The 144179-nt window shown below is 37.0% G+C and overlaps 1 non-coding gene across 1 annotated transcript; it reads right to left on the bottom strand.

Moving 5' to 3' along the window:
* Window positions 1–131607: 131607 nt before the first annotated feature.
* Window positions 131608–131692, bottom strand: TRNAQ-UUG. The gene has a single exon. It is a non-coding gene; the product is annotated as a tRNA-Gln (tRNA).
* Between the last annotated feature and the right edge of the window lie 12487 nt (window positions 131693–144179).

The following is a 144179-nucleotide window of genomic DNA, read 5'->3' as shown; positions in this document are numbered from 1 at the left end:
GGGTGCTTTTCCCTTCAGTCCAGTTGTCCTACAAGGGTATCTTTGCCTTTTGAGGGAAGTGTTTCATCTCTCTCAAGATGGGGCATGCAGTTTTAACAAAGTGCATGCAAGTCTGCTTGCGAAATGAGAGCTGCTGCCACTGCCACTAGGACCAAGGCCCCACAAAGTTCCTTAGTAGGGAATATCAGTGTTGGCAAGGTTTGTGATGGTCTTCTGGGGCAGAGAATTTGCAGTGCTGGGATTGAGGCAAATGTGACTGAAAAAGGCTGGTCCGTTGAAGCACAGGGGAGGGGGCAGGGGGCAGTGTATGCAAATTAGGTAGTGATTGTTGGTGCTGTGCTGCTTCCCACAGGTGGCCGTGCTGGGGGGTTATTGAGGGAGATAGCATCTGCCAGCTCCTTTGTTCCCAGGAGTCTCCCTGTGACCCTGCCCCTCCAGGACACAGTCTGAAATTAATAAACTACTCTCCCTCCTGTGTGCCTCTGTTTTCAAACTGCTGCTTCTACACTATAACTCCACAGGCTTTTTGTTGTCCTGTCTCTATAAGGTTAGGAGCTCAGCTTCCTATTGCCCTCAGGTCTCTCCCAGAAGCAAGCCTGCTAAATTTTAGAATTCCAGGCTTTAAGTCCCACTGGTTGTAAGAACTCAGGAAATTCAGCCCCTTTCACTTTCACAGCCAAATGTTACATCTTCCTCGTGCAGACTTCCTGGTGTGATAGTCTGTTTCTCTCCCTTATCCATGCCCAGGGCTCCCTCATCGCTCCATGGCCCCCACCCTGTGGAAGGCTATCATCCAGTTAGTTCTTACCACATCTCTGCCTTTCCTACCCTCTTTAATGTGGAATCTTCTCTGCCATTAGTTGTGGCATTTGTTCTGCCAGTCTTGGGATTGTTTTCTGGATTACTTACACTTACGTGAGGGTTATCTAATTGTACCCATGGGGTGAGGTGAGCTTAGGGTCCTCTTACTCCACTATCTTTAAGTATGATGTACTTAATTTATAGGGTGACCTAAATGCTTATTCAGAGATTTTCTTATTCCCTTATATATCATTTCAAAATATTTTTTACTTACCTAAAAGTTAGTGGGTTAGATCAACAGAAGTTAATTATTTTTCATGAATCTGAGGTATACTGAGCTCCATTGGGTGGATCTGCTTCATGTGAGCTGAGGCCATGCAAATGGCTACCTTCAGCTAGGATCTAGAATGTGGCTGCATTGCCCATTGAGACCTCCAGGGTCTCTATCTTCTTGTGGCTTCTCATTATTCCACAGTCTGTTCTCAGTTTCTTTACAACATGGAGGCCGGCTTCCTAGGATGTTGAGATGCTGAGGGCTAGGTCCAGCGCTAGCACAGCATAACCTCGGGAGAATTCTGTTGGTCAAAGCAAGTCATAGAGCTGGCCCAGATTCAAATAGATCTGCTTGTTGATGGGAGGAATTGTAGGTAGCCATAGGTGCAGATAAAATAATGCCATTTTCTTAGAACTTAGAAGATAAAGAAGTACAATTCAGAATGTGGAACTAAAGGCTGAGATTTTGTTCCATTAGTGTCTGCGTTGGTATGAGCATGTGTGAAGGTGGGTGGTGGTAGTGGAAAACACGTAAACATGTAAAAGGTTCAAGATTTTCCAAAGTACAGCACTTTGCGTATTTAATGTGAAAGCAAAAAGCCTGTTGGGTCCTCAAGAGAATTAATATGTGTGTTATTGCATAATCATTTATGTACCTGACTCTAAGTTATCAAGAAGGAGGCTTATCTAGTTACATGTATGTTCTGTCAAAGCACATGAGGAAATGTTTAATTTATTGTATTGTAGAGATTTTACAGGGAAAAGGGCTACTTTATGTTTCAGGACTCAAAAAGATAAATTTTAATTATGTGAAATTAACTTATGGATAATAATATTTTTTCCCCATCCATATCAGGGAGAAAAAGAGTCTTCTCTGTAATTTTTGAAGTTTATTCTTTAAGCACAGTCTTGCATGTATAGTAGGTGCTTAGTAAATGCTGACTAAGATCAGGCCATAAACAGAAGCTACAGGGATGTTACTGTTCTATCCAATGGCAAATTTCCTATTGAAGAGAGTTTCCTTACAGCTTCTAAAAATATGAATAGACTTTTCCACAGAAGTAATGGTACCTGGGTGGATTAATTATCTTTTTGTTCCATTAACTTGTGGCAAATATGCAGGGCCAATAGCATAGAGCCAAGAAAGGAATATCAGTCATGGTTTTGTTGCAGATCATGAGAAAGAAAATTGGGTTAATGAGAGGGCATGGGGATTCAGCACCATAGCCCATGGTGAAGCACACCAAATAAAGAGGATTAGATAATGAGTAATAGGATGAGGGAGGAACAAAATGCATATTCTGAAAAATCCATGGGTAACTGAGCAATTTCTAGCAAAGGAGACAGAAGGTAAATTCTCACAGGAAGAAAGATGGTTTTCATATTTTAGAACTGGACTCATCTCTGACTTCTGCTCTGCTCAGCCATTAAAGGAATGCCCAGAACTAAGGATGAGCTGACATTTAAACCACTGACCATGTTTGTAGAATCTGTGTTCTCTAAGAATGAGCCTTAGAAGTCTCCATACTCTGGTTCCAACCTCATACAAAAGTTTCACACTCAGTGTTCATGACACTCATTTTTCTAGCCTCTGCTTGGACATGCCCAGTGAAAGGAGACCCATCCTTACATTACAGGGGTTGGGTTAGTTTAAAATGCAATTTCTGAAATTAGAAAGGCTTACCTGAATCCTGGATTTATAATTTATCAAGTGCTTTCCTTGAGAAAGTGACTTAACGGCTCTAAATCTCTGGCTGAAAATGCTGAGGGTGGGAGGGAGGGATAGTTCTGGCATCATAAGGTGGATATGGGGGTTAAATGAGGTAATGAAAGGAAACCACTTACCAGAGTACCTGGCCCGTATTCAGTCCTCTGTAAAAGTTTTAGTTTTGTTAATTCAGTCCTACAAAAATTCAACATTATCTTTTCTCTGAAATAGTCACTTGAAAGTATTTTGCATCCTTATCTCTTTAGATGTTTGCAGTAGCTCTGTGTTGGAGTCATTATTGTTCGTAGTCTTCTAACGAGAAGACCAAGACCTAAACTCTGTGCTAGTGTCATTTCTGTGTGCATTTTCTTTGTCTTGCAGATAAGGAATACAATTTTTTTTTTTAATTTTTTTTTCAACATTTTTTATTTATTTTTGGGACAGAGAGAGACAGAGCATGAACGGGGGAGGGGCAGAGAGAGAGGGAGACACAGAATCTGAAACAGGCTCCAGGCTCCGAGCCATCAGCCCAGAGCCTGACGCGGGGCTCGAACTCACGGACCGCGAGATCGTGACCTGGCTGAAGTCGGACGCTTAACCGACTGCGCCACCCAGGCGCCCCAAGGAATACAATTTTATCTTAGTATTAAGTCTTGCGAGGCAAGAGCAGTTTAGACAAAAAGTACATCCCCCTCTTTTTTTTTTTTTTTTTTTTTTTTTTTGTCCCACCCCACCCCTGGATGTCAAGTAATTGCATATTACTTAGCATCTAAGTAATTGTATCCATTAAAGAAAAGACTCCGACATAAGTCATTTTGACCTTGGAAGATGGCCCCTTTCCTGGGGGTTTTGTACTTTAAGTCTGACCCTGAGGGCTACTAGGACTTTTCTCACCAAGAGGAAATCCGGTCATCAGGGAACAGGTATAAATACACTTCAGGATCATTAAAGTTCACAACATGTGGGCAGCTAATTTGTTCTACCTCCATAGACTGATGTTCTTTTTCCTAGGTATCTGGAGGCCAGGGGAAAATTCTGGCTATTCAGGAGCTACAATTTTATTAAGGAAGAAGCCTGGAATATTTAGACATGAACAGATTTTCATTGAAAGTGGAAAGGTCATAGTCAAGGACTCAGCACTGGAAGAAAATCACTTTGTTCTTATCTTCTGATTCTCTCACAGGGGTGGGATAGGGATTTAACCTGAGGTTCAAAGGTAAAATACACTGTGCTCAAAGTCACAAAGACTGAATGTAGAACCTTCACTGGGATCCAGAATTTCTACCTAAGAATCCAGACCTGCAATTCAACATCACTGCTTAAGGACCCCAACATCTCTTTGGAATAGTTTAAACTCCCTGAGCCTGTGGATGACATGCTGACCTCAACTTTTTTTTTTAATGTTTGTTTATTTTTGAGAGAATGAGAGCACAAGCGGGGAAGGGGCAGGGAGAGAGGGGGACCCAGGATCCAAAGTGGGTTCTGGTTTGACAGCAGCAAGCTTGATGCGGGACTCGAACCCATGAACTGCAAAATTGTGAGCTGAGCTAAAGTCAGATGCGCAACCAGCTGAGCCACTCAGGTGTCCCTTATTTCATCTTTTTAAATGGAGAGTGTTATGCTAAGTGAAATAAGTCATACAGAGAAAGATACCATATGTTTTCACTCTTATGTGGATCCTGAGAAACTTAACGGAAGACCATGGGGGAGGGGAAGGAAAAAAAAAGGGATAGGGAGGGAGGCAAACCATGAGAGTCTCTTAAAAACTGAGAATAAATTGAGGGTTTATAGGGGTGTGGGAGGGAGGGGAAAGTGGGTGATGGGCATTGAGGAGGGCACCTGTTGGGATGAGCACTGGGTGTTGTATGGAAAGCAATTTGATAATAAATTTCATATTAAAAATAAAAGCAAAGATGCAAATTAAAAAAAAATGACTTCCTAACACTTAGATAACATTTTCTCTAAAGGTGGTCCTGCATGTGCACACGAGTTGAGCAGTTTTGTTTTATAAAGAGCACTGAAAGTTAGACGGTTCCTCAGCACCAGGAAGCTGCTTGGCCTGGATGCTGGCCAAGTATGTGTCATTCTCTATGTTTTCATGTTTAGGTCACCCTGTCTTCTGTAAAAAAAAAAAAAAAAAAAAAAAAAAAAAAAAGAAAAAGACAGTGGAAATTGTGGCTGCATTTGGAGATTCCTTTCACATAATCAAAACAAAGCTGGAGTCAACAACCTGAATTTAATTACCATCCTGACAGCTGGGAGGCAATTAATCCTTCAGTCACTCCTTCTTCCTCTGCCCCAGCTTCAAAGTGTCACACCCCCCCCCCCCTTTCCTTTTATACTAATTAGAAACATGCTGTAGGGTGAAAGGTGACCAGTGGGAAGCTAGCACAGTGTCATCAAAGTCCCTTTGATAGAAGAGTTTGCAGTTGGAGAAGGCCAATCTCCAACATGGGAGCATCTGCTTCTGGGGCAGGGAAGAAAAGCTGGGTGTGGAGCTGTTCCCAAGGTGTGATACTGTCTCTGCCACACACCTGCTCCATGATTTGAGCAGGTCTCTCGATATCTCTGTGTATGTTTCCACATCAGGACATGAAGAACTCTTAACTTTTCTGTTGCCCAGTGTGTATGGGAGCCCAAAATGAATGTGAATGTGCGTATAATAGTAAAAGCATCTTTCCAGTGTATGAGATGGAGTTTGGTGTCTTTATCAGCTCAGCTGCAACTACAAGATATCACAGACCGGGGTGGGGTTGGGGCGGTGCTTAAACAATAGACATTTACTTCCCACAGTTACAGAGGCTGGGAAATCTAAGATCAAGGTGCTGACTGCTTTCTCCCTATGTCTTCACAGGGTCTTTTCTTTTTGAGTGTGCATGTGGCAGGGAATAGATTTCTCCCCTTCTTAGAAAGCTACCAAGTATCTTTAATAGATTAGGACCCCACCCTCATAATCTCATTTAACTATAATTACTTCCTAAAAGCTTTATTTCCAAATACAACCACACTGGGGGGGGGGGGGTTTAATATATGAATTTAGGGGGAACATAATTCAGTCTGTAGCACCTGAAAAATAGCTTCCTTCAAATGAAGCCATGAACTAGATTTGAATACCTAGGATCTGGAGATTTATAGGATTGAGACTTTTTAAGTAATGTACTTAAATGTGGGGTTAAGTTTTTACACAGTGTTCTCTCTTGGCAAATTGTTCCCTTCATTTCACAATGTTTCCCTGACAGCAATGGCAGACTCAGCTTCAGGGCCGGGCTCTTGATAGCAATAAAGAAAGAAATTGCAATACCCAAGGTCAAGGGCAACAGGTCCAGTGTTACTTCCTTCATGGAATCCTCCAATGTGGCATTGAGCACTTTGTTGTCTTGTCCTAGGTGCTAGATTGCTAAATACTTGTTTTAATCATTAAAAAATAGAAAAAGTTAAACAATTTTGGAATTGAGGGAGATTAATCACCTCAGGGGAGCTGTAGAGGTAAAGTGACTTTTCCAAGTCATTGGGTACTTAGATCTCAAAATGGGGCTGTAACGAAAACTTTCTAAGTCCCAGTAGGAATTTTAGATTGGTAATTAAGTTCCTCCATAATTCCTTTCTCCTATTTAAAGATGATTATGGCCCCAAATCTCATTACGTTAACTGGATAACTCATTCCAGATGTAAACTGCTTGTAGAAGCACAAAAATAATAATAATTCAGCTTAAATACATCCTTTTTTTTTCCTCCAAGTACTTTCAATCCATCTGGGCTACATTTCTTACCCAAACTAGCATGCTGTTTTTCGTCTTTGTGTTTGTTTCCTGGAAAACCATGGGAACCAACCATAGATGAGAAGTCCTCTGCTTGTATCATTGTAGTTGAGACTTGTGCCAAATGCTAGATGTAGTAAGATGTGTGTGAGAGAAAAGATAATGTGTAAGAAATAAATTATCAGTACCTCTATAATTAGGGGTAGGGATTCTGTTGTCTGCCTCTGTTTTTATTGTTGACTAACTATATGGCCTTTGAAGAATCCCTTCCCCGTTCTAGACTTCAGATTCCTCTCTTTAAAATGTCGTCCTCTTTAAAGAGTCAGAGTGGCAAATGGGAGGTCTGTGGGCTCAATACTCCTTTGCAACCTACTTCAACTTTCACCGTGTTTTGAAAAAAAAGGGAAATATTACATAAATTCTAGAGTTCTGCCTTTGCTTGGAATATCTGCAGATCTGGCAAGAGTGGGCCCACATTCTTGCATTAAAACAATTGGCCGGTTCTGAGTTGTAGCTGTCCTCTCAAGACAGAACATTCATTGCTCCTTGGGTGATCAAGTTCCCCACAACTATACCAGTTCACTTATGTGTGGTGTCTACCTGGCCCATAAAAGAATGACCCTTGGAGTAGGTCCTCAAGCTCGTTTTAACTCTGATTCCATGATTTGGTAACTTGGTTCTCCATCACCATAAAAGCTCCCATGTTAAAGGCCAAGAAGGGGTACACAGACTCCTACACATCTCTGGTGGTCCTTACTCTGCCATTCATTGTGATCTGGCAGTTTGTAGTTTTGTTTTGTATCCTCCATATGGCATCAGTTTTTCAGGAGACAGTGCTGAAAGTGATCTAGACATAACATGCTTTGAATGAAGCTCTTAGATTTGGGGGCTACCATTTGTTACCTGAGGGCCATTTTGGGCAGATCTACTCAAAGTAATAGTAGAGCTAATTATTATTATCATTATTAATAGTGACAAGTGTGGCCTATAATATTATTAAAGCACGATTTTTTTTTTTTTTTTTTTTTTACATTTATTGAATCCAACTTGACTCAATCACCTTAACTGCAGCATCAGTATCAGGATGGCAGGCACATTTGAGTGCTCTTCCCTGATGACCTGGCATAACATCTCAACATGCTCCCATGATATGGGAAAGGAGCAGAAAAATGTGATCGTTTGGAAAGTGCCAAACCTTTCAAAAGAACACAAAAGTACATTGTGAAACAAAAGTCACAGTTCTGTTTGTTCTGCAAAAGTGTGCAAATCAGATTTTTTTCTCTAGATTAAAAAAAAGAAAGAAAAATAGAAGTATAAGGAGAGGTAGTTTATGGGACAACTCTCCGTTGCCACTTCTGAATGATTGAGCCCCACAGCCCCCACCCGAAATACCCCTGCCAGTTGCTTGACTGGGCACTTTATGTTTTCATTCTTTTAAGTTTGCTACAGACTTACAAATTAACTTGTGATCTCTACAAAAAAGAGGACATGGAGATTGAGAAAGATGGCTACTGACACTGGAACTCAAAGTCCCTGCTCTTGATCACAACCCTATGGTGACACCACTGCAAACGGGAGAATTTGCTTTACCGTCTTTTGGAGCCCTTCCACCAGAGACCGTCTGTTTTACAATGGCAGAATGGTATAGTGGTAAGATGATGCCTTCTTTTCTACATCTTGAGGGAGGAATCAAAACGAACCTGGTGCTTTTCTTTGCTTTCAGTAAACTTAGGCCATGATTGTTATTAATGTATATATCCTCAGCACCCATAAAATACTGGGTGCTGTAAAGATTATATCTATTTTCCCCACAGATATCCCCAATATCCATAAAAAAATTATTTGCGATTAGTAGGCAATCAATATTTCTTAAATAAATGTATCTATAATGAACCAATGAAAGATTTAGCAACCTGGAAGATTGTCCATGTCTAAAAGAAGCCATGTATGCTTTTGAGATTGTCGCCATTAAGCTTACTACTGCAAGTTAACTGCAATTGCCATATTCACAGGGACAAAAATGGCTTTATAAATCAGCACCATCCATCATGCCAAATGCCTTGCGTTGGGCCCCATTTCTAAGGCTTCCGGAGCATTGCTCCTGTTGTCTACACAATCCTGTGGCTTCTTGTGACCACGAGGGGGCAGTGAATGTTCACTCAAGCAGGAAACTGAATTTGTTTTGAACAATTCTATCTGACAGCTTTTGTGGTGTTTTATTCCTTGGTGATGTCTTCATGGTGCTTACAAATATGAGACAAGATTGCTTTCTAATTCCCTGCACTGCAAAAAAAATTGTTAAATATTTAAATAGTGAGGGTCGGAAGCAGGCTTAGTACTTTTGAAGGGTTGACACGGATCTAACGCCACGGGGTAGGAAGGTGGTAAATGACATATCTTACCAATATTACAACTTTAGTTCTTACTGGGGTGAAATCCATCTATACATGAGAAGCTGGCTAAGACCTTATTCCATGACTAGCACACAAGCAGCGCAGAATTTCGGGAGGTATGATTTTTATTGTTTTTCAAATAGAAAACAGAAGGGTGGAATTGCAGGCTGTGAAGGAACATGAATGTGTCGAGTGTGTGTCAGCTTGGCTCTGTGGCAGCTCTTCTTGTAGAAGTTCTCAAAAAGCTTAGCTGTGGTTTCTGTGCTTTTCCATGAACTACTTCGTGGCTTTTGAGACATAACAGATGAAGAGCCTCCTCCTTTGCTGATAAGGGGTTTGAAATTTACATTTACTCACCTGAGAATAATTTCCATCTTTTAGGAAAAAAATAAAAAGAACAATTTCACTAGTGTGACCAAGGCGTTTGAGTAATTCACTTTCTAAGGAAGGATTTTGAAATGATGCTCAATATTAAGCTTGGGATGAGATCATTAGGCCTGATGGACCAAGGCTTCCCTTACAGGTGCTGGTGCTGATGATAAATTGATAACAAACAGGCTACTTGAGCCTATTTAGTTTGAGCTGCCTGCCATCTCTTCAAAGAAATATTTGTGTTTCTGAATTTTTATTTTCCTATAAATATCTTTACCTTTGTTCCAGTATTATTCTGGTGTCCTGAGCCAGAATATATGGGAGTCAGTCAGGGTTGCCATATTGTACAATTCCAGGGACACCATTCACATTGCCTTCTATGTAAATGCCATCGCTTGAAGCACAGCTCTATGTGGAGGTAACTGAACTCTAGAGATGATCCATAGATAAGGCCCTAGTTCAAGATCATTCCAATGCAAGGGATCAATGAGCCACTATTTGGAAAACATTATCTTTTCTAGAATATCCCTTTCGATAAGAGAGGGTAATGAAAATAGGAGACTGAACAGAAGTACACTAGAAATTATGTAATACCAGTTGAGTCTCAGGTATTGAACTAAGCATCTGTGGTCCTGCTAATTGAATCTGATTGAATTCTACCCAGTGTTTCTCTGTTCAACTTCAGGAAAAGAACTAGAACCCTATTGACTAAAACATAACTGTTCTGCAATCCTGTGGTCTCAAAGTGCAAAATGCCTGTAATAACAGGCAGGTACTGAAACTGTAGCTGGCCATCTGGAGATGCTATCACTCTCTAGAGAATATATACACATGCGTGGGATTCAACTCAACTTTTGGCTTATATAACTGTTTGTTGTCTGTCTGGAATTTTCATAGGAAGGCAGAAAGATATAATATTTATGTGAAAAATTTTGGGTTGTAAAAAATGTTGGATACAAGTTCAAATTTATAAAATGTACATTATGATATAGTCAAAATCTGTCCATGGGCCACACCTAGATGGTGGGTTGCCAGCCTGCAATCCTGGTCCTGGTCTTTGATAGCCATTGTTGGTTTTGAGATGAAAGAGGCCTTTGATTACGGCAGATTAATGGAAAGGATACAAACTATGTTCAGGGGACATGGTGTTAGCCTCAGTTCTCTAGAACATTAGTTATGAGATCTTGAGTAGTTCATCTCTCGGGTTATCAATATTTTATCTGAAAGGAGACATGTCTGAACAATTAATAGTATCTTCACAGGATTTCTGCAAAGGTAAATTGAAATACTATGTGTCAGCATTTTTCAAACTTGAGTAATTTACAGACAGCCTTCACGATTTTTGCTACATCTAAGTAACACCCCTGCTATTAATTACTTAATATTTTCTTTTGATTCACTTAAAAAAAATCTCAAATATCTGCATTGCTTTCAAAGCAATTATATCTGCAGAAACATGAGTTCAAGCCACATTTACCCCAAATCATATGATAAATTAAATATGAAACAATTTTGATAGTTTGGCTATATATCACTTTATACTTTCACAATCTTCAGTGCTTTCATAAAACCAATATATTGGTAAAATTAATAAAATAGAAGATGAATGACTTTAACCATTCCAGCAGTAATTCTACAGTAAATGTTGACCATTATTTTTAATGAGGTAAAAATAGATTTTATATTTATGAAGTAGCTATTTAAACTATGAGCTCTTGGTTTTATTTATTTTTTATCTTCAACTTGGGGCTTGCAATTCCTCTTCTACATTTAGTAAGATGCAACATAGGGTCTGTAAGATCCAATAACCTAGGATGTATTTAATATGATGGCTTTCATTCAATGTTGATGTGTACATTAATAAACATTTCAGTTTTTTTAGCATCTCATTTTAGTGTTAAGTCAATGAACAGCAATATCTTGAAATGGATTTTTGTATTACATGGTTGGTGAATCTTTAAGTTTCTGAGGTTGAAGTTAGACAGTGAAGGGGGGATAGTTACTACATTTCAATTCCTAAGGCTTTCTCTGGTGGTACTCATTCGACATGAGTAATGGGCACTGGAGATCCAGCAGAGGACAAAACAAAGTGTTAGTCCTTGTGAAGCTTTAGTCTGGTAGGGGGAAACAGGTAATTGAAAATAATATGCTTATTCTATCAGTAGTGATAAATGCTGTGAAACAAAAATCAAGTTAGCAAGAAAGAATGATAATAGGGATTGATTACCCTTTCAGAGGTGTTAATCTGGGAGGGAGTCTTACTGCATTGCTGTTTTATTAGAACCTGAATAAGGTGAGTGAGTGAGCCCTGATGTTACCTAGAAGAATGGTTTGGCAAATGAGAGAGATGTAAAGGCCTTGAGGAGGGTGTTTGCCATGTTTGTGGAAGAGAAAAGAAGCCAGAATAAATGGAGAACACTGAGCAAGAAGGAGAAGGTTTAGGTAATGGGGTCAGATCAAATAGGTTTTTTAAAAAAACCGTGAATGACTGGGAAGCCTCTGGGGGATCTGAGCAGAGGAGTGATGTGATCTGATACGATTTTGAACCATCTGTCTAGATATTGTGTGGAAAAGAGACTAGAGGGGGTAGGAGTGGAAAGATGAGACAAATTCATACCATTGTCATGGTCCAGTGAGAGATTATAGTGGCTTGGACTAAAGTGATAGATTTGGAGGTTAAAAAAAAAAAGTCAGATTCTGGACACATTTCAAAAGTAGAGTTGATGGTATTTTCTGGTGAGATGGCTGTAGGGTAAGAGAAAAAGTAAAGAGTAAAATTTTCAGGAATGCGAAAAGCATCAAGAATAGTAATAAAACATTAAGTTATTGAAAACTTTCATCTTTGCTAAGTCTTTCATACTTTTTCTATATGAAGCGCTTCTTCCATCAGGCACCCTGATATAACATACTTTCCTAGGTGTCAAAGACTATGTAAAATTCATGACTTTTTGTGCAAATGCATGTGCTTTTGGACAACTGATCACTTTTGTTTCAATGAGAAAATCATCAAGAGCTCAAAATAAGCAGCGTATATAACTTGCTTTTGACCATTGTTCTCTACTTGGTCTTTGAGCTGTGATGATGTGCAACCTGTGCCCACGAGGAGGGACGTTTCCAAAGAAGGTTGAATATCAAGTAAAATAATTCAACTCAAATTGAGTTATTTTTCTCTTTCTTGCAGACTTTTTATTCCCATAAGCCTAATCATCCACTCTTTCTTGGCACAATTCCTGGACATCAGTTAGGACTCTCTCCTCTTTCTCTTCATTTAAATACTATGTACTTTCACACTTTAGATATTATTAACAAGCTTACTAATATGTTTCCATTAACCCTAAGTTGGTTGTATTACCCCTTTCACAGCCTAGAAAACTGAAGTTTAGAGACCTTAACTGAATTAATTGAGGTCACAAATCTCGAAAACGATGATGCTGAGATTTGAAGCTGGTACTGCCTTACTCCTAGTGCCAGCTCCTAAAAGCTTCACTCTTCTGCTTTTGCTATATCACATTAGCAATAATCACTTTCTTCCCACTTTACTGCTTCCATTAAGATGTTATCTTAAAGAAAAAAGTAATATTTGATGTTTCTGGAGTGGGAGACCTGCTTCCACTATTCAGCCTTCCCTGAATGCCTCAGCATTTCTGTAAGTCTTAGTTTCTGAAATATTGCTATTCAGATATTATCACTGGCCTACCTAAAATATCACCTCCTTTGTGAAGGCTACCATGATTACTCCATCAGAATTTCTCTATCCTTCCTTTTTCCTTCCATTCTGTCATAGGTCTTATCATAGTCTGCCTCTGATAGGACGAACACTGTAGTATTATAGTATTAGCATTGTAGTTTCTTATGGGTGTCTCCTTTCCTATTAGATGTGAGCTTCTTGAGGCTGGAACCATCTTTTTCTATTCTTCAGAGCCCAGCATTGGTACTTAATATCTTTGAGCATAGGAATATGATCTGTTTCTTATATGTGCTTCCCAGTGCCTAGCAAATCTGAATACAAAATGGACATTAAATATATCTTGAATGAACAAAGGGAAAAAAAGAGAGTTGCTATTTTTCACATTTCCTTCTTAAAAAAAAATAAATGGTCGGCTTCTCTGGCCTTTGCAGGCTCATGAATTTCCCTTCATACAGAAGGTTTATTTTTTGTCAAATGAGTTTCTCTAGGATACACACAAGGCTTGCTGAGGTTCAGCTTTCTCTTTCATGCAGTAAAGGCCAAGTCAGCAGGGAAACTTGCTACCCACCCCCAGCCTACTCCAAACTTCATGCAATTTTTATTTGCCTTCTTCTGGCCAGCCAACTCAGTCTTGAGCTTACATAAAAATTCAACCCTCTGGCATTTGATGAATAAAATAATTCCTTGGCTAGAATAGACTTTTGGCAGAGGGAGGACTCAAAAGATATCCAGCTGTCCATGTGCTCAGATTTCCTCGGTGGGATACCATTCCATTTCAGTGCCCGTCAGTAATTAGCCCTATGCCATTTGCTTACCTGGTGGGTCTTTGCAATGAGAGGCAGTGAAGGAAGACAATGAGAATACCAGCCTTGCAATCAAGAGATTTGATCTTCTATTTATGTACTCCTATTTATGAACTTTGCAACCTCTCAGAATAGTTCTATCTCTGCAAAATGGGTATAATAATTTCAATAATTAACTCCTAGATTGTTTCTAGAATCAAATGAGAGGACGCAGAAAGTATTCTCTAACCGTAGGACAATTTTTTTAAACAAAAGAATCCTGACAAGATCTCTCTTTGCAAGATGATAAGTAAAAGAAGTGAAGGAGAAGGCCACAGGTAAGGATATGAAGGATATGATACATAAAAAACACTTAGCACAATCCCCACCCAGTACATGGCAGGTTTTCAGTGCAGCTGAAGTAGTTGCTGCTGTCACTGTTTTGATTATTGTTACCTAGTTTCTTGACTTGACCCCTACCATGCAGATGATCTTGTTATCCTTAACGATTAACACGTTTCTCTTTCTTCTTTTCCTCCTATTATTGTTATTGTCATCACCATCAACAACAATATTTTACAAATGAGTGAATTTATACTAATAGAGGTTAAAAATAACTTGCTTAAAGTAACATAGTTTATAAGCAATGGAGCTGAGTTTGGAACTTAGTCTAACTCTAGAGACCCTACATTTCTTGGCTATGAAATATTGGCTATTGATGGCATGTAACGCTGACAAAATAAAATATAACGGAGTTGTCTAGCTAAAATCATTATGGAATTTTATGTTAATAATCTTCCTTTTATCTGTGAGGTAGAGGAGATACATTTATTATCTTCATAAATAAGGAAACTAAGGTTTAGAGGCCTGAAATGACTTGATCAAGGAACTTGCTATTTGGTAGAATTCTAAAATTCATGGAGCACATCTTGTTTAAACCTGTCATTTCAAAGAGGAGATTTTTTCAGGGAGAAGGCACCATTTATTCAGTGTTGGATTGATCTAGTAATAGCATCCAGATTAAAAAATATTCTCTTTTAATTGCATCCATGAACAAATTGATCAGGTATGGGGACATTATTTATATTTGAATATCAGATGACATTAAATGATGTACACAATTTTAGAATGACTAGTGGAACTTGGAACCCACCTTAACTTCTTGATTGTATGCAGATGTAGTGGTAAGTGAGTTCCTAGAGGAAATCCAAGCTATTATTTCCACCATAGGGAGATTTAGATGGAATTAAAGGAATATCTGTGAGGATTTACCAAGATCCTTATGAACATGTTGACTGAGAAGTACACTGCAAGTGGACCCTTTTGAAAGGATACTTAAGAAAACATATTTGTGGCCTGTAGGAAGACTGATTCCCCTCTTAAACTAGAGACACTAGAGGGGGACAGATTCTCATTGACCTATTGGGTCTGACTTTCTTGGGAGTGACTGAGAATGCTAAGTCTTTGTGATCTGACAATGAGATGCCAACTTTGTATTTATAACTATGGTTTCTGCGGTTGTTTATCTCCCTATTGAAACAAATCAGTCATCAGCAGAACACTTATTTTTACTAAAATCCTAACAACAGTTCTTTTCTCATCTAAAATCTTAAGCCTTGCCTATGATAATTTTGAGATCTATGGGTTTTTTCTTCTTTCTTTTCTTTGCCTCTGCAATGACACCCTAATAATAATGATGATGCTTCTTAGAAAAAAAAGACAGCAATAATTACTCATAAAAACCCCTCAGTTTGTAGACAAAAAAGAATGCCAAGTTGGAGGTTTTCTTGAGATTTGGCAGAAATTATTTTTTATCATTGACTTATGTGCTTCATCAACTTGCTATATATCTTGGTGATCACTCAGAAGTCTAATGCTCATGAAATGTGGATGCAGCTTCTAGAAATGTCACTGCATCTCTTAGTGGAAGAGAAAAACATACACTTGGTATTGTGAAAAACGCTGGACAAAGGATGCATAATACTTGTGGGAAGGACTTGTACACAGGCCTTTGTAGATGAATAAGTGGAGCTGTCCATGGTACTGGACAAAACCCAAAAATTTCTGTAAAGCCATCTGGAATATTTAAACCTTCACAATGGGGGCAATCAGACTTCCTCTAAGAGAACTGATTGCTAGTCTTGTTAACAGGGAGGAATTAGCGATCAATGTGTTTAATCACAGCCTGACAACAACTTCTAGTAAATAAGGACTTAAGAAAGGAAAAAACATTTTAGAAATGAATCAGTGTTCTATGGTGTTTGAAAAGTTTTGTGTCTTGTTTCCTCCTTAATCTCCCACTGCAGGCAGTAGGCAGTCTTTTTTTTTTTTTTTTTTCTATACAACATCTGCCTTTTCTTCATAGTAAAATCCTATGGATAAAGTATAGTAAAATCTGTAAGACACAAAGATGTTTACTTCATAGAAATGTAGGAATCTATAATAGTGGAGGTGACCGTGATTAGTGCTTATATTTGAATAAGAATAGTCACTTATACATGGTTATTTTATTTCAATGAATAAAAGTCCATTTTTAGCAGTCCCTTCTTTGGGGCTGACTGAGAGATATTTCAGGCACAGTTCTAAATTATGTTAAATACCAATAATGCATAATTTCTGATGCCAAATTATAAAATATAAGGTTTCCCAAGTGCCATATTACCTAATACATCTTTGGTATGGGTGGAATAAGCTAATACCTTTACTCAGAGGTAAAGAAAATATAATTGGAGGGGTGCCTGGGTAACTCAGTCGATTAAGAATCTAACTCTTGATTTCAGCTCAGGTCATGATCTCACGGTGCTGAATCTTTGCTAATGTGCCCATATGTGAATCTGGATGCAAGTCCTTTCCTTGCACTCAAATGCAGCACCGCATCTTGCCACCCACTGAGTACAATATCATACCGTATTTCCCCATTACCTTGAAAACCTAAAATACTTGGGAATTCCAGAATGCTTAGGAATGTCACTGTATTTTCAGGGTTCATTATTGTCCATTCAATTGTATATTGCTCTACAGGGTGCAAATTTTACATGCAATTATTTTAGTTGAGGTCCAGAATCTTGAAGTGGATAATCTATTAATGTATCCCTTAACGTGCCAACATACGAACAGTGTGGTGATGGGTACATAGTGCAAGAAGGATCAAGTTGGGATTTAGAGTTTGCATCGTGGTTATTTTGCAGGAATTGTGGGCTGGCAGGAGGTGGGGAAGGAAACAGGTGGAACAGGAGAACATGAGCTCAATTTCTTCATCCGTAAGAGGAGATTGGAAGAAAAACTGGCCTCCCTGTATTAAAAAAAATTTTTTTAATGTTTTTTATTTATTTTTGAAGGAGAGAGAGAGAGAGAGCATAAGCTGGGGGAGGAGCAGAGAGAGAGTTTGAGCCCTGCATGGGCTCTGTGTTGGCAGTGCAGTCTGCTTCAGATTCTCTCTCTCTGCCCCTCTCCTGCACTCACTCGCTCTCTCTAAATAAACAAACAAACAAACAAACTGTAAAAAAATGTAATAGGGATATAAACCAAAGAGATAAATTTTGATAGGAAAACAAAAATTGTATAAGTTGACATTTGAGAGGATCTTTGACAAATAGACAATACTTAAATAAACAGTAATGAGTCATGGTGAAGCATCATTTTACCTATGTAGTAATCTTGTATTTTAACTATGAAAGAGATGATAGGGCCTTAACTTGACAGTGACTATGGTATGAAGTACTCAAGAATTAAACTGAGGAATTCAAACTGATGGCTTCAAAGTTTTACAGCTAGTACAGGTGTTTTATCTGGGCATTTTATTACATATGCCCTTATATAGATTTTTAAAGATAATCTAACTAGTGTTTTGCTTGGTTGCAGGACAAGCTGGTTAGTACACATTTGTGTATATCCAGCAAGCATTATGATAACTTTATTAACCTGCAGGCATTTGAATTTGTGACCTCTGGCCTAAATAGCAATGATTCATTTGATTTATTTCTTTTGGAGACAGGGCTAATGTGGGCAGAATAGGGAATTGAATGTTTTGTGGGAAACCGTGAAGGAGCATTAAAATAAAGCATGGTTATAAAAAAAAAAATTATGAGGCCCCTTTCCATAGAAGTTATTAGTTCCTCTTTTATAGATATAAAACTGAAGCCTAAGACTGTAATTATAGCACATAATCAGTTCATGGCTGAACTTGGTACTTGGTCAATAGACTCCACCTGTTGTTTTTCTTATATCCTGATAGAAGTAGAGTTCAAAAACAAGTGATTTCTAAATTTGAATGTTTCCTAGAGTTAATATTGACCAGGTTGGCCTAGAGGGAAGACCAACCCTCAGATTCAGGGACAGAGCTGATATTTTATGGTGATGGTGATATCTTGAACCAAGCGAATGGTAGAAAAAAGGTTCTGAATCAGTAAAAGAAGATACAGATTAGGACAATAACAAGCTCACTGTTTTCTAATTGTTGAGTGAGGCATTAGTGATCTATTTCAATTATTTATTTGGGTGATATTTCATACTGAAATATGTTATACAGAAATATATATTGCTTATTATTTTGTAGTGAGAGAGAAAAGTATCCTTGCTACCTCCTTGTCAATTGTGCTTTGTCCTTTGACTAGCAATGTTTTCGTTGTTCATCCTTTTTGCAGCAGGGATTTATAATGCTTAAGAGCATTTGGGTATAGGGGAAAATGTTGACATTAGAGATGATTCATTGAGTGAATTGACACAAATTTATTGTGACTGTGGGTCAGTGTGCTGACATCAATTCTCACAAGCAGAATTGCTTTATCAAAATATAAATCAGTGAAGAAAAATTCCTTTTTTTTTCTCTTGAAGAAATCATTCTTGGACCTTCTGATATAGAGTGCTGAGTATTTCTGAAAATAATTATTCCTCTAGGAAAATCAGCCTTAGATGTTGAAAAAAGCAAAATGCCAATGAAGAATATGTGGTTTTCTGTCTACAAATAAGACATTGTCCCTTCATGAGATTGTAATGTTGAGAGTGGACTGAAACATGCCATTTGAGTTTAATGGCACTTGAGTATATTTGTATAATATTTTATATTAGTGGTTCTCAAGCTTTAGCACACATCAGAATAATGGAGAGGGCTTGTTAAATGCACACTGCTGCTGGCCATCACCCTCAGCCTTTCTGATTCAGTAAGTCTGGGGTAGAGTGTGAGAATTTGTATTTATACAAAGTTCCCAGTTTTTGCTAATGTTGGTGACCCAAGGACCACACCTTGAGAAAATGAGTTACACTACACTTTAAAAATTCCTTTCTCATTATTTTCAGGTTCATTTGTAAGATAAACTTAACAAAATAGGAAAGACTAGCATATTTTTCTGGTATGTTATGTATGGTAAAAGGAGATGCTGAAGTTAATTTGCTAAAGATCATATGATAAATAAGTGATGAAGTAAATACTGGAATCGATCTTCTAACACTTACTGTTGGCTTTAATGATATAAAATCTCCTTTAAATAAGACCCATATGATAAGGGCAAGGAATAGGATATGAGATGCTCTTTATTGCCAGGAAGATAGCATATAAATTAAGTGTAAACACCTTTGTCTGGCATTCAAGGTTTTCATGATCTGTCCTCAATCTAGCTTAGCTGAATTAATTCTCTTGGTAATCTCCAAATTAACTGTATTCTAGGTTCCAAACAGTGAAACTTCGTGAAATGAGACAGGTTATTTTCTGGTTTTAAATAAAGAGATGTCCAATTTTTTCCTTCTATCTCTTCTTACTAAAATTCTGTTTCTCAGTATGTAGTTAATGTACCACCTTTTCCATAGAACTTTCCATGTTCTTTCTAGATTTTCTCCAACCAGAAGTGAATACTCTTTTTTCTTCACATAATATTTGCTATATAAACATTCATAAATGAACATAACATAAATGAACATAAACAAATGAATAAAAGCCCAGCATTGAGGAGGAAAGAATGTGTAGGTTTTTGTTTTGGGGGGAGGGAATCAGATAGGTGGGAAAAGCTAGTGGTTGTTTTTCATATTTGATATGCTTTTGCTTGTCTTTTATTTTCTTTTTGTGTTTCAGTATAATTTTTAAATTAATTTACAGTAAAGTTGAATTTTGTCTATATATAGTTCTATAAATCTATAGGTTCGTGTAGTCACTACCAAAATCAGGGTATAAAACAGTTCTATTACCCTATGGAACTCCCTCATATTATTCCTTGTTATTCATACCTGTCTCACACTCCTAACCCTTAGCAACCATTGATCTGTTCTCTATCACTATAGTCTTCATAAGAATGATATACAATTGGCATAACATGGAATGTACGTTTTTTAGACTGGCCTCTTTGGCTCAGCATAATGTCTTTGAGATTCATCCAAATGGTTAAATCAGTCTGTCTATCTATCTACCTACCGAGCTATCTATTATCTCTCTCTCTCTCTCCATCTATATATATCTATATATATCTATAGCTATCTATCTATCTATCTAATATATATCTAAATATCTAAATATATATATATCTAAATATATCTATATATCTATATATAGATACATAGATATATATTGAACAGTAGTAGTAGCCCTCTATTCAGTTACTGAAAGACATTTAGATTGTTTCCCTTCTGTGATTGTGAATAGATTTGCTATAAACATTTGTGTATAGGTTTTGATAAGAATGTCAGTTTTCATTTCTTTAAGGTAAGTATTCAGAACTTGTACTTCTGGGCATATGGTAAGTATATGGTTAACTTAATAAGAAACTGGAAAATTGTTTTACATTTCTGTGATGGATAACATGCCTTTCATGTGAATATTTGCCATCTGTACATCTTCTTTGACGAAGTATCTGTTCAAATCTTTTGCCCATTTTTAGTTGGGTTTTTTGCTTTCTTACTGTTGAATTTAGAAGGGTCTCTGTATATTCTGTATTCAAGCTCTTTGTTAGAAATATAATTTGCAACTATTTTCTCCCAATCTTTTCATTCTTTATATAGTGTCTGTCCAATGCAAACCATCAGTTTTTAATTTTGATGAAGTCTAAATTGTCTATGTTTTCTCTTATGGACCATGTTTTTAGAGTTGTGTAAGAATTCTGTCTAAGAAAGATTAATGAATGTGTAAGGCTGGGGAGATGGAAAGGAATGCAAAGGGACTGTGAATAGGTACACAATTTATTTTTAGAGTGATGAATATGTTCCAAATTAGATTATGGTGATAATCTCACAACTGTGTATATACTAAAAGCCTTTGAATTTGTATCTTTTGGGTGAATTTTATATTAAGTAAATTATACATCATAAATTTGTATTTTATTATCTTGTGTATCTCAAAAACACTATTTAGAGTAATCACATTAATTTATAATTATTATACCAGTAATAAGCTATACTTGATTAGATTAATTAAAATAAATTGATTCATTACATTGATTGAAATAACACTATTTTAAAAATAACTGTTTGCCTAACCCAAGGTCATGAAGATTTTTGTTTTATGTTTTCTTCTGAAAAATACATAGTTTCATATTATATTTCTATATTTATTTATTGTTTATTTTTATTTAAATTTCAGTTAAAATTTGTTCTAATTCGAATTTCTTTTGGTTTTTCTTTTGGTTCACATACAGTGCAATATTGGTTTCAGGAGTAGAATTCAGTGCTTTATCGCTTACATATAAAACCCAGCGGTCATCATAACAAGTGCCCCCTTTAACACCCATCATCCATCTAGTCCATCTCCCACCCACCTCCCTCCATCAACCCTCAGTTTGTTCTTTATCTTTGAGTCTCTTGTGATTTGTTTCCCTCTCTCCTTCCCTCCCCTTCCATATGTTCATCTGTTTTGTTTCTTTATTTTAATACTTAAAAAATATTTATTTTTGATAGAGAGGGAGACAGAGACAGAGAGTGAGTGAGGCGGGAACTGAGGGGGAGACACAGAGCCCAAAGCAGACTCCAGGCTCCAAGCTGTCAGCACAGAGCCCGACGTGGAGCTCAAACCCACGACTCACAAGATCATGACCTGCGCTGAAGTTGAATGCTTAACCAACTGAGCCATGCAGGCACCCCTGGTTCTTAAATTCCACATGTGAGTGAAAGCATATGGTAATTGTTTCTCTCTGACTTGTTTCACTTAGTATAATACATTCTACCTCCATCCACATCATTGCTAATGGCAGGATTTTGTTCTTTTTGATGGCTGAGCAATATTCCGTTGTATTTATATTATACTTAGATCTATAATTTATGTTGGATTAGTGTCTATATTAAGTGTGACATTCAAGTGAGGTACGTTTTTTGTTGTTGTTATTAGATGGCTGTCGAGTTGTTCTGGCACCATTTGTTGAAAAGACTATCTTTCCTCTGTTGATTTGCCTGTGCACATTTTAGCCATATCTGTGCTGGTGTATTTCTGGACTCTGTCCTATTTGTTTACACTTTTGTCAATTCCACACTGTCTTGATTACTATAACTTTATAGTAAGCTTAAAATTTAGTAGTGTTATTTCTCCAAGTTTATTTTTCTAATTCAAATTTCTTTTGGTAACTCTTAATACATCTCCATATAAATGTTGGGAGGTTCCGGAAGATGGCGGCGTAGGAGGACGCGGGGCTCACAGCGCGTCCTGCCGATCACTTAGATTCCACCTACACCTGCCTAAAGAACCCAGAAAACCGCCAGAGGATTAGCAGAAGTGAGTCTCCGGAGTCAAGCGCAGACCAGAGGCCCACGGAAGAGGCACAGGGGAAGTGCACTGCAGGTCCTCACCACGCCAGGGACTCTCCAAAATGACCAAACGGAAGAATTCCCCTCAGAAGAATCTCCAGGAAATAACAACAGCTAATGAACTGATCAAAAAGGATTTAAATAATATAACAGAAAGTGAATTTAGAATAATAGTCATAAAATTAATCGCTGGGCTTGAAAACAGTATACAGGACAGCAGAGAATCTCTTGCCACAAAGATCGAGGGACTAAGGAACAGTCACGAGGAGTTGAAAAACGCTTTAAACGAATTGCAAAACAAAATGGAATCCACGATGGCTCGGCTTGAAGAGGCAGAGGAGAGAATAGGTGAACTAGAAGATAAAGTTATGGAGAAAGAGGAAGCTGAAAGAAAGAGAGATAAAAAAATCCAGGAGTATGAGGGGAAAATTAGAGAACTAAGTGATACACTAAAAAAAAATAATATACGCATAATTGGTATCCCAGAGGAGGAAGAGAGAGGGAAGGGTGCTGAAGGGGTACTTGAACAAATTATAGCTGAGAACTTCCCTGAACTGGGGAAGGAAAAAGGCATTGAAATCCAAGAGGCACAGAGAACTCCCTTCAGACGTAACTTGAATCGATCTTCTGCACGACATATCATAGTGAAACTGGCAAAATACAAGGATAAAGAGAAAATTCTGAAAGCAGCAAGGGATAAACGTGCCCTCACATATAAAGGGAGACCTATAAGACTCGTGACTGATCTCTCCTTTGAAACTTGGCAGGCCAGAAAGGCTTGGCACGATATCTACAGTGTGCTAAACAGAAAAAATATGCAGCCGAGAATCCTTTATCCAGCAAGTCTGTCATTTAGAATAGAAGGAGAGATAAAGGTCTTCCCAAACAAACAAAAACTGAAGGAATTTGTCACCACGAAACCAGCCCTACAAGAGATCCTAAGGGGGATCCTGTGAGACAAAGTACCAGAGACATCACTACAAGCATAAAACATACAGACATCACAATGACTCTAAACCCATATCTTTCTATAATAACACTGAATGTAAATGGATTAAATGCGCCAACTAAAAGACATAGGGTATCAGAATGGATAAAAAAACAAGACCCATCTATTTGCTGTCTACAAGAGACTCATTTTAGATCTGAGGACACCTTTAGATTGAGAGTGAGGGGATGGAGAACTATTTATCATGCTCCTGGAAGCCAAAAGAAAGCTGGAGTAGCCATACTTATATCAGACAAACTAGACTTTAAATTAAAGGCTGTAACAAGAGATGAAGAAGGGCATTATCTAATAATCACAGGGTCTATCCACCAGGAAGAGCTAACTATTATAAATGTCTATGCGCCAAATACCCGAGCCCCCAGATATATAAAACAATTACTCATAAACATAAGCAACCTTATTGATAAGAATGTGGTCATTGCAGGGGACTTTAACACTCCATATAAATGTTGGAATAAGCTAGTCTATATCTATAGAAAACCCTGGTGGGATTTTGTTTGGAACTGTGTTAAATCTATAGATCAATTTGGGGAGAATTAGTATCTTTATAAGTCTCGCAATCCATGAACATCCTACGTCTCTCCATTTACTTAGGTTTCTAAATTTTATTTCACCAACATTTTGTTATGTTTGGTATACAGATACTGTACATGTTTTGTTAGATTTATACTGAGGTATTTCATTATTTTGGAACTCATACATTTAAAAAAAAATCTATTCCCAATTGTCCAATGTTAATATGTAGAAAAACAATTGATTTTTGTGTGTTGCCTTGTATCTTGTGACCTAAAATCAATGATTAGTTCTAAGAAGTTTTTGTGGATTCTTGGGATTTTCTACAATCATCTTCCTTTCCAATCTATATGAATTTTATTTCTTATTCTAAGCTTATTTCACCGGCTAGGACTTCTATTATGAGGCTGGATAGAAGTGGTGAGAGTCAACATTTATGCCATATTCCCTTTTGTAGGGAAAAACCATTCTGCCTTTCCTATTAAATATGATATTAGCTATAGGTACACACACACACACTATTAGGTTGAAGACGTTCTCTTATATTCCTACTTTGCTTAGAGTGTTATCATGAATGAATGTTGATTTTTTTAATATGCTTTGTCTATGTCAATTTATATTTATCTTGTAGCTTTTATTCTTTAGACTGTTAATATGGTGGATTACATTGGTTGATTTTCAAATATTGAATCAAGAGTGCATTCTTGTGATAAACCCTGCTTAATTGTGGTGTATCATTCTTTTTACATAGTGTTGAATTGGATTTGCTAACATTTGGTAAAGGGTTTTTATGTTTATGGTGGATATTGGTTTTTGGTTTTCTCAAACTGTAATTGACTGTTTTCAAAAATTATTATATTAATAAATTTATTAATGTAAAATAGGCAGAAAATATGATTTCCATAGTTTTGAATGGTGTATACCCTGAGTGTTGTAGAGTTCATGGCGGGAGGTAATCAATGTCACTGCCTCATTTAGATATTAGGGTAATGCAGATCTTATATAATGAACAGAAAATTGCTCCCTTATCTTCAGCTTTCTGGAAATATTCTGTAGAATTAATATTACCTGTTCATGTATTTTTGGGCAGAATTCACCAAAGAAATCTTTTGGGCCTGGAAACTTCTGTTTCTAAAGATTTTAAACTAGGAATTCAATTTCTTTAATGATTCTAGAGCTATTCAGTTTACCTGTTCCATCTTTTTAGTAGTTTTTTATTTTTTTAAGGAATTGGCCAATTTTATTCAAGTTGTTAAATTGATATACATAGTAATATTTCCTTATCTCAATACCTGAAGAATCTGTACTGTAATCTCCACTTTCATTCTTGCTATCATAATATGCTATTAAATATATTAGCCGTAGGCATACACACACACACACACACACACACACACACACACACACACAACCTCTATTACATTAAGTTCCCTTATATTCCTACTTTGCTTAGAATGTTATAATGAATGAATGTTGTTTTTTTAATAGGCTTTCTCTATCTCTCTTTCTGTTTTGTCAGAAGTTTGTCAGTTTTATAGATCTTTCCAAAGAAGTAGCTATTAGTGTCATTGGTTTTCTCTATTATGTTTATGTTTATATTCCATGGACTTCTCTTACCTTTGTCATTTCCCTCCTATGCTTATTCTTATTTTTATAGTTTCTTAAAATGAACATTTGGTTTAGTGATTTGGGACAAGTTTTCTTTTCTTTTTAAAAAAATGTTTATTTGAGAGAGAAAGAGAGTGTGAGTGAGGGAGGGGCAGAGATAGCAAGCCAGAGAGAATCCCAAGCACGCTCTGCACTTTTAGTGTGGAACCCAACGCGGGCTCAATCCCATGAACTATGACATCATGACCTGAGCCAAAATCAAGAGTTGGAAACTCAACCAACTAAGCCACCCAGGTGCTCTGGGACCATTTTTTTTCTAATATAAGAATTTGACAGTGTACATTTAACTTAGTACTGTTTTAGCTGAATTGCACAGACTTTGGAATATTGTTTTTTCATTTTTGTTTTATTAATGATATTTTCTAATTTCCTTGGAGACTTTGTTTGATCCATGGATTACTTAAAAGTGTGTTGTTTAATTCTTAAGTGTTTAGAGATTTTATTACTATCCTTCTGTAATTCAATTCTAGTTTACTTCCATTATAGTCATAGAAAATGCTTTATACAATTTCAATTCTTTAAAATTTGCTAAGGTTGTTTTGTAATCTGAGATCTGGTCCATCTTGGTGTACATTCTTATGTGTACTTGAAGAGAGTATATGTTCTATTTTTGGGTCAAGTGTTGTAAAAATGTGAATTAAATTCAATTGGTTGGTGATATAGCCTAGTTCTTCTATATCCCAACCACTTTATCATCTATTCGGTTACTCAGAGGAGAGTGTTGAAGTCACCAAGTATAATTGTGGATTTGTCTGTCTATCCTTTCAGTTCTGTTAACTTTTGCTTCATTATTTAAGCTCTATTAAGTCTATATATAATTAGGATTGTTGTTTAAATCTTTTTTTATTTTATTTTATTTTTATTTATCTTATTTTATTTTATATTTTATTTTATTTTATTTTAACTCCAGTTACTTAACATACATTGTAATATTAGTTTCAGTTGTACAATATAGTGATTCACAAATTCCACACTGATGGTAACCATCAATTTGTTCTCTATAGTTAAGAGTCAGTTTCTTGGTTTGCTGTTCTCTCTTTTTATCTCCCTTTGCTCCTTTGTTTTGTTTCTCAAATTCCACATTTGAGTGATATCATATGCTCTTTGTCTTTCTTTGACTGACTTTTTCACTTAGCATAATACCCTCTAGTTCCATACATGTTGTTTCAAATGGCAAGATTTCATTCTTTTTGATCACTGAGTAATATCCCATTGTATGTATATACCACGTATTCTTTATCAATTTGTAGGTCAATAGACATCTGGGCTCTATGCATAATTTGACTATTGTCATTAGTGCTGCCATAAACATTGGGGTGCATGTGCCCCTTTGAATTAGCATTTTTGTATCCTTTGGATCATTACCTAGCAGTGTAATTTCTGGGTTGTAGGATAGTTCTATTTTTAACTTTTTGAGGAAACTCCATGCTGTTTTCCGGAGTGGCTACACCAGTTTGCATTCTAGCAGCCATGCAAAAGGGTTTCCCTTTCTCCACATCCTCGCCAACATCTGTTGTTTCCTGAGTCATTCATTTTAGCAATTTTGTCAGATGTGAGGTTTTGATTTGTATTTCCCTGACGATGAGTGGTGTTGGGTATCTTTTCACATGTCTGTTAGCCATCTGGATGTCTTTGGAAAAGTGTCTATTCATGTCTTCTGCCCATTTCTTCACTGGATTTTTTTTTCAGGTGTTGAGTTTGTAAGTTCTTTATACATTCTGGATACTAACCTTTATCTGATAAGTCATTTGCAAATATCTTCTCCCATTCCATCAGTCGCCTTTTAGTTTTGTTGATTGTTTCCTTCACTGTGTAGAAACTCTATATCTTGATGAGGTCCCAATAGTTCATTGTTACTTTTATGTCCCTTGCCTAGGGAGACATGTCTAGTAAGAAGTTGCTGTGACCCAGGTCAAAGAGGTTGCTACTTGTTTTCTCCTGTAAGATTTTGATGGTTTCCTATCTCACATTTAGGTCTTCTATCCATTTTGAATTTATTTTTGTGTGTGGTGTGAAAATGGTCTAGTTTCATTCTCTGCATGTCGCTGTCCAGTTCTCCCAGTACCATTTCTTTTCATCCTTTTGATTTTTAAACTGCTTACATCATTACATTTGAAATAAGTTTCTCAAATCAGTTGAATTTCTATACACCAATAATGAAGTAACAGGAAAATAAATCAGGAAATCAATCCCATTTACAGTTTCACCAAGAACCATAAAATGCCTAGGAATAAACCTAACCAAAGATGTAAAAGATCTGTATGCTGAACACCATACAAAACTTATGAAAGAAACTGAAGTTTTCCATGCTCATGAATTGGAAGAACAAATATTGTTAAAATATTGATACTACCCAAAGCAATCTACACATTCAATGCAATCCCAATCAAAATTGCACTGTCATTCTTCTCAGGGCTAGAACAAACAATCTTAAAATTTGTATGGAACCACAAGAGACCCCGAATAGCCAAAGTAATGTTGAAACAGAAAACCAAAGTGGAAGGCATCATAATCCCAGACTTTACCTGAACTACAAAGCTTCAGTCACCAAGACAGTATAGTATTGGCACAAAAACAGACATATAGACCAATGGAATAGAATAGAAACACCAGAATTGGACCCACAAATGTATGGCCAACTAATCTTTGACAAAGCAGGAAAGAGTATCCAATGGAAAAAAGTCTCTTTAGCAAATGGTACTGGGAAAACTGGACAGTAACATGCAGAAGGATGAAACTAGACCACTTTCTTACACCATTCACAAAAACAAACTCAAAATGGATAAAGGACCTGAATGTGAGACAGGAAACCATCAAAACCCTAGAGGAGAAAGCAAGAAAAAAACCTCTCTGACCTCAGCAATTTCTTACTTGACGCATCCCCAAAGGCAAGGGAATTAAAAGCAAAAATGAACTATTGGGGCCTCATGAAGATAAAAAGCTTCTGCACAGCAAAGGAAACAATCAACAAAACTAAAAGGCAACCATTCATATAGAGTTCCTTTCCCACCCTCTTAATGTTGCAATTTTCTTATAGATTACATATACCTCCCAGGAAAACCCTTCTCGACAATGTTAAACTTTCAACTTTAAATAGTCAAATTTATATTTAAAAACTCAATAGAAACTTAGTAGTATATACTTATTGTGTGTAAATTTACTGTTTTAGCTGCTCTTCATTCATTCGTGATATTCCCAGTTTTCTTTCTGTATAATTTTCCTTCTGTCTGAAGATCTTTCATGAGCAACTATTCTTTAAAATTTATTTTGAGAGAGAGAGAGACAGAGAGAGAGAGAGAGAAAGAGAGAGAGAGAGAGAATCCCAAGCAGGCTGCACTCTGTCAGCATGGAGTCCAATGCAGGGCTTGATTCCATGAACTGTGAGATCATAAGATCCCAAATATTTTACACTAATTTAAAATTTATTATTTATTTCGAGAGAGAGAAAGAGAGTGGGGGAGGGACAGAGAGAGTAAACAGCATACAGAATCCCAAGTGGCCTCATGCTGTTGGCGCAGAGCCCGACCTGGGACTCCCAACTCACAAACCGTGAGATTATGACCTGAGCTGAAACCAAGAGTTGGCCACCTAGGCAACTCAATAATTGCATTAGTTACTTTTCTTTTTTAAGCAAGTATTTTAAAGCAACAGTTTTTAAAATTTTCTTTCACCTGAGAATATTTTTACTTTCTTTAAGAGAGAGAGAAAGACAGAAAGTACTTGTTATAAGGTGCTCAGTGTCATTAAAATCAATATTCAAAATAGATTTCTTAAGGTTTCCTGCTAAAATACCTACATAGGACCCTTATGTCATTAGAATTGCATTAAATATTTCTACCTCAAAATTTGATCTTGAATAGGTCCTATAGGTAGATCACTAATTAATGTAATTGGCTGAGAAACTTCAGAACTACCTTTAATTATTTGGTAACATTTCTTTAAGCAATATCAAACTTTTTACAGTATGCAATACTTTTGATAAGGTAATGGGATACAAAAGTCCATGAGAAAGAGTTGCTTCCTCAAAGATGGAGGTTGACAGACATTTTTTTCTGCAAAAGGCCAGATAGTAAATATTTTAGGGTTTTCAGGCCATATGGTCTCTGTCACAGCCACTCAACTCTGCTGTTGTAGTGCAAAAGCACATTGACAATAAGTATATGAATGGACATGGCTGTCTTCCAATAAAACTTTATTTACTAAAGCAGGTGACAGACTGGATTGGGGATATAGTTTCACTGTTCTCTAAAAATTGGATTGTAGAGGAGAGGGGAAAGTTGAATACTGTGTGAGAACAGTGATGAAATCACATAGTATGTACTATGGGAATACAAGTCATATACAAGTCAGAATACAAGTCATATAACCTAGTCTATCAGTAATGATGCTTACCAAAGTCTTCCTAGAGGAAGTGATGTCTGAGATAGGTTCCAAAATGAAAGTGAAGTTAGATGAAGAATTATTATAGAGGAAAGGGGGCAGTTAAGGGACATTTAATTAAGAGGAAATAGCATGAACAGAGATATGTAGGCATATATAGAGAATTATAGATAGATTTTTATTTTCTGAAACTTAGAAGGCTAAGAGTGAGTTTTTCTAAGAAGGTATAGTGCTCTAGTGGAAGATGAGGTTGGAAAAGTAGGTCAGTAGGTATTCAGTGAAGAGTTTTAGGTAAAGCATCAGTATGTTCAGATTTTCATTTTATATAAATACCTGTGGGCACCAGGTAGAAAAAGTATCAGAAGAAGAAAAAAGCACCATAGGCCACCATATCACTAGAAGTGCTGTCCATAAGAGAAATAATATCCAGAAATAAGGTAGATCAGATTCAAGAAGTATTTAGAAGCCAAAATCAGTAGAACTCCTAATGATTGATTAGATAAATAATTCTATTGCATGTGAAAGTGAAAGATGAAATTCAGGGATGACCCTCGGGTTTACAGCTTTTTGGTACTAACAAGTGATTGAGAATATTGGTAGGAAAAAGCAAGGGGGAGGGGGATGTAAGTTTAGACCAGCTGTATTTTAGATAGCTATGGGAGATTCAGATGAAGTTGTTCAGACTACACTTGAACATATATAACCAGAGGTTGGAAAAGGGATGTTAATATAAGAGAGAGCAGCTTCTGGAGGGAATACCATGGCATATTATTTTCAAGGAGTAGAGTAATGAAGGTGAGGATTGGTATAGATATAGGCATGTTAATGGTTGGGTAGAGTAGGAAGTTGATACAAATCACTTTTGGTAGCCTCAGTTGTTTTATGAAATGGGAGATACAGCCATCTAAGGGCTGAGTGTTGGGCTTGAAGAGAGTGAGAAAAGCTTGGAAATCCCCAAAAAGGATGGGAAAGTGAGCTGACCAAAAAAAGCATAAAGCTTGTAAGTATGCCCAGCTCATGAAGTTGTAGAGATGCCAATTTACACAGTGAATTGAATTTCTTCAGCAATGCTGGGTGGCCTGATCAGAGGAGCAGAGAGAGAAGATTGTAGAATTGATCCAAATCATGGGCTTTGTAAGTGTGTGCGGAACTCAGGTGGAGTGGAAAACCTGGACAGAAAGCAAGAAAAGAGTGTGCCACAATCCCTGAGCACTTCATTTCTCCTGTGAATTCCTGGAATTTTCCTGCTTTAGCATCTTTGTAGTAATAGACTTCACCCTGTAACTTAAGGCAAACTTCAGATGATTCTTTCCTTTTTCTCCCTTTGTGATTCTAAGGCAAAGTGCAACCCTAGTATTATCTGATGATAAATTTGTTTTCCAACCTTACTGAGTACTAATTGACAATATAATTGTGTATATTTAAAGTATACAGTTTGATGATTTTATACACACACATACGCACTCACACACATACATACATAGTGGAATGATTACCAAGATCAAGATAATTAACACATCCATCACCTCACATAGTTAACTCCGTGTGTGTGTGTGTGTGTGTGTGTGTGTGTGTGTGCGTGCGTGTGTGTGGTGTGTATATATGGTGAATGTTTAATATCTACTCTCAGCTAATGTTCAAGTGTAAAATATTGTATTTTTTAACTATGGTCACCATGCCGTACATTAGGTCCTCAGAGCTTAATCTTATAACTGAAAGTTTGCACCCTTTGACCTACCTCTCTGCATTTATCCCTTTCCCCCAGCCCCTGGAAACCACCATTCTTTTCTGTTTCTATGAAATTGAAAATTCCACATTTTAAAAAATTCCACATACAAGTTATGCCTTTTAGATTCCACATATAATTGATACCATATAATTGATACTTCAGCTTATTTTCACTTAGCATAATGTCCTCCAAGTTCAACCAAGTTGTTGGAAATGACAAGATTTCGTCCTTTTTAATGGCTGAATAATATTCCTGTGTGTGTGCATGTGTATATGTGCATATGTATATGTACGTATGTATACATCTCACATTGTATATTCCTTTAGATATAATACATATTATATTTGTGCACACACATATATATTTATGTATATACATACATACATATCTCATGTCTTTATTCATTTATTGTGGTAAGATATTTAGATTATTTCCATATCTTGGCTATTGTGAATAATGCTGTAATGCACATAAGCATGTATCTCTTTGAGATAGTGATTTCACTTCCTTCAGATATATGCCCAGGAGTAAGATTTCTGGATCAGCAGATAGTTCTATTTTTAATTTTTTGAGCAACCCCCATACTGTTTTCCATAATAGCTGTAACAATTTACAATATCACTAATGGCATGTAAGGATTCCGTTTTCTCCACATCCTAACCAACATTTATTATCTTTTGTTTTTGTGATAATAGCCATTTTAATGTGTTGAATTGATAACTCATGGTTTTGATTTGCATTCCCCTAATGGTTTGTGATGTTGAGAACCTTTTCATGTATGTGTTGTCCATTTGAACATCTTTGGGAAAATGTCTGTTTAGGTCCTTTTCCCATTTTTAAATTGGATTCCTTAGGTTTTTGCTATTGAATTGTATGAATTATTTCTTTGTTTTGGATATTAACCCTTTATTGATATATCATTTGCAAATATTTTCTTCCACTATGTAGGTTGCCTTTTTAATTGTTTCCTTTATTGTGCAGAGGCTTTTTAGTTTACTATAGTCCTACTTAAAAAATTTTTTTTTATTCTTTATTTATTTTTGAGAGATAGCAAGACAAAGTGCAAGTGGGGGAGGAAAAGAGAGAGAGGGAGACACAGAATCTGAAGTGGGATCCAGGCTCTGAGCTGTCAGCACAGAGCCCAATGTGGGGCTTGAACTCACGAACCACAAGATCATGACCTGGGCTGAAGTTGGACACTTAACTGACACAGCCACCCAGGTGCCCCTACTATAGTCCTACTTATTTTAGCTTTTGTTGCCTGTGCTTTTAGTGACTTATCCAAGAAATCATTGCCAAAACCAATGTCAAGGAACTTTCTTTCTTGTTTAGTTCTAGGAGTTTTATACTTTCAGGTGTTTTATTTAAGTCATTGATCTTTTTTGAGTAAATTTTTGTGAGTGGTATAAGGTAACTGTACAGTTGTATTATTTTGCATATGGCTGTCAAGTTTTCTGAACACCATTTGCTGAAGAGACTATCCTTTCCCCATTGTGTGTTCTTGGCACCATCATAAGAAAATAGTTGACTGTATATGCATGTGTTTATGTCTGCACTCTCTATACTGATCCATTAGCCTATGCTCCTGTTTTTATGCCAGTACTATGTTGTTTTGATGATAACAACTTTATAATATAACTTAAAATCATTGAAAACTGTATCCTCATAGTGATGATACTTTAAAAAAATTTTTTTAACGTTTATTTATTTTTGAGAAAGAGAGAGACAGAGCATGAACGGGGGAGGGTCAGAGAGAGGGAGACACAGAATCTGAAACAGGCTCCAGGCTCTGAGCTGTCAGCACAGAGCCCGACGCGGGGCATGAACTCACAGACCCTGAAATCATGATCTGAGCCGAAGTCGGCTGCTTAAACCGACTGACCCACCCAGGTGCCCCATGATGATACATTTCTAAAGCTAGACTTCTCAAGTCACTTTATTATCATCTGCCTGAGAATTAACAGAATATCTCAACAAGTATAAAATGATATCCTCTAATGTTGGGAAACAGATAATGTACACAACAATAAGGAATGGCCCTGGCAAAATAAACAACGTGAACTTCCCTCCACATAAACAAAATTAAACAAAACAAACATAAAGGAAAACCAAACTCCTGATTTAGTTATATTACCATCTTCCAGTTTACTGAATATGTTTAATTTTCCTACTCTGTCTTCTCTAATTCTTAATCCAGAAGACCAGCATCTCTGGGATGAATAAATATAATCCTTCGTGTTCATTATGCTTCACTGGAGGGTAGATCTCAGTTTCCAAATGTCAAGAGGGGACTGTTTGTATATAGCTAATACATTTCATTCTAAGGAAACCACACTTAATCACAAACTATCACACTGACAAAACAGATACTAAAGAGGATATACCATCTCCCTCCCCCCAATTTTCTCTTTTCATGCTTAAGAGAAAAATTCATTTTGACTTTTAGGAAAATCACCATAGTTAACAGTTGTTTGCCTGGAGTCATCCCAAAGGATGTGTGAGTTTTAGAGTTGTTTGATCTGAGTTTAAATCCAAGCTCTTACACTTTACTGCACTTAATGTCTACAGTGAGAAATTGAGATGTTAAATTTCACTTACCTTTTCCATATATGTGGATAAGGTCATATAAAATAAAACTCATAGGATTATTGTCAAGATCAAATTAAATTTTGTACGTGTTGTTAGCTGTCTGCATAAATGAGGAAACAAAGGTTTAGAAAAGTTAAATATGCTGTACAATTATGTTCTACAATAGCAAATAACATTTTTGTACTCAGAAAATGTTAGTGTCATATGTTTTTCTGATATGCTGTCTGCTTAGAGTTGATTTATAGGTACTTTAAAAATTGTTCATCTGCGTAGACTGTTGAGTCAGGTCAACAGAATTTGAATGGGGTGAGGTTGGCATATTATCTGCCCCATAGGAATTTTTATTTGGATATATCACCTCATCTTCTCTGGTTTGAAAAGTATAAACTTATGTTAAGGTCTGTGAGTACTCACATACTTAGAGAAGACCAGTCCAACAAGAAACCAGGGAAAATCCCAAGACTCTGAGCTGACTTACATCCATGTTTCTCCTTCTTCTGGGCAGACTCTCTGTAGAGACATGGTAGCTATGAATCTGTGGCCTCGTCTGGTATAAAACTGCTTTCTAATGAAAGGCCTAGAGCCAAAGACCTCATTTCATTTCCCCCGAGCCTTCACAGATGGAAGTTAGGATTTCTATTTCACAAAGCAAAAGGGCATGCTATCGGAACTATGGTCTCTGCTTCTCTACTCAATAAAGCAAATTCAAAATCTAATGTCCCCTGCTGCTGACCTTGTTACATTGGCTGTGTTTTTTCATCATGGTTGTGTCTCCCTTTGGCTGTGTTTAACTCACTGAAGGGCCAGACACTTGCATGCATGGGAATGATACTACATGAAGCCTAGTTCTGTTGGATGCCATAAGAGAAAAGGAATCTGCAGAGATTCTGGAAAAGATGTAGGGCTACCAAAGTAAGGATTTAAAGACTACTATTTACCATTCTGGACTTTCTTTTTATGTCCTATACAGGAATGAGTAGCCACTAGAAATCTATAGATCTGATACCTTCTTTCTTTATAAATGAGGAATCTGAGGCCCAGCAGATAACTTGCTTAATTTTAAACAGTAACTGGCAGAGGTAGAGCCAAAACCTAGATCTCACCTGAGAGCCTTTTTATAGCCTTGGTTATATTTTTTATTTACCATATTATCACTCGTTTGGTTACAGATCAGTGTTTTTTTTTTTTTTTTTCCAAGTTTCTCCAGCTACGATCACTAAGAAATTTGTATCAGGAACTCCTTGTGTGCCTGTTGGAAGAAGACTCCTGAGTTTTGCTCCAGGGCTATCATTTCCTTATCTCTGAAATTGGAAATGTTGCATTTTCAACATGTACTTGATGTGTTTTCTGTGAAATACAGTGTTTTTTTTTACTTCTTTTGAAATATACTACTTCTACTAATGAATAATAATTTAGACTTACAGAAAAGTTGCAAATATAGTACAGAGAGTGCCCCTGAACCCTTCATCCAGCTTTCCTTAATAGTAACATTCTATAAAACCATATAGTACAACAAGAAGAAATTGACATTGGAACAATATTATTAGCTAACCATAGACTTTATTCATATTTCATCAGGGTTTTTTTTACTACAAATTTTTTTGCTTTAGATTATAATCCTATATTTTACATTACAGTAGCTGAATCCTGGCTCTGAAGGCATTCTGAAGGGTTAATTCAAGCACTGCTATGACTAAAATTCAGGCTGCAATTAAGTACTGCTTAATAATGCTGCAGACTCAATCAGCCAGAAACCAAACTGGAGACATAAAAAATTTAGTCTTGATCCCACATTTTACTAATGGAGATTCTGCATCCCAGAGAAGAAATACAATCAAATAGTGAAAAGATGGGAACTGAGTCCATATTATTTGACTTTCTTTATTTATTTTCTTCACATTACTTATAATTTTTTTTAAATACATGCCTTTGCTTATATTTCTCTCCTTTATTCTCAATGTGAGGATCATGGACAGTTTTTTTAAAATGTGTCCACAATCTCCTATGAGTCTCTCATCCATAAGAGGAAAATGAAAAGTCTCATTTTACCCCAGTTTTGGGATCAGAAAACCTGTTCAGTGAAGGAAACCAATGTCCTGGAGGTCCTATCATGAACATATAGCTGAACCATATCCACACCTCCACAAGCTGACTCCTGAATCAGTGCTATTCCGCAGTATACCACACGCCTCCATTCCTGAATTTATGCACTCTGTGCTGAAATGAATATTTGTGTATTCAAATAGAACATTTGGAGGAGTGAGTATTTATACACAGATTCAAATAGGGCACCTAAATGGGGAGATGTTGTGAACCTGACATATTTAACGATTATAAATGGGAGACATGGTTGTGGGAAGTGAACAGACATGAATTAGTGTGAAATTCTGCACTTGGCAGAAAAGACTGGAGAATTCTAAGGTTTTTGTTTTTTTTTTTTCATTTAGGCACTTCTGTCGTTTTCTGTCCTAAGAAAGAATGAATTGAGTAATTCCTATGAATTTTGTGACTGCTCACAGGTTGACATGGTTCTGGAAAAAAATATTGTTCATGGGAGAATTAATATAATTTAAGACACTGTCATAAACACAGCCACCAGCTAAGTTGTATTCAGGAAAGATCAAGTTTGTAGGGGAGGAAAACTTTCCCTTCCTTTCTGGGTTCTTTGGCTGATCTAATAATTAAATTGGCATAAGACAGAGTAACAGGAGAAAAATTTAGTTTTGTATGTATGAGAACCTAAAAGATAGGGGGCTCAAAGAGAGGCATTTGAGGCTTACATGCCATCCTGAGCTGAGGAGAAGGGGTTAGGGTCTGGGGCTCCTAAGGGAAGGAAGACAGACAACAGGAAGGTGGGAAGAGCAAATATTTGGCAAACAAATGTTTGTCATGCAGTGCAGAGACAGTGGAACAAACAGGCCCCACTTGGGCTTCCCCCAGCTTACCACACCCACCCCACACTCTTTGTACTTGTTTCTGGTGATAGATGAACCAGGCACTAAAAGGAAAGGTAAAAATTCTGACTTTTTTGGGCCTTGGTTATCTTCATCTTGAAATACTCCACATGCCAAAATGGCTCATTCTGGGGCAGCCTCTCTTGAACCCTATCAGGTTCTATTCTTGTTTTAACCACTGAAACCAGTTTTTTGTCCATAGCAAATCATTTTTTTTTTTTGCTACTATGCCTCAGTACTCCAAATGTGAGTGGGGGAGTTAGAATAGGTGATATCTTGGCAAAGCAATATCTATGATCAGCCATGGGGGATGACCATGGAAGGAGCTGGTGAGTCAAGCCCTATCTGTACTGTTGGTTGATGGAAGTGTATTGACGTGAAGAAAGTAACCATCCTTTTTGTGTGTAGTCTAGGGTTCCCTAGGTTTTGCTTTATGACTGTTTCCTCTGATATCTTTTCATCAGAGTCTTAACAAAAGCCAGTTATATGATTATTTTTATTAATTTATATAAAACCATAACTGGTATAGAAAGTTCCCCCCTGCTTGCCTTCCAGCTTTGTCTCTGCTCTAGGCTTCTCTTCCGAATTCCTGTGCTTCCTAGGTTTCCAGGACTGGGTATCTCAATAAATAGAATGAAAAGGCTTCATCTTCTTTGAGGCTCAAGATAAAAAATTTGGCAAAGTGGGCAGCCTTTTGGGCAGAACCATATGAAATATTCATCTATAACATCTAAAGGCCTAAGTGTAGAAGGCTACCTTGGCAAGTTGTGGAATAAAGGAAATGTGGCTTTCATGCCCTGAATCTGTGTATTTCTATACCTCTGCCCCTGAGTAACAAACACAGGTTAAGAGGTTGCCCTGCCAATAGGATTTGCCTCCTAATAGGGGAAGTTAAAAGGCCCATCATCTCAGAAAATACATCTTAAAGATGTATTTTTACCTTTAAAAGGTAAAATTTGTGAAAGGTTTCTGGGGTTGTGAAAGATATCGTTAATTGACCTGGACATACCCTAAGTCCATCCATATGAGGCTTTATTTTTCACTGTATACTTAAGGAAGCCTTGGGAGTTATCTTGGAAATTTTAGTTACACTTGAAAAACATGACAAACAAAAATAGGCTATTTGTTTCCTATATTACCCAACTTTTCAAACCAGGTCATAGTTGCAGCTAGTTGTAGTACCAGAATTTTCCTACTGGAGAGTCTTTGATGGGCTAGAAACCTGGTCTTGATATGACATACTGTTTTGACTTATATACTTATTTGGAGTAGCTGGAGTAGAAAGTTGCCTTGCCAAGGATGGAGGCAGGCATATATATCACTTATTTTGACCTTTCTTTAAAGTGATGATGATATTAAGTTCAAAGATAGGGAATAAATTTTGAAGGTCACAACAGAAGTCAGTAAAAGGGCTTAAAAACCAAATCTCAGATCCTCACGAAAGCAAATCTTTTCCTATAAAGTAATTAATTAACCTCAGTTTCAGTAGGAGAGAATCTCTGCTTTCTTAGGTGAGTACTCTTTTTCCAAGACCAGCTCATCAGTACTGAGTGCATTGCAGCCATATTGATTTCATAGACCACCTTATGCAATTCTTCAAGATGTGAGTGTGTGTGTGTGTGTGTGTGTGTGTGTGTGTGTGTGTGTGTGTGTGAATTTTTAAATTTGATTTGAAGTTCTTAGCCAACGGTATTTTGCAGGTATTTTGAAGGAAAGGGTGATTTCTATTTCTATTTAGACTCACATATATTTTGGGAGTCAGAAAAAGAAATCAAAAAAGGAAAATTCTGTTCTAAAATTATAGAATATCAAGGTGTTAAGTAAAAGGAAAGTTGAGTAGAACTAGTGGATCACTGAAGACTAATGAGGCAGTCAGGCCTCATCTTAGTAAAGAGTTAGGCTCTCAAATCAGCATGTGAAAAAAAATTCAGCCTGGCTATCACTACCCTTAAAAATACTCTAGGCAGGTAACATAATACTACAGAAGTCCAACAGGACTTCTGCCAGGTACTATGCTCATAAGGGGAATGATGTGTGGAATTATGCTATCTTGATCCCTTCTCTCACTTGCCTTTTCACTGCTCCTCTTTGCTTTCCCAGAAACAGTCTAACTGAATTTACCTAAATGGATGTAACCTAGAAGAATTTAAAATCCAGGTTTTTTGACTTAGACTTAAAATCCAGTCTGATATTTCTCAACACCCCAAATTCTTATTTCCCTCTTCTCCCTTTCTTCCACACACATTTAGTTTGTGCCTGTATATACTAGAGACTACAGAAAGTGCTGAAGCGAACCAGACAGAGTCTTACCCATATGGAGTTTTTAGACTTACTTGGGGAAGAAAATAAAAACAAAAAATCATTGCTGATCTATTTATTCTGCAGAGAGCATATAGAAGTCCAGAGTACTATGAAACCATATAATAAAATAACCTAATCACATAAGGCTCAGTTTTGCAGGAGTAGAACTCATGCTACTTAATACCTTTGAGACCTTAGACACATCACTTAAATGTTTCAACTTCTGTTTTCTCAACAACTGCATTAGTAGGTTGTTGTGGATTTCAACTGAAGAAGGTATGTAGGAGTACCTGGTCACCTGTTATTGGAATATAAACTATCTGTGCTGTTGTTTACCATCTATCTTGTTTCTGTATTTGCATTATGCTGTTCCAGAGCTACACAAGAGAAAGAAGATATGGATTTGCCTTTTGCTGCTTAGAAAATTAGATTGGTTCAGAGAAATAATAAAGAGATAGTATTGTGGAACTCAAAGAGTACATGTTACATGAATTCAAAGAAGAGAGAAATGCATCAAGGTGAGCAGGAATATAGGGCAGTCATCAAATAGTTAACTGAATTTTGTGAGTTTATCTAGAGGGGATAATAGGTAATTTGGGGTGTTATGGGGTAGATATGGGTACAGGTATGAAAATGCTATCATATTGGACTACCCTATCGTGGGTATGGTATGAAGACATCAAAGTCAGCTGAGCAAACCACTATGGGGCCAGAGTGACTGGATTTCTACTTTGTTTGTATTTCTCCCCACAACTCTAAAACAACAAAATGTCCAGCTTCCAATTACCATTAAAAACATGTTTTATTAATATAGTGTCCTTGTTAGTAAATGCATATGAGAATATTTTCTCTACTGACATCCAACCATCGGTTCTGAAGCCACAAGAAGCAAGTCTGCCACTTCTTCCTGGGATAAGCTTGCCTTTGAAGACAGAGTCCATGTGTCCTTTCCTTCTCATATCTCAAGTTTGTTTGTTTCTTAAGAATTACCATACTAGTCCATAATTCTGTAATTTTAAAAGTAGGTGGAAACAGTTCTTGAAATTTTTATAAGTTCTATAGACCATGTAACTGTTCTTAAGGTAAAACATCCTCCTTTCTGACCATCAAATTTTTTTCACTATTCAAGGCAGAATTCTGGTAGTCATGATAATGGTGCTTTATAGTAATCACACGATCTGCAAAGGTATTCAAAATTCATTTTAAAAATATTTATTTATTTTTGAGACAGAGACAGAGTGCGAGTGGGGGAGGCACAGAGAGAGACACACAGAATCTGAAGTAGGCTTTAGGCTCTGAGCTGTCAGCACAGAGCCTGATGCGGGGCTCGAACCCACAAGCTGTGAGATCATGACCTGAGTTGAAGTTGAACGTTTAACTGATGGAGCCACCGAACATCTAATCAATCAGTATTTGCTGAACCAGGAAGCTAGCCACTCGTCCTCTGAATTAGTTCCTTTCCTTCAAATTGTACTTCCTCAATGTGGAAGTTCTCAAGACTTCCCACATGAAAATCTTTATAATAATCAGCTTGGAGAAAAGTCTTTTTCTTTTATTTTAAGAACCAGAGGTACCTGATTGAAATAGGTTTGGGGCCAGCAACTGGACAGGAAAAGAAAATAGTCTCCACTCAAGTGGTTCCTTTGAGAGCAGCTGTATTTACTGGGGAAGCTGATAGTTATTTGTTCACCAAGGTTATTACAGGCATCCAGTCACTCATAAATCCTATCCAAATAGAGTGCTTTCTTTCACACCATGGGCACTCTACTTCAGAATTTATCCTGAATCCTGCCACTTCTCTCCATCTGCACAGTCATCTCATCCAGGCTACCATTTTCTCTTACCTTAATGTACTGCGCCCATCCCTTACCCAATTGCCCCCAAACAATCCATTCTCCACACAGATCCATGATATGAATGATCCATGATATGAATAAAAGTAAAACTAAAAACAATAAAAATAATATAAAAAATAGAGAGTAATGGCTGTCCCTAATGTAGTATTTACTATGTACCAGATCCCATTTTTTAAGAAAATGCTTTATTGTGATATAATTCACATATCACAAAATTCACTCCTTTAAACTGTACAAATCATCAGATTTTAGTATATCCACAGAGTTATGAAATCATCACTGGTAATTTTATAATATACTTATTACCCTATAAAGAAAATCTTGTACCCATTAGTAGTTACCTCTCCTATCCCACAGTGTCTGGCAACCATTCATCTTTCTGTCTTCGCAGATTTGCCTAGGTTTTGCTGGGTATAGAATTATTGATTGGTATTCTTTTTTTAGGTTTATTTGTTGTTTTGAGAGAGTGAGAATCCCAATCAGGCTCTACACTGTCAGAACAGAGCATGATATGGGGCTCAAACCCACAAACTGTGAGATCATGACCTGAGTTGAAATCAAGAGTTGGATGCCTAACCGACTGAGCCACTTAAGTACCCGTTGATATGTTTTGAGCACTTTGAATATGTCACTTCTCTTTGTTCTCACCTCCATGGTTTCTGATGTGAAGTATGCTCTTAATCTTATGAGGATGCTTTGTATGTGAAGAATAATTTTTCTCTTGCAGCTTTTCAAATTATACCTTTGTCTTTGATTTTCAATAGTTGAATATGATGTGTCTAGATGTGGAGCTATTTGAGTTATCCTTCTTGGAGTTCATTAGCATTCTTAGATGTATAGATTAATATTTTTCATCAAGTTTGAGAAATTTTTGGCCATTATTTCCTAAAATATTCTTTCTGTCCCTTTTGCCCAAAGCATCTATCAAGGAGAAATTAAAACATATGTCCACACAAAAGCTTTCACACAAATGTTCATAACAGCATTATTCATAATAGTCAAAAAGTGAAACAAATGTCCATGAGCTGATGAATGGATAAACAGAATGTGGTATATCCATAAAGTGAAATGTGAAATATTACTCCACTATAATAAGGGCTGAAGTACTAGTACATGCTCTAATATGGATGAACCTTGAAAATATTAAACTAGGCTGAAAGGAGGCAGGCAGAAAGGCCCCATATATATAATTCCATATATATATATATATATATATATATATATATATATGAAATGAAGTACAGTATATTCTTTAGCATCTAACAGCAATTGTCCTTTTTCTAAAGTAGCACATCACAGAAGAATAAACCATCAGTGTGCTGAGTCACTCACTTGCAATTTACCATGTGACTGATGCTAATAGAGATGTCAGTCACACATAACAGGAAAGTGTGAAGCTCATCAGTGAGATGTATAGTGAGGGACCAACGCATAGTAAGGGGCATATGAAAAGATCCAATGGTACAAGGTTTTGGGACTTAAGCACAATTCAAATCCTGACTCCATGCCTTACAAAATTACTATCTTGGTTAGAAAGTTTTTAACTGATCTAGGACATTTTTTTTTTTCATTTTCAAGATGAGTATAATTACACAATGCTGAAAAATGACCAGGACAATTGAGTGAGATAGCTTATGTGCTATTCTTGGAATATAGCAAGTACTCAGTGTAAGTTCATGGAGGAATTTCAGTGCTAAAAGAGACAATATCACAGTAGGAACTCTCAGAAATAGCTTGCTGAAGGAGCTTGAAGGTCCAGCTAATTACTATTGTAGAAGGTAGTACGTGTTAAATGTCAGAGAATGGCACAGGTGATTTGTATTATTGTAAAGACAGTGTAGTTGACATAATTTAGCATAACAATTTAGCATAACACTAGGGTTTGAATGCTCTAGGTCTACAACTTAATAACGGTGGGATTTCAACCAATTTTCTTTTTTAGTAAAAATCTGGTAAAAAGGAAACTAATTTCCTTCTCTCTTAGTGTTACTAAAATTACACAAGTAAGAACACCTATAAAGCACCTACTACATGCCTGGTACTCAACAAATTCATTACAGGGATTTATTGGAGAAAAAGGAATATTCCAGATCCAAAGAGCCAGGAAAGGGTTATTTAGATGGTAGAACTGTTATAACCCCTAACCAACAATTGAACAGTTAGCTTTTCACAAGCATAGGGCATTCAAGATGTGACAGCTTGTTAAAGCTCCCACACTACCTGCCCTTTACCTGAGCACGGCAGTTGCTCTCTCACTGGTTGTTGTCTGATTCTGGGGTGATACCCATTGGAAGGAGAGGTCATTCAGTGATGGTTTCGATCACAGGTTTTCAAAATGGAATGTCTGCATACTGAGTGGTGGCAACACGGAGGCTTGGGGGGAGGGAGTTAGAACTTGTATTCACTTGTATTTTAATATATTGGTTTAAGTATTTAAAATTTTTGTATATATTTATAATATACATTATATGGGGTCTGTATGGATTCATAAATAAATATACTGAGCATGCACAGTTAAAAATTACTTACTAAAGACAGTATGCAACCAAATTTTGGGAACAATAGTCTAGATATCAGCCTGATAACTCTCCTGATAATTCATGTTTCTGCTCCCGTCCCAGTGGTAATGGAGAAAGTACAGAAGGAAGGTGAAGCAAACCCTCTCTCGTAGTTTTAAGGATAGGTAAGCAAGGTTCTAAAAAGTGTGACGACCTGATCAAGTAAAGGAAGGAACAAAATGAGGAGTCAGAGTCTCCCATGAAGTCTTGTTTTCCTTGGTGGATGTTTGGGGATGGAGGGTAAGAGTATGTCCCTTGATATGGTCACAGGATGGGAGGGGTCATAACTAATTTTTTGTTCATTTGTATTTTTTCTACTATACAACCCTGGAAGAATTAAATTATACAAGGTCCCTCTAAACCCTTGCTGGAGAAGCTAGTGATAAGAAAATTAATCATCTCTTCTCCTTCCAGGCCTCTCTCTCGTGACTCTGGACATCCTCAGTTGATTCTGTTTCAAAAATGTAATTTCATTGAGTAACAAATGTGCAGCACACTCAGGTCACGTGGCCCCAGGTGCCTGAAGGGAGTGGAGGTTTCTCTGTGGAATCACCTTGGGAATCACTGAAGCATCTATGAAGTCATTCTTGTCAGGCAATGTTTCTTTCTTTTCCTTACCCTGCAAGGGAAGGGGAGATTGGAGGTCTGGCTAGGGAATCTGTCTCCATTGAGAATTCTTTGCATTTGAAGAAGACAGGATCCCAGGAGTCACTCAGTCTATTAACTCATGGAAATGCTTATGTGGCTTCCACCAGTCATTCATTGAAGGCCCAGTCTTGATTTTATGCTTAAAAGATATACAGATAGTAAAACCTTTGGGCAGCAGAAAAGTCCTTGTTTATTGACCTTAAGGAAAAGGATTTGAAAAAAGAGAAAAAGGAATAGTGTGTTTTACAGATTAGATTATTAGGAGGAAGTATTGCCCCTAAGCAAATGTTATATTCATTAAAAATGTAAATGGACTTCCACCATCATTCACTCTGAGTTCTCTCAGCCTCCATTATGTAAAATCAAATGAGTTTTTATACTGAGAAGCTGTTCCGCTCACAGCAGGCTATTCTTTTCCCACACACTGATAGTTGTCCTGATTCAGAATCCTCTTGGTCTTTCTGTCAAAAAGAAGGCCTATGCTGCATGGTGTATCCAGGGCCAAATCAGTAGGATGGGCACATTCACATGTGGGAGAGTCCCATCAGCATCCTGTCAGTTAATGACAACTTTCTAGTGCCTCTCTCGGAGGGAACCAAGTATGCAGAGGGTAAAAAGGCCAGCAAAGAGAATGCTTTAATAAGGGACAGATAGTTAAAAAGCAATGGATTATGGGGGCATGGCTTCAGGTAAGCTGGCAAGTAATTCAAATGAGAAGCAATGGGGTAGACCTAACAGTGATAGAAATGTGAGGGAGAAGGTAGCATGGTGAAGAAGAAAGAGGAGCAAATTAAAAATCTGGAAGTTGGGCACTGGCCTAGGTTCAGCATTGGCTGTCTGTGTAAATTTGTTCAAATCATTCTATCCTTTGTTTCTTGGTTTTCCTGTCTGTAACATGAGTGGTTTGGATTAACCAACTTCCAAGGTTTCTTCCACCTACAGTACTGTTCTGGGCACGAAAGGCTATGCATTCCACTTTCCATTTGGCTGTGTGTCTATGAATACATAGAAGGTTCCAGGCCTTCTATTCTAGGTTTCCATATACCTTGTATTTATAGTTTTCTGTCTGTGAAAGAGACCCTCAGCACCCTTATTTATAATCTGTGGCCTATAGAACAGATATGTATAAGGTAGACAGAGCAGTTATTACCTGAGACCTGGATGTCCATGAATTTAAACAGGGTTTCAAGGCAAGGGATTAAGGAAGAAGCACTGCCGTGGAAAGAGGGGATGATTATCTAGATGTCTGACTTTGGGAGTATCCTTCAAGCATGAAACAGTATGGTGGTGATGCTTGCCCTCTCTGAAAGCACAAGGCACAACTAGAATATCATGTTAGGGTGTCTTCAGTACCAAATCCCATATTATAGAATGCATGTATTGCTAGTTTCAATGGAGAATTTAACTCTCTGGATGCCTGTTGCTTTCACAGAGCCATTCCCACAGTTGTCTTTTCAGCCAGCCCAGAGAGGAAGCGTAATGCAGTGATGGATTCTAAATCCCAGTTTGAATCTTGGCTGTGTCATCTACCAGCTCTTTAACCATGCACCATTCTGGACCTCAGTTACTATACCTCCAGAATAGGAACCATAATAATAGTAAATGTATAGGGTTTCATAAGGAAAAACTGAAATCATACATGTAAATTACCTATTTCAGGACCTGATACATAGTAATAACATAATTTAAAAAGAAGTTACTGTTCTAATATAGTGCAGAGCCAACCTTAGGTGCCACCTTCTCAATTAAGGCACTTTTTATTACTTTGACCCATAGAGATCTATTCAGTCTCAAATGATAGCAGTTAATATTTTTACAGCCTAATTTAGCTCTTGCCTACTCACTGTCTTGGAATAGTCTCTAATGGAAAAACTTTCCAATCACATAATAAGTTCTCTAGTGATGAAGGAAGAGCCAGAGACAAGTTAAGTGTCTTAGTCAAAGTGAAGCAGCTAATACATGGTTCAGTTCTTATTTTCTGGCTCCAGGGCCACTCTGCCCTCACTGTTTCTCAGAACATTCCTCCACTGCTTGAAATGAGACCTGGTTGAGTTTTCTCATAGGTGGCACTAAGGAGAGAACACGTGCCTGGGAGTCGGTAATCCAGGCTTGGGGGATGTCACCACCAGACTTGTCAATGAGCTTGTTGTGGATATAGGGGTCTGGCCCTTTCCCTCTCCGAGCCTCCATTTCCCTACCTTTAAAATAAGGTGCTAGTGTTAGTAATTAATAAGATCTTGGGTGGTTGGACTGGCACTGGCCCCGTCCTGGTGCTGTCATCGTCCTGTGCAGCACTGAGAAAGTTGTTTAACTTCTCTAAACTCAGTTTCTTCAGGTAAGCTGAAGATACTGATACCACATCCCATGAAGAACTGGGAGGGCTCAATGAAATGGTGCATGTAAAGTACTTGTCACAATGCAGGGAGTGTGGCTGTGATTTTTGTTGCTGCTGTTGTTATCCTTAATATCATAATCATCTCTATTAGCTTTTATTGCACAGTGGTAAAGAACATAGGCTCTATTTTGGCTTTAAAGCCAAATCCATGTTTTATTAGCTATGTGACTTGCCCTTCTGATTCTTAGCTTATTCATTCCTAGAAGGGGGATAATGATAATGCCTACATTAAAGGGTTCATGTGAGCATTAAATGAGGTATTATTAAGTACTTTGTATATTGTCTAGCATGTGAGTATTCAAATATTAGCTGTCATAAGTCATAATGATAGTATGTATTCAGCCATAACTTTTGTGAATCCCTACTTACAAATTGAAGCTTGGGAAAGAAATCAAACTTATGCTATGAAACTTGGTAAAGACATCTGTGGGTAGGCGTGGAGTAAATATCCTCATATGTAGCCTTCCAGATATCTGTCTACAGCCAGTGCAGTGGCCTTTGAAAGAAAACAAATGGGATGTGGCAAACTTTCAGACTCCTTTCCTAGGACCTGTATCTTGGCAGTGACGTGTGTGAACTTCTGAAGACCAGCTGGCTAAATGAAGGCCTGCTGACTTTCTCTCCACCCCAATCCTCATGTTAGCAAATGGAGGAAAAACACAGAAGAGGGTATTCTAGAGTAGGTGTAATGAAGCCTGAGACCCTATAGTCAGTAATGAAGTGCAACATTGATGAAGATGTTCTGGGGGGAATAAGGGAGACAGGGAAGTAATGGTCAGTAGGAAAGAGTGTTCTTTGCAAAAGTACTTTTTTTTTTTAATATGAAATTTATTGTCAAACTGATTTCCATACAACACCCAGTGCTCATCCCAACAGGTGCCCTCCTCAATACCCATCACCCACCCTCCCCTCCCTCCCACCCCCCATCAACCCTCAGTTTATTCTCAGTTTTTAAGAGTCTCTTATGGTTTGGCTCCCTCCCTCTCTTTTTCCCCCCTTTCCTTCCCCCATGGTCTTCTGTTAAGTTTCTCATGATCCACATAAGAGTGAAAACATATCATATCTGTCTTTCTCTGTATGACTTATTTCACTTAGCATAACAGTACTTTGTTTTCATTAAGAGGGACCTCTGATTAAATGTGAGTCTTATCACAGAATCCTAAACTCAGGGGAGGAGGATGTGGCAACAGCCCCATTGGGTCAAAGGACATGCTGTAGTAACCAGAAGCCACTTTCTTTATAAACTATATCCTAGACCTAAGAGTCAGGCATACCTGGGTTCAAATCTATCACCAATTCACTGTTTGATTTGGGACAAATGATTGCCATTCTCTGTTTTTCTCATCTATAAATAGGAGATGTGTTTGGTTGTTTCTACCTTACTGTTGATAAGAGATTTTTAAAAGATGGTGGTAAAGCACTTAGTTCAATGTATGGCACTTGGTAATCACTCAAATGTTAATAAAGGTAAGATTATCCTCTTTTTATAATTCTCTCTTTGTAACTGCAAGGCTAGAACCCCCCCCCCCCTTTATCATTTCTGAATCTTAGTTTCCACTTATATACAATAAGAAACCTAGACACAAACCAGCAGTATCTTCCAAAGATCTCCATGTAAGGTGTCTGTTTCAAGCAATAACCCAAGAGACAGGGATGGAAGAAAACAACTGTTCCCTGAGATCTTAGTTTCAAAGGTTAGGGACATGATAAAAAATACCATATTCTCCTTTAGTGATGCATTAGTTTTTCTAAATCCGTATTTTAGTTCTGCATAGCCCTTTGGAAGTAATAAATTTACCAGACTTAAAAAAGGAGTTGAAATAGGAGATTTGAAATAGGAGATGCCTCTGCAGTTTTATGATGTCAAGTAGTCATGTGACCTGAGGCAGATGCTCATTTTCCCCACTGGTAAAATAGGGGTGCTTATTTCCAATAATTTTTAAGTTCCCCATGAGGTTTGAAGTTTTTCATGGAAACTTTATTTCCTATAATTTATTCTGAATTTATCTGATTAGAGCCTTAGAGTTCTATTAGCTCAGGCTTCCATAACGAAATACCGTAGGCTGGGTGTCTTAAACAACTGGAATTTATTTTTCACAATTCTGCAGGCTGGGAAGTCCAAGATCAAGGTGCTGACTGATTCAGTTTCTGCTAAGGGCCCTGTTCCTGGCTTGCACATGGCTGTCTTTATCCTGTGTCGTCCTCAAGGCAAATAGGGCCAGAGCAAGTCCTCTGGTGTCTTTTCTTTTAAGGGCACTAATCTCTTAGAAGGGTCCCACTCTAATGACCTCCTTTTAAACTGAATTACCTCCCCAAAGCTCTGGCTCCAAATGAGGATTTGGGCTTTAAGAAATGAATGGAGAGGTGGGTACAGTTTGGTCTGTAAGACAGTGAATGTGGGCAGATCGCTTTTGAAATTTTTCTAGGTCTATTCATGTAACACAAAGTTACTGAGCACTTACCAAAATTCAGATACTGTTTCAGTCACTGGGAATATAATAACAAAACAGGCAAACTTTATACTCTTGTGGTGGAGATGATATTCTAGTCAGTTTGATGTGTAAGATATATGTTTGTCTTTTCTAAAAACATTCTGATATCATTCATGGGGAATTGAATTGGTGACTTCCCAAGGAGCATGGTAGTAAACTAAGCATTTCTTTCTACGTAATTAAATGAAAGAATTTTAATTCCTAGGGATGCTGGGTTGTTCTTTCTTTGAAGGAGCCAATATCCCTAATTTATACTTGGGTTTCATAGGCATTCATGAACATGATACTAATATTTAATATAAGCATTGGATTTATAGGCAGGAATTTTGGGTCAGAAAAAATTTTTACTCAGAAAATGTGGCTTTGTTTTTTACTAGTAGATGATTTTGGTCAAGTTACTTTAATTTCGGCCGTTTCAGTTTTGTGTGGTTCAATTGGATTTTAAAAGCTGTGGATTTAGACCACTAATTTTTATTACCAGAATCTGCTACAGTAAATTCAGAAATGAAAATGTTTACCATGCTTTTTTAATAAACATCAAATATATTATTGGATATGAAAGCACTTTCATAATGGTTTTATCTATCTGATTACTGAGCAGAGTGAAAGTGTTGCAGGTGGCCACTCCTTTTACTGTTGTGGTTATCTAACAGTGCAAAACAAATTATCCCAAGATTTCATGTTGCAATATAATTACTTGTTACATTTCCAAAGTCTGGGAGTCAGGAATTCGGACATGATGTATCAAGGATGGCTTGTCTCTGTTCCCTTGCTTCCTGGAAACTGCGATGGAAGACTTGAAGGCTAGGAGCTGGGGTCATTTGTACATTTGTTCACTCACATGTTCTGGTGGTTGATGCTAGCTCTCGGCTAAGTATCAAAGTTCCCTTCCATGTGGGCCTCTTTGCATGGGCTGCTTTGGGCTTCTTCAAGGGATGGTTGCTGGCTTCTTCAGGGCCAATGTTCTAAATGAAGAGAACGTGTGGAAACTGTATCCTTTTAAAGATCTGGTGTTGTGAATTATGTAGTATTACTCTCGGCATACTTTATTGGCTAGAATAGTCACAAGAGAGTCAAGGTCTAAGAGGAAGAGAAATACACTGTATAATTTGGTGGAGAAAGCAAGGTTATAGAAGAACATATGGGATCTGAAATAATTTCGTGACTATGTTTTAAAAATCTTTGTTTCTTACTATTTTTTTTTTTTTTTTTTTGGGAGAGCATACATGTGAACAGGGGAGGAACAGAGGAAGAGGGAAAGAGAGAATATTAAGCAAGCTCTATGTCCAGTGAGGAACCTGATGTGGGGCTTGATCTCATAACCATGAGATCATGACCTGAGCCAAAATCAAGAGTCAGATGCTGAACTGAGTGAGCCACCCCAGCACCCCTTCTATGACTGTTTTCAAAAAATATAATCAGCCTCAGTCAATCCTTTGCCCATGGTAATTCATATCCTTCCCCCATATGTGCAAAATACATTAACCTTTCCATCAATGTACTCTCACCAAAGTCTCATCCCCCCCCCCGCCCCCCCATTACATTTTCAGGCTCAGGTCTGAAGTCCAGGATCTCATCATCTGAAGCAGGTACAAGAGTGGGTGAGGTTCCTTGGAGCTTCTAAGGACAGTTTCTTTTGATTCAAAGAAGTGTGGTCTGTAGACACAGTTTTATTCCCTACAAATATCCAACATACCATGGTGGAATTGGCATAGGATAACCACTAAAGACACTTTGATTTAAAAATGAGAGGATAGGGGGTTCCTGGGTGGCTCAGTAGGTTAAGCATCCGACTTCGGCTCAGGTCATGAACTCATGGTTCGTGGGTTCGAGCCCCCCATTGGGCTCTGTGCTGACAGCTCAGATCCTGGAGCCTGCTTCAGATTCTGTGTCTCCCTCTCTCTCTGCCCCTCGATGGCTCACTGACTGTCTCTCTCTCAAAAACAAATAAACATTAAAAAAATAAAATGAGAAGATAGGAGGCACAAATCAGTCACTGGTCCATAGGATTTCTGTAATTGAGAGAGGCATATTTTGCAGCTTCTTTGGTTTTCAGGACTACTGTCTGAGAATGATTCTCTGTGGCTCGTGGATCTGCCCTCTGAGTCATGCTTTCATTTCCATAAGAAATGTCTAGCAGTGTTTCTCTCAAAACAATTATCTCATAAGTGTTACAGATTTCCTACTGATCTTACTTGGGTTAACTCACTCAAACAAAAGCCACAGCTACAAATATCATTGAGATAAACCCTTATCTACCTCAGACTTCTTGTTAGGCTGCAGGGGAAATGCCCTTAAGATTCTTAGAAATCCCACACTTAAACAGAGAGGATCTCTTCCATATACTCTTAAGATCTTTAAAGGGACCTTTTCTTTCTTTCTTTCTTTCTTTCTTTCTTTCTTTCTTTCTTTCTTTCTTTCTTTCTTTCTTTTTAAATTAAGGTAAAGTTAGTATATAACATTATGTAAGTGTAAGGCTTACAACAGCATATTAGACATATATATTCCTTGCAAAGTGATCCCCTCCAAAAGAATAGTTATCAGTTGTCACCATACATTTGACCCCCTTTGCCAGTTTTGCCCCTTAGCACCACCCCTCCCCTCCCCCCCCCCCCCATTTCTTATGGTAACCACCAATCTGTACTTTGTGTCTTTGAGTTTGTTGTGTTGCTTTGTTCAGTTCTTTTAGATTCCACATAGGAGTGAGTCTTAGTGTTTTTGTCTTTCTCCTTCTGGCTTATTTTACTTACCATAATACCCTCAAGGTCTATCCATGTGATCCTAAGTGGTGACATTTCACTCTTTTTTATGGCTGAGTATTCCATTGTGTATATATGCCACATCATCTTTGTCCCTACATCTATTGACGGACACATATGACGGACACTTTCCATAGCTTGGTTATTGTAAATATGTTGCTGTGAATATCAGGATGCAGATATCTTTTCAAACTAGAATTTTGTATTCTTCAGCTAAATACCCAGAAGTGGAATAGCTGGATCACGTGGTAGTTCTATTCTTAATCTTTTTAGCATCTCCATACTGTTTCCCATAGTAGCTATACCAGTTTACATTCCCACCAGCAGTGTACAGGTTCTCTTTTCCCCACATGCTCTGCAATGCTTGTTATTTCTTGTCTTTTTGATAATAACCAATCTAACTGGTGTGAGGTTTTATCTCATTGTGGTTTTGATTTGAATTTCTGTGATGATTTGTGGTGTTGAACACCCTTTCTTGGACCAGTTGCTTATCTGTATGTCTTTTTTGGAAAAATATCTATTCAGATCCTCTGCCCATTTTTAAATCAGGTTATTTGCTTGGTGTTAACTTGTATGAGTTTTGATGTATTTTGGATATTAGCCCCTTAGTGGGTATGTGATTTGCAAATACCTACTCATATCCAGTAGGTTACCTTTTGTTTGGGTGATGGTTTTCTTTGCTGTACAGAAGCTTTTCAGCTTCATGTAGTTTGATTTGTTTTTGCCGCTTCCTTGTCTTTGGTGTCAGATTTACAAAAACATCACTAAACCAATGTCAGGAGTATACCACCTATGTTTTACTCCCAGAATTTTGTGGTTTCAGGTCTTACATTTAAGTCTTGGATCAATTTTGAGTTAGTTCTTGTATATGGTGGAATATGGTCAGTCTAGTTTTATTTATTTTTTTTGCATGCAGCTATCCAGTTTTCCCAATACCATCTATTGAAGAGATTATCTTTTCTCCATTATATGTTCCTGGCTCCTTTGTCATAAAGTATCTATATATGTGTGCTGCTATTTCTGGGCTGTTCTATACCATTGATCTTTGTATCTGTTTTTATGTCAGTACCATATTGTTTTGATTACTATAGCTTTGGATTATAGCTTGAGGTCATGGAGCATGATACCTCCCTCCTTGTTCTTTTTACTCAAGGTCACTTTTGCTATTATTTGCGATCTTTTGTGGTTCCATACAGATTTGTGAATCATTTGTTCTAGTTTTGTAAAACAACGCCATTGAAATTTTGAGAGGTTGCACTGAATCTGTAGATTGCTTTGGGTCAATAATAGTGATTGTGTCGATTTATAAGTATAGAATATATTTCCATTTCTTTGTGTCATCTTCAATTTCCTTCATCCATGTCTTAATGTTGCCAGTGTAGAGATCTTTCACCTTCTTGGTGAAATGTATTCCTAGGTGTTTTATTGTTTTTGTTGGAATTGTAAATGGGATTGTTTTAATTTCTCTGCTAGTCTATTATTAGTGTATAGAAATGCTATTGATTTTTATAGATTGATTTTGTATCCTGCAATTTCACAGAAATCATTTATTCTAATCATTTTTTGGTGGAGTCTTTAGGAATTCCTATATAAAGTATATGCCATCTGCAAATCATGACCATTTTACTTTCTTTCTGACTTAGATACTTTTATTTCTGTTTGTGGCTTAATTGGTATGGCTAGGATTTTAAATAAAATGTTTTAAAAAAAGTAGCAAGAGTAGGCATTTCTGTCTTGTTCCTGATGTTAGAGAAAAAAGCTTTCAGCTTTTCTCCATTGAGTATGAAGTCAGCTGTGGGTTTGTCATATATAGCCTTTATTATGGTGAGGTACATTTCCACCAGTCCTACTTTGTTGAGAGTTTTTATCATAAATGGATGTTGAATTTTTGCTTCATCTATTGAGATGATCGTATGATTTTTATCTTTCATTTTGTTAATGTGGTGCATCACATTGATTTGCAGATGTTGAACCATCTTTGTATCACTGAAATAAATTCCACTTGATCATGGTGTGTGATCCTTTTAAGGTACGGTTAAATTTGGTTTGCTAGTATTTTATTGAGTATTTTTGTATCTATATTATTCAGGGATATTGATCTATAGTTATCTTTTCTTGCAATATTGTCTGGTTTTTGTATCAGGCTAATACAGCCTTGTAAAATGAGTTTTGGAAGTACTCCCTGTTCTTCAATCATCTTCAAATATTTGATACATTTCACCAGTGAAGCTTTCTGGTCCTGGACTTTTGTTTGGAGGTTTTTGATTACTGATTCCTTATCCTTACTAGTAATGAGTCTATTCAGATTTTCTATTTCTTTATGATTCAGTCTTGGAAGATTGTGTGTTTCTAGGACTTTGTCCATTTCTTCTAGTTTATCTAATTCGTTAACATATAGTTGTTTGTAGTAGTCTATTTGATACTTTGTATTTATGTGGTATTAGCTATAATTTCTCTTTCATTTCTGATTTTGAGCCCTCTCTTTTTCTTGGTTAGGCTAGCTAAGATTTGAAAATTTCACTTACATTTTCAAAGAACCAACTCTCAGTTTCTTTGATCTTTTTAAATTTCTTTTTTAGTTTCCACTTCATTTATTTCTTCTCTGATCTTTATTATTCCCTTCCTTCAACTAACTTTAAGCTCCATTTGTTCTTCTTGTTTGAATTCCTTTAAGTGTAAAGTTAGATTGTTTGAAGCTTTCCTTGTGTCTTGATGTAGGCTTATATTGCTATGAGCTTTCCTCTTAGAACTACTTTTGCTGCATTGTAAAGATTTGTCTCTGTGTATTTTTTGGTTTCTTATTTGGTTTCTTTGACCCATTGGTTGTTTAGTAGCATATTGTTTAATCTCCACATTTTTCTCTTCTCCTTTATTTTGTAAATTATTTCTAATTTCATACCATTGTGGTCAGAAAAGATGCTTAATTTGATTTCAGTCTTGCTAAATCCATTGAAACTTGTTTTGTGGCCTAACATTTCACTATCCTAGAAAATACTCTGTAGGCACATATGATGTTGTTTAAGGTTGGTGTTTCCTTATTGATACTCTGTCTAATTGATCTATCCATTGACATATGAAGAATATTAAAGTCCTATACTCTTATTATATTTCTATCAATTCCTCCCCTTAGGTGAATAGGTTGAATTACCCCAACATAAGTAATAATATTTGCTTTATATATTTTCATGCTTCTGTTTTGTGGACATACATATTTATAAGTGTTATATCTTTTTGCTGGATCTTTTTGACCCTTTTATCATGTAATGTCCTTCTTTGTCCTTTATTACAGTCTTCATTTTAAAGTCTATTTTTTCTGATAGAAGCAAAACTATACTAACTTTCTTTTCATTTCTGCTTGCATGAAATATCTTTCCTCATGCTTTTACTTTCAATCTGTGTTTGTCCTTACTTCTGAAGTGAGTCTCTTATAGGCAGCCTATAGATGAATCTTGTTTTTTTAATCCACTCAGCCACTCTGGGCTTGGATAGTTTAGTCCATTTACATTCAAAGTTATTATTGATAAGTATGTAGCTGTTGCCATTTTGTTAATAGTTTTTTGGCTATTTCCATAGTTCTTCTCTGTTACCTTCTACTCTTTCTCTCTTCCCTTGTGGTTTGATGGCTTTCTTTATTATGTTTAGAATCCTTTCTCATTTTCTTTTATTTACTATGACTATTGGCTTTGTGGTTACCATGAGGTTCACATATAGCAGTCTATGTATGTAACAGTCTATTTTAACCTGATAACAGCTTAAATTTGAACATATCCAAAGCATTACATTTTTATTTACCCATCCATATTTTATATTTTTGATGTCACATTTTAAATCTTGTTATTTCATGTATCCCTTGACTAACTACTATAGTTTTAATTTTATTTTTTGTCTTTTAATCTTCATACTTGCTTCTTATAAAGCTTCTTATAAATACTTTATAAATACTTTATAAATACTTCTTATCAAGTATGTTTTTCTACTTTTCTTTCTTTACTGCATATTTACCTTTTCCAGTGATATTTTTACTTTTGTATGTTTATTATTACTTAGTTTGTTTCTTTCAGCTCACATAAATCTCTTTAACATTTCTTGTGAGTCTGGTTTAGTAGTGATGTACTCCTTCAGCTTTTGCTTTCTGGTGTCTCCTTCAGTTCTGAATGATAACTTTGCCACGTGGGGAATGCTGGGTTGGAAACTTTTTTTTTTCCTCTCTCTATTTAGCACTTGAATATGTCACACTTCTCTCTTCTGATCTGTAGTTTCTGCTGAGAAATCTGCTGATAGCCTTATGGAGTTTCCCTTTTAAGTAAGAAGCTATTTTTCTCTAGCTGCTTTTAAGATGCCCTTTTTCTATTTAACTTTGGACATTTTAATTATAATCTGTCTTGGTGTGGATCTCTGGGTTCATTTTGTTTGGGACTCTCTATGCTTCCTGGACCTGAATGTCTGTTTTCTTGCCCAAGTTATGGAAATTTTTAGCCATTATTTCTTCAAGTACATTTTCTGGCCCTTTTTCTCTCTCTTCTTCTGACACATGCAAATGTTATTCAGCTTGATGTTGATGAAAAGGTCTCTTAAGGAATCTTCACTTTATCGTATTTATTTAGTTTTTCTTTTTGGGTGATTTCCATTGCTTTGCTTCCTGCTTGCTAATCTTTTCTTCTGCTTCATCTAGTCTGCTGTTGACCCCTATAGTGTACTTTTCATTTTAGTTATATTCTTCAGCTGTATAACTGCTGTTTGAAGCTTTCTTATATTTTCTGGGTCCTTGTTCATTGAGTCCTTTTGGGTCCTGGTTCATTGATTCTTTTCCCAAGTTAATGAGCACTTTTATGACTATTACTTTGAGCTCTCTATGTGGTAGATTGCTTATCTCCATTTCATTAATGACTTTCTGAGGTTTTGTCTTGTTCTTTGTTTTGCAACATATTCCTACATCTCATTTTCCCTGCCTCTCTGTGTTTGTATCTTTGTATTAAATGAAGTAGTTGTCTCCCAATATTGAAGAAATTGCCACTGGAAGGCTGGGAGTCTGTCCAGTGCCCTCAGGGTGGTAGCCTGCCAAGTTCTGTCTCAATGTTTTAGTTTTATGGGGTCCAGAAATGTAAGCCCCCCTGGACAGACATTCACAGATGTCCCCTGCATGGATGTGTACACCTTCTGGTCAGGCAGGGTAGGGGCTGTGGTGGAGGAGTGCCAGCCCAGGGCAAACTTTTGCACTGGGTCTGTCAAGGCAAGGGCCGTGGTAGAAAATCACTGGGCTAGGGTGAGGCCCCATTCTGGGTCTTTTGGGTAGGGGCTGTGGTGGATGAGCACTAGGCTGGCTGTAGGGCAGGGCTTCAGGGGGATATAGGACAGGGTGAGTGGCACTAACAAGGAAAATTGAGAGCATCAAAAATGGCACCTGTTAGTGCCAGGCTAACAAGGAATAAGGAGAGTGAAAAAAAAAGTACAAAAACAAGCCTCCCCCCTCCCGAAAAACATCTGTTAGATCCTCTGTTCCTAGAGAAATCTCCAACTGACTACTGGTCCTCTGGTATACTCCACTGACTAGTCAATGAATCTTCCTTACATACTACCCAAGCACTTCTCCAGCTACTGCCTCTACTATAGGGATTCATAGTGAGTGAGCCAGTTCACAAGCCCTTTAGGAGTGGACTCTTGGTTTTTTATAGTTCTCCTGCTCTCCCAAAGGTTATCACCACTGGATTTCAAAGCCAGTCATTTTGGGGGTCCTTTCCACTGCAGGTCCCATGGGCTGTGGTGTCCATTATGGGGCTTGGACCACTCACTCCTCAATGTGGAGCTACACACTTGTGATGTCTCTTCCTCTTATGGGTCACGGTGGGAGTCCAGGAAATACCACTTAGCTGCCCCTTTTATTCATGTGAATGTGGTCTCCCTCCCTCCCTCCCTCCCTCCCTCCCTCCCTTTCTTTCTTTCTTTATTTCTTTCTTTCTTTCCTTCCTTCCTTCCTTCCTTCCTTCCTTCCTTCCTTCCTTCCTCCCTCCCTCCCTCCCTCCCTGTGTTGTGGAAGAGCTATTCTGCTAGTCTTAGGTCTTTTTTAGAGAAACTTGTTATATGTATATTTGTAACTGGTGTGTCCACGGGAGGAGGTGAGCTCAGAATCTTCTACACTGCTATTTTCCTTAAATGGACTTTTATCTGTTTGGGATACAACCTCATTATTGTTTTTTTTTTCTTTTGAGATCTTAAAGGATTTTAAAATCACACACTTGACTTTTTCTTTAGATCATGTTTTCCTGACAGTACCCCAGATCTGATCTCTTCAACAAAGCCGTTTATTAATTTTAGCCTCATTTACCATCTGGGGAGGCTGAGAATGAGAAACACTATTATTTTCAGACCCAGAAAGTCCTGGCTCCTTTATATTCACTAATCCTTCCTTTAGAATTTCTCTATTTTCTTCCATTTACTCTAGGCTACTGTAGCAGCCTGTACTACCGGTGGCACCTTTAGCAATCTGCCCGGAAATCTCCATGGCTCAATTATCCAAACCATTGAATACAATTCTATTTCCATGTTATCATAGGAGACCATGTTTCCAAACTTCCCACCACTATATAACAAGTGTCTTGTTTCTTCCAACTTGCAGTAACACTTTCCCTTTCCTTTAATCTCCTACTTAAAATCTCCTTGCGGGTTGTCAAGGTTCTTCAGATACACTTATTAAGATGCTTTACATTTTCACTAATACTCTCCCCTGTGTTTTTGCTAGTCTTTGCCCACCACCAAGTCCTAAATACACTACCCTGGTTGTAGGTATTTTTGTAATGGCAGTGTACCTACTTCCAGGTGTGAAAATCTATTCCAGCAATTTAATGCTATATAAAAAATTACTATGAAACTTAGGATAAAATATATCTATTTATTTTGTTTGTGGATTCTCCAAGTTAGGAATTTAGATAAGTGTAGAGTGATGGGTTTATCCCCCCTCCATGATGTTTGGCTGTCAGCTAGAAGATTCATTCTAAGGACTGGAATCATGTGAAGGCTTGTTTGACCCATAGGTATGGTGATTAATGAAGGCTGTTGACCAAGGCCTTAATTACTTTCTACAAGGCCCTCTGCATAGAATCATTTTGTGTGGGTAAATGTGGGTATCTTCACAGTATGGCATTTGCTTTTTCAGAGCAAGCATCCCAAAAAGAGGGATCCAGGTGGAAGCTGTCTTCTTTTTAAGACCTAGCCCCAGAAATCACATAGCATCCCTTTACTTTCTTAGATAGAAAATTCACAAATATTCCCAGGCTTAATGGGGAGTCAAATAGACTACAATTCTTGATGGAATGTTGTAAGGTTCTGGAAAGACATGTGGGACTGAAAATATTACTGTAGCCATTTTTAGAAATTACAATCTTCCTTGCTATGTTTTATTAACCTTATTTAAACATTCTTGGTTTTAAGAAATAATTAAACTTATACATGCAAAATGAAATGATGATAAGAAATGAAAATGAAAATAAGACAAAAAATGCAGTGTGAGTAATTAAAAGGTCCTTTTTTCCTCATCAGAGTATGTACTTTGGTTAACAATTATATAGTGACTAAATTTAATCATTATTCACTGTGTGTAATCTTTCAAAAATGTTATGCATACACCAACATATGCATACAAATATTATTGCATTCTATTAAGTCTACATATATTTGAGTTATAAAATCCTTTCTCATTTATCCATAGTGACAAGATTAGAAATAAAATAAACTTATGGGGTTTTTCTTTTGAAAGGTTTTATGAATCTTTTTCTTCAATACATCTGCTATGAGAATGGATTGTTTAAGCTAAAACACATCTCTATTTCCGATTACACACTGATGATGACAGATGGTAGAACAGAGACTGACCTCAGGCCAGGATCTACGGTAGCAACAGTTGATGGCCAAAAGTAGGTTTGATTTTTTTCTCTCATGTTTCATGTTCCTAAGAGCTTGATAGGGCAGAAAAAAAAAAAAAAACTAATTGGGGATTTTTGTTTGTTAGGTATAATAATCTCAGAACATTTAAAAATTTAAGGACTACATAATGAAAAGGAAATGTGTTTTGGGTTTCTGATTTATGATATGTAGTGGAAAGGAACCTGAGTTAGGATTTTAGAGATTCTGTCTCTGGGCTTGATCTTCCTACTGCAAAGCTCTGTGACCTTGAATAAGTTTCTTTTTCTTGTCCTCCTGTGGATTTTTTCATTTGTAATGTAAAGACATTGGAATTGAACTTTGCTACTCACAGTGCAGTCCGTGAAACAGCAATATCCATATCACCCAGGAGCTTTCTAGAATTGTGGGCCTCTCTACAGACCTACTGCCTCAGAATCTGCATTTTAACAAAATCCTCATTGAATTTTGGACAGTATTGGACTAAAGAATCTCTAAAGGTAACTTTCTATTCTAACTTTTTAGAACTAAAAGTGCTTAAGAGAAAAATAAGAAACAAAAACAAAACATCTTTAGTGATTGTAATACTCTTTCTGAGAAAATAAAGAAGTAGGGCCCATATATGTGGGAGATACACACACACATACACACACACACGTGTGTGTGTATGTATGTGTGTGTGTGTGTGTGTGTGTATATATATATATATATATATATATATATATATATATATTCCCTACTGATATAGTAAAAATATTTTCTTTTTTGTTGGTTGAAAATTTTGGAGGCAAAAATTGCCAAGGGATACAAGATTTCTTACTGTATTTAGTGATCTTATAGCTTGTTGTGGTTTCTTGCCATATCCTTTACTGCTTCCCTGGCTCTTCTCATTAGTCACCTTCTCAAGGATGCTTTCAAGAATTCTACTAGAAACAAGCTAGGAAAACTAAAGTGACCTACCAAAGGTCATTCTGCAAGGCAGTGCTGAAAATATGGATGACAACAGTACTTCAGAAGGAACCCCCAAATAAGTAAAGGATTTAGTTAAATGAAGCCTACAACAGTTAAGTGGTGTCCCAGGTGATTTATTACACAGTTTAATAAATAAGAAAGAGAGTTACTTTTTGTATATTTTAAAAACCTTTCTCTCTCATTGTAGCCCAGTACTTGGACACAGTAGGATCCTAATATTGGTGAATTTATTCTTTTTTATCTTTCCAGCAAATATTTGTTGCACACCTATTAGGTATCAGGTATTTTTCATTGTGAAAAAGAACAAGACCTTCATTCTTTTATTTTTTATTTTATTTATTTAAATTCAAGTTAACATACAGTGTAGTATTGGTTTCAGGAGCAGAACCCAGTGATTCATCACTCAACATGTAACACCCAGTGCTTATCCCAAGTGTCCTCCTTAATGTCCATCACCCATTTAGCCTGTCACCCCCACTTCCCCTCTAGCAACCCTCAGTTTGTTCTCTGTATTTAAGAGTTTCTTATGTTTTTCCTCCCTCTCTGTTTTTAACTTGTTTTTCCTTCTCTACCCCTATGTTCATCTGTTGTGTTTCTTAAATTCCACATATATTTATTTGTCTTTTTTCTACTGGAACTAGAGTATATTATGTGAGGCAAAATAAGTCAATCATTCTTTTATTTTTAATAGTTTCATTGAGATATAAGACACATAATATACAATTCATACATTTAAAGTATAAAATTCAAGGTTTTTTGTGTATTTATCAATATTTGCAACTATCACCAAAGTCAATTTTAGAATATTTTTACCACTTTAAAAATAAATCTTATACCAGTTAGATTTTCCCCCTGTCTCCTCCCTCTCCTAGCCCTAAACAAACACTAATCTACTTCCTACTAATAGATTTTTCTATTCATATGAAGAGAGTCATATTAAGGGTCTTTTGTGACTTGCTGCTTTTACTTCGTATAATGTTTCCAAGGTTCAGCTATATTATAGTGAGTATCTGTACTTCATTCCTTTTTATGGCCAAAAATATTCAATTATTTGGATATATCACATTTTAGTTAATCCATTCCTCAGCTGATGGACAGTCGGATCATTGTCACCTTTTGGCTACTATAAATAATACTGCCTTAAACATGTACATATAAGTTTTTGTGCGGACATAGTTTTCGTTTCTCTTGTACATAACTAGTAGTAGAATGGCTAGGTTATATAGTAAGTTGTTTAATCATTTAAAGAACTATCAGACTGTTTGCAAATGTGGTGGCATGAAATTTAACTCTTGGTGAATGTAAAGAAATAGAGTCAAGTTAGAGGAGGCAGTGTGTGGGATGTTTGACACAATGTAATCTGTTTCTCATCACTCCATCCATTTCATTCTTCCCACCTCCATCTGGATAGGCTCCTTAGAAAATCTCCTTCAAAATGTTATTTCCTTGCTCAAGAATCTACCATGAAAATCCACTGACTGGTATTAAAACCTCAAGGCTATGGTTGTCAAGACCCCATATTATGACATAAGCAAAGCAACAGAGGTTTGAACTTAGAGTTTAACATTACAAAGACAGGATATAATTAAACTTTGGAACTTTATTAACTTTATGTCTTTGGTATATAATTTCTCTCTTCCTCAGTTGCCTTGTCTCTTAGATTGTTGTAAAGATTTTCATAGATGTTTAGTGTAGTTTTCTGGCACATTATAATTACTAGTGGGTGGTGATTAATACAATATCAATATAAAATAATAAGTTGTATATCCATATATTGGATGCAAACATTTGGAAAATGAAATTTAAATGTAACATTTGCAATAGAATATTGCAAAAGATACTCATATTTAGAGATAAGTTTAATAAGAAGATGTATGAGACCTCTGTAATAAAAACTTAAAAATATTCCTTAGAGATTTAAGGAAGACTTAAATTGATGGAGATAACATGTTAATGAACAGGAAGACTCAATCCTGTTTTGATTAAACACAATCTTAAGAAACATTTCAACTTTTTTGTGGAAATAATTTAATTTATATGAAAATGCTCATATATCTCATTTCTTAAATTCCACATACAAGTAAAATTATATGGTGTTTGTCTTTCCCTGACTTACTCCATTTAGCATTATACTCTCTAGCTCCATCCATGCTGTTGCAAATGGCAAGATTTTATTGTTTTTTTTTTGTGTGGCTGAGTAATATTAATAAATGAACATGGTAGGGGGAAGGAAAACCAAGAAACAGACTCTTAACTATAGAGAACAAACTGATGGTTACCAGAGGGGAGGTGGGTGGGGAAATGGGTGAGTTAGGTGATGGGGATTAAGAAGGGCAATTGTGATGAACACCAAGTATTACATATAAGTGTTGAATCACTAAATTCTACACTTGAAACTCCTATTACGCTGTATGTTAACTAACTTGAATTTAAATAAAAACTTAAAAAAATTATATGAAAATGCAGAGTATACAACATTCGGGGCCATCTTGCAAAAGAACAAAGTCAGATGAGTTATAATACTTCATATCAAGCCTTCCTATAAGTCATAGTAATCAAGATAGTATTGTATAAGCATAAGGATATACGAGTTTATCAATGGGACAAAGTAGAGTTCACAAATACATTGATACATAGAGTCAATTTCAGTAGAAGCTCAAAGGAAATTCAATGAGAAAAGATAAGGCTTTTTAACAAATAGTGCTAGAATAACTGGATAAACACATGGAAAAAATGACTCTTGACTGCAACTACACTCCATTCTCAAAATTAATTTAGATAAATTATAGATTTAATCATAATAACTGTCTAGAAGTCCAATGCGCTATCCATTGCACCACAAGGCCAGGCAATTTAATCATAATAACTAAAACTAAAGCTTTTAGGAGGCATCTGGCTGGCTCAGTTAGTAGAGCATGCAACTCTTGATCTCAGGGTTGTGGGTTCAAGCCCCACATTGGGTATAGAGATTACTTAGAAATAAAATCTTTAAAAAAATAACCAAAGCTTTCTGAAGTAAACATAGAAAAACGTATTAGTGATTTTGGGATGGGCAAAAGTTTCTTAGGAAAGGAAAAACACTAAACCACAAAAAAAGTGACAGATTTCACCAAACCAAACCAACCAAACAAAACCAAACTTCTTTTCGTTGAAAGAAAATACAAAGTTTAATTATAATCTTGGAGAAAATATTTGCAATATATATTTGACAAAGAACTTGATGCAGAATAAATAAAGAAGAAATCAGTAATAAGAGGACAAGCAAGTTTTTTGTTTGTTTTACTAGGCCAAGGTTCGGACACGTCGCAAAAAAGAAAATGTGAATGGTGAATATGAACTTGAAAAAGTATTTAACATTATTAGTTATTAGAGAAACGCAAATTGAAACCACAATGTAATACCACTTCACTGTGGCATCAACAAGTGTCAAGGATGTGGAGTAACTGGAACTCTCATATTGTTCAGGGAAGTATGTACATAATAAAGCATCCACTTTAGAAAACAGTTTGGGAATTTCCCATAAAGTTAAACATGCAACTGTTTCTACTGACCCAGAAATTCCATCTCTAAGTATTTACCCAAGAGAAATAAAAATAAATTTCTACAAAAAAGACTTGAACAAGAATATTTATAGCAACTTTACTAATAAATGGGCAAAGAGGTTTACTAACAATAGCAAAATGACCAGTATCGGGACAGTAGGTGAACAAATTATGGTATATTCATATCATGGAATATTCCTTAGCTACATAAAGGTAGCAAACTATTGACACGTGGAACAATATGGATGAACCTCAAAAAACATGTTGAGCAAACGAGTGAGAAACAAATCAGAACACACTATAAGATTTTGTATATATGAAGGTCTAGTTCATTGTGATAGAAATGAGAATCATATGCAGGCTGGAACAACTGGAAGTGTATAGGAGAGAATTTTCTAGGGTAATGGGAACGTTCCATATCTTCATTGCAGTGTTGGTTACATGGGTGCACACATTTGCCAAACTGATGGAATCATAAGCTCAACTCTGAGCATTTCCTTCCTATAATTTTTGCCTCAAATAGATAGGTTTAAATCTATCCTTGACAATTTATTAACTTTGTGTACTTGGCAACATTATTTGTCTCTCTGTGCAGCAATGTCTTTAATGGATTGTTACAGCATTTAGAGAGAGAAATGGATGTTAAATGTTTAATTATTTGGGGCATGTTATAGGCACTAAGAAGGTGCATCATCTCATTAATGCAGCCAAATCTCTAAGTGGTCAAATATTTGCCAGACTCAAATAGTAATCTTAACTTTCTTACATTACCCTTTTATTACTTCCACTTTGTATTTGCTTCCGGGCGTCTTCTAGCTGGGAACCTAAGAAGTTCATCATTGATAATTAAGGCAGCCCTTGCCGACTAGTACTACCAAGTACTAATGTCGTCTTGATATAGATGCTTTGCTTCTTTCAGCTTTAGTTTTCTCATATTGTTTCTTATGTTTAGCTGTACACTAGAATCGCCTGGTGGATTTTAAAATCATACTGATGGTGGTTCCCACTCAAAGAGATGCTCATCTAATTGATCTAGTATGGGGCCCAGGCGTTAATAATTTTTTTGACAGTTGTTCACGGATTTGAGTATGGTGTCAGAATTGAAAACCACTGAATCTGGTGGTTTCCAGCTCACATGGGAGTCTACAAGCTGGAAACCTTCAAGTGTTTGGTTAGTCCACATTTTGTTGTCATTAATGCTGTTGTTGAATTACAATATGCTTAGGGTGCAGAATTTCCAACTGGGGATGCCAACACTATGCTTTCTATGGCCTCATAACCAGCCTGTTTTACATATTTACCTCATCCGCCTGGGCCTTTAAAATATGCTTTTTTAATTTATGGTCTGATTTGTAGTCTTTGATTCTAAATATATATAGCATCTACTTATAAGGAAAGCATTTTTATTTTTCTACTATAACCATTGTTATTTTTATTGTCTCTTTTATGCATGGAAGCCAGATCTTACTCATTTGGAAAGACAGAACTGTGATACTGAATTTTGAATACAATTCTCCTTCATTTCTCAGTTGCAGCAAGTTGGCTAGAAAATTGCCCCACACAGCTCTTGTGTCTACTGCTGTATCAGCAAAGCAAGGTAAAGAAAATCTGACATAACACCTTCTGAAAATGCAGGGAGATTTATTTTTTTTAAACTGGAAATTGCAGAACAGATGAAAAAATACGTTTATTCTTTTCTTCCCATGTATAATAAGGTATTCAACTGGGGTAGGGGCGATGAGGTCACTAACTGCATTACAAATAGTTTGATCAGGTTTGCTGATTCTTGCAAGGATAATGGCTTAGTAGAATTCATAAAGAGAGAAAAGAATGGGATATTGGGATTGCTTCTGAAGCCCCTTCAGTTCAAATGAGCTGGCTAATGCTACCCACCAGTGATAAATGATTTGCTATTGTCCAAATTTTCTTGAATGGCTGCCAGTATAATCTATAGCTCAGAAGTCCCTACGGATGGGGCATTTTTTTGCTCTTATGTGGGGAAAATAAAAGAATAAATTCTATGATGATTGAAGTAAGTGACCTCTCACCCCAGACATCTTGGTCCATTCAGCAATGTGACATGCTTCCACGCTACTTAATTTTGATTAAAATTCTGAGGCTTTTTACAGAAAAACCCTCACTCTTCTTTCTAACCCAAGTTACTTCCTGTGCTTAGCAAATAAAGCATAAAGTATATGAAATCTTTCACACCAGTGTCTGGTAAAGATGAAAAGATAGCTGAGAATGTATATGACTCTGAGTTGGTTAAATGCACGATTTTTAAAAGTCCCTTCCAGCCATTTGTGGAGAGATTTATAACTGTGTTTCTCTTGAATAGCTCTGATGTGAGTGGTGATCACTACTTCATGGGTATCGTTTTTCATTTTTGGACAGGTTTTGGAACTTCTACTTACCAGTCTTACTCAGTTCCCTAAAAGGCATAAAAAAGTCCAAACGCTCTTCAGTACGATACACCTTTTAAGTATTAATTAAAAAAAATAACTAATCAAGGTCTTTTTATTAAATATCCTCTGTTTCTTCAGGCATCACAACATGCCATGATTTTCTGCCCCAACATCATCCTGGTCACCCTAAATAGATGAGCTCTAGTTTCTCAAAAGACCTTGTGAAGTATTTTTATGGAATCTAGGACTCTCTTCAATGTGTCACTTGGAAACCAAAAGTGGAGTGAGATTTTCACCTACTTGTTTCTGGACATTATTGTTTATTGCCCCCTTAAATCTTTCTTGAGGGAGGGTAGGGGAAAAAAATAAATGGCTGTTGTTCTATTAAACACAGCCTTGGATTGCATGAACTTTTTTTTTTTTTTTTTTTTTTTTTTGGCAGCCTCTTTTTTCCTGTTCAGTGAACTCAATCTCTGTGGCTGGTTAATTCTGTCACTTGAGAATGTGATTCAAAAGAAGCCAGGCTGAGTGCCAAGCTGTGCCACAGTCACAGCCCACAGCCTTCTTCCTTGCCAGTCATCAGCCCATAGACTCTTGCTTATAAGATAGAGACATGTTTGTTCACCCCACCCCCAAATGGCAAACGTGAGAGCATAGAAAAAAATAAGTTGGCTTTAGAAGTTTGGGGTAATAGTTCTGGATCTGCTCAGAATGGTGAGGTAACCTTGAATAAGTTTTCTAACAGAGCTTCCAAAGTTGTTATAAAGACTAAATCGACCAAGTATTCTTACCGATTCTTATTAAGGTTAAATGTTAAGCATGATCTTCTTTTAGGAAGGTGAGCATGTTTATTACATTTTTGGACTAGTAGAACTGCCAAACCTTTTGAGGGTTGTTTAAATGTTAGAATTTCACCTACCCTTTACATTTCTTCTCCAGTGAACTTTTGTGAATATGGAAAGTCGCTTTCTTTGATTGTCATATGACTTTTGGATGTGCGTTTAAATCCCCACTGTATTGATAAGCACACAGAGGAAATTTATTGTTGATTGAATCGTTTTTTAATGTTTTACTTTTAGTGTTTATTTACTTTTGAGAGAGAGAGAGTCTGAGTGGGGGACGGGGAGAGAATGAGGGGGGCAGAGGATCTGAAGCAGGCTCTGCACTGACAGCAGAGAACTCAATGTGGGGCTCGAACTCACAAACCATGAGACCATGACCTGAGCCGAAATCAGACACTTAAGAGACTGAGCCATCCAGGCACCCCTGAATTCTATTATTTTTAATAATAGATGTGGGGATGGGTGGAGTTTAGATAATAAAGATTGTAGTCATGAAATCATATTCTAAACTAGAGACTAGTGATCTAAGATCTTAGGCTATTAGGCTGTTCTAGCCATCCAGGATTATGCTAAGAGGTCCTTGTCGTATTCACACCCATAATAATATTGCTAAACTAGTGGTACTGTCTGTGATTCCTTCACTTTCCACTGGCCATTTTGGGCAAGGTCACACATATGGTTAGTGGTTGCTCATCCTCTGCAACCCAGATCAGTGTTGCAAATACTCATTATGCATACTCTACTCACCTTTCTACCCATTGCACACTTCACAGCACTTTCTTTACAAGCCCAGATGCAGTCAGAAGTACTCTATATGGCATTACAGACAGTTACTACTAGTTGATGATCAGCATGGGAATGAAATGTCCTTATTTTAGTATAATATTCTAGAACTAGATCACCTAGGTTCACATTCAAGCTCTGCCCCTTTTTCAGGGGCATACACAAAATGGAGATAATAGTACCTACACTACAGAAACATTGTAAGGTTTTAATAAGATAATGTGGAGAATTTTGAAATAGTGTCTGCACATAGTTGCTTCTTAATAAATGGTGGCTCTCAAGTGAACTTAGTTACCCTTTCCTTTATGCAGTACCATTTCTCACATACAACTAAAAGCTTATTTAACAACTCAAAGCTACATGTGGGCATTTGGAGCGATATATTTGATAATTACAGATGTTCAAGTGTGTGTTTGTATATTTGTGTCTCAGTTGATTCCTGTGTGCATTTGGGTAGATGGATCAACAAGTATAGTGACTTATGTTTTTTATAACTTTCTATTTTAGTTAGCATTTGAGTAGGACCATTTGGTAAATATGCCACTTAAATATTCTTTCCAAAATGATCACCAATCGATTGGCTAATGAGAGCACTCAGCCATTAACCTGAATTTCTTCTATCTTTAATTCTATCGACAGTAATATAGAAAAAATTACCAACTGCTTTAAGGAAGCAGGAGTCAGTCATGCTGACCTCTCTATTAGCATTTATAGTTAGGTCTTCCTGTTTTCCTGATTGAGTCTTGGTCAGACAGCCTCTGTCCCTATGTCTGTCTTTAAAGTATTTGTGTGCTTCATTTCTGCATTTGTTTCAGACAGCTTTGCTAAAATGCTGTTGATACCCTTGTGTATGAAACAAAGTCTGCAAGGTGGGGGGAGTGTTTGTGTGTTTGTGTGTGTGACTTGTGGGAATATTTTTATGTGTGTGCGTGGACACATGCATTGTACATATTGAGGAATATGAGGAGATTGTGTATATATATATACATATATATATACACATACATATATATACATATATACATATATATGTATGTGTATGTATATATATATGTATATATATGTATGTATATGTATGTGTATATCTATGTATGTATATATATATGTGTGTATGTATATATATATATGTGTATTTATATATATATATATATATATATATATATATATATATATATATATATGTGGTGTCTGTGGGTGGAGGAAGTACATGACCATGTGTGTCCATGTCTGCAGGTTTGCATATATGCACCATTGAGAGTATAAAGAACAACCACTCTTCATGTTATACATCTTTGAAACTCTGCCTGAATGTTCTCTTTTGTTTCCTTTCTCCCTTTACGTCCCCTTTCTCTAGTCTCTGTCCCTTTTCCTTCATCTCAAATTTTACCCTCTCAGATGGCACCACCCATCAGTAATCTGTACCTTACCATCTTGCTCTTTGCAGTGAGAGCCTCCTTGTATTTTTACCTGTCGAGAGCATCATGTGATGGATCTTGTTTCTGTGGTTCTAAGTAAGATGGCTCATGTTTACACAGGGTTTATGTGACTTCAAGCTTTCTTGGGTAAACGATGCTTGAAACCCTGAATTTCAACTCTTCTCTGTGGCTCAGTGACAAAATATTCCCTCCCTGCCAGGTTGAGTTAGGCAGGGCAGATATTTTAATTATGCCTCCTTTAATGGTAAGGAATTTGATGTTTTTTTTCACTAAGTCATTTCTATAGAGGGTTGGATAGGAAGGTCCAGATCAGACATATGTGGAAGGGTCTATGAATAAAGACTTCAAAAATATTATTTCACACCCCAGCCCTGTCCTAACCCCCGACATTGTTGAGTCTTGACCCACTACAGGCCTTAGTGAAGATCTGTTATTTGCTTGACTGTTACCTTAAGGCTTGAGTGAGATGTGTGTTCTTTTCTTTTGTAGTGGCATTTCGTCGAGAATTCTGCTCTGGGTAATGGATTCTTCCTTGCTTCATACTTAGTACCCATGCTGACAAGCTGCCCTGGCAAAATTTATAGTAATATTAATAATCATGGCAGGTCATGAACAAAATCTGTCAGTATTTCTAAATATTCATGCTTTCTGTACCCCTTATGTTGTGTTTACAATTCTAATAATTAAGCATCTCAGAGCTCAGAGAAATAGCAACTGAGTTTATTAATGATAACTATTAATATGAATTTATAGAAGGTACCATTTACATAATGCAAATAAATGAATTAATTGTAAATCTAGAGAAGGAGAGGGTTTTGACTTGAGAGTGAACTTTATGCCCACAAGCTTCAAATGAGGAAACTTTTTCTTCTTTTCTGGCAGTGACATTGACCTACCAGGTATCTGTGGAAGGAGGACTACAACTTGGGAAATTAGAATATATAGGCTTAACTATGATTGCTTTGCATCTGACTTACAGGGTCATTCATGTTTAAAGCTAGTGCCTGACCTAAGTAAAGCCCTTTTCATTCCACATTTTTTTTCCCTTGTACGTAGTATCATTTAAGATATAACCACATCAGGGGAGAGAAGTTGGATTTTACTTTTGAGGGAACACGGGTACACAAGTGAATGGACACCTTTGAAAATGTCTCCACTCACAAACAGTTCCTCTGCAATGGGGATGAATCTGTCTTCTATTGAGTCAGAGGAATAGATCCCAGGCATGATATCTAAAATTGATGAATACTCTTTTTATGCTTTTGAGCCTGGGAAAGCCACCTGACACTAGCTAAGCCAATCAGATACTAGGCTGGGAATCAGACATGGAAAAGAGAATAAGAATTGAGAATTAGTCTTTCCTTGTGGCTACTGACACCGTGAAAAGCTGGATTATTCTGTCTTCCATCAGAAAACTAGAGGGGGGGGGGGGAGAATAAAGATGGACAGAGAAGAGAGAGAAGCAAATTCACAGAAACAAAAAACAGTAATTAAAGAAGAAACGAGGTCCCTTCCTAGATTTACGGTGCTTCTGAGACCCTGCTGTGTTCCTGCCCTTGGCTTCCATGAAATGCCTGTGGATCCTTGAGATAAACCAATTGTGTTCTTGCTTTTGCTTAAAGTAGCTTTAATTATTACTATTAATAGATTTGTAGTTAAGACAAAGAGTTTGCCTAAGTCGGAGAACTGGAGAGTAGCCCAGAGTGAGAGAGAATTCCAGTTTTGTAACAACTTCTCTGCCATTTTTCCTATGGCTCTGCAGCGGTTGCATGTATTTTTCAATCCTCATCCTCCATTCAGGACCCATCCAGCCCTGTCATGAGGGTGGAGCCTACTTGAGAGTTTGCAGATCTCAGAGTTTGGATCGAGAGCATTCTGCTTTGCTTCTAGCATGTACAGATGTACTCTATCAGAATGCTCCTTGATTCATTAAAATTCTACAAGAAGGAAATGCAGCCAGCTGCCATTCTCCTTGCTCATCATCTTTCCTGGTGTCAGTCGCACCTCATTGCGTTTGGCAATGCTTTTGACGAGAGTGACATTAGCCAGAGCACAAATCAGGTAGCATCTGCTGAGGAGTGGGGAAAAAAAAATCACAAACACATTTATAAAAGGGAAAACAAAATCAGGGTGACATCCAGGTTGTCTTTTTTATAGTCTCTGTTTCTGGGTTTGTGTTTAGGATAGATGGCTCCATTTTTCGGGTGTTGCAGTTTCAAAGGCTGTCTCTAATCTTAATCTCAGAGGGAGCTCATAACACTGAATAGATTAACAGAGGTTATAACTAGATTAAACACGTGATCTAATTTGTGTGGGATGATCTCAATTTATAGTTGTTGTTGTAGAAGGACCCCTTTCCCCCTCAAACATACCCTGATTTGGGTGATAAATTATTTGATCACCCTGGTTAGTCGTCTCTATTTGATAAATCAATGATATTACAGAGCACCTACTATGCATGATTAAAGGTGGTGTGAATGTGTATGTAAGTGTAGATGTAAGTATTTCATGGTCTCTGCCCTTAATGAACTTCCTTACACTTTAGGGTTACAATAATGGCAAAATAAAACTAACTCCAGGATATGGCATCTTCTTAAAGGTGGAACCAGAGAGTGCAAGCCAGCTGGTTCTTAGTTTACTGTTCCTGTAGGAGGCATTATATACATTGGTCAAGGACGGAGAGTCTAGAGACAGACAACTTGGATTCATATTTCAACTCTGCCATTTACTAGCTGTATGAGTGTAAGGAGATTAATTCATCCTTCCACACCTCTAGTTTCTCAACCATGCAGGTGGATGATAACCAGCATCTTCTGTCTTGTTAGGGTGTTGAGGATTGTGTTATGTGTGGAAGGTGGTTAACATAGTAGTGGAAACTAGGACTTCAAAAATAAGAGCTAAGGCCTGATCTGTAGCAACGGGTCCTCACTGGGTTGAAAATCTTTGTAATCAGCTCTTGTCTCTTTCATTCAAACTCTGTGATGTATTAGTAGGGCTAATCATACGATCTCAGTATTTTATCCAGCCCCAAATCCCTACAACTCAATGGTGGTTTGTGGGTAGGTAAACAACATTCCTCAGAATCATTCATCACATTTCTTCTCGACATTTTCAAATAGAGTTGTGACAGCAAGGCAAACTGTGTGCCGTGGGCTTATGAGAACAGATGGTGTCAGAAAAATCTAGCATGTGATGGAAAAACATGGTGCATTTCTATCCAGCATAGGGAGGAGCAGGAACAGGGTGTACTGAATAATTCCTCCTTCCAGGTGGTGGAGGTGGGAAGAGAAGGGAGATAGTAGGGTACCATCAGCAAATCCCTTCATGCAAAAGGTCTAGCTTGCTGCTTCTCTAGAATTCCTCCCTGGTCCTAGAAGAGTACAAAGTCTTGTTAAATGCTATTTGAACACATTTCTTGGAAATGTATTAGGAACTCTTTCTTTGTGTTGATTGAAAAGTTTGGGGCATCTTGGGCCTTGAAAGAATGTGGACCCCTCAAAAAATAACTCAATATAAAGCCAAATATTTACTTATTTAAATCACTATTATTTTTTTATCATTTAATGACTAACATTTATTGAGCCCTATATGCTAGGTCCAAGCAAAAAGTCTTACATGATGTATCTTATTAAATATCTACCTACCACTGCACTGACATAAAGTGCTATAATTCCCATTTTGCTTATAATAAAACTGGTTCAAAGATGCCCAAAGGTCACACAGCCATTAGGAAGAGAGGCCTTTTACCTAGGTCATTCTGAGTCCAAATTTTATACTTTTGATTAGTATGCTGTATGTGCTATAATAAACTTGTCTTAAAAATAATGGATTATAGAACTAGGTAAGCAAAACATCTGATGATCATTGTGTTCAAAGATGGAATACTAATGAATGTGAGAAGGAGAATTAAGATACTGAGGGTAAGAAGGGAAATTCTGATTTGGTTGAATCTTTATGTTTTCTATCTGAATTTCTATCTGAATGGGTCTGGACTTACAGTTGGGTGTCTGGTCTTATTTCAAAGGAAAGATCTTTTATTTTTCCACTGGAAAACATTGCAAAATTTTAGCAATACTAAAACATGAGAAGAATCTTCCTGAATTTGAACCTAAGGTCTAACTGGATGATATGAGGTAGGAATTGGAACACAGGATCTTTCTGCTATAATGGGTAACATACTGGTTTCTTATTTTTTCTTTAGTCTTTAGTTCTATAAATATTTAAGACTTCTATATGCCAGGCTCTGTGAGGCATATAAAAGACACAAAGCCAAGGAAAATAGACACAATTGCTATGATCATTAAGTTGATTATCTTGCTTTTTCCTAGGAAACAAAAAAGGTTATGAAATCCTGCCATAGCCAATAGTGGAGTGTATTTAATTGCATTTTGCCAATCTATATTTAAAATTTAGTTGCTTGCATGTCTTTCTACATGCATTCACATGCCATCTGAGAATAACACTATGGAGACATCAGTAATATAGTGTTTAATGGCTGATTGCCTTGATTCAGAAAGATAAGAGGGTCACAGCTTTGCTGAATACTGCATAATAAGTTGTTACATTTCTCCAAGCTTATTTAGCAATTTAGAAAGTGACCTTCTGCCCTCCTTTTGCAACAAGCAAGCTATACATATAAAGTCGTTTTACATATGAAGATGCATCTGTCCCAGAGCTGAACAAGTACCTGGAGCCAGAGGACTCTGAAGAACCGGTTTTAAAGAATAATCTTTGTCTCCTTATTTCTACCATTGGGTGAGTCACCTCATTGTTCAGTTAGGTGAAAATACCATTCCATGTTCTGCCTACCTTGATGGTTGCTCAATGTTAGGATCCAGTGAAAAGGATTTGAAAGTGTTCTATGAATTCAAGTGCTTCTAGTTAAATGGAGTTTACATCTGAGACACTTAGTTGATAGGCATGAAATAATTTCTAACTGTGTGGTTACGTACCTTGCAATATCAGATAATTTCTTTGTCGGTTTTATGGGCCAAGAAGATGGTGATATGAATGGTTCTCTGAATTCAGATTCCACTGTGACAAAATGCCTTCTATAATACAATTTTGGTGAGCCATCAAGTAGAAATGCATGCATAGTCATCTATCAATGTATGAAATAGTCCGTGCAGTAAACTAAGTTGGCCCTCAAACTTGTATTCGCCTTCCCGTTTAGGAGAGATGTCCATAGCTCCTGGTACCATGTCCCTAAATCTGCCTCCATATTACAGAGTGTGTTCAGTAGGGAGTTGTTCCCTTGTCAACAATGAGCATTAGCACAGCAGTTGGACTAGAAGGAAAAGCCTTTGTCTATTACGAAGACTGCAGAGCTTGGTTGCTAGGCAACCCAGTCTGGAGGCAGCAACCAGTGTACACCATGAGAGAATCCAGGGAGGTGGGCCTGGAAAAAAGGGGGAAGCAATTCTTTTCTTGGAGAGGCAGGAAAGGAAAAAGCACTGCCTACTACCCAGGTAAAGATGTAGCGCATACACTGAATTACGTTGTGCATTTTAGCATCAAAGGACTAGGTGCCAACACTTACTGGAAACGATATTGTCGTCTGGGAAACTGTATGGCCTTGAGTAGTCACTTTCTTCAGCCTCAGATTTTCTGGAAAAAGCAGGAAGCCAAGGAGCCAGATATAGCTAATTTCTCCCTATCCTTACCACTACAGTTACCACACATACACATACTTCCTTAAATCAGAGAAACATGATTCTTATCTTTTATGTACTGCATTTGCATGAGAGGATGGGAGGAAAATGATATATTACTAAAAATCCTGGAGTAAATGGTGTTTGGGTTTCCTTAAGCTTAAGGTTCTAAATAAAATGACTGTTTCCCACTCTTAAACATAACTAAATATTTACACAGGGCAGAATATGCCAGAATACAGATATGGGGGAAGTTATCTTTCATATAGCCAAGCTCTTAGAGCTCCTCTATCCCAAAATACATTCCTCACTAGGCTGCCAGCAGATTTGAAATATGTAAGATGAGATACTTTTGGGGGAGTTAAGGCATGAACTATTCCTGAGCCACTTGGGAGATGTGACATATCAAGTAAAATCCACAAATTCTCAGTTTAAGCATGACAGTAAATTTGGGCTCAAAGAAATGAGGCACCTCCCAGTGAAGGGGTATCCAGGGTTGGGAAATGGACCGAGGTTGGCACATACAAGCCCATGAGGGTTGAGGCATCACAGAGAAGAGGCAGTAGGATTTAAGATTTGTAGATAGGCATATAGAGATTTGAAGCCAGACTGCTTTACTTATTTTAGTTGTTAACAGATTACCTACATTTTTTGAGGCACAGTTTATTCATCAGTACATGGGAACTATAATAGTGTTGACTTCTAAGAGATGCTGTGAATTTTAAATGAAAGAATTCATGAAAACCACTTAGAGGTCCTGACATACTGTAAACAGTGAATAGAGGCTGGTAAGTTTGTCCACGTAGTTATGGGGATCAGTGTCACAGAGCAAACCTGGATAATACCATGGTTTAAAAAAAAAAAAAAGAACACCAAAAACACCACCACAGCTTGGGGAAAGGATGTTGGCATGGAAAAGTGCTATAGCAGGAGTTGGGAGACCAGGCTTCTGTGGGGATCTAAGTTACTACCAAGCAATTAGAGTCGATATGTACAATCGTGGCTGCCCAGAGGTTGCACAAAGTGGGTAGTTATATGGCCAAGAGTACCTTCCCAAGCACTATACAGCTCTACTCCAGACTATTCAGGAAAAACAGTTCCAAATCCAGATGCTTCCAGTCCAAAATCACTTTTTTTGTAACACTTTCAGTACTTAAAGAGCTTTTTGTATTCTTGGATCTGGGATTCCTAATCTGAGTGGTTTGCTTTCTAGAAGACTTGGTTTGCAGATTCTTTCTTATTGTTTAGGCCTTGTTCTAACCTTTTCTTCTCTGGACTACCTTTCCTCACCAATAACAGGAAAGATTGGCTTAGATGATCTTTGAATATGCTTGTCTTTTTTTTTTTTTTAACTTGTATTCACTTTTTTTTTTAACAGACAGGGAGACAGAGTGCGAGTGGGAGAGGGGCAGAGAGAGAGGAAGACACAGACTCTGAAGCAGGCTCCAGGCTCTGAGCTGTCAGCACAGAGCCCGTCACAGGCTCGAACCCATGAACCATGAGATCATGACCCAAGCCGAAGTCAGACGCTTAACTGCCTGAGTCACCCAGGAGCCCTGTCTAGCTTGTCTTTTATACATTTTCCCCAAACTTTTCTCAGGTTTTGCAGCTTTTTATTTATTCATTCATTAAACACATTTTACTGAGCTGGCAGGCTCTGTCATAGGCACTGAAGGTGCATATGATGGTAAATGATCAGGAAAAAATTTTGTTTTTATGGAACTTACAATGGCAGGAGATGGACTATAATCAGGGGGACAGGAATGTCTGATTATATCAAGTGGTGATAAATGTTATGAAGTACACTAAAATGAAGAAGAACTGGTTTCAGTTCTCAAGTGCAGTGTAAAAACTACTGAAAATGCACTGCCTTAGAGCAACAATGATTTGTTTATTCTCATGAATCAGTAGGTTGACTGGACTCAGCCAAGTTACTCTCCTCCTCCACGCGCTACAGTCAAAGTTACTTGTGCAACCACAGTCAGCTGGGAGGTCATTTGGGGCTCGAACATCCAAGATGACCTCTCATTCTCCGGGTTCTCTTTACCTTGTCATTATTTTGCATTCCTCCCCAAGCTGCTTATTAGAATAATATTACTAGGTGGATATTAAATGCACAAACCCCAGTGTGCAAGTGTCCCCAAGCATACATGATTGTCCTGTTTTTCAATGTCCCATTGACCAAATCAACAGATGGGCAAGCCCAGAGTCAGTGTGGGAGGGAATTACACAAGTGCATGAAAACAGGCCAGTGTTTATTGTAGTCACCAAAGATAGGGGAAGATGACTACTTTATATTGGAAAACAGGAGAAACCTCTCAGAAGCTATGCTATTTGAACTGAGATAGAAAAACTGTAAGATCAGAGAGAAGAGGGCAGGTACAAAGGTGTTGAGGTAAGAAAAACTTGAAGTTTTTGAGGATCTGAGATTTAGCCCTATACAGCTGGTACTTTGTGAGTAAGAAGAAAGAGTGGTTAGAAGACCAAACCAGTGAGGTTGGGCAGAAGCAGATCATAAGGCCTTGTAGGCAATAGGAATTTGGATTTCATTCTACATGCAGTGAGGATTCATTAATATGTTTAAGAAAGAAAGTCAACTGATCTAATTTACATTTACAAGAGGTCAGACCTTTCTGTAAAAAAAAGGCATGTTAAGAAAATTGGTCTAGTCTTTTCAATAAGCCAGAAACATAAGAAAGGGACTATGCTATATTAAAAGTAGGATTAAAGTATGATCCTGAAATAGAAAAAAAAAAAACACCTGTAAAAAACATTTCAGGATCATTAGAGAAATTTTTTAAATTACTGAAATATAGAGGTGATATTATCAATGAGAAACAAGTTAAAAATAGTATACACTATGTTCTTACTTTGGTTAAAAAACAACACATGCAGGGGTGCCTGGGTGGCTCAGTCAGTTGAGCATCAACTGTTGATTTGGGCTCAGGTCATGATCTCATGGTTGGTGAGTTCGAGCCCCACATGGGGCTATCAGTGTGGAGCCTGCTTGGGATTCTCTCTCTCTCTAAATAAATAAACTTAAAAATAACCCCACATGTATATATACATGCATAGAAAAAGATCCATAGACACATATACTAAGATGTTAACTTTGATGGTGATCCTTGAATGTAAGATTATGATGTTTTTATTTGCCTAAAAATAATGGAAGACAAAGAGACAAAAGTGAAAACTGAGAATCCAGGTAGGAAACTGTTGCACATGAGAGATAATGGTCACTTTTGAAGGCTGGTTGCACTGGAGTTGATAAGAAGTTGATACATTGGAGATATAATTTGGGGGCAGTGGGGTTAGGACTTACTGATGAATTGACTGTTCTAGAGGAGGTAAAAAGTAAAAAATGACTCAGGTTTGGCTTGAGAAATGGATAGAAGTGATGATGTTTTCAAAGAGGAGGGAAAAACAGGTCTGGTTTGAGTGCCTTTCTTAGAGGAAGGTTAACAGGTGACTAGGGACCCTGTGATAGGTCATCTGTAAGGAGAGGTGCCATTCTGAATTCCTATTCTACTTGGATGAGTTCCATTCAGTCCCCAGTGTTCTGTTCAGACCACACTTTGTTAAGAATAGGCTGAAAGTATGAGGACATGTCTTAAAAAGTCACTGAGATGCTCTGTGGAATAATGGTTGACTTCGTAAGCCTTTACATTTTAGAGAGTGCCGACACTTGAGATTGTCCAGTGAAATGCAACGCAACTACTTGCCACAGATAAAAATTAGACTATTAAAAAGCAGAGGAGTAAAAATTACTGTATCGCAAAAGTGAAATCAGACATTTTGGAGGAAAATTGTCAAAACAAATAATCATTGGTCAGAAGAAGGTTTTTAAGCCTGCAATCAATTACCTGAAATCCCCAATTAATCTAAACTCATCTGTGTGATCACAATTTTATGGAAATAATTTACAACTTTTCAGGATTGCCTAGAAGACTTCACTCTCCATGCTGAAGCTAAATAAAGCAATGTGGCTTTTTGTTAATTGTAGAAAGAAAATGTTAGGTTAGTTGTGAAGGAAAATTTCCTAAATAGTAAGTCAGGACTAGAATAGATGACTCTTTGAAAGCATTTTTACCCATTGAGACTATTTCCTAATTTATGATTTTATGGCCAAGCATTTAAAGCAAAATGATCAGATTCTTGAAAGGCAATTCCATCCAGTGTATTTTTTTTTTAACCTGGCCCACAACCAATCTAACCAGATGCATCACAGCTGAATCAATCCAGATGGTTTTTTGAAACAGCCAAACTGAACATTTCAGACGTGCCACAAATTTGGATACTGCATACTTCAGACCCTTCACTAAATAGGAAATCTGAGAGGCCAATTACAGAAACTCGGAGACCACAAGAATTAAAAGGGTAGGGGTAAAATGTCAAGTGATGAACAGGTGTGGGTTTTAAGAGAAAAAAAAAATTAGCCTTCAGTTGAATTCAGGACTTTCACATAGTTCCTTCATTAATGTTCATCCAGTTTTTAAATTCATATTAGAAGAATTTACATTTTCTGAACAATAAAATCTCTCAGGATACATATTTTCAGTGTTTTTATTTAAGAAGCAATTTCCCAATGCAAAGAAGAAAATGTAGAACATGCTTGATTGTCTTAACAGCCTATAAGAAATATTTGGGTATATAGCCAAAAGGCTTGTTTTCTTTAGCAGAGCTACACTATTAAAGCTAAATTATAACTGTTCTAATCATTTGCTGTGAAAAAAATACCCACATAAAATAATAATTTCCCTAACTATCTCACTTAGAATATGGCCTACCAGACTTGGTTAGGTTTTTTTCTATCGTTATAAAACATAGGCTTGTAGACAGCTGTGAAGCTAGAATTCATGGTATTACATGTCTTTTCTGGCTTTCAGATCAGCTCATATGGCCTACTGATAATACAATCTTGGTGGCTTTGAAAAATTGCCCAATAAGTGAGTATCAACTCCCTAAGAAATGAGGTAAATAAAATAGATGGACAGTAGCTGTTTGTAGCTGGTTTCCATGATGAGTGGAGGGCCAAGAAATAGGCAGAATGGATTAGAGGTTGTAAACAATCCATAAGTACCTTTAGATTCTGGGTAAAGAAGCCAAAGATAGGCCATAGCCACTCTGCTTGTTCTCTTCTTGTGGGTAGAAGTTCTACTGCTGTAAGAATAAAAGCAATGCCAGAGACAAAATTACTCATGTCACAACAACTTTCTTGACTAAATCAGACAGCACTAGGCTCATATTCTGACTTTATCGATTATTCTTTGATTTTTGCACCTGGTACTTCATGTCTCTAGGTTTCCTTTGTCTCATCTGTAAAAGGATTGGTTATGAGGATTAAATAAGATACTGCTATCTAAAGTATTTGTCCAGTGTTTGATATCTAAGAAGTCTCACTGTTAGCTATTTTTAATACAGCCAATGGAAATGAAGACAGTGGATGAAACAAAAATAAGGGAAAAATAAAATAAACCCTGATTTTTCAATTATATCTACCATGTTTCTAAGAATGCAATCTTTCACGTATGGTAGGGAATCAAATTGTATTGAAAGTCACTTACTACTAGCAAGGGTGTGGCTCTCTGAACATTTACAGCTGTGGTTCTTCTGAGTAGTTCTTGATATTTTACATTGGGCCAAATTTGATGACGAACAGTTTCCTTAAAGTTTTTGAGGCCTACAGAGATAAGATGACTAAATCCTACTGTGGATTCACCTTTGCTTCCCGACTTTCTGGTTTTGTTTAATCACTTTTGGTTTTGGTTGAGGACCACCAACTTGTAGCCAGGAGTGCAGAGAGGGTGCAACTATAATCCGCCCTGGAGCAGAATTCAAACCTGTCCACTAGAGCTGTTCTTATTTAACCTGTAACTGCCATAACTCTCTTTTGTATTTTTCTCTGCATGTCTGGAATCTGTCTTCATCTTACATGAACTTGGACACATGTTTCTTTACCTTTGCTATGTTTCTTTATCTGTAACTCTGTTCTTTGTAATCGTCCTCTAATATGCCAATCAAGTTTTAACAAATCAAACATCTTGAAACAGTGGTGCAGCTATTAGAAGGCAATGTTGGACATGCTATAGCTCTAACAGCACATGCACTCATGTAACATCTGTTGTACTTATGGGTGATCTGAGGTCCAATGGTCACATGGTAGAGGGGAAAGGAATTATTACTGAAGCTCTGATGTTCAGATTACAAGTATGGTAGTCTTTCTATTCTGCCTGAATGTTTTGACAGAGGAGTTCGGATACAAAGAATGATATGAGTGCGATGGGGCTAATCAGGGAAAGTATCTGGGTGGAAATGAGTCTCAAAGGCCATGATAGATAAGGGGCACCAGGAGGGCATTTGAAACCAGACCAAGCCACACATATCCTAGTTTGAGGATGAAAACTCACACCGTGCATTTTGGGGAGGAAAATCCTAAGTCTCTTATTTGAAATTCTTTTTATCCTTATGATGGTAATGTTTTTTTCTAGCACAGAATACTTCCATGCTCAGTAGGTGGTCAGGTTGCAGTGCCTAATTTAATCTTTCACTGAATATATTCCCATAAAACAGTATCTCTGTTGACATTTATTAAATGCCTGGTTGACACTAAACATCAAAGAGTTGGGGAAAAAACATTAGGTGCCACAGATTCATTTAGCAATCAAAGATCACTGCTGGGTAAATAATGACCAGAGTAGATTTATTTTCAGGATGAATGGCCAGTTGCTATTTGAATTGCAATTCCTGAATTTGTCCTCTGATCAGCCTGCCAGAACACTCCAGAGATACTTGTTTGAAGCCTTTCAGAGGATGGCTTTTAAATTCTTATTACTGCTTAATGATCAGTCCTTTTGGATGCCCAAATTCATTCTCCTTTTTCATATCTTTCCTCCTCTACTATGCATTTGGCTTTTCTTGTTCTCCTAGTTGGTGTAGCATCTATTACTTGATAAATCCTGGATGCTCAAAATAATTATAGAAAAGGGATGTGTTGATGGTAGCATCCTGTCCCAACTTTCCTCCCCATCTCAATGGCATCATTCCAAGAGCTAGGAGAATGGCACCTGCTCTGGAATATCAGGCAAGATATTGTAAAACTATTCTCTTTGCTCCCCTGCTCTTTTCCTCTGAGTTGAATGTGTGGCTGGGGGATTCATTTTCTGAAATCTCTACTCGCTCAACCCATGCTGTAGTCCTTCTGCTTTAGTAATTTTCAGAAGGTAAATTTCAGAAGGTTGAATCAATTGGTGACATAAGTGAACTTCATTGTATTCCATCTTGATCATAAAGAATGATTAATATTTAGTAGAAGTACAAACAGAAATGCCTGTAAAAGAGGCGTGTAGCAAAAATAAAAAGCATTTGGGACCGGTAGAGCCCCTGGTGAACAGCGACTGCATACCCTGCCTAAAATCATTCTTATTCCCTATCATTATCTATTTTTTTTTTCTTTTTGAAGGAATTCTCTTTCAGAGCACACTTAAAACAGCCTGGTCTTGGGCCTCTGAGAAGTCTCATATTTATGTGCATGTTTTGATCCCCCAGGACAACTCCCAGAGAGACAATAATGATTAGTTCTTGTATATAAATAAGAGAATTCAGCTCAGGGACTTACTGGAGACCAGGGAAGAATTGGGGCACAGACCCAGACCTTTTATCTACAATCCAAAGCTCTTTTTTTATGAATATAATTTATTGGCAAATTGGCTTACATACAACATCCAGTGCTCATCCCAACAAGTGCCCTCCTCAATGCCCATCACCCATTTTCCCTCTCCACAACCCACCATCCACCTTAGTTCTTAGTATTTAAGAGTCTCTTATGGTTTGCCTCCCTCCCTCTCTGCTTGTAACTATTTTTTCCCCTTCCCTTCCCCCATGGTCTTCCGTTAAGTTTCTCAAGATCCACATGTGACTGAAAACATACAATATCTGTCATCCTCTGAATGACTTATTTCACTTAGCATAATACTTTCCAGTTCTATGCACGTTGCTGCAAATGGTGTGATTTCATTCTTTCTCATTGCCAAGTAGTATTCATTGAATATATAAACTATATCTTTATCCAGTCATTAGTTGATGGACATTTAGGCTCTTTCCATAATTTGGCTATTGTTGAAAGTGCTGCTATAAACATTGGGGTACACGTGTCCCTATGCATCAGCATTCCTGTATCCCTTGGGTAAATTCCTAGTATTGCTATTGCTGGGTCATAGAGTAGCTCTAATATTAATTGTTTGAGGTACCTCCACACCGTTTTCCAGTTTGCATTCCCACCAACAGTGTAAAAGGGTTCCCATTTCTCCACATCTTCACCAGCATCTGTAGTTTCCTGATTTGTTCATTTTAGCCACTCTGACTGGTGTGAGGTGGTTTCTCAGTGTGGCTTTGATTTGTATTTCTCTGATGAAGAGTGACGTTGAACATCTTTTCATGTGTTGGTTGGCCATCTGGATGTCTCCTTTGGAGAAGTGTCTATTCATGTCTGCTCATTTCTTCACTGGATCATTTGTTTTTCAGGTGTGGAGTTTGGTGAGTTCTTTGTAGATTTTGGATACTAACTCTTTACTCGATATGTCATTTGCAAATATCTTTTCCCATTACCATTTTACTTTGTTGATTGTTTCCTTTGCAGTGCAGAAGCTTTTTATCTTGATGAGGTCCTAATAGTTCATTTCTGCTTTTAATTCCCTTGCCTTTGGTGATGTGTTGAGCAAGAAATTGCTGTGGCTGAGGTCAAAGAGGTTGTTGCCTGCTTTCTCCTCTAGGATTTTGATGGTTTCCCATCTAAGATTTAGGTCTTTCATCCATTTTGAGTTTATTTTTCTGTATGGTATAAGAAAGTGGTCTAGTTTCATTCTTCTGCATGTTGCTGTTCAGTTTTCCCAGCACCATTTGCTAAAGAGACTGTCTTTTTTCCATTGGATGTTTTTTCCTATTTTGTGAAAGATTAGTTGGCCATACATTTGTGGGTCCAATTCTGGGGTCTCTATTCTATTCTATGTGTCTATTTTTGTGCCAATACCATACTGTCTTGATGATTACAGCTTTGTAGTATAAGCTAAAGTCTGGGGTTGTGATGCCTCCTGCTTTGGTTTCCTTCCTCAATATTATTTTGGCTATTCAGGGTCTTTTGTGGTTCCATATAAATTTTAGAAGAATGCCAGTGCAATTTTGATTGGGACTGCATTGAATGTGTAGATTGCTTTGGGTAGTATTGACATTTTGACAATATTTATTCTTCCAATCCATGAGCATGGAATGTTTTTCCATTTCTTTATATCTTCTTCAATTTCCTTCATGAGCTTTCTATAGTTTTCAGCATACAGGTCTTTTACATCTTTTGTTAGGTTTATTCTTAGGTATTTTATCATTCTTGGTGCAATTGTAAATGGGATCAGTTTATTTCTATTTCTGTTCCTTCACTATTTGTGTATAAAAATGCAACCGATTTCTGTACATTGATTTTTGTACCCTGCGACTTTGCTGAATTCATGTATCAGTTCTAGCAGTCTTTTGGTGGAGTCTTTTGGGTTTTCCATGTAGAGTATCATGCCATCTGCAAAAAGTGAAAGTTTTACTTCTTTGCCAATTTTGATGCATTTTGTTTCATTTTGTTGTCTGATTGCTGATGCTAGAACTTCCAACTCTATGTTAAACAACAGTGGTGAGAGTGGACATCCCAGTCGTGTTTGTGATCTTAGGGGGAAAGCTTTCAGTTTTTCACCATTGAGGATGATATTAGTTGTGGGATTTTCATATATGGCTTTTATGATGTTCAAGTATGTTCCTTCTATCCTGACTTCTCGAGGGTTTTTATTAAGAAAGGATGTTGTATTTTGTCAAATGCTTTTTCTGCATCTATTGACAGGATCATATGGTTCTTATCCATTATTTTATTAATATGATGTATCACATTGATTGATTTGCAAATATTGAACCAGCCCTGCAGCCCAGGAATGAATCCTAATTCTTTTTATTTGCTGTTGAATTCGATTTGCTAGTATCTTGTTGAAATTTTTTTGCATCCATGTTCATCAGGGATATTGGCCTGTAGTTCTCCTTTTTTGTGGGGGTCTCTGTCTGGTTTAGGATTCAAGGTAATGCTGGCTTCATAGAGTGAGTCTGGAAGTTTTCCTTTCATTTATGTTTTTTGGAACAGCTTGAGAAGGATCTGTATAAACTCTGATTTAAATGTCTGGTAGAATTCCCCAGGGAAGCCATCTGGTCCAGGACTCTTACTGGGAGATTTTTGATAACTGATTCAATTTTTTTCACTAGTTATAGGTCTGTTCAAATTTTCTGTTTCTTCCTATTTGAGTTTTGGTAGTGTGTCGGTGTCTAGGAATTTGTCCATTACTTCCAGGTTGTCCTGTTTGTTGGCATATAATTTTTTGTAGTATTCTCTGATAATTGCTTGTATTTCTGAGGGATTGGTTGTAATAAATCCATTTTCATTCATGATTTTTATCTATTTGGATCCTCTCTCTTTTCTTTCTGAGAAGCCTGGCTAGAGGTTTATCAATTTTGTTTATCTTTTCAAAAAACCAACTCTTAGTTTCATTGATCTGTTCTACTGTTTTTTTTTGGATTCTATATTGTTTATTTCTGCTCTGATATTATTTCTCTCTTCTGCTGGGTTTGGGGTTTCTTTGTTGTTCTGCTTCTAGTTCCTTTAGGTGTGCTGTTAGATTTTGTATTTGGGGTTTTTCTTGTTTCTTGAAATAGGTCTGGATTGCAATGTATTTTCCTCTCAGGACTGCCTTGGCTGCAAAGGGTTTGGATTGTTGTGTTTTCATTTTTATTTTTTTCCATGTATTTTTTAATTTCTTCTTTAATTTCCTGGCTGACCCATTCATTCTTTAGTAGGAGGTTCTTTAACCTCCATGCATTTGGAGGTTTTCCCAACTTTTTCCTGTGATTGATTTCAAGTTTCATAGCATTGTGATCTGAAAGTGTGCATGGTATGATCTCAGTTCTTTTTTATTTATTGAGGGCTGTTTTGTGAACCAGTATGTGATCTATCTTGGAGAATGTTCCATGTACACTTGAGAAGAATGTATATTCTGCTGCTTTGGGATGTAGAGTTCTAAATATGTCTGTCAAGTCCATGTGGTCCAGTGTACATTTCAGGGACATTGTTTCTTTACTGATTTTCTGTCAAGATTATCTGTCCATTGTTGTAAGCAGAGTATTAAATTCCCCTGCAATTATCACATTCTTACCAATAAGATTGCTTATGTTTGTGACTAATTGTTTTATATATTTGGGTGCTTCTGAATTTGGTGCATAGACATTTATAATTATTCGCTCTTCCTGATGGATAGACCCCATAATTATTATATAATGCCTTTCTTCATCTCTTGTTACAGTCTTTAGTTTAAAATCTAGTTTGTCTGGTGTAAGTATGGCTACTCCAGCTTTCTTTGACTTCCATTAGCATGATAGATGGTTCTCCATCCCCTCACTTTCAATCTGAAGGTGTCCTCAGGTCTAAAATGGGTCTTTTGTAGAGAGCAAATAGATGGGTCTTGTTTTTTTTTTATTCTTTATGATACCCTATGTCTTTTGATTGGAGCATTTAGTCAATGGACCAAATGGACTACATTCAGTGTAATTATTGAAAGATATGGGTTTAGGGTCATTGTGTTATCTGTAGGTTTCATGCTTGTAGTAATGCCTCTGGTCATTGCAGTCTTTGCAACACTCTCAGATTCCCCCTTAGGATCTCTTGTAGGGCAGTTTAGGGGTGATGAATTCCTTCAATGTTGTTTGTTTGGGAAAACTTTTATCTCTCCTATTCTGAATGACAGGCTTGCTGGATAAAGGATTCTTGGCTGCATATTTTTCCTATTCATCACGTTGAAAATTTCCTGCCATTCCTTTCTGGCCTGACAAGTTTTAGTAGATATGTCTGCTACTACCCTTATGTGTCTACCTTTGTAGGTTAAGGCCCATTTATCCCTAGCTGCCTTCAGAATTCTCTATTTATCTTTGTATTTTGCCAGTTTCACTATGATATGTTGTGCAGAAGATCAATTCAAGTTACGTCTGAAGGGAGTTCTCTGTGCCTCCTGGGTAATGTCTGTTTCCTTCCCCAGATTGGGGAAGTTCTCAGCTATTATTTGTTCAAGCACACCTTTGGCTCCTTTCTCTCTCTCTCCTTCCTCTGGAACTCCTATGATATGGATATTGTTCAATTTCATTGAATCACTTAGTTCTCTAATTCTCCCCTCATGATCCAGAATTCTTGTATCTCTCTTTTTCTCAGCTTCATCCTTTCCCATAATTTTATCTTCTATTTCACCTATTTTCCCCTCTGCCTCTTCAATTCTCACTGTCACCACCTTTAGTCTATTTTGCACCTCATTTACAGCATTTTTTAAATTCATCATGACTATTTTTTAGTTCCTTGATCTCTGCAGCAATAGATTCTCTGCTGTCTTCCATGCTTTTTTAAATTCTAGCGATTAATCTCATGACTATTACTCTAAATTCCTGTTCAGTTATGTTGTTTATGTATGTTTTGAGCAGTTCTTTAGCTGCCATTTTTCCTGGAATTCCTTTTGAGAATTCTTCCCTTTCATCGTTTTGGGTAGTTTCTGTCCCTTATGTGTTTTTAAAGCCTGTTATGTGCCCTGCACCTGCGAGCACTAGTATGTTAAAAAGGGGTCATACACTGTCCAGGGCCTGGCCCTTTAGGAGGTGTTTTTTGGAGAGTGTTACTTGCTCTCTGTTGTTGTGACTTTGGTTACTTTATCTCCCTACTATAGTGATGTTTTGAACCTTCCACCAGGTGTGCTTTGATTTGTTTGTTGAAGGAGCCCTGGAAAAGAAAGTAAACAAAAAACAAACAGAAAACAAAAACACATTAAACAAACAACCCCCCCCCCAGAAGAAAACCAGAAACACCAGCTACAAGTAAACAGGGTGGAGGTGGTGCTGATGGAAGAGGCCTTATTCCATACAAAGAGAGAAAAGGTGGGGGTGGGGAAAAAGAAAAAATAAAAATTGACCAGATAGAGAAACTATATGGCTTAATCCAGAGAGAGAGAGAGGAAAATAAAGATGGAAGAGGGGGAAAAAAAGAAAAGAAAACTTATCCAGACAGAGAAACTATATGGCTTAATTCTGAGAGAGAGAGAGAGAGAGAGAGAAAGAGTAAAGAAGGAGGTGTGGAACATGTATCCAGAGAATTGATTAAATATGTCTGTTTAAACAAACCAACAGCGAGAGTAACCAGACTAGAGGAGGGAATAGATAAGAAGGAGAAAAGGAAGGAAGAATATATCTATATAACAAGAATTGTCTGAGAATTAATCCAGGCAATGCAGCAGCTCTGGTCGAGAGGAGGGGTCCTTCTGGTTCCTCAGTGTCTATCCCGCTCGGGTAGATACGCAGTTAGCAGGCGTGGAGGGGCGTGGTTTGGTGTAGGTTGGTCCTACCTCCACTGTGGGCCCCATGGCCTGATCCCTGAGTCCCTGCCTTGGTGGTGGTGGTGAGAAAAATGGTGACCCTCAGTTGCTCCTCCATGAATCCGGTGTCCCAAGCCACTCTGTTTGAGTCGTCCTTACTGTGCCGTGGATGAAAACAAGGTGGTTTGTCTCACTCCACCAAATCCTGGCCCTGGCACTCCACTGGTATTCAAACTCCTGCTTTGTACGCCCTGGCACTAGGGGAGTACCGCTCTGTGCCACCAGGTATGTGGTTCTTGGCTGGCGGGTGCAGGCAGGCTTTGTCCTGTCCCACAGCACTCCAGGGATGGGATCACTTTCTCCTATGGTGGACTGTGCCCCTGACCTTGCCACCAGGCCAGGGGTGGCTCCTCCCCAGATGTGTGATCCAGGCAGCCTGCTCTGGTCTGGAGAAAGCCCTTCATTTAGACATTGGCTCTTTCTCCTCCCTGGTCCATGTTTTGTTTTTTTGTTTTGTTTTTTTCTTGTCACGATATAGTCCTATGCTTCCCCAGCCGCTCTTTCTCTTCCCTTGGTCTCTCCGCAGAAGGGGGTCCCTCCCCTCCATTCATTTTATCTCTCCCAGTTCGCAATCATGCACCTATGGTCTGTCAGGTTGTCCTAGTGGGTCCCTGGAAGTGACTGTCTCTTTGCCCCCCAGACTCTCAGAGTTCAGAGTCCTTTAGCTTCAACATTGCTTTGTTGGAGAGATGAGGGAACTTTGGATCCCCCTACTTCTCCACCATGTTGGCCCTCCAAAGCTCTTTGCATTGTGCTAGTCCATCTCTCTCCTCCTTTCTAATTCACCATTTCTAAGTGACCAGGGCCCTATCCTTCTCCCGGTCATGCAGGAATACTTCAGTGATTCCAAGTCTGGGGAGAGCTTGTCTGGAGTCCCAGCAGTTTCTTCTTCCCAGGCAGGATCTTTCATTCTTTGACATTCTAGCTTGGCTGTTAATGCATTTGCCTATTAGCGAGTGATTCTAGATGAATAATCACATATGCTGGGAGTTTCAGTCATCACAATGAAGGAGATCTGTTGTCAACTTTTTTTAATGAACAATACAAGGCATACATGTTACCTGACAATAATCTAAAAGTTAAGTCCAAGTTCTGTAAGCGTTTCTCATTTAAAAACTAAAAATAATAAAGGTAGAGGATAAACTTTACAGATAGGTAAACTTGGGATCAAATTATAAGACCACTACCTTCAGGCTATGTGACCTTGGATAAGTCCTTTCAACTGCTTTTATATCTGTTTCCTCATCCATAAAATCGGTAGCAATAGTAGCTGAGGGTTCTGAGGATGAAATGAGATAATGCATGTAGGGCACTGATGCAAGTAAGTCTTCTCTGGGCATTAATCGTAAAGCTCAGGTGGAATGTGGCAGGGGGACAATGCAAGGGCAGGTCTGTCAGACTGCAAAACCTGCCATCTTTCTTTACTTCCATTGCATTCCTTCATGCCAGGCTCTGAGGCAATTAGAGATATAAGCCGTATCCTGTCAAAGCCCATACCTAGTCCCCTTATGACTAAATGGTTTCTCTGTGACCCAATAATATAAACATGACCCCCATTGTTTATAGGAAAGAGGCAGGTTACATTTGCTGGGTGATATTTCTTTTTTTTTTAGTGTAATAATGTGTGTGTGTGTATATATATATGTGTATATATATATATATATATATATATGTACATATATATGTATATATATACATACATATATATAGTGTAATATATATACATATTTTTAAATTTTTTTAATATGAAATTTGTCAAACTGGTTTCCATGCAACACCCAGTGCTATTTCTAACGTTTATTTATTTATGAGAGACATAGCATGAGCTATCAGCACAGAATCCAACGTGAGGCTCGAACCCACAAACCATGAGATCATGACCTGAGCCAAAGTTGGACACTTAACTGCCTGAGCCACCCAGGCACCCCTGTTGAGTGATATTTCTATCTGAACCCTGGGATTTCAAAGTCTGGGAAACTAAACCTATGCAGTTAACTTTCTCATTGGTGAGATTTTCTTTTCTAAGTTGAATCGTAGTTTCTTTTTACTTACCACTTTAGCTTGTTCAGACTTGTTCTGAAAAGCAAAATGCTTCCCCTGTTTTGGGGTAAGAAAGCACTCTGTAAATAAAGATCTTCCAAAATTTCAAAGGAAAGAACGAATGTGATTGAGCTGTAAGGTTACAAGAAAAGTTAGAGAACATGTAAGCCAGCACTCTGAGGGGAACAGCTGAGAAGTTGTGGGAGGAGTATTCATCAAAATGGAATCAATTTTTCAGCAAAATAATAATAATTTGGACACTCTCTTCAGTAAATGGTGTTGGGAAAACAGCCAATGGAAAAGAATGAAACTGGACCCCTGCCTTATACCATATGCAAAAATTAACTCAAAATGGAAAAAAGATTTGAATTTAAGACCTGAAACCATAAAACTCTTGGAAGAAAACACAGGCAGTTATCTCCTTGACATAGGTCTTAGTGATGATTTATTATTATTATTTTAAATCTGACACCAAAAGCAAAAATAAACACATGGGGCTACATCAAGCTAAAAAGCTTCTGCACAACAAAGGAAACCATCAACAAAATGAAAAGGCAACCAACTAAAGGGAGAAAATAATTGTAAATCATATATATGGTAAGGAGACTAATATCTAAAATATAGCAAAAACTTGGGCGCCTGGGTGGTTCAGTCAGTTAAGCACCTAACTTCAGCTCGGGTCATGATCTTATGGTTCATGGGTTTGAGCCCTGTGTTGAGCTCTGTGCTGACAGCTCGGAGCCTGGAACCTGCTTCGGATTCTGTATCTCCCCTCTCTTTGCCTCCCCGACTTATTCTCTGTCTAAAATAATAAACATAAGAAAATTAATAAAATAAAAAAAAACATAGCAGAAGAAATAACAAACAGAAAACCAACAACCTAATAAACAATGGGAAGAGGATCTGACTACACATTTTTTTTTATACTTATATATTTTTGAGAGTAAGAGAGACAGAGAGCAAGCAAGGGAGGGACTGAGAGAGAGGGAGACACAGAATTTGAAGCAGGCTCCAGGCTCTGAGCTGTCAGCACAGAGCCCGACACAGGGCTCAAATTCATGAACTGCGAGATCATGACCTAAGACGAAGCTGGACGCTTAACTAAGCCACCCAGACGCCCCTGAATACACATTTTTCCAAAGAAGACCTACAGATGGCCAACAGATACATGAAAAGTTGTTCAACATCATTAATCATCAGGGAAATGCAAATCAAAGCCTCAAGGAGGATATGACCTCATACCCGTTGAAATTGCTGTCATCAAAAATACAAGAAATACCAAGTGTTAGCAAGGATTTGGAGAAAAGGGTACTTTTGTTCATTGTTGGTGGGGATGTAAATTGGCGTAACCATTATGGAAAACAGGATAGAGGTTCCTCAAAAAATTAAAAACAGAATATTATATGATCCAGCAATTCTACTTCTGGGTATTTTATCCAGAGAACATTAAATCACTAATTTGAAAAGATACATACATGCCCATGTTCGCTGCAGCATTATTTAACAATAGCCAAGATATGGAAACAATCTAAGTGTCTACTTGTGGACAAATGGATAAGCAAATCTTGCCATTTGCAACAACATGGATGTACCTGGAAGGCATTATGCTAAGTGGAATAAGTCCAAAAAAGACAAATACTGTATGATTTCTCATAAATGGAATTTCAAAACAAAACAAAACCCAGCTCATATACAGAAAACAAATTGATGGTTGCCGGGGTGGGGGTGGGGGATGGGTGATATTTTTTTTTTATTTAAATAAATTTAATGAATAAAAATTTTTAAAAAGCTCAAAAATTACATAATGTTTTCTTTTTTTGTGTGTTCTAATTCACTCCCACAAACATTTAATGTGTGTTTCTTATGTTAAACATAGCATAGGACAAGAACTGTGTTCTGTAATATGGATGATAGGGCGGAGTAAACAAAGAAGAAGAAAGCATATCTTTTCATATGTGCATTCCATTGGTTCTGAAATTAAAGAGGGCTGGAGATCATATTTGAGGAGGCTATGAATTTTGGAAAAGAAATTCAGAAATAGTGTGGTAGCCAGAATAAAGAAGGAAGGTGAAATTGATACTCCTGTATTATTAAAGTATGTTTGAAAAAAGCATGAGATGGAGAAAATCTAATGGTATAAAATCCTCATATGGTTATTAAGTAAATCAACATATATGCAAAAAGAATGAAAGCATTACTAAGTGGAAATAAAAATAATAAGGAAAGAAATAACATGGTATAATGAGAATAAGAAAGCATCCAGATAATGGTATGTGGGTATGAGATCTCCTCTTGTAATAAAGGAATACATATATGTATATGTATATATATATATAATTTTTTTCATTATGTTAAGTGTACTCTTTAATCCACATCCCTTATTTCACCCATTCCCCCCCCCCCCACCTCCTCTCTAGTAATCATTAGTTTGTTCTCTATAGTTAGGAATCTGTTTCTTGGTTTCTCTCTTTTTCTCCTTTGCTTGTTTGTTTCTTTTTTTTTTTCAATATATGAAATTTATTGTCAAATTGCTTGTTTGTTTCTTAAATGCACATATGAGTGAGATCATATGGTATTGGTCTTTTTCTGACTTACCTCATTTAGCGTTATACTCTATAGCTCTATCCATGTTGTTTCAAATAGCAAGATTTCATTATTTTTATAGCTCAATAATATTCCATTGTATGTGTGTGTGTGTATATATCTATATCTATATATCTTTATCCATTCATCTATTGATGAACTTTTGAGTTGTTTCCATAGTTTGACTATCATAAATAATACTGCAATACACATAGGCTCCATGTATCCCTTTGAATTAGTGTTTTTGTTGTTGTTTTTGTTTGTTTTGTTTTGTTTTTTCATGGGGAGTAAATACCTCGTAGTATAATTCCTGGATCATAGGCTAGTTCTATTTTCAATTTTTTGAGGAACCTCCATACTGGTTCCCAGCTATGGCTGCTCCAGTTTGTATTCCCACCAACAGTGCACAAAGCTTCCTCTTTGTTCACATCCTTGCTAACACATGTTGTTTCATGTGTTTTGATTTTAGCCATTCCGATAGGTGTGAGGTGGTATCACATTGTAGTTTTGACTTGCATTTCCAGGATGATGAGTGATATTGCGCATCTCTTCATGTGTCTATTGGCTATCTGGATGTCTTCTTTGGAGAAACATTTGTTCATGTCTTCTCCCTATTTTAATTGGATTTTTTGTTTTTTTGGGTGTTGAGTTTTATCAATTTTTAAAAATATATTTTGGATACTAACCCTTTATCAGATATGTCATTTGCAAATATCTTCTCATTCAGTAGGTTGTCTTTTGGTTTTGTTAATTGTTTCCTTTGCTGTGCAGAAACTTTTTATTTTGATGTAGTCTCACCTAATAGTTTATTTTTGTGTTTGTTGCCCTTGCCTCAGGAGACATATCTTAAAAAATGTTGCTATCACCAATGTTAGAGAAATTACTCCTGTGATCCCTTCAATTATTTTTATTGTTTAAGGCCTCACATTTAGGTCCTTAATCAATTTGAATTTATATTTGTTTATGGTGAAAGAAAGTAGTCTAGTTTCATTCTTTTATATGTTATCTGTCCAGTTTCCCCAATACAAACTGTTGAAGAGACTCTATTTTTCCCATTGCATATTTTTGCCTCTGTTGTCAAACATTAATTGACCATATAATTGTGGGTTTACGATTCCTATCCTGTTCTATTGAACTCTGTGTCTATTTTTGTGCCACTACCATACTGTCTTGATTACTACAGATTTGTAATATAATTTGAAATCTGGAATTGTGATACCTCCAGTTTTGTTTTTCTTTTTCAAGATTGTTTTGGCTATTTGAAGTCTTTTTATGGTTCCATATAAATTTTAGGATTGTTTGTTCTAGTTAGGTGAAAAATGATTTTGGTATTTTGATAGGGATTACATTAAATCTGTAGATTACTTTGGGGAATAGAGACATTTTCACAGTATTCCAACCCATGAATATGGAATATCTTTCCATTTCTTTACATCACCTTGAATTTCTTTCATCAGTGTTTTATAGTTTTCAGAGTACATTCTTTGACCTCTTTGCTTAAGTGTATTCCTAGATATTTTATTATTTTTGGAGCAATTGCAAATGGATTGTTTTCTTAATTTCTCTTTCTACTGCCTCATTATTACTGTACAGGAATGCAATAAACTGTACATTGATTTTGTATCCTGTGACTTCATTGAGTTAGTTTATCAGTTCTAGTAGTTTTTTGGTGGAATCTTTTGGGTTTTCTATACACGGTATTATGTCATCTGCAAACAGTGAAAGTTTGACTTCTTCCTTACCAATTTTGGATGCCTTTTATTTCTTTATGTTTTCTAATTGCTGTGGCTAGGACCTCCAGTACTATGATGAATAAAAGGGGTGAGAGTAGACATCCTTGTCTTGTTCCTGACCTTGGGGTAAAACTCTCAGCTTTTCTTTATTGAGTATGGTGTTAGCTGTGGGCTTTTCATATGAGGCCTTTATTATGTTGAGGTATATTCCCTCTAGATTTACTTTGCAGAGGGTGTTTATAATGAATGTGTGTCATTTGTTGAATATTTTTTCTGATTCTATTAAAATTATCATAGGTTTTTATCCTTTCTTTTTTGATGTGACATATCATGCTAATTTTTTTTTTCAAATATTGAACCACCCTTGTATACCAAGAACATATCCCACCTGGTCTTGGTGTAGGTTTTGTTAATGTATTATTGGATTCAGTTTGCTAATATTCTGCTTAGGATTTTTGCATCTAAGCAGATGCAAAAATGAGAGATCCTGGCCTGTAGTTCTCTTTTTTTGTGGTGTCTTTATCTGGTTTTGTTATCAGGATTATTCTGGCCTCATGGAATGAATTTGGAAGTTTTCCTTCCTCTTCTAGTTTTTTTTTTTTTTTTTGGGGGGGGGGAGCGGGAATTTGAGAAGAATGGGTATTAACTCCTCCTTTCTTATTTGGTAGAATTCGCCAGTGAGGCCGTCTGGTCCTGGACTTTTGTTTGGTGGGAGTCTTTGGATTACTGATCTAATTTCATTGCTGGCAATTCGTCTCTTCAAATTTTTTGTTTCTTCCTGCTTCAGTTTTGATAGGCTACATGTTTTTAGGAATTCATTCCTTCTAGGTTGTCCAATTTGTTGGCTTATAGGTTTTCATAATACTCTGTTACAACTGTTTGTATTTCTGTGGTGTTGGTTGTTATTTCTCTCTTTAGATCTTTAGTTTATTTAGGTCCTCTTTTTTGTGGAGTCTTTTCAAATGTTTATCAATTTTGTTGATCTTTTCAAAGAACCAGCTCCTGGTTTCAATGACCTATTCTATTTTCTTTAGCTTCTATACCACTTATTTCTCCTCTAATTTTTATTATTTCCTTCTTTTTCTTGGGTTTGCATTTTGTTTGTTCTCTTTATAGCTCCTTTAGGTGTCAGATATGTTTTATTTGAGAATTTTCTTGCTTCTTGAGTTAGAACTTTTCTTGCTTCTTGTGTTAAAGTAGGTAATGCTATAAACTTCTCTTAGAATCACTTTTGCTGCATCCCAAAGATTTTTGTCCATTGTAGTTTCATTTGTTTTAATGTATTTTTTATTTCTTCTTTGATGTTTTGGTTGATCCATTCATTGTTTAGCAGCATATTATTTAACCTCCATGTATTTGTGCTCTTTACAGATTTTTTCTTGTGGTTGATTTTTAGTTTCATAACATTGTCATTAGAAAAGATACATGGTATGACTTCAATCTCTTTGAATTTGTTGAGACTTGTTTTGTGACCTAACATGTGCTCTATTGTGGAAAATGTTCCATGTGTGCTTGCAAAGAATATGTATTCTGTTTTAGGATGGAATGTTCTGAATATATCTGTTAAAACCATCTGGTCCAGTGTGTCATTCAAAGCCACTATGTCCATTTTGATTTTCTGTTGGGATAATCTGTCCATTGATTCAGGTAGGCTTTTTAGTCCCCCACTATTACTGTATTACTACCGATTATTTCCTTTATGTTCGCTATTAACATTATTAAGTATTTGGCTGCTTCCATGTTGGGTGTATAAATACAATTGTTATGTTCTCTTGTTTGGATTGTCCTCTTTATTATTATCTAGTGTCCTTTTTCTCTTATTACAGTCTTTGTTTGAAAGTCCATTTTGTCTGATATAAATATTGCTACCCTGGCTTTCTTTTGACATGCATTTATATGATAAATGTTTCCCCATGCCCTTACTTTCAGTCTTGAATGATTCCCTTGTAGTCAGAATATAGATGGGTCTTGTTTTGTTTTGTTTTTGCCTATTATGTCACTCTGTCTTCTGACTGAATGTAAATGGACTAAATGCTCCAAAGTAATTATTGACAGATAAGTACTTATTGCCTGTTTTGTGATTGTTTCTATACATTTTCTCTGATCCTTTCTTCCCTTGCTTTCATAGTTTGGTGGCTTTCTTTAGTGATATACTTGGATTCCTTTCTCTTTATTATTTGCATATCCATTACTTGTTTTTGATTTGTGGTTACCGTATGGTTTATATATAACATCTTCTGCATGTATCAGTCTATATTAAGTTGAGAGTTGCTTAAGTTTGAACCCATTCTTCACTCCTTCCCCACCCACATTTTAGGTATATGGTGTCATATTTTATATCCTTTTATGAATCCCTTGACTGATGTTGCAGAAATAATTATTTTTATGCTTTTGTGGGTTTTTTTTACTTTTTATACTCTTAATTATGGTCTTTCTGTTCTACTCAAAGAGTCTCCTTTAATATTTCTTGTAGGGCTGGTTTAGTGATCATGAACTCCTTTAGTTTTTGTTTGTGTGGGAATCTCTTTACTTGTTCTTCTATTTGGAATGACAGCCTTGCTAGATAGAGTATTCCTGGCTGCAGATTTTTCCCTTTCAGCCCTTATAGTATATCATGCCACTCCCTTCTATCCACAAAGTTTCTGGTGAAAAATCTGATAGCCTTTTGGGGTTTTCCTTGTATGTCAATATAAAGGAATATATTAAACCCATAAGTTAATAAATAAGTACAAGGATTTGAGCTAGGAGCAGGTGGTTTACTAGATAGCTATAGACAAGGTTGACGTTCCCACTGTGAATGAGGTCAGTGCAATCCTTGCCTAATACCTACTTGCTGAAATGGAGCATCCTGACCTATTCAGGGAATCTTCTGGAGGATGCTTCTTCTTTATAGTACTTCCTTCCCATCCCCAACCTCCTTAGAAAATATCTCTCATATTAGACCTATAGGGAGATGTGTCCTTTAAAATTCTGCTCAAAGAGAATTTCTGTTACACCAGTGATTCCTTTAAGCTAAACTCTGTCTAAGGCAGTGAGGCCATCTAGCCATTCCTTCTGAGATGGTTATTTTTCAAAGCACCAGGTGTTTTTTCTTTTCTGAGTTTTTGCCAAGGTAACTCAGAAGGAGTTAAATGCTTCCTGTTGTGGTATGGTAGATGTCACCTGGCAGGTCAGGGGGCGTCCTAACATGGTTGACTCTACTCCTACCCCTAGTGAGGAGTCCAACTCATTCACAACTGAGATGGGCACATAACTGTGTCACTTTACTATCTGTGAGACATTTGGCAAGATATTTCACTTCTCTAAGGCTCAGTTTCATGACGTATATAATGGAAAACAATTGTTTAGCTCTCAAAGTTGAGGAAAGTTTTTATTTGTGAAGGACAACATTGGTAATAAACATACTTTGAGCAGTACATTTAGAACCAACGTACTTCAAATCTAGACATGAAAAATGTTGAGGTTGGTTGTTACCTTTCTTATGTAAGGGCTGTGACCCTTCTTATCTATAATACCTATCTATACATATATGTGTGTGTGAATATAGTATAGAGATATGCAAATATATAGATATACAAATATATAGCTAAAATTATATATATAACTTTATATTACATATATAAAGTTATAAATATAAATATATTTGAGAAGAAAAAGCTATTATATATAATACATATATATATACATATACATACATATATATATACATATATACATATGTATATGTATATACATATGTCTTTATTTGAGAAGAAAAAGCTTATTAAATTTATTTTGGGAAATAACTTAGAACCTTACACAGTGTCCTGGGCATTCTGAGAGGAATAGTAAACAATAAAAACAATAAAGTTTCTGACCTTAAAATCAGGGCAATAAATGTACCCCATGGGATATTCAGCTAATGGCTAACTTTTCACCTTCTAATTTTTATAATTCTTTGTAATTAGAATACTAGAGGCCTAGGTAATTCTTAAAGGCTATGTCATACAAATTTATCTCAAAATTTCAGGATCAGAAGAAATGACATCAAAGATCCTGAATATTCGTAAGAATAACATACAGATCTTCTTCAACTTACTGTGGGGTGACATCCTGATAAACCCATCATAAGGTGACAATATCCTAAGTCAAAAATGCACTTAAAACACCTAACCTACTAAACATCACAGCTTAGCCTAGCTTACCTTAAATGTGCTCAGAACATTTACAGTAGCCTATAGTTAGGCCAAATCATCTAACACAATGCATATTTTATAATAAGATATTGAACGTCTCATGGAATGTATTGAATACTGTCCTGAAAGTAAAAAGCACAATGGTTGTATGGGCAAAGAATGGTTTTAAGGGTCTTGGTTGGTTACCCTCGTGATTGCACGGCTGACTGGGAACTACTGCTTGCCTCAACCACCCCGCATCACAGGAGAGTATAGTACCACATATTGCTAGCCTGGGAAATGATCAAAATCCCAAATTTGAAGTATTATTCCTACTGAATGCACATTGCTTTTAAACCGTTATAAAGTCAAACCATTGTAAGTCAGGGACTTACTAACCTAGGGCTTGAATTTTCCCTGCACAAACCCTCTTTTTTCTGCTTACACACCTCAGATAGTTAGGGACTTGTTACTTTTCAAGGCTGTTTATTCTCCTGTGGACTTGGACAACTTGAACAGTTCTGTTTAAGTCCAATATCAAAAACATATTTCTGACTCCTTGCAACTTCCAGAAATCCAATTCTTGCTGTCACAGGTACCTGATGAATCTCTCCTTCATTTAATTCAATGAGGATTTTATGGGCCTCAGGATCTATACTTCTCAGTCAGATAACCCCAGGTTGTTCAGATATTTTCCATGGGACCTAGATATTTTAAGATCTGTTTTCCTCTTAAAACACTGTCAGGGCAGTATAAAGCCCTCCTTGATGGCACCCAGCAATACTGAACATTCTTCTAATCTGGATTCTACATCCCTTAGTTTTTATAATCTCAATAGCATGTCAAATTGTTTAAATTTTCATTACACATAAAATCCTGCCATGCCACAGTTTTCTATTTCTTAGGTGTACCTTTGTTTAAATCTCATATTTAAGATACACATTTCTTTCTATTACTTTGGAGATGATTTTTATCTGTTTTTTTTTTCTCCAGCCAAAAAAACACTTGATCACTTCCATAGGGATTTTTTTTTTTGCATTGTGGGAAGAATTTGTATATATTTTTTTTAATATCGGGCAATATGCTTAAGGTCCCTTAGCTATTAGGTAAAATGGGAATACAGCTTGGATCTACAAAATCACCAAAAATGATTGTTGAGAAGATGTAAGAGTTGTATAAGTTCCTAGTGCAATACCAGACCCATAGCCTGGTACTCAAGAAGTGGTCTAAATCATACATTAATAATGGTAGGTGGTGACTCCCAAAGAAGCCAAATCCATAACCATTCAAGTAAGTCATTTTATTATTTCATAATTTACACATCCCAGACATTCATTGTCTAGCCATTTGACTTTATTTACTCTGGTTTCATGCCTAGAAGGAAATTGATTACCAAACTCTGCAAAATAACCTCAGTCTAATATTTGAAGCCTTAATTATCCTGAAGAGGTTAAAACAACTATAGCAGTTGTCTGTACATTCATTCTTCGACCTCAATTTTCAAGGCACATGAACTTTGAGGAGAAAGATGAAGGAAACATGTTGTAGAAGCCATGAGATATTTACCCTCAGCCTTTTTAGGCAACATAGTTGTTCTCATTTTCTTTTCTTTTTTTTTTTTTTAACTTTAGGGGGGATTTAAAGAAGCTATCAAAAGAAAACAGAACCATATTTTTAATTGTAGAAGACTCTAGTTCATCTACATATACACTAAGTAAAGAGATTGCTTTCTGAAAGTGAATCCTCTTGATGTAAATTCAGGTTTGAAAGCCCGTGTTTTAGCTTTTCTCTGAAATGAGGTAGCCTAATTGTCTACTTGTAGTCAAAATTCTACAAATCCTGCTTCAGACTACATGCTGGACTACTTCATGGTACCTTGTAAAAAAGATGGGATTTTATATATATTATTATTATTATAAATTGTTTTCATTTTTAAAATATTTTTGTGGTATGATTCCTTCTTTATTTTCTATATTTTTAATTTTATTTTTTTATTACAAAATAGTATATACTTCTATAAAGAAGAGTACAAATGACAGTTGTCCCAATCCCCATTCTAATTCCTAGAGTTAATCACCAAAAATTCTCTGTACTTCTAGATCACACATCCATGCATGAAACCTCACTTGTACACACATATACACCCACTAATACATGGGCGTGTATATTTATTTCACAAAGATGAGATAAGACAATACAACTGTCTACAATTTTTCCACTTGCAATATAGCATGAATATAATCCAAATTTAATACAGAAAACTTTCTCTCCCTTTTTCTGATAGGTATATAGTATTCCACAATACTAATGTATATTTATTTATTTATTTATTTATTTTTTCTTTATTTTTCTAAACTCTTTATTTAATTTAAATTTACAGAAAATTTACAAAAATAGTGGAGAGTTCCTGTATACCCTTCGCCAAGTTTCTCCTGATGTTAACATTTTCCCTAGCACAAGGAAATCACCATTGTCTTAATACTATTAAGTAAACTATAACTCTTATTCATATTTTGAAACTTTTCCCACTAAGTCCTTTCTGTGTTTCAGGATCCAATCAAGGATCCCTTATGGCATTAAGTTATCATGTTTCCTTAATCTACTCCAATCTGCAACAATTCCTAAATCTTTCCTTTTCTTTCATGACTTTGACCCTTTTTTTTATTTTTTTTATTTTTTTTTATTTTTTTATTTTTTAATATATGAAATTTACTGTCAAATTGGTTTCCATACAACACCCAGTGCTCATCCCAAAAGGTGCCCTCCTCAATACCCATCACCCACCCTGCCCTCCCTCCCACCCCCCATCAACCCTCAGTTTGTTCTCAGTTTTTAACAGTCTCTAATGCTTTGGCTCTCTCCTACTCTAACCTCTTTTTTTTTTTTTTTTTCCTTCCCCTCCCCCATGGGTTTCTGTTATGTTTCTCAGGATCCACATAAGAGTGAAACCATATGGTATCTGTTTTTCTCTGTATGGCTTATTTCACTTAGCATCACACTCTCCAGTTCCATCCATGTTGCTACAAAAGGCCATATTTCATTTTTTCTCATTGCCACGTAGTATTCCATTGTGTATATAAACCACAATTTCTTTATCCATTCATCAGTTGATGGACATTTAGGCTCTTTCCATAATTTGGCTATTGTTGAGAGTGCCGCTATAAACATTGGGGTACAGGTGCCCCTATGCATCAGTACTCCTGTATCCCTTGGATAAATTCCTAGCAGTGCTACTGCTGGGTCATAGGGTAGGTCTATTTTTAATTTTCTGAGGAACCTCCACACTGCTTTCCAGAGCGGCTGCACCAATTTGCATTCCCACCAACAGTGCAAGAGGGTTCCTGTTTCTCCACATCCTCTCCAGCATCTATAGTCTCCTGATTTCTTCATTTTGGCCACTCTGACTGGCGTGAGGTGGTATCTGAGTGTGGTTTTGATTTGTATTTCCCTGATAAGGAGCGACGTTGAACATCTTTTCATGTGCCTGTTGGCCATCCGGATGTCTTCTTTAGAGAAGTGTCTATTCATGTTTTCTGCCCATTTCTTCACTGGGTTATTTGTTTTTCGGGTGTGGAGTTTGATGAGCTCTTTATAGATTTTGGATACTAGCCCTTTGTCCGATGTGTCATTTGCAAATATCTTTTCCCATTCCGTTGGTTGCCTTTTAGTTTTGTTGGTTGTTTCCTTTGCTGTGCAGAAGCTTTTTATCTTCATAAGGTCCCAATAATTCACTTTTGCTTTTAATTCCCTTGCCTTTGGGGATGTGCCGAGTAAGAGATTGCTACGGCTGAGGTCAGAGAGGTCTTTTCCTGCTTTCTCCTCTAAGGTTTTGATGGTTTCCTGTCTCACATTCAGGTCCTTTATCCATTTTGAATTTATTTTTGTGAATGGTGTGAGAAAGTGGTCTAGTTTCAACCTTCTGCATGTTGCTGTCCAGTTCTCCCAGCACCATTTGTTAAAGAGACTGTCTTTTTTCCATTGGATGTTCTTTCCTGCTTTGTCAAAGATGAGTTGGCCATACGTTTGTGGGTCTAGTTCTGGGGTTTCTATTCTATTCCATTGGTCTATGTGTCTGTTTTTATGCCAATACCATGCTGTCTTGATGATGACAGCTTTGTAGTAGAGGCTAAAGTCTGGGATTGTGATGCCTCCTGCTTTGGTCTTCTTCTTCAAAATTACTTTGGCTATTCGGGGCCTTTTGTGGTTCCATATGAATTTTAGGATTGCTTGTTCTAGTTTTGAGAAGAATGCTGGTGCAATTTTGATTGGGATTGCATTGAATGTGTAGATAGCTTTGGGTAGTATTGACATTTTGACAATATTTATTCTTCCAATCCATGAGCAGGGAATGTCTTTCCATTTCTTTATATCTTCTTCAATTACCTGCATAAGCTTTCTATAGTTTTCAGCATACAGATCTTTTACATCTTTGGTTAGATTTATTCCTAGGTATTTTATGCTTCTTGGTGCAATTGTGAATGGGATCAGTTTCTTCATTTGTCTTTCTGTTGCTTCATTGTTAGTGTGTAAGAATGCAACTGATTTCTGCACATTGATTTTGTATCCTGCAACTTTGCTGAATTCATGTATCAGTTCTAGCAGACTTTTGGTGGAGTCTATCGGATTTTCCATGTATAATATCATGTCATCTGCAAAAAGCGAAAGCTTGACTTCATCTTTGCCAATTTTGATGCCTTTGATTTCCTTTTGTTGTCTGATTGCTGATGCTAGAACTTCCAGCACTATATTAAACAGCAGCGGTGACAGTGGGCATCCCTGTCGTGTTCCTGATCTCAGGGAAAAAGCTCTCAGTTTTTCCCCGTTGAGGATGATGTTAGCTGTGGGCTTTTCATAAATGGCCTTTATGATCTTTAAGTATGTTCCTTCTATCCCGACTTTCTCAAGGGTTTTTATTAAGAAAGGGTGCTGGATTTTGTCAAAGGCCTTTTCTGCATCGATTGACAGGATCATATGGTTCTTCTCTTTTTTTTTGTTAATGTGATGTATCACGTTGATCGATTTGCGAATGTTGAACCAGCCCTGCATCCCAGGAATGAATCCCACTTGATCATGGTGAATAATTCTTTTTATATGCTGTTGAATTCGATTTGCTAGTATCTTATTAAGAATTTTTGCATCCATATTCATCAGGGATATTGGCCTGTAGTTCTCTTTTTTTACTGGGTCTCTGTCTGGTTTAGGAATCAAAGTAATACTGGCTTCATAGAATGAGTCTGGAAGTTTTCCTTCCCTTTCTATTTCTTGGAATAGCTTGAGAAGGATAGGTATTATCTCTGCTTTAAATGTCTGGTAGAACTCCCCTGGGAAGCCATCTGGTCCTGGACTCTTATTTGTTGGGAGATTTTTGATAACCGATTCAATTTCTTCGCTGGTTATGGGTCTGTTCAAGCTTTCTATTTCCTCCTGATTGAGTTTTGGAAGAGTGTGGGTGTTTAGAAATTTGTCCATTTCTTCCAGGTTGTCCAATTTGCTGGCATATAATTTTTCATAGTATTCCCTGATAATTGTTTGTATCTCTGAGGGATTGGTTGTAATCATTCCATTTTCATTCATGATTTTATCTATTTGGGTCATCTCCCTTTTCTTTTTGAGAAGCCTGGCTAGAGGTTTGTCAATTTTGTTTATTTTTTCAAAAAACCAACTCTTGGTTTCGTTGATCTGCTCTACAGTTTTTTTAGATTCTATATTGTTTATTTCTGCTCTGATCTTTATTATTTCTCTTCTTCTGCTGGGTTTAGGCTGCCTTTGCTGTTCTGCTTCTATTTCCTTTAGGTGTGCTGTTAGATTTTGTATTTGGGATTTTTCTTGTTTCTTGAGATAGGCCTGGATTGCAATGTATTTTCCTCTCAGGACTGCCTTCGCTGCATCCCAAAGCGTTTGGATTGTTGTATTTTCATTTTCGTTTGTTTCCATATATGTTTTAATTTCTTCTCTAATTGCCTGGTTGACCCACTCATTCGTTAGTAGGGTGTTCTTTAACCTCCATGCTTTTGGAGGTTTTCCAGACTTTTTCCTGTGGTTGATTTCAAGCTTCATAGCATTGTGGTCTGAAAGTATGCATGGTATAATTTCAATTCTTGTAAACTTATGAAGGGCTGTTTTGTGACCCAGTATATGATCTATCTTGGAGAATGTTCCATGTGCACTCGAGAAGAAAGTATATTCTGTTGCTTTGGGATGCAGAGTTCTAAATATATCTGTCAAGTCCATCTGATCCAATGTATCATTCAGGGCCCTTGTTTCTTTATTGACTGTGTGTCTAGATGATCTATCCATTTCTGTAAGTGGGGTGTTAAAGTCCCCTGCAATGACCACATTCTTATCAATAAGGTTGCTTATGTTTATGAGTAATTGTTTTATATATCTGGGGGCTCGGGTATTTGGCGCATAGACATTTATAATAGTTAGCTCTTCCTGGTGGATAGACCCTGTGATTATTATATAATGCCCTTCTTCATCTCTTGTTACAGCCTTTAATTTAAAGTCTAGTTTGTCTGATAGAAGTATGGCTACTCCAGCTTTCTTTTGGCTTCCAGGAGCATGATAAATAGTTCTCCATCCCCTCACTCTCAATCTAAAGGTGTCCTCAGATCTAAAATGAGTCTCTTGTAGACAGCAAATAGATGGCTCTTGTTTTTTTATCCATTCTGATACCCTATGTCTTTTAGTTGGCGCATTTAATCCATTTACATTCAGTGTTATTATAGAAAGATATGAGTTTAGAGTCATTGTGATGTCTGTATGTTTTATGCTTGTAGTGATGTCTCTGGTACTTTGTCTCACAGGATCCCCCTTAGGATCTCTTGTAGGGCTGGTTTCGTGGTGACAAATTCCTTCAGTTTTTGTTTGTTTGGGAAGACCTTTATCTCTCCTTCTATTCTAAATGACAGACTTGCTGGATAAAGGATTCTCGGCTGCATATTTTTTCTGTTTAGCACACTGTAGATATCGTGCCAAGCCTTTCTGGCCTGCCAAGTTTCAAAGGAGAGATCAGTCACGAGTCTTATAGGTCTCCCTTTATATGTGAGGGCACGTTTATCCCTTGCTGCTTTCAGAATTTTCTCTTTATCCTTGTATTTTGCCAGTTTCACTATGATATGTCGTGCAGAAGATCGATTCACGTTACGTCTGAAGAGAGTTCTCTGTGCCTCTTGGATTTCAATGCCTTTTTCCTTCCCCAGTTCAGGGAAGTTCTCAGCTATAATTTGTTCAAGTACCCCTTCAGCACCCTTCCCTCTCTCTTCCTCCTCTGGGATACCAATTATGCGTATATTATTTTTTTTTAGTGTATCACTTAGTTCTCTAATTTTCCCCTCATACTCCTGGATTTTTTTATCTCTCTTTCTTTCAGCTTCCTCTTTCTCCATAACTTTATCTTCTAGTTCACCTATTCTCTCCTCTGCCTCTTCAAGCCGAGCCATCGTGGATTCCATTTTGTTTTGCAATTCGTTTAAAGCGTTTTTCAACTCCTCGTGACTGTTCCTTAGTCCCTCGATCTTTGTGGCAAGAGATTCTCTGCTGTCCTGTATACTGTTTTCAAGCCCAGCGATTAATTTTATAACTCTTATTCTAAATTCACTTTCTGTTATATTATTTAAATCCTTTTTGATCAGTTCATTAGCTGTTGTTATTTCCTGGAGATTCTTCTGAGGGGAATTCTTCCGTTTGGTCATTTTGGAGAGTCCCTGGCGTGGTGAGGACCTGCAGTGCACTTCCCCTGTGCTGTGGTGTATAACTGGAGTTAGTGGGCGGGGCTGCAGTCCGACCCGATGTCTGCCCCCAGCCCACTGCTGGGGCCACAGTCAGACTGGTGTGTGCCTTCTCTTCCCCTCTCCTAGGGGCGGGATTCACTGTGGGGTGGCGTGTCCCGTCTGGGCTACTTGCACACTGCCAGGCTTGTGTTGCTGGGGATCTGGCGTATTAGCTGGGGTGGGTGGGCAAGGTGCACAGGGGGCTGGAGGGGCAGGCTTAGCTCGTTTCTCCTTAGGTGATCCACTTCAGGAGGAGCCCTGTGGCAGCGGGAGGGAGTCAGATCCGCTGCTGCTGCCGGAGGTTTGGCTCCGCAGAAGCACAGAGTTGGGTGTTTGCGCGGAGCGAGCAAGTTCCCTGGCAGGAACTGGTTGCCTTTGGGATTTTGGCTGGGGGATGGGCGGGGGAGATGGCGCTGGCGCCTTTGTTCCCCGCCAGGCTGAGCTCTGCCGTCCGGGGGCTCAGCAGCTCTCCCTCCCTTTGTCCTCCAGCCTTCCCGCTTTCCGAGCAGAGCTGTTAACTTATGACCTCCCAGACGCTAAGTCGCGCTTGCTGTCGGAACACAGTCTGTCCGGCCCCTCCGCTTTTGCCAGCCAGACTCGGGGGCTCTGCTTGGCCGTTGAGCCGCCCCTCTGCCCCGGCTCCCTCCCGCCAGTCCGTGGAGCGCGCACCGCCTCGCCGCCCTTCCTACCCTCTTCCGTGGGCCTCTAGTCTGCGCTTGACTCCGGAGACTCCCTTCTGCTAATCCTCTGGCGGTTTTCTGGGTTCTTTAGGCAGGTGTAGGTGGAATCTAAGTGATCGGCAGGACGCGCTGTGAGCCCCGCGTCCTCCTACGCCGCCATCTTCCGGAACCCCCCTAATGTATATTTAAATTCTCTCCCCTCTCCCTCTCCTGTTATCAAGTTCTTACCATGAAAATCTTTGTGCACATACTTAAGAGATTTCTGGAACAGTTCTGTGTGTATAAATTATTTTTATATGTTTATAACACTTGAGTAAGTAATATAATTTTTTTCATACAGTGTTTACCTTACTGTTTGAAAGTAGGGATTTATTTTTCCATTTTACACCTGAGGAAAGTGAGGCTACTTTAATATCATAAACCAGTTTTTAGATGGTAGTTGTCATTTGTCATTCTCTTCCTCTAAAGGAAGGAAACAGTATCAACTATTAAAAGAAAAAGTCATTAAAACAATATGGCATTATTATAATGCAAGGATGATGAAGTGTTCTGATGCTAATAGGACTTTTGCTGCTGATAGTAAGGATTGGATTCTCTGAACATTCCTTTCAGTCCTTCCCTAACCACAATAGATACAATGGAGCCACTAATATAAAAGGGGTAAAAAAGAAAAAAAAAAGGATGTAAAACTGAACAAAAGGGTGATTAAATTTTAATAATACGATGATCAAACCCCTTTGTCTAGGTTGAAGTCAAAGGTTTTCTCTTCCTCTTCACTAGGATAGGATTTCTTTAGCCTTTTGTTTCATGAATGTTTTTTTTTTTTAATTGAAATATAGTTGACACACAGGTATACAACTTAGTGGTGCTATAACTCTATATGTTATGCTACGGTTCACCTCAAGTGTAGCTACCATCTGTAACCATACAACTCTATTACAATACCACTGACTATATTCCCTGTGGTGTATTTTTTACTTCCATGACTCCTTTCATAACTAGCTCTCACTCCCCTTCACCGATTTTGCTTTTCCCCCCAACCTAGTCAAACATCAGTTTATTGTCTGCACTTATGGGTCTGTTTCTGCTTTTTGTTTGTCTATTTTTTTTATTTTTTAGATTCCACATATAAGTGAAATCATACATATTTGTCTTTCTTTGACTTATTTCACTTAGCATAATACCCTTGAAGTTCATTTGTGTTGTCACAAACGGCAAGATACACCTTTTTTATGGGTGAATAATTCCATTATATACACACACCACATCCCCTTTATCCATTTGTCTATAAATGGACACTTAGATTGCTTCCATATCTTAGCTATTTTAAATACTACAATAAACTTAGAGGTTCATATATCTTTTCAAATTAGTGTTGGGCAAACTAGTTTTCAAATTAGTGTTTTCATTTCCTTGGGATAAATACTCAGTAGAATTACTGAATTGGATAGTATTTCTATTTTCAATTTTTTAAGGAACTTCCACACTGTTTTCCACAGAAACTGCATCAACTTACATTCCCACCAACAGTGCATGAGTGATATTTTTTCTTCACATACTCACCAACATTTATTATTTTTTACCTTTTTTTATTCTAGTCATTCTGAGAGGTATAAAGTAATATCTCCTTGTAGGTTTGATTTGCATTTCTCTGCATTTCCTTGATGATTAGTGATGTTAAACATCTTTTCATATGTCTGTTGGCCATCTGAATTTTTCTTTGGAAAAAAATATCTATTTATATCCTCTTCCCACTTTTTAAATTGAAATTTTGGGGTGTAAAGTCATATAAGTTCTTTATATATTTTAGATATTAATCCCTTATTGAATATGTCCTTTGCAAATATCTTCTCCCTTCTTCGCCCATTCAGCCTTTTCATCTTCTTGATGGTTTCCTTTGTTGTGCAGAAGCTTTTTATTATGGTTATAGTTCCAGTAGTTTATTTTTGTTTGTTTCCCTTGCCTCTGGAGAAATATCTAGAAAAATGTTTCTATAGATGATGTCAAAGAGATTACTCCCTATGTTTTATTCTAGGAGTTGTATGGTTTCAAGTGTCACATTTAGGTCTTTCATCCATTTTAAGTTAATTTTTGCATATGATATAAAAGGTGCAGTTTCAGTGTTTTAATGTAGCTGCCTAGTTATTGAAGAGGCCATCTTTTCCCGATTGTATATTCTTGCTTTTTTTATAGTATATTAAATGATCATATAAGCATAACTTTGTCAGCTATTTTGTTCTGTTGATCTATGTATCTGTTTTTTGTACCAGTACCATACTGTTTTAATTATTATAGCTTTGTAGCATATCATGAAATTTAGGATTGTGATACCTCCAGCTTTGTTTTTCTCAAGACTGCTTTGGCTATTCAGTGTCTTTTTTCTCTACAAATTTTAGGATTATTTGTTCTAGTTCTATGAAAAATACCATTGGTATTTTGATAGGGATTGCATTGAGTCTGTAGATTGCTTTGGGTAGTATGGACATTTTAACAAGATTAATTGTTCCAATCTATGAGCATGGTATATCTTTTCATTTGTGTCATCTGAAATGTCTGTCATCAATATTTTATAGTTTTCAGAGTATAGATTTTCACCTAATTGGTTTATTCCTAGGTATCTTATTCTTTTTGGTGCAATTATAAATGGAATTGTTTTCCTAATTTCTCCTCTACTTTATTATTAATGTATAGAAACACAACAGATTTCTGTATATTAAGTTTGAGTCCTACAACTTTATTCACTTATTAACTCTAATATGTTTTTTGTAGAATCTTAAGGGCTTTCTGTATATAGTATCATGTCATCTATGAATAATGATGGTTTTATTTCTTCTTTTTAATTGAGATGCCTTTTATTTCCTTTTCTTGTCTGATAGCTGTGATTAGGACTTCAGTACTATGTTGAGAGAAGTGGCAAGAGTGAATAGATTTGTCTTGATCTTAGAGGAAAATCACTCATTTTTCATCACTGAGTATGATGTTAGCTGTGGGTTTGTCATATATGGGCTTTATTATGTTGAGGTTAATTTCCTCTAAACCCACTTTCTTGAGAGTTAGCAGGAGTAGATGTGGATTTTGTCAAATGCTTTTTTGGCATCTGTTGAGATGATTATATGATTTTTTTAATCCTTCATTATGGTGTATGATTTGATTGACTCGTGAGTATTGAACTAAACTTGCATCCCTGGAATAAATCCCACTTGATCGTGGCAAATGTTCCTTTTAATATATTGTTAAATGGAGTTTGCTAGCATTTTGTTGATGATTTCTGCATTTATGTTAGTCAGAGATATTGGCCTGTAATTTTCTTTTTTTGTAGTGTTTTCGTTTTGGGTATCAGGGCAATGCTGGCTTTAAGAACATATTTGGAAGATTTTCTTCCTCTTCTATTTTTGGAATAGTTTGAGGAGAATATATATTAACTCTTATTTAAGTGTTTTTTTGGAATTCACCTTTGGCTCTACCTGGTCCTGAAATTTTGTTTAGAGTTATTTAGTTGCTGATTTAATTTTATTACTAGTAATTAGTCCAGATTTTTTCTTCCCTGTTCCAGTTTTGGAAGATTGTGTTTCTAGGAATTTATCCATTTGTTTTCTGGGTTGTCCATAATATTCTCCTATAATCTTTGTATTTCTGTGGTTTCAGTTTTACTTTTCCTTTTTCATTTCTGATTTTATTTATTTAGATCCTCTCTTTTTTTCTTGATGAATCTGGCTAAAGGTTTATGAATTTTATCCTTTCAAACAACCAGCTCTTGTTTTCATTGATCTTTTCTTTTGTATTTTTGTCTCTATTTTATCTATCTATCTATCTATCTATCTATTTATTTATTTATTTATTTATTTATCTATCTGATCTTTATTATTTGCTCCCTTCTATTAATTTTGGGCTTTCTCATTTTCTACTTTCTTTAGGTACAAATTTAGGTTGTTCTAGATTTGTTTCTTGAGTTGGGACTGTATTGCTACAAATTCCCCCACTTAGAACTGCTTTTGCTATATCTGAAAGGTTTAGACCATGGTATTTTCTTTGTCTTCATGTGTTTTTTTTATATTTTCTCTTGGATTTATTTATTGATCCATCGTTTGTTTAGTGGCATACTATTTAGCTTCCACATATGTTTTTTTCCCCAGTGTTTTTCTTGTAATTGATATCTAGTTTCATATCAGTGTGGTTGGAAAAGATGCATGATATGATTTCAGTCTTCTTAAATTTATTGAGACTTGTTTTGTGACCTAACATGTGATCTATCCTGGAGGATGTTCCATGTGCCCTTGAAAAGAATGTGTAGTCTGTTGTTTTGGATGGAACAGTTCTGTGTATATATCTGTTAAATCTGTCTGGTCTACCGTATCATTCAAAGACACTTCCCTTATGGATTTTCTGCCTGAATCATCTATCCATTGTTGTAAGTGAGGTTTTAAAGTTGCCTACTCTTATTATATTACTGTCAATTTCTTTATGTCTTTTATTATTGGTGTATGTATTTAGGTTCTCCAATATTGAGTGTATAGATATTTACAATTGTTATATATAAGCTTAAAAACCACAGAGAATTGACATATGAGCATTTCTAGCATAATATGGTAAATTGCATGAGAAATATGCCTTGCTTCTGATCCCATAAATGTGGGGTGCATAAGATTGCAAGCATTAGAAAAAGAAGAAACAATGTCAGAAGGTAGCATGCCAACCTTTTAATACCTTCATTTATTTAAACAAGTTTACACTTGTTAGAGGGTTCTGGACAGAGGATATACATTTGATAGTCATCAATATAGAGGTGGTATAGGTATTCCAAAAAGAAATAAGATCGGCAAGAGAATGAATATAGATAAAGAAAAGAAAACTAAGGATTTATACATGGCTTGCTCCAACATTTAGAGGTTGGAGAGAAGAGAAAGAAATGGGATAGGTGATTAATATGGAAGGGGAAGAAGCAAAATCAGGACAACGTCATATCCTAGAAACCAAGTAAAGAAAGTATATCAAGGCAGACCTGATTTTATATCTAATGCTACTGATAGGTCAAGTAAGATTAGGAAAAAGAATGGAACACTGAATTTAGCAACATGACAGAGCAATGGTGATCTTAAAAAAAAAGTTTTGTTAGAAGTGTAAATAAAAGTCTAATTAGACTGAGTTCAAGAAAAAAAATAGGAGGAGAGGTTCTGGAAAGAGTATTATAGAAATCCTTTTAGGAATTATGTTGTGAAGAAAAGCAGAGAAATGTGAAGGCAGCTGGAGAGTAAAGTAGGATAAAGCGAATTTTTCTGTTGTTCTTTTTTTGCTTCTTAAGATGGAAGAAATAATGTCATATTTATAATATGGGAAAGATCCAATGGGGGGGAAACTTGATGATGTATTAGGAAATGCATAAAACCCTGATGTCCTCGGAAAGATGGGAGACGGTGACATTCAGTGTACAAGCATAGGGATTAACTAGATGGGAATTTAGAGCGTACAAAGAAAGGCTCACGTTGTATTACTCTGGAGTCACATGGCAGTGGCCTGAGTTTGCCCACTGTCTCTACCCCTTTAGTACTTACTCCATTGGGTTTAGGAGGATTAAATGATTTTACATATATAAAGTACACAGAACAATGCCTGGCACATAGAAAAATCTCAATAATTAGTAGTTGCTATTATTCTCCATCACTTGATAAAAAGTAACATTTTCCAAGATCATAATGGGGTTTATTATCAGATTAAGTCTATTTCAGGCTAGTGGAATCTGCTTCTTCTAAACTAGGAGAATAGGAATAGTCCTAGGCATTCCCATGGGAGAAGCCAGATGTGAAAATAGGGTAATCTTTGTAGTCTAATATTCCTATGAGTTCCTTATTAGGCTCATTCTAGAAATATTTTTTTAAAGATTTAATGTATGTTTAACTGTTTTGTATGTAGGTTATTTAATTTTCAACAACGTTTTGAGATAAACAATACTATTTTCCTCCTTTTTATAAATAAGGGATCTGAAAGTTAGGTTAAGTACTTTTATCAAGGTGACATAGGTGGTAAATAGTGGAGCTTGGCTGTGAACTCATGTACTTGGACTGTACTGCCTCCCCAACTAGTCTATAGGTAAGTACTTACAACTTGCATTATGCTTTCTTGGTCCAAGGCATTATCACTTGAATGTTCCTATAGATAGGTAAGGATACAGAGGGAAATATTAAATTAACGGAGCCATATCTTTAGCAAAGAAGGGAGCACAATCATTAGTCATTACCACATGAAACAGAAGCTGAACAAGGCTGCAAGGAAGAAAGTAAAATAGAGTGAGTCATGGAACATTTTCCAAAAAAGATTCTGTGCCAAAGAGAAGTGTAGAATTACTGAGCTGTGGCATGGTATGCTGAACTAGGGTCTCTTCCAGAAAGGCCTGAGGATTAATCCGTTAATCATTCTGTGACATTTAATCATGAGCCAGGAATCTAATAAATGGCTGACCCATTGTAACATTGGGGTACTGGTCTGGCTTCTTGCCTGGACTGTCCAATCTTAATTAGCAATTATCTCTGCTGGGTGACCCCTTGCCCCTGGGAAATTTCAATAAGGAATAGCTATTTATAAGTGGAAATTTCACCTTTTGCCTTCATCACTTGTTATTAGACACTATGTTTATTCAGTTTCCAATGTCTCATTGGACCTGTTTGATGGAGAGATCTGGCATTAAACCAACAATTACTTTAATGAGGAGAAATAATGAAGCTCTCCTAAAGGGAGGTATTAGATTTAAATTTTCCTTCACTTTCTTCTCCTTTATAACTTTTCCCCTTTATGTCACTCTAAAACGTGACCTTATTTAATTATATTAATTTTAGTTCTTTCGGACTAAATGGAAAAACAAACCCAACCCAGAGTGAAGAAGCAGTTTTGCTTCAACTCAAATCTGAGAGTTTTCCATTTAAAGTGTCTTCTTAGGATAAAGATAAAACCTCTACTCTGATTCTTTCAGTGATACTTGCTTTTAACCCGTACTTTGGAAGGTCTTAGATGCAAATTGTTGCTTTGCCCCTATGTGTCCATGGGCATATAACTTAATTCTTTTGAGTCTATTTCAGAGGGGATGGTTAGGAAAGGCCTTTCTGTACAGATGTCATTGAGCTGGGGACAAAAGAAGCCCACTCCTAATGCCTAAGTGAAGGCATTCCTGGAAAAAGAAACAGCAAAGGCAAAAACTTTGAGCCAGCATGAGCAAATGAGCTACAGAAGAGTGGCACATGCTAGTCAGACACACAGCCAGAGACAGACAACACAAGAACTTTGAAGACAGGGTGAGCTGTAGGAAGTTCTTTGTCGATATGCAAGGGCAATCTATGAAAAGATTTTAAGCACTGGAATGACACGATGTACCTTACAATCTCTTTAGTTTCCGCGTAGAAGACTGATTAGGAGTAAATGCAAGTAGCATGTTTAGTACAATGTATGGCTTATAGTATCTGAGAAATATTAGACATTTTCATCATTATCATTATTGTTGTTCTTAGTGAGGAACATACTCCCTAGGAGGGCAGATCAGAATCTTCTGAGAGGGGAGTGGGTCACAAACCACTAATTCCTTAATGCCAAAGTATCAAGTCAAGCTCTATAAGAAAGAAATGCTCTTACCATCCCCTGCCCTCAACCACCCGCTCAGTCTACAGGTTATCATCAATAAGCCATGGTGTGTCTTGTCCATCTTGGGTGAAGTGGGGCTAGGCTTTTCACATTTATATCTAATCTCCTTCTGCAGAACTACACTGCCACTGGGATCATATAAAATTCAAGTTTGGTATGCAGATCACTAGAGAACCCATTCCTATACCAAATGGAGAAACAATATTTGCAGATAAGGCACTTTTCAAGGAACTCATTATAACCTCAATTTTAAAAGCTGTGCAACTGAAAGCAAGTTAAATTTTCTAACTTGTGTATTTGCCGCTGTTAATAATACCAAGAAGTGGCCTTGAATGACACTAAATGCATGGGAAAGCATCTTGAAAAACTTCATCTCCTCTGACCTTCACAACACTCTGATGACTTAGGTAGATTGATGACTTCTAGTTTGGGGGACAGTGCAGCAGGATGGAAAATCTGTGACATGGTCAGGCCCACTGCCAGCTCCTAACTGGGACCTATCATTGCAAATCATAATCTGGCATCATTTTCATTATCCCCAGTGGCTGCTACTACCACTCACCCTATGCCCACTTCATGGTGTTATAGATGACAAGAACATTTTAAAGTGCTATATAGAACTTGAATTTCTAAAACATCATTGTGAAAAACATGCCGGTATGAATTTATAGTAGTCTAAAAGAAGAAAAGGGTACCTGAATGGGTACTGTTAACAGACACAAAATATATGTCTTCACAACGTAGAAGAAGCTTAGGTTTTACTTAGAAACCAAATATTTGGAATTGATTATATCTCTCTGGTGCATGAAAAATCCCACTAAGTTTTGGAGAATGAGTGGGCCAGATTTGTTTGTTGGTTTTTAACCTGTTGTCATCAATCTTGTAAATAAAGATCCCTAAATAAAATCAAGTTCATAGTTTGAGGAAATTCCAGTAACAGACTCCAACAGGATTTCCTCTTCTAAAATGGGTCACACACAAATAGACACTTTTCCAAAGAAGACATCCAGATGGCTAACAGACACATGAATAGATGCTTATTACTCATCATCAGGGAAATACAAATCAAAACCACAATGAGATACCACCTCACACCTGTCAGAATGGCTAACATTAACAACTCAGGAAACAACAGATGTTGGTGAGGATGTGGAAAAAGGGGAATACTTTTCCACTGCTGAGAGGAATGCAAACTGGTGCAGCTACTCTGGAAAAGAGTATGGAGGTTCCTCAAAAGTTTAAAAATAGAACTACTTTATGACCCAGCAGTCGCACTACTAGGTATTTATCCAAAGGATATAGAAATCCTGATTCGAAGGAGCACATGCACCCAATGTTTATAGCAGCACTATTGATTATAGCCAAATAATGGAAAGAGCCCAAATGTCCATCAAGTGATGAATGGATAAAGAAGATGTGGTGTGTGTGTGTGTACACACAATGGAACATTAATCAGTGATAAAAAAAAGAACAAAATCTTGCCATTTGCAACTACGTAGATGGAACTAGAGTATATTATGCTAAGTGAAATAAGTCAGAGAAAGACAAATATATGTTTTCACTCATATGTAGAATTTAAGAAACACTTGGGGCACCTGGGTGGCTCAGTTGGTTGAGCGTCCAACTTTGGCTCAGGTCATGATCTGGCAGTTTGTGAGTTCGAGTCCCACATTGGGCTCTGTGCTGACAGCTCAGAGCCTGGAGCCTGCTTCAGATTCTGTGTCTCCCTCTCTCTGCCCCTTGCCCACTCGTGCTCTGTCTCCCTCTGTCTCTCAAAAATGAATAAACGTTAAAAAAAATTTAAGAAACACAACAGATGAACATAGAGGAAGGGAAGCAAAATTAAGAAAAACAGAGAGGGAGACAAATTATAAGAGATTCTTAAATACAGAAAACAAACTGAGGATTTCTGGAGAGGTGTTGGGTGGGGCAATGGGCCAAATGAGTGATGAGAATTAAGGTGGGCACTTGTTGGGATGAGCACTGGGTGTTATATGTAAATGATGAATCACTAAATTCTATTCCTGAAATAATTATTATACTATATGTTAGCTAACTTGGATTTAAATTGAAAAAAAATTTTAATTGGGTCACAGTTTCTTATTTTTGTTTATTTTGTGAAGTATTAACTTATACTAAGAGAGCAGGCAGCTCACATATTTTAAGTGAGCAATTTAAATAATTTTTATCAAGTGAATATACCGATGTAATAGATCAAAGAATGGGACATTTTCAGTGCCCCAGAAACTTCCCTTCTGTTGCTCCCAGTGAACACTACCTTCTCCAGGAAAACCACTATTCTAATTCTGACATCTTAAATTAATTTTACCTATTTTGAACTGGTGGATATGATTTGGTATAACATTTGGTGAGGCTTTTTTTTTTTTAACCATTTCCTTGATACACAATTTACATAACAAATTTGACCAGTATGAGTGTATGCTTAATGGTTTATAGTGAATTTATAGAATTGTGCAGGTATCACCATAATCCAGATTCAGAACATATTTGTCATCCTGAAAAATTCCCCCGTTTGCTTTCAGCTAATGCCTACCCCTATTTCCACTCTCAACACTTGTCACTCGCTTGTGCTCTGACTCTATTGTTTTTCCAACTCTGAAAATTTTATAAAATGTAATCATACTCTGTATCTTGTGTCTGGCTTCTCTCACTTAGCACAATGTTTTTGTGGTTTATCCATATTTAACATGAGTAAGTAGGTTTTTTTAAATGGATGAATAATATTCCATTGTGTGGATTTTGTTTTATCCATTCATCAGTTGATGCACGTTTGGGATTTTACTTTTTTGCCTATTATGAATAATACTGCAAGAACTCCTTTGCTTGAATCTTTGTGGAAACTTACATTTTCACCTATCTAGGGTAAGAAACTAACATTTTCAGCTATCTAGGGTAAGGTATTTAGGAGTAGAATTACTAGGTCATGTGTTAAGGATGTCTTTAACATTAGAAGAAACTTCCGATCTATTTGTAGCATTGGCTGTAGCACTTTACATTCCCAGCAGCACTATGTGAGAGTTTAATTTCTTTCTTTACATCCTTGTCGACATTTCAATGTATTGTCAATCTCTTTGATTATAGCCATAATAGTAAGGATGGAGCAGTTCATTGTAGCTTAATTTGCATTTCCCTAATGATTAATGCTCAGGAACATCTTTTCTTGTGCTTATTAGCCACTTGTGTATTTTCTTTGATGAAATTTCTAAACTTTTGCCCATTTAAAAAATTTAATCATCTTATTAATGATTTGTAAGAATCATTATATATTCTGAATATAAGTTATTTATGAGATGTATAACTTTTGAATAGTCTGTGGCTATTTTCCTACTCAGTAGTTTTTATTTTTATTTACTTAATGATATATTTTGAAGAGCAAACTATTAGTTTCTATAAAGTCCAATTCAACGTTTTTGTTTCTTTTTATGACTATGCTTTTGGTGTCCTATTTAAGTAACCTGCCTTATCTAAGGTCACAAAAAAATTCTCCTGTGCTTTTTTTTAAGAAGCCTTATGTTTGCAGCTCTCACATTTAGGTAAGTTGTGTGTATTGTGTAAATAAAAGGACTCTATTCGTTGTTTGTGTATGGCTATCCAATTGTCCTGGCACCATTTTTTGAAAAGACTGTTTTTTTTTTTTCACTTTGAGCTGCCTTTGTAAGACCATAGTTATAGGGTTTTTTTCTTGTCTTTTTTTTCTGTTCTTTTGATCTACATGTTTATCCTTATAGTGATCCTCCACAGTCTTGATCAATGAACATGGCAAGTTTCATAATTAGGTAGAGTTAGCCCTCTCACTTGTTCTTCTTTTTCACATTTTTTGGGAGGGATTTATAGGTCCTTTGTCTTTCCATAGCTATTAGGGCCAACTTTTTAATTTCCACCAAAAAAAAAAAAAAACCTGTTATGATTTTGGTAGGAATTGCATGAATCTATAGATCACTTTGGGTAGAATTGCTGTCTTATCAATATTTAGTCTTCCAACCTAGGAACTTGGTATGTCTCTTCCATTTACTTAGATCTTCTGTAACTTTGGTTCGCAACATCTTGTAGTTTTTAGTATACAAGTTTTTACTGATGTTAAATTAAATCCTAAGTATTTTATTCCTTTGGAGTCTATTGTGAACAGAATTATTTTTTTAAATTTTATTTTCAGATGTAATTATTAGGATATGCTTTATATATAAGTTTTGTATCTTGTGAGCTTGTTAAACTAGTTTTTTCTAGTTTTTTTGTGGATCCTTTTTTTTAATATATAGGATCACATTAATCTCTGAAGAAATACAGTTTCACTTCTTTCTTTTTAAACTGTGTGTCCAACATCTTTTCTTCTACCTATTGGCCTTATGAATATTCTCTTTTGTGAATTCCCTCTTAAAGCCTTTTTGCCTACTTTCTTAATAGATTGTAATTTTTCCCCTAATTTATTTCTAGGAATTCTGTATATATTTTGGATCAGAGTCCTTCAGGGGGATATACTTCCATTCTGTGGTTTCATCCTCATTTGCTTACTTGTATCTTTTGATAGATTGTTTTAATTTTAAAAATTAAAATGACAGTTTATAATAAAATATTCCACACAAAGAATCGGGAAAAAGTGCTTATATTATGCAGTCTTTTTTCATAATATGTGAGTAAAAACTTCTCAGCTTGTTTTATGTAGTTGGCATACCAGAATCTGGCAAAGACACTTTAAGAAATGAAAATTATAGGCCAATCTTTCTGATGGACATAGACATAGTATTCTTAAAATATTAATAAATCAAATCCAGTGATGATAAAAAAAAAAAGTCCATATAACCGAAATGAGTTTATTCCAGGAATGCGAGTTTGGTTTTGTGTTTTTTTCTTTTAAGATTATTTTTAGCATTTATTTTTGAGAGAGAGAGTGGGGCAGGGGCAGAGACAGGTGGAGACAGAAGATCCAAAGCAGTCTCTGTGCTGAGAGCCCAATTCTGGGCTTGAACTCAAACTGAAATCATGACCTGATCCAAAGTTGGACACTTAACCTACCTAGCCACCTAGGAGTCCCTGGTTTCATATTTAAATATATGTCTGATACTATGGTTTCTTTGCAGCATGTACTAAAGTTTCTAGCCAGTGAAATTAGATAAGAAAAAGAAATACCAAGTATAAGGATTTGGAAAGGAAGTGAAACCGACAGTATTTTTAGATAGCATGCTTATGTGTGTGAATTATGTATATGAATCTTTATATAAACTTGAAAGTAAATTAAAAAAAATCTTTAGATAAACTATTAAAATAAATAAATCTAACAAATTTGGCCAATGTAGAAACCAATTGCATTTTTATTTACTAGCAACAAATAGAAAATGAATTTTTGAAACCATTTAAATTAGAATCCTAAAAATACTAGATATCTAATGAAATGTGATGAATATCTAATGAATCTAATAAAAGGTACACAAAATCCTTACTTGGAAAATTACAAAACATTACTGAGAGAATTTTAAAAACACCTATGTATGGAAAGGTATTTAATACTTATGAATTAAGTGGCTCAATATTTTACAGATATTTCTCTGTAAATTTAATCCCAATAAAATTACAGTGGACATTTTTTCATGGAAACTGACAATGTGATTTGAAAGAACACAGGGAGGCTTAACTGCCAGGTATCAATATTAATTACCTAGTAACAGAAAGTAAAACAGAATGCTATCAATATAGGGTAAATGAGCAGACCAATAGAAGAGCCTTTGGAATCCTGAAACAAATAAATACATATACCTGATTTATGCAAAGGTGCCACTGCTGTATAATGGGAACAAGTCCTTTTGGCAAATTGCGCCAGTACAATTGCCTTAAAAAATAAAGCTCACCCTCTACCTTAAATCACACACAAAAATAAATTTTTGATTGACCAGAGACCTAAATATGAAACATAAAGCAGCCAATTTTCTAGAAAATGATCTATGTGGGAATGTCTTCATGACTTTGAGGTAGGTAGGCAGCAAAGGATTCTAAAGCAAGACCCACACAATACTAAGAAAAAGAATGATAAATTGGAACTTATTACTATTTGGCTATGGGGTTTTGAAAATTATCTTTTTGTTTGGAAAAGAAAATTAGAATTTGAAAATAGACAAAATAGACCTTGGATTAAGTGGACAGTAGTGTCTTTTCTATCATCACACACACGTGCACGTGTGCCCAACATACTCCTTAATCTCCTTCTCTCTTTCCTAATGGCCCAGAAAAACTATTTCCTACAGCAACCAGACTGGTAATTGATTATATGTGGTTTGGTGATATTTTATAAGCAAAATCACATTTACATTTAGAAAAACCTTTGGAAAACAATTTCCTTGAAGGCATGAACTGTCTCAGACTTATCCAGGTGACCATCTAACATGACCAGCAGTAAGATTCATAACAGGCTTAATATGTGGGATTCCAAACAAGAAAGAGGGAAAGGTCTTATGAGTAGCAAAGTGAATAGCACTAGAGTCTATAAAGGCCTGGAATTGAATTTCAAGCAACTGTCATTTACGGCTGTGAATTAGAATAGGTAAGGTAACTGGGAATAGAGGCAGCAGAAGGCGACCTACAAAGACTGGCAGAAAAGTCCCATTTTCTCATAGTGTAAGAAATAGAACACTACACAGACTTGGATAAGACCAGGGCATCTATGGCAGAGGAAATGGTACTTCATTGTGACATGGAGAATGATGGAATGCTCCAGGGGAGGGATGTCCTGCACCATGAGGTGAGGGGAAATATTATGGGTGAAGATTGGAAGAGAGTAGGAGTGGCAGTAAAAGAGATGAAAAAAATAAAGGGTGTATTGGGTGAGGAAGAGTTTTTCATATACCTGTACTATATTTGGATTTCATTCTGCATCCTGTAGGCAAAGATTTTCAGTAGAGGATTAATACCTATAAATCTCAGAGTCCTATAATTCTAAAAAATAAAAAAATGGATGCTAGCAGATCATTTTGGAGACTTTAATTGGCAAAAAAAAAATACATGTTCATTATAAAAAATGAGAGAGGACACTGATGTGTTAAGAAAAGTGGGTAATATCTAACATTGCCCTCGCTGTACCTCTTAGATGACCAATAATAGTTTGTTATTTATCATATTATACTTTTGTCATGTATGACCATATTTCATTGAAATTGGATAATACTATAGGGATTGCCCTAAAACTTGCTTTTTAAATTAAAAAATAGTAATTGTAAATACTGATAATAGTACCTGACATTTTTTTTTTTTTTTTTTTTTTTTTTTTGCGAATTTACCATGTGGTTGGCCCTCTTCTAAGGATTTTATTTACATTCTCATTTAATCATCACTACAATTATGTGGTAAGTACTGCTTTCTCCACTTAAAGGAAACTAGGATTTAGAGAGGTTAGATAATGTCCCTAAGGTCAGGTCACCCAGCTAGTGCTAGACTCTGAACTCAGGAAATCTGATTCAGGGCTCGTGTTCTGAACTACTGTGCCAGGGGAATGGATTCGGGTGGCCAGAAGGGAGAGGATGAGGACTGCAAGTTATTTTGTAACAATGGAGATACAGGGCAAGAAGGACATGAAGAAAATTTCAGAGGTAAAAATCTCTAAAACCCAGAAATTCACTTGGATGTGTGGGCTGAAGGAGAGTTTGAAATGAACTTCCAGGCTTCTAGCCTCTGAGGTCTGAGGTAAGGGGTGATAATATTAACCAGAGAAGAAATATGCAAATTGGGACTACTTTAGGGCTGTGCAAGAGGAACATTTTCTCCATTTCTCTGTATTCCTGCTGGCTTTTAACGTAGAAACTTAGGGATATGTCCAGGGGAAAAGTTCCTATCCTTCTTTCCTTCCTCTCATTATATTCTCCCTTCAAAAAGAAAAATCATCTGACTTCTTGTTGAGATAGTAAAAGACACTTGGGAAATGCTTACTCAACTCCCTTTTTGATTTGCTTTTTGAGATCTGCACACCACACACACAGACACACACCATTGCCTGTTCTCAATGTGATACTTCTCCTATGGCAGGCTCAGGCTTGACTTTAACCCAAGCATATTAGAGCTGTTGAAGCAGCTGGCAATGTTTGTGCTACTTGGCATGGGACTGCCAAATATAATTTGGGATGTATGAGGGGGTTAGAAATCCTACTTTGGAATCAGCCCCAGGACTCTTTCTCCTATCCAGCTTAACTAGGAAGGTGCTAATATTTTGAGCCTCATCTTCCTCCTCCATTTTTTTTCTTCAATGGTTCTGAACTTGATGGGGAGGAAGGCAATCAATTATTGCACTTGAAACCAAATATCCCCCTACTGAATTTGATCCTCTTATAGGACATTCACAGTGGGAAGATGTCCAATTAACTAACCACCTTCCGACACAAGTGCCGGGTGTTGATCCATGAGGAGTTAGAAATACCGGTCTGGAATTCAAAAGAGATAATGAACAGATAGAGGGCATGAGGATAGATGATGGAGAGTCTAGAATTCTTGATAAGTTGTTTTGAATTTATTCTCTGGGCTACTGGAAGGTAGGGAAGCTCTAAACCAACGTATATTTTGAAATGCATATGAATTATGTTAAACTGACATTTACTGCAACCTGTAGGTTGTACAGCAATTGTTGATTCTTTTCATATACCATGATATCTCACTGTGGCATTTTGAGAAGTGGAAAGAGAGGGCATTGGTGCAGGTGTCTAAAAATAAATTGCTGTAATACTGCAGTTGTATTAAACTGTCATAAGCAATATTCCCATTGGGCCTATGGTTAAAATACTGGCTTTGAACAGTGCCTCATGACTAGGTCCAGGACCCTAAATTATGTCTGAGCTTAGCCACTTGTTACAGAGGTAAGATGGATGCCAGGGAATTAACCATGCCATCTGAAACTCTAGCTAGAGTGTTGACAGAGATGAAACATGCTATACTACAGACTGCTATATTAAAAAAGAATTAGCTGGAGAGGCAGCGATTTTTGGTAGAATGTGGCCTATGTCGATTCCCTAGTTGCCCCTATAAGCAAGGGAAAATCCCCAAGTTTTCTCAGTGGCACATAGAGCAACAGTGTTGGACTGAGCTAGAGGTCAGAAACAGCATTTATGAGCCCATCTCTGTAAATGGTAAATCAACAGCTTGTGACATCTATATGTCTTCTCACCAAGAAAGAGGGCTTTAAAATTACATGATTGCTGTGGAACTTTAAGCTCTGATACATTTTGGTTCAGTGAAAGTGTTTGTTCTTATCAAATGAATAGGGCTTTAATTCTTTTTTTTTTCTTTCTTTCTTCCTTTCTCTCTCTCTCTTTCTTTCTTTCTTTCTTTTGATAGTTAGAGTTTTCTTTTCTGTGAAGCCCAGTCTTTTATTCATTCCAAAAAAGCAACCCCCACAACAGTATTAAAATTTTTTTAAATATTATTTGTTTATTTGTTTAAATGTGATAATGATGTATCTACATAGAAGATCTTTTTTTTTCCTTATGCTGGACAAGCTAGGAGTGAGGTGTTGTGATGCCTCCAACTTTGAATGTTCTAGGGTAAGGTTTCTTTTATTTTCAATGCAAAAGTATATCTGTTAATACTTTACAGGGTTGTAGAGTAAAACTGTCATCTTCACAAACATTATCTTGTTGACCCTTGGCTTTCTAATACCTTTAGGATTAAATCTAAAATTCTTAATGTATGTACAGGACCCTGTATGATCTGGTCACAGACGCATTCTTCAGTTTCCTCTTGTGCCACTCACTCTTTTGATGGGAAACCTCAGCCTTTTGGGATCCCATCCTATCCTACCCTACACTTCCTTAGGGCCTTTTAGCCTTCTCCACCCCTGCAGCTCTTCTGTGACTCCTCCTGCTGGTCCAGCTCTGCTTTTGCTTGGTTATATTATAGCACAGTAACAACCCTGCATCACAACAGCTTTTGGTAATAACAGGAAGCTTCTCAATCTGGTTTTGACTCACACAGCTTCCAAGGATCCTGGCAAATTTGTTCCCCTTCACTGGGCTCTCTCCTTCATCTACAAAACAGTCTAATGATACTATTTTGCCTACTTCATAGACCTTCCACCATAGTGGTTATAATCCAAAGTCCTTAAGCAAAGCCTATGTGCTGACTTGACCCCAGCCCAGAACTCTGGCCTTACTGTGAATCTCTTTCTCCCTAAATATGTTCCTATGACAGCTCTCTCCTTCTGGCTATTTGGAAGCACAGCACTCTCTCTTCCAGGCACTCTTCTAGTGTCATGTGACATTCCCTGATCCTAGAAGGCTTTTACTTCTGCTCCACAGCAGCAGTAAAAGCTCCAGCTTTTACTCTCCAGGTGCCGGCTAAAATATCCACTCTTAGGCAAGGGTTTTTGAGTTGTCTAATATAAAAGAGCTTCACTGTTCATAAGAACTAATTATTTTCTTTCGTAGGAAGAGGAAGTAAGTGTGGTGGTTAACAATACAGCCTCTGGAGTCAGACTGCCTGGGTTTCAATCTCAGCTCTGATACTTTTCTACTAGGTGACCTTGTAGAAGTTACCTGAACTACAATCCTCGTCTTTAAAATGGCACTAAGGATATTGCCTAATCCATAAGGCTGTTAGAAGGATGATGTTAATTCATGTAAAGGGCTAGCATAGTTCCTGGCACGTATTAAGTACCTATGAGAAATATTATAACAGTTTTTACTTATTAATTTATCATAGATTTGTATATTTTTTAAACATTTTTTTTCAAATTTAGAGGAAACTTACAGGTCTTAACTGATGACTCCCCCAACTCAGAATTCCCTTCTCTGATATTCTTGATAGTCACCTAGACCTTGTCTGACAATTCCTTAGAAGAGTTCACTGTGTTACAAAGCAGCCTTAAATTTCTGCAGATTTGTTATATTAGACTAAGATTTGTGTTCCTATCGGTTCTACCTCTTAACTCTTCCTTCTGGAACAGAACAAACAATTCCATTTTCTTTTCCAAATGACAACGGCAGCCTTCTTGGTAGCTCTGGGAACACAGTTTCCAGTGCCAACGCCCCAGACCCCTCCCCCATTACTCTTCTGTTCAGCTTTCAAATCTGGAGTGATCTCAGATGGCCTCTTCTTCATGTCATACAGTTGGTCAGAGTTTGTTTCATGGAGCTCAGTGATGAATAGGTGCAAGTGTTGGGTGTGTGGTTCAGAACTAATGCAAGTGGGGGTGGGGAGGGATGCAGGGGTGCTCTGCCTGAGGAAAGATTTGCCATTTTAGACAGGGCTGATAACCTGTTTGGACTGCAAACACACTGACCAAGTCTGAAGACATTCTTTCATCTAATGATACCCTTCTGGGCTCTTCCTTCTCATTTGCATACTCTCGTGCCTCCACAACTTTTATAGAGTCAGGTGGTCAATCAGTACTCCCTTGGTAACTATGATGGATGGGCAAGGTTCTGTTCTGAGTATGAGGAGTATAGATAATCTATTTAGGGAGATTAGAGTCACAGACATTTCCAGTCTAGCTAGGAGGGAATTGATTACGTAAACTCATAGTGGGGTTTAGGGCTTTTACAAGTGTTAGTTTTTGTAACAAAATTACTGAGTCTGTGTCAAGACTTTAACATTCAGGAAGTACTTGTTGAGTACCTATGACGAGCTAGTCACTGTAGGTGCTGAAGTGAAATAAGGTGACAGGGAAATACAGCAACCTCAAGTCAACAGAAAGAGTGAAGAAAATGTGAATTCTTTTAGAATTCAGTATTCCTAATACTTACATTGGGGAGTGGCTACGGTGGGCCATGAGCCACACTGTCAAAAGTTTAGAATAAGGAATCCTAGAACTGAAAGCAACTTTTCCCAAGTCTCCTTGTCTATCCCCAGCCATCAAGAGGGTGAAACTCTGCTCATTCTGAAACTGGGGAGTGCAAGATCCCCGGGGACAGATTTTAGACCTTTTGTGGTTGACTTAATGATTATATCCATTCTTTCTACATTTCTGACTGCATTCTCTCTTGCCTCACTTAATTCCATTTTTCTCCTATTTTGTCCGGCAATCATATAGAAAATCTGATCAGCACACTCTTCCCCAAATGATTCTCCCATTTCTGTTGCAAAACTGCCAGGGCAAGTGTAGAGGCAGCAATATTATAGGTTCAGCAAAGCTAAAGATGTTGCTGCAGTGACACATGGCTCTGATTTAGCTCACTAAGCTACTTGGCTCTTTTATTAACACTGGTCCAAGAAGTTGCCAATGGAAAGCCCTTGTAATAACAGCCAACTGGTCCTGAGCATCTGAGCCCTTAATGAAACCCCATCTTCTTCCTCCAGAGGGAGGGAAGAATTGTTGGTTTTCTCTCTCAATTATTTTTCTAGTCTATTAAATTGTCACAACCCCTGTGTCTCTGTAAGAGGTGGGTGTCATCATAGCTCATCTCCTGGAGACCAGCAACAGTGATACCAGAGGATATGTTTTCTGAGTCTGTTTCCCCACCACCAGAGAAAAGAAGGTGATGAAGGAAAAGCTAAAAAGCAGTAACAGTAGATGTCCTGGGGAGATTTATGAGACTCACAATAAGCGGAACGAGGATGTTTATGCCACTGGGTTATATAAAATATGCAATTTTAATCCACTAAGCAGTTTATCTTTTCACGCAGCTTAGTTTGCTGGGATAATTACCTTCATGAGCAGTCCATGTCATGTACGAGGCAAAATGTGTACAAAATACACAAATTTGTGTGCCATTGAAAAATGTGGCAGAGGGACAAGTATTAACTTAAATTTTAGAAAAGCATGCTGTAGACAATTAATCCAGGAGGTCTGCTGAAAGTTTCCCTTTTGTTGTTAACAAAATTGGTAAGCATTATTTTGTCTTAAAATAACAGCAGCTCATTGAGCCCTATGCTGAGTATTTTTTAAGACCTACAAGGGTTTAGAGGTGTTAAATAACATACTCACAGGTGTCTAGGGAGGGCATGTCTGAGCAGAGATTTGACCCCAGGAGCCAGGATTTCCTTTCCTGAAGGGAGCCATCTGTATTCCTTTGTTCACCATTGCACTAGACCATATCTGTTCTTGCTAATAAGGACATAGGTCCAACAATTCTCCCTCACTCTCTCCTGAGATATTTTCCCTTTGACTAACGGATCTTTCCTACCAGCATAGGCAAATACTGTCATTCCTCCCATTTTAAAGAACCTCTGCTGATCTCATTTTCCCCTCCAGTTATCACCCCATTTCTCCACTCTGCGGAAAAACTAGTCAAAGACTTATTTATACTTACTGTTTCCAGTTCTCACCTGGACCTATTCTAATTAGACTTCTATCCCACCACTTCAGCCACTGTTGCTCTAACAGTCACCTGTACCTTGTAGCTTATGACACTTGATTACTCCCTCTTACTTAAGACATTTTCCACATTTGGCTGCCAAAAATACATAATCTTTTGGTTTTCTTCCTTCTTAACTGTTTATTTCTCCACATTATCTCTCCCTTGCTTGTTTCTATTGATCTCCTGAAATTTTCATAGTGAAGTAATAGAGCTTGTTCCTAGGACTTTTCTGTCTGTACTCACTCCCTTGTGCGAATGCTCTAGAATTTGTATCTTGAGAATGAAACCCTCCTGATTACATATTCCTTTTACTATATTCATTTGAATAGCCACCTGAAACTCAGTATATCTCAACCTTATCTGGTGACACCCTACCACCATGATTGCTGGTCAAATCTGACCCATCTATAATCATGCACATCTCTGTTGATGACAACTCCATCCTTGCACTCAGCCAAGCCAAAGCCATGAAGTCATCTTTGATTCTTCTAGTTCTTTCATGCCCCACATCTGATCTTTCAGAAAATCCTATTGGCTTCATTTTCAGTGCATACCTGTACCCTTACTGTACTCACCACCTACACTAATAATGTTAGCATAACATTATCTGATCAATGTTAGTATAACATTTTACTGGGAACATTACAATTGCCTCCTAGACACCTGTTTGCTTCCACCCTTGCCCCCCTGCATCCTAGTCTCAATACATCAGTCATATGATACTTTAAATCTGCCAGTCAGTTCATGTCACTCCTTTGCTTAAAACACTTCGATGGCTCCCCATCTAATTCAGAAAACACAAAGTTCTTACAAAGGCTTATAAGGACTTACAAGACACATCCTATCTCCTCCCCTCACCTTTAAGTCTCATCTCTGAATCACTCTGATTTAACATAACTGGCTTTCTTGGTGGGCATCTTAGCTGTTCTTCTGCTTGGAATGTTCTTTCTCCAAATATACATATGGCTTGCTTCCATTTCATCCTTTAGGTCTTTGTTCAAATGCCTCCTTCTCACCGATGCTCTCTCTAACTTCTTTACTTAAAATGGATGCATTTTATGCATGCATGCATACAAATCTCTTCCCCTTGTGTTATTTTCTTAGTACCATTTATTATTCTTGGACATAATACATAATTTATTTCTGATTATCTTTACTGTTTGCTCCCCTTAACTAGAGGGAAAGTTACTTCAAAGCAGTGGTTTTGTCTATTTTCTTTACTACTGTATCCCTGAGGTTAGGATGGTGCTGGAAACATCACTGAGCGACTATATTTATTCATTTGAATAAATGAATAAACAGATGAGTGAATGACAGTGGTGGAAATGACATGGTAGACACAGATCCATCTTTCAAGTGGGTTGGTGTGCTGTCTGAATTAGTGTTAGAAATGGTGGCTGTTATAGGATCCTTTGTAATGTTTTCATTTACTTGGGAGACAAAGTAGAGTGTAGGGGTTATGTGTACAGATCTGAAGCCAGAAGGCTTGGGTATGGATTCCACTTCTGGCACTTATTACTTGGGTAATAACACATCTAACACATCTCTGGGGCCTCATTTCTTATCCGCAAAATGAAGGTAATAATATTACTTATCTGAGAAGGTTATTTATAGTAAGGATGCAATAAGTCAATATACACAAAGTACTTAGACCAGGGTCTGTTGTAGGACTTTAAATAGCACCATACAAGTGGCAGTAATAATAACAACCAATTACACTGCTGTTTACTAAGAGAGATTGAAGAGGTAGTCAAAGCGTATAAACTTTCACTTATAGGTTCCAAGGATCTAAGGTACAGCATGGTGACTATAGTTAGTAATGGTATTGTACACTCATAACTTGCTATGAGAAAGCAGTAACAACAAAATGGTAATTATTTGTTAACTAATCTTATTGTGGTAAACATTTTGCAATATATATCAAATCCTCACAGTACAAACCTTAAACTTATAATTGACATACGTTATATATCTCAATAAAACGGGGGGGGGGGATCAAAGACACACTATGGAAAATGCTGAAAACCCTTCCATTTCTAAAGAAAGCAACTTTAAATACATACTGTACCCTATGAAATACCTGTTAGCGCCATTATATTGAGATAACATATCATAAAATAACCCGTGTGCATAGAAGTATTTATACATTTAGACTAGCAACTAACATTTATTGAGCACTTACCTAGGACTAGGCACTAAGCACTTTACATGTATTAGCTCAAACCTCACAATAAGACTATGATGTATGTACTATTATTATGCTTATTTTATTTTTTATTTTATTTTTTTATATTTATTTTTGAGAGACAGAGTGAGACAAAATGAGACTAGGGGAGAGGCAGAGAGAGAGGGAGGCACAGGATTGGAAACAGGCTCCAGGCTCTGAGCTCTCCGCACAGAGCCTGACGTGGGGCTCGAACCCACAGACTGTGAGATCATGACCTGAGCCAAAGTCAGACGCTCAACCAACTGAGCCACCCAGGCGCCCCTATTATGCTTATTTTAAAGATGTGGAAACTGAGGACAGAGACTAATTAACTGACTGAAATATAAAGCTATGTGTTGAAACCAGAATACAAACCTGATGAATTTACATACCTACTGTAATAGAAGAAGATTTTTTCATTGGACACTCATAAAGTATGATGGGATATGTTTAATTCACTGCCTAAAGAATTTAGATTACTGATAATAACTAGGACAGGTCACAAATGCAAAACATCATCTGTAGGCACTCAGATATATCCCCCAAACTTTCCAAGTGCAGTTTTTCTCAAACAATTGTGAGATGGGTCCTGAATAATCTTCCCTCATAGTAAAGTACTGAATATTAAAAAAATTTTTTTTTGAACATGTATTTATTTCTGAGAGAGACAGAGTGAGACAGAGCACAAACAGGGGAGGGGCAGAGAGAGAAGGAGACACAGAATCCAAAGCAGGCTCCAGGCTCTGAGATGTCTGCACAGAGCCCACTGCAAGGGCTTGAACCCACAAACTGTGAGATCATGAGCTGAGCCAAAGTTGGACGCTTAACCAACTGAGCCACCCGGTGCTCCAAAGTACTGAAATTAAACGTGATTTAAACATTAGAGTGGATTAAAAGATTATCACTGAAATTATTCCACTCTTACTATGATATCCTTCATAAACAGGGAGAGAAAGGGATACAGTCACAGCTAAGAAGTTGAGAATTACCATTAATGGATACTATCCATGCCACAAGTCTTTAGCAGGGAATGATTACTGGTGTGTAATTAATAGTTGTGCCAATTTCCATAGCACTTATAAGATGTGATCAGAGGGTTATACTAGTTATTGAGGTTTCATAAAAATCTGGGTATACCCATGGGGAACTGTCATTCATTGTAATAGCACATTATGTATGTATAGAAGCAGAAGAAAGGGTCCAGTCCTTCTGGACCAGATGGTGAGTGGTAATTAAGTTTAAGAAATTTCTTAGTTAAGTCTGCCCTCTGTACTTCAGAAGTCTGAAATACCGTTAAAGAGATCTGTTTGAACAAAAAGAAATACCGATTGCAAGTCCAGTTCAGAGAAAGGAGAGCTTATATCTGGTCAGTAAAGATTCTGTATTGGGTCTTATTCTAAAACAGACACAGGAATAGGAATTTGTGGGCAAAGAGGGATTGGTGCCTCCATCATCACAGGGCAAGAGTTGTACAATCATTAAGAGGTACTTCAGCTAGACCCTGCCTTCAGCAAACATGAAACCTGAACCCTAGATCTCTTCCTATCCCTAGGAAACTATCACTCTCCATCCACTTCCATCACATTGCCTGGTGACAGCTGTCCCCACAATAAACCTAGGACTCTGTGGGAATCCATTTTCCTCCAGTCACTAATACCCACATAACTCTTTATATCAATAATGCTAATCCCAGTTTCTACCCCTTCCCCATATCCTGCAACCATCTAACTGTGTTCTGTGGGCTCCTCCCACAAATTTCCTATACCCTCAATGTCTTTAAGAAATGTGCATCACCTTCTTTCTCTGATAGAAACCTGCTGGATTTCCCCTGAGGACACTGCTACCTCTGAATCCTACTCATGGTGTGGTTTTTCTCCCCACACCTCTCCTACCAGAGGCCTGAGGTGAAGGTGTCCTCCTCCCTCTTCATTGCTATTTCCAGACTCTTTTTCTCCCTAAAACTCCCACTTGGAACTCATTATTAGGCTCAAATACATATTACTCCCTCCTTAATGCAATTGTCAGATGAATCTGTCACTACTCTTCATTCTTTAAAAAAAATTTGGTTCACTGCTTTTCCTTATTTAACCTTTCTCCTGGATTTTTAGTGAAGTAAACTTTCAACCTCCTGGCCTTTCAATTCCCAAACTGTTCCTTCTTCAATTTCCTCCTCCTATCCATTCCTTAAACCTTATTACCAACAATAATCACAATCTAACATTTCATTTTTAATCATTTTATTCACCAAGCACCATCTCCAATTTCTCCAGCTCATTCCATTTTGTGACCAGATTTCATCATTTTGTTGAGCCCACAGTAATCTAAATCTCTGCTCTCAGTAAAGGAGATTATATTTTGTGTTATCATTATATGCATACTTAGTTTAATTGGTGCCCTAAAAATATATTAAAAGTGAACGACTAGGAGGGCACCTGGGTGGCTCAGTTGGTTAAGGGTCCAACTTCAGCATAGGTCATGATCTCGCAGTTCATGAGTTTGAGCCCTGCATTGGGCTCTGTGCTGACAGCTCGGAGCCTGGAGCTTGTTTCAGATTCTATGTCTTCTTCTCTCTCTCTGCCCTTCCCCTGCTTGCACTCTCTCTCTCTCTCTCTCAAAAATAAATAAACATTAAAATTTTTTTTTAAAAAAGTGAAAGACTAGGAACATCAGTAAAAATGGCAGAGTGAGGATGTCTGATAATTCTCTCCTCCATAAAAGCAACAAGAACACTCCTCTTAGAAAAGAAACACTGGCATAAATTGTCAGAATAAACTTTTCCAGAACTCTGGAAATTGATCAAAATATTATAGAAACCTTAGGAATGTTTATTTAAGAACAACTAAGTTCTAGATAAGAACAATGTTAAGGCATTTTAACTGGTCCTATTTGCAGACCCTCTCCAGCACTACAGTGGCCTTGAAAACCAGTAGCCTGACAGCCACTAAAGGGAGCAGAATGGAATTTGGATTCGTTAAGAATCCCTGACAATTTATCATTATTTACCTGTTTAGTTATTTCCTGGAAGATGCCATTAGCAAGACTATCTTTACTTGATCTAACATGGAGCTCAATAAATAAAGGTCGGGGGCAAATAAGAATCTAACCAAAAAGCTTACAAGAAAATCCAGGAAAGAGATGTCCAAAGAAGGCTTTAGGCAGTGCTGATATAATATATTCCATAGAATCTAGAAAGATTTGGGGCTGTGTTCATACTCAGGGCTATGTAAATGCTCAGGAAACACCTGACAAAGCCATACACTCTCAGGAAAAGAAAGGCTATGTAAGGATTATTAACTGCCTAGCATAATGGTAAATGTGTGCCCCAACATGCACACACAACTCCTCAGAAACTACTGGAAGACATACAGTTTCTAAGAATCTGAGGAAATTTCTATCTAATTGAGCACAGGCCTGAGTGGCTACACAACAGTTAGCTCAGAAAAGTCACTAAGCAAACAGCAACAAACTCGGAGAGTAGAATATGATTTCCAGAGTTGATACACTATTTAAAATGTTCAGTTAAAAAAAAAATGAGACATGCAGAGATACAAGAAGCTGTGGCCCGTATACAGAAGAGTATTTGACAAAGATTGTCCTTGAAGGAGCCCAGACATTAGACTTATTTGAAGAAACAATGGTTAAAAATATATCTATGAAGTTTAATGAACTCTGAGAAGTATAGATTCAAAGAGATATAAGCTCAAACTCATAATAATTGAACTGTCAAAAGTGAAAGAATCTTAAAAGCAGAAAAAGAGAATGTACAAATGATCTTCAATAATAATTACAGCTGATTTCTCATTAGAAACTATTGAGAATAGAAGGCAGTGGGATGGCAAAATCAAAATGCTAAAAGGAAAAAAAAAAGTGCCAACCACGAATTCTATATCCTGCCAAATCATCCTCCAAAAAAGTAAGGAGAGCTTTAGACCTTTCCAGATGAACAGAAACTAAGAGCATTCATCACTAACTTTACCTGTCCTATAAAAAATACACTTCATGACGAAGTGAAGGTACTGTAGAGTAACTCTAATGAGCCCTGGTAAAGGTAACTATGTGAAATAATATAAAGGAAAGTATACACATATTTTTGTTTGTAACTCTTTTATCTCCCGTCTGATTTGAAAAAAAAAAAAAAAACTGCCTAAGCAATAGTTATTAATCCATACTGATGGCCATACTATGTGTAAAGAAGTAATTTGCATAATAATAGAAGCACAAAGGTGGGGGATAAAGCTATATATGAGCAAAACTTGTACCTAATATTGAAATTAAACTAACATCGTAAGTGTAATCCTCAGCAAAACCACAAAGAAAGTAACTTGATTATACAGTAAAAGAAACAGTAAAGAGAACATATTTGAAAACTAGAAATATCTATTTAATACAAATAGTGCAAGAGGAGACCCAACAGACACAGGACATGCAAAATAAATAGAAAAATGGCATATGTAAATCCTATCTTATTTGTAATCCCATCAAATTTAAATGTATTAAATTTATTAAATTTCTCAAGAGGCAGAGAATAACAAAATAAAAGGAATCATGATCCAATTAAATGTTGTTTCTAAGACATTCACTTTAGATACAAACACACAAAGGATATAAAAAGAGACACCACATGAACAGTGACTAAAAGAGAGCTAAAAGGGCCAAGCCATCAGGCTATATTAATATTTTGACTCTAGGACAAAAATTTTTACTAGAGATAAAGAACACTATTTAATAATGAATCAATTTATCCAGACTATACAACAATTTTAAATATATAAACACATAACAACATGGCCCCAAAATACATGAAGTAAAATGTATAGAATGAGAGTAATAGAAAAATCAACAATAATAATTGTACACTTCAATTATTAATATTGGTATTATTGGATATATAATATCCCAATATAAATAATGGATAGAACTAGACAGAAGATCACCAGTAGAAAACTTGAAAAACATTATATAAACCAAGTAGACATAAAAGACATCTATAAAACATTACATCTAACAGAGTAAATATTCTTTTTAAAAAAAATGTTTATTTATTGTGAGAGAGAGAATCCCAAGCAGGCTTGATGCCCAGCATGGAAACTGACATGGGGCTCGATCTCATGAAGCTTGAGATCATGACCTGAGCTGAAATCAAGAGTCAGATGCTTAACCAACTTAGCCACCCAGGAGATCCTTAAGAACGTTATCCAGAAGATACTCATATGTTAGGCCACAAAACAAGTTTCAATAAATTTGAAGTGACTGAAATAAAAAAAAAATATGTTCTCCATGCACAATGGAATTAAATTGGAAATCAACAGAATTTTGAAAATTCATCTAGAGCCACTGGCACTCCCTGAATGAATATGGGGCTAAATATTAAAAATAAATATTTAAATATATATACACATATATGTAAAAACATAATAATAAATGAGCCATGGAAGAAATCTAAAGAGAAATTAGAAAATATTTCCAGATTAATATATGCAAAATAGCCACATAAAAAATTTAAGAATGTAACTAAAATAGTGCTTTCAGGGAAATTTCTAGCTGTAAATGACTCCATTAAAAAAGAAAGCCTTCTCTCTCAAGAAGATACACATACAGCCAATAAGCCATGAAAAGATGCTTATCATCATCAGTCATTAGGGAAATGCAAATAAAAACCACAATGAGATATTAATTCACACTCACTAGGATAAATAACCATTTTAAAAGACAATAAAACAAGGACTGGGATGGATGTGGAGAAATTGGAATGCTCATATATTGCAGATAAAAATATAAAATGATGCAGCTTCGTTGTGGAACAATTTGGAAGTTCCCCAATAGATGCCCCAATGACAAATGAAAAAACCTGTCCACACAAAGTCTAGTACATGTATGTTCATAGCAATGTTCATAATGGCCAAAAAGTGGAAACTCAAATGTCCAACTCTAACCATTTATTAGCTGTTAATAAATTTAAGAAAACATGGTACCTTAATACACTAGAATATTGCTCAGACACATGAAGGGATGGAGGATTGACTCATCCTACAACACGAATGAATCTTGAAAACATTATGCTAAGTGAATGAAGCCAGAAACTGAAGACGACTTTATGATTTTATTTTTATTAAATGTACTAAATATGTAAATTCATAGGGAAAGAAAGTAGATTAGTGGCCTCCAGGGCTGGTGAGTAGGTGGAATGGGGAGTGACTGAAAGTTTCCTTTTGGAGTGATGAAAATATTTGAAATGAGATAATGATGTTAGATGTACAACTTTGTAAATACTATAAAAGCCACTAAATTGCATATTTTAAAGGTTAAGTTTTATGATATGACAACTCTATAAAAAAAAGTAAAATATTCAGTCAGAAATAACAATATTAATCCTGACTGGGAAAATTGTGAAAGACTTTATACTAGGGTGCATTCACACTGGAGCTAGAACATAAATGCACTACAAATAGGGAAACATTGTTACGAGAACAGAGGAAGGAAAGCATGAAGCATGAATTAGAGTTAATGTTTCTTTCTTTTTCTGCCAACTGATATTGAGGAATGAGATTAGTTATTTGTGGCTAGGTTGGAGAGAAGCAACACTGGACATTCGTGTATGTTGCAGATCAATTCTGGCTAAAATGAAATTCAAGGTATACAGCATGTCCCATAAAGACCTGTAATTCTTCTTTCATTACTCTGGACTTTGTACATCTAGAACTGTGAGTTTTCCAGGATAGCTAGCAAAGGAATCCAAATCTGGATTCCTCTCAAAACCATAGAATGTAGCCAGTATTCTGTTTTACATAATTATGATGTTAGGTCTTTACTTCTCATTTCAAAATTGCATTATAGGACTGAACTTGGGCAATTCTAATGTTTAGTCTGAGCCACATTTCCCAACACTAGAAGAAAAACCATAAGAAGGAAAACCACAGTTAACAGAGGAACACACTTCCACAAAGTAGATCCAAGTTAAATGATGATGCTTGTATACATTTTACAGAACCAATGTATTTTTCTACCTATAACAAGACTCTGTAGCTCTATTGGCTGCCTGGAAGCATAGGATTTGAAACATATGAAAAGAAAGAATGGTAAGGGAAATCAGGAACCCAGAGTATATGGGATTCTTGTTTGTTTTTAGTTTTTAAATGAAATATCTTCATGTTCAGCTCTCAAACTAGCAACCATACCTGTAAACTAGCTTGTACCCTGAAAGAAATGATGATGTAATTTAGTCCATTCTTCTGTCTGAATTTACCATCTCTTTGAACCCATTCTTCCTTCTCCTTTCCATACCATCCCATCTTTAGGAAGTAGTTCCATACCCTTTCACCAAACTTTGGAAGATCATTTGAACTCCTGGTGCTCATATCTAGAGGGAGGAACATGGGGCCCATATGAGTCTCCTTCCTCTTTTCTTCCTCTATCAGTACTAAGAAAAGGAGCTAGGAGTCACTCCTTCCTCCATTCCTCACAATTCTATCCCAACCCCAACTATTCCTACATGGGGCTTTCAGTGCTTTGAAACTCATCCACTAGGTGAGAGTACAACTTTCAAAATTCCTTATTTACTTTTTAAGTTTTATATCCATCTCTTTTCCAGAATGTTCACTCTCTAGGTTTATTTATTTATTTTTTTGTTTTTTCAGCTCCTACCTTCATTCTGTTCCTCTTAAAGTACCATCTGGGAAAAAAAAAAACCAATGTATGACAGATTACAGAAATTACTCAATGGTCTGAAGGCTGTTCTGTTGGCCTGTGAGGATAACCCTGTGTAACTAAAGAGGATAAAAGTATGAGGATAAAAATGGTGTAGTGGTGACAGTTTCTGGCATCTGCATCTGCTTTGGCTTCACACATTAAAGTTCTAGCAAGAACTTTTCTCAGGTCTGTGCTTTTCTCCTTGCTGCCACCTTGGAAGAGAGAAGGGAAGAAAACTGACTCCTATAGCAATTTATATTATATTGCCTTATTTATAAGCTTCCTATAAATAACTTGTTAATTCTTAGCCCCACTGCAAGTACAACTTCCATCAAAATCATCCCTGATACTGCAACTCGGAATTACATTTTTTAAATTTTCTCCTCTGAGTACTAATAGCAGGCTTATCATCTGAACTTCTTATAACTGTAATAAAAGGCAGAATGTAATTGGTGGATGTCTATTTTGTCCATAAGTTCCTTGAGGACAAGATTAATGCCTAAATGAATGTTTTATCCCCATGTTGGTTAATATACCATTTTGTACATTATAGTTGAGAAGGACATTTGCTGATGGATTGATGTATAAGTAAAAGGAAAGAAAAGAGGATCATGAATCAGTTCACTGACAACTGATAAGGGAGGTAAGTACTGAGGATACAAAGAGTCTATGAAAAGAACAGTCCTGAGTACTAGAATCAGACTGTAGGCCCAGATCTTGGGTAGTGAGCTGTGATTCTGATGGCAGGAAGAAGATAATAACTTTAGCTAATCAATGGGAGCAGCTAGGCACTTGGCTGGACAGCCTTAGTTCTGAATCTGCAGCCTATAGCTTGTAAGGCACAGACAAAAAGGGAAATATTTACCAACCATTAGCCACATACAAGACACTATGATTAATGCCCAATCTTTCTCCTCCCCCATGCCCACTTTCTCACTCTGATCCTTGTTTCCTTATCTGTTTATGATGTAAAGGGAGTTTCATTTCTATTCCAATAAATCAATATAGGATATTCTGTCAGAATAGTTGTGCTAATCATCTGAAAGCTTTGTAAATATTAAGAGTTAGTAATGTCAGAGGTCTATCGAATTGGTGAGATTCATGCCCATGAAGGATAAAAGGCAGAAGAAGTTGGATTAGAGAAATCTACCAAGCCTTGACCAACTCAATGAGTAAATGCAGAGAAAAGAAGTGCCTCATACTGAGCAGACATAGCCAGATGCCTTACATTCAGTCATTGGCTTGGGATGCCTGGGAGGAATGTGGTCTCAGCTGGAGAAGTGAATCAGGCCCCAAAGGAACTAATGACTAGAGGATATCAGCTATCTGCATTTCTTGCAGTTGAGCAGCAAGCTCTTTTTTTTTCCATTTTATTTATTTGCGAGAGAGAGAGAGAGAGAGAGAATGAATCCCAAGTGGGCTCCATGCTCAGTGTGGAGCCCAATGTGAGGCTCAGTCCCATGACCTTGGCATCATGACCTGAACCAAAATCAAGAGTTGGATGCTCAATGAACTGAGCTACCCAGGCACCCCACAAGTTCCTTTTCAAAGATTCATCCAACTGACATATCTCCATGGCTGCCACACCTTCCATAAGATCTTGATTAATATAAGACATCCTTATGGCATTATGCTTGGTTGATCCCAGGGTACTATCTCATAGATTCATAGAGCATCAAAACCAGAAGTGTCCCTGGAAACTATCCATCAGTCATTTCTAAAACATGTTCTTGGTTGCCCCAGGTTCCCCACAAAGATGTCTTGTGGATCATGAAGGGAAGAAGGGAAGAAAGTATAGTTAGGACTCTGGATTCTCTGACTCTCCTTCCAAATACAGTGGCTTCACCTTCTTGTGCTAGAGGTAAGAAATTTAAGATATATATATATATATATATATATATATATATATATATATATATCTTAAATATATATTTTTATATATATAAAATATACATATTATATATATAATTTAAATATATATTAAATATATATTTATTTAAAAAACAATTGATGTTATCCAACAGCTCACACATCAGGGATTTATAACTTTTTTGATGTGAATAGTTTTACATTAGATACTAGGAAATATAAATAAATCACAACCACTCTTGTCTATGCCATAGTACCACATCTGGGAGAAGCCACAGAAGAGTGATACATAGAGACCAGTTGGGAGAGTCAGGTGGAGAAAGGGGAAGGGATTTCTTCAAGGTCACTTGATAACAAGGGGCAGGAAGAGGACCAGTAGCTGTGTTGTCTGACTCTATGCAGAGTGTTCTTTTCAATCTGCTACGAAGTTCCCATGATTGAGTTAGATCCAGGTGAAACAGAAAAAGCACAATAGATGCTACTGGGAAAAAAGAACCATTATTAGTATCAGGATCAAAAAAGTATTTTTATCCAACCCTGGAATGGAATCCTTTTTTATAGGAAACTTGGTGAGGAGCCACAATACAGTGAACAGATGGAAGTTGAGCTGCAGTGATCACAAGCTGGGTGGGGCTGAAGGTTAGTGGGAGTCAGAGGCTTCCCATCCTATTTGACCTTTTTCTTCTCTTCTCAATCTACAGTGGCTCCTGATTACCTCTGTAGAACTCTTGGCCTCTGAGTGACATGGTATAATAAAGAGACATGTACCAAAAGTCAGAAAGGCAGAGCTGCTGAAAATGTTTTGCAAGTTGGTTGGTTGTAAAACAAGTGGCCTCCTCATCACAGCCCAGAATACAACACTTTGAAGGCAAGTACTATTCTTAAAAACTAGAAAGTTTAGAAACAGAAAACTTAGAGCTTTAGAAGAATTCTTTCTTGTGCTATGAATTTGAGTCTGACAGCAGCCACTGATTTGAAAATATTCATGGAGCTTAGGCCAAGCTTAGGGAATTTATTTCCACACATATAACTAATAGAGAGGGAAACCTGCTATCACTTCGAAGTAGTTGATCCTGCACATCAGTCCACTGATAAAGCAATTTACTTACATCTGTCAACCCCCTTCCTTCTCAGAGCAGAAACTGGGCTCTCCACTCACTAAGCAGACAAGAAGACCCAGGTTTTGAAATGTATTTCACTAGATTACCTGGTGAAATGTATATTACATGTTGATGCTAGAAAGATTTACATTCCATTATCTCTAACTTACTAACAGGGTGGATTGTTGGTGATTCCTGCAGAAGGAGTCCCTTTTCAGAGGCTAGTATCACAGCCCAGGAAACTGCAGGCACCACGGTGAGGCCCTTACTTGCTGCCTGGGTTTCCCATTGATTGCTCTCCTCTGCTCCACCTGACCACCCCCACCTGCTCTTGATGCCACGCTGACACCATCTCACCACTGGCCCATCAGCTACTCCAGAGAGATGCTCGAAAATCATATATGCAGCTGCTCAGTCTCTCGAGTCAGAAAATCTGATTAGATTTCCACGCCTTCCAAATACAATACCGCAGGTGGTCTGCCAAGCAAATCACTGGGCAGTTTCAATCAGTCATTTCATGGAGAAGTTCCTGGGGCCCTGTGCTCTGGCAGCCTTCCAAAAAGAAGGAACAGGAAATGCTCATGGAGAAGCAGCCAAGGCTGTGTGGGCCTAGGCTTAGTCGGATGTGTGGTGGAGGACAAAGTGAGTACAATTTCAGAGCGGTTCACAGTTTCAGAAGCACATTCAGACTCATTATTTCATTTGAGGCTTTAAACAAATCTATGACATAAGACTCAAAGGAGATATTCTTACCTTCGTTCTCTAGTTTTTAAAAAATCATGTGGACACAGAGAGTCGCTAACCTGATTCCATGTAGTAATTAACAAGGTTGAGACTCAGAGCAGGAGTTTGGTGATTCCAAATCTCAGGTTTTTGCATTTTCCTGCACAATGCCAACACCCACTGCTAACATGTAGTGAGGTATTGTGTGCCAGGCACTCTGACAGTGCTTGTCCTGCATTGTCATCATAGGCATCCTGTGAGCTGGGCACCTACATGTCCCTGTTTAGTATAGTGAAGCTCAGAGAGATTGTATTATGTGTATGTATGTATGTATATATGTATGTGTATATATATATATACACACATATATATGTGTATATATGTATATATATACACATATATATGTGTGTATATATATATATATATATATATATATACACACATATATATATATATGTATGTATTATTTTAGAGAGAAAATGTTAGCAGGGGAGAGGTGCAGAGGAAGAGAGACACAGAATCTCAAGCAGGCTCCACACTTAGTGTGGAGCCCAATGTGGGGCTCAATCTCACAACCTTGGGATCATGACCTGAGCTGAAATCAAGAGTCCAATGCTCAACTGACTGAGCCACCCAGGCACCTCAAAGAGGTTGTATTTTAAACTGTTATATTAACATTTCCTTACCTGTACAACTGAAATTTCAGGTAAATTAACCTGATCCCCACATGTAATTTCTCATATCTACCTTTAAACATTACATAGCTGTGTGAGGGTCTCACATACCATGCTCTAAGCAGCCGCTAGAAGCAGCTCATTAAAAGGCTGGAGAAGAGGTAAAAGGTTAACAAGTCAATGAACATTAGCAATAAGATAGGAATCTTCCTACATTAAACAAAGAATACTGTTTTTATCCCTTCTTTTATCTCCTCATCCCCTACAGTCTACTGGGTCACCAACTTTGAGGGGCAGTTAAAACCTTAGGAAGAAAGGAAGACAGAGATTATTGTGTTTTGTGTGTTCCTTTGATTTGAGTGATGCAGAGTTGAATCCTTTTATTGTGTCTACTGCTTGAGAAGTCTCTTTGGTTCCAACATGTTGTAGTGTAAGGTGGAAGAAGATTAAGTAGGGAAGATTAAGAAGGGAAGAGGATAGGGGAAATGTTCAGTGCTCCTACAGTGGTCTCTGTTGTCACTGTGAGTGGGTGGGACACCGGAGCAAGCATCTAGCATTCATCATTAAGGTTATGGTGGCTTGAACTGAGCAGGCCATGAGAACTGGTGCCATCAGACTAAACCCTGTTTCTTTTCAATCTAGAAAGTAGAGCAGGAATTGGGGAAAGGATTGTCATTATTTATAACTGCTTTGTAAGGAGACATTTCTTTAAA

This window comes from Panthera leo, chromosome A1 (assembly GCF_018350215.1).
Source record: "Panthera leo isolate Ple1 chromosome A1, P.leo_Ple1_pat1.1, whole genome shotgun sequence".
In the NCBI taxonomy this organism is placed as follows: Eukaryota; Metazoa; Chordata; class Mammalia; order Carnivora; family Felidae; genus Panthera; species Panthera leo.
This window is presented reverse-complemented; position numbering and strand designations above follow the sequence as displayed.